Source organism: Mauremys mutica, chromosome 14 (genome assembly GCF_020497125.1).
Source record: "Mauremys mutica isolate MM-2020 ecotype Southern chromosome 14, ASM2049712v1, whole genome shotgun sequence".
Taxonomy (NCBI): domain Eukaryota; kingdom Metazoa; phylum Chordata; order Testudines; family Geoemydidae; genus Mauremys; species Mauremys mutica.
In genome coordinates, this window is record NC_059085.1 from 46,224,987 (window position 1) to 46,335,392 (window position 110,406).

Sequence of the window (110,406 nt, forward strand, 5' to 3'; positions counted from 1 at the left end):
GCTACCACACTGAACCCTGTGACAAGGAGACAGCACAGCTTCCCGCAGGGCGCCTGCAGCGGGTTAAATAGGGTTTGAGCCTGCGGGGAGGGGGCGGAACCCTCTTTCGCGGCGTTGGGCCGGCCGGCCTCATCTCGCGGTAACACTGGGAGCGGTGACTAGCCCGGCGTCTGACGTCATCACTGCCTGCCACGGCGCCTACGTATTTCTCCTCGAACATGGCCTTTTATCAATGCTTCCGCCTAGGAAAGTAGTTCCCAACTCCCGCTGCCACCGGCGCCAGCGAACGGCCCGTTGGCCGGGAGGCTGACCATCTGGGACTGCAGTGTCGGCGGAGGGCCGCCCCCGCGAGGTAGGGCCGAGAAGCGGAGAGGAGAGAGTCCCATCCTGCGAATCCTTCCGCCTGCGGTATCGGTGCTGAGGTCGCGAAGCCGCCATTTTGGATGCCTGGCTCCTGTTACCGCCGCTTCCTCCGCTGCAGGGACCCGGCCCGGTGAGTGGGGGCGGGGACCCCGGGGTCATTGTCCCCCTCCGCCATCTCTCCCCGCCGGCCTCTAGCCCCCGGCGCCGTGTGACCCCGACCCTCTCCCGCCGGCCCCGCCTGCCTGCCCCAGACCCCCCCCCGCCGGGCCAGCGCACCCCCCCTCCCCCCGCCTGCCTGCCCCAGACCCCCCCCCCGCCGGGCCAGCGCACCCCCCTCCCCCCCGCCTATCTGCCCCGTCCCCCCCCGCAGGGCCAGCGCCCCCCCCACCCCCCGCCTGCCTGCCCCCGACCCCCCCCCCCGCCGGGCCAGCGCACCCCCTCCCCCCGCCTGCCTGCCCCAGACCCCCTCCCCCGCCGGGCCAGCGCACCCCCTCCCCCCGCCTGCCTGCCCAAGACCCCCCCCGCCGGGCCAGCGCACCCCCTCCCCCCGCCTGCCTGCCCCGTCCCCCCCCGCCGGGCCAGCGCCCCCCCTCCCCCCGCCCCCCCCCCCCGCCGGGACTGCGCACCCCCCTCCCCCCATCCTGCCTGGCCCAGACCCCCCCGCCGGGCCATCGGACCCACTCCCCCCCGCCTGCCTGCCACAGACCCCCCCGCCGGGCCAGCGCACCCCCCTCCCCCTGCCTGCCTCCCCCCCCCCGCCGGGCCAGCGCACCCCCCTCCCCCCGCCTGCCTGCCCCGTCCCCCCCCCGCCGGGCCAGCGCACCCCCCGGCCCCCCGCCGGCCTGCCCCCCCGCCGGGCCTGCGCCCCCCGTTCGCCCCGCCTGCCTGCCCCCCCCCCCGCCGGGCCAGCGCCCCCCCTTCCCCCCGCCTGCCTCCCCCCCCCGCAGGGCCAGCGCCCCCCCTTCCCCCCGCCTGCCTGCCCCCCCCCGCAGGGCCAGCGCCCCCCCTTCCCCCCGCCTGCCTGCCCCCCCGCAGGGCCAGCGCATAACTCCCCCCTCCAACACCCAGTCCCCCAAATACCCTTGTCCCATATCCCCTTTTGCACTGGGCCAACATAAACCACCCCCCAACCCTCTTGTTCTCTCCCCCCCCCCCCCACTTAACCTCCACTCCTGCATGTGTCCCATGTTCCCTCCTCCATCTGGTTAGCGTAACTGCCCCCCCCCCATCTTCTTCCCACCCACAATCTTGTGCCCCCTCCTGTACTTTACTGGGCTAGCATAACCCCTTCCTGTCCCATAGAAGCTTCCATGCATCCTTCATGCCCCAGCCCCATAAACCCACTTGCCCCATATGTCCTGTGAGCCCCCTGCCCATGTTCATGTCCTCCACTCCTCACTTCAACTCAGCTGTCTTGTGTGACACCTTTTCCCTACCAGCCTAGTGGAAGAGCTTTCTGCAGAGACTTCCCCTAGCTCCAGTATAACCCACCTACCCGCAACTTTGCAGACCTTCTGGTCCCACTCTGTATGTCCCCCTCAGCTTCCCTGCTGGCCCATCATGAGCCCCTCCATCAACACCATCTCTGTCCCCTCAGTGCTGTCTCTCCCTCCGAGCTCCACACAGCCTCCCATAAACCATCCATCCTGACTGTCCCCTTTCCCTTGATTCCCCTACGGCTGGAGTGAGGACAGTGGGTACTGTTGCTCTGGTCCTGCCCTTTCTTTGAAAAGACAGCCCCTACCCCTGCTGTTCCAGTGGGGAGCAGAAAAGCTCTCACACAGACAACTTTTAAATGGGAGATTTTAAGGCTATTTACCAGAGGTTGCGCCAAACTTGAAAAAAATCATGAAATGTAATTTCCTTTGAAGTGAGGTGTCCTGTTCATGGATTTTTATTTAGTGTTTGTGGCTAGCCCCATAGTTATGTCTGTCTAGCTCTTCACAGAAAGAAAAGCCACAGTCCCTGCCTAGAGCCATTTACAGCACGATGCAGGTGCAGAGTCTTGCTGGCAATGGAGTGGTCTCCAGTGATGGATCCTGGGACTATTTCAGAGTCCCTTCTTCAAGGGTTTGTTGAGCTCTTTCTCAAACCGCATGGTGTGTTGTTACTCAGGTGCTGATTTTTGGGTGCAGATTAATTCTTGAAAGTCTTTCTCAAAATCAGACTTTGTCACCTTGTACATACTGATTTTAAATGCTGTGTTGTGATTTATTGTAGCACTTGGTGTGTGACATGCTTGATGAAGAGCTGTGGAAACACTAACAGTATCCTTAGGAGAGGTGGTGTGTTGAGAGCAGAGCTTGAAAAATGGGCTTGAAAAATATACTTGACACCTGTTTGCCTACTAGTCAGAGTGAAAAGTACCCCTGCCATCTCAGTTCCCTCTAGCCCAAGCAATTCTGTAGTGCATTTTCACTGTAATGAATTTTAACTGTCAGTCTTCTATTTAGCATACTTTTAAATAATAACTTGCTGTCTTTCTTGTGTTTTAACTTCTTGCCTTTTCTGGCTTCACTCCATTTTTTCCTCTCTCTTAATTACTATATTATGGTGTATATTTTCTGGTTTTCAGTGGCTGTTTGTTTCCTCTTTTCTTTCTCTTCTCCTCTCCCACTCCATCCCTTTCTTTCTCTTCACTTACACTGTATGCACTATTCTTTCCAATTTCGTTTGTCTGTCCCACTCAGCTGCCATATTTTCTCTCCTTTCCCTCACCCACACTCTCTGCTGATACACTCCCTCATCCATGAAAACTTTATCAGACACTGAAGAGCTCCGTTAGACAAGAGGGCGCAAATAAGATTAGAGACTACTCTTGTATGTTGCCCCACAACACAAATCCTCCTCCATCTCTCCTATATGCTGGGAAAGGAGAGAATATTTAAATTACTACAAGGATGTGATTCCTGAATGTTTAGGGACTCCCGCTTCCCACTAGTAGGCTTATGATAAATTTGAGACTTCACCCTAGGATAGTAGAAGGGAGAATGAGCATTTTCTTTCTCACATTCCTCTGCTCCCAACACAGAGTCTCCCTTCGGCTCTAAGGATAGGGTCTCTGCTAATCTACCCCTTTCCTAGCCGCCTCCGCGTTTTTGTTGTCATAACTTTCCCTTGCAGTTGCTCTTAGATTTGCGAAGCAGCAGAGATTATGATATGATTTTTGTCAGCTTCATTGTTGCTCACAGGATTCTGAATAGCAGCAATGGAAAATTGATGAGACTGGTCATCTGTCACATGACAGCTGGGCAAAGCTATGGGCAACAACAGAGGGATTGGAGTTGTCTGTCTGCAGACTTAGAAACGAGTACTTTATTGGTTTACATTTTGTGTAGATTTGAAAGTTATCTTTGAAACCATGAGTGCTAGAAACTTTTTAAAAAGAAATTTTTAAATCCTGTGAAAGTCAGCAGGATTTCTCATCCAGGAAATTTTACCACTCACTCTGAGTGGATTTTTCAGCCTTTATTGTGCTGGGAGAATTGAATAGTTCTTTATTGCTTTAGAAATTGGCCTTTGGTTTATAGTTGTCCCTATAATAATGCAAATCTTTCTGGTGAAGGGGATTAAAATTTACCAGTGTTGAATGGCTTGTTCTTGATCATATTCTGATGCTTTCTGGGACATGTGGGTCTTAAGGGCATACGTTTACTCTGGTGGCAAGTACTGTATTATTGGATTAGGGTTAACAGGTCTGGTAAGTAAATATCTCAGGCCAAAGTATCAAATCAAGGCCAGGTTACTGGTGTCCAAAAGGCATTACCCTCTGATATGACTGCATGGTGGTCTCCCTAAAATGAGTGGGATGTCTCAGTCCAGTTGCTGATTGGTCACTGTTCCAGTTATAAATGAGACTAACTGGCAGAGGCTAAGGATTGAATGGACTGCCGAAGCTGGATGATGGTGGTGCTTCCTAGCATATAGCTGAAATTACCCCATGTGGAAAAAGGTACATTAATGCTGCCTAAGATGTGACTACTCTATAGAGTGAGGAGTCTGAGCTTCCAGGCTTTCAGTCTGGCACTTTCCCCTGGTATTAACTCTTTAAAGAAAGGTGATTCTTCTCTGTCATGCTGTAGTACCACATAAAGGATTCCGGGGTCTGTTTTGAAACGAAAAGGGTTGATCTACATATAGCTGAGCAGGAAACAGGCCACTCGACTGTCTTATACATTAGCTGGTTGGGAGGTCAGAAATAGATGAGAATAGTAGAGGTGGCATGGTCTTTGGTGACTAGAGCATGCGACTGGGAGCCAGGAATTTTGGAGTTCTAATCCTGTCTTTTCCACTGATTTGTTGTGTGGCCTTGGATAAATTGCTTCCCCTCTCTGTTTCTACATTTCTCAACTTGTAAAATGCAGATAATACTTAGCTGCTTGCCTTATGGGGTGTTGTGAGGGTTAGCATTTGTAAAGGACTATGTATAATAGCAAAGTGTTACTATTATGGAAGAAAGACATGAGGAGGGTGACTTCAGAGTATGTCTACACTGCAGTTAAGTCTGTGCCAGCTGACTATGGCTCCTGGGGTTGTTTAATGGCAGTGTAGACTTCTAGGATTGAGTGGGAACTCTGAGATCCTCCCACCCTGCAGGGTCCTAGAGCCCAGGCTTCAGCTTGAACCCCAAAGTCTACACTGCAATGAAAAAACCTTGCGAGCCCAAGTCAACTGGCATGGGCCAGCCGCAGGTGTCTAATTGCAGTGTAGACATACCCTCAAAGTACAAATGCATCCTGCTCATCTTTGGAAATCCAAGTGAGAATTACAGTTTAATTTGACGTACAGTTGTGCACAAATGGGAAACATATCAAACTTCCCCATCCACTGCCTCTAATCAGATATCTTCCTGGGGCTGGCATATGGTAGGATTCAGCTGATGGCAGCAAGCAGAAATGAGAGGTAGGGCTGCATTCAGTTTAGCTAAAACTTAAGATTTATGCAAATTAGAAATCATAGAGAACTGGCTCTCTTTTCTCACCCCCAACTTCTAGACAATGGGATTTTTCCCTGCAGAAGACTTCTGTGCTTTGTTCAATTTACGTGTAAATATTACTGGGGATGAAATTTCCATTTCCTTTCAGAGATTATTGAAGATCTTGCTTGCAGGAATGTTTCCTGATAGTTAACCATCTTCTTGTCCCATGTTACTCCCATGTGTGCAACCCAAAGTAGCATTGTTCCTTTTTGTTGCCATATCACATTTTAAACTCAGTTTTCTTTCCTGCTGCTCTGGTCTTCTGGCACTGCTACTTTCCAAATTTCACCCTTCCATTAAATAATATTTGTTCTGATATTTCCCAAGAGAGATTAGCTGCTGTCTTTTCAGGCTGAATTCCATTTTTTATTTCCTGATCATTTTTCTTCTGGAAGACTTTTCATATTGCCTTTTTCTTCTGTGGTGTTAGCAACATTTCTCAGTTTAGTACCTTCTGTTAATCATAACATGCTGCTTACCTCTTTTCTGTATAAATATTGAAAAAACTGGACTGAATACAGATCCCTGCTGTATTCTGTTAGATCTCTTCTATAACTTGATATGTTCATGTTGACAAGTCTGCATTTACTGTCCTTGAGCCACTTTTCAAGCCATGTGGAAGTACAGATGTCCAAGGCAGTTGGAATTCAGTAGTATTTAGTCAGACACTGCTTACTGTAGTCTAGATATGTCTGCTTCATTCTCTTTGCCCATCAAGAGCTTGATCCTACACCACTGAGGTATGGCGGAGTTATGCCATTGACTTCAATGGGAACTAGGTCAGCCTCTGATTTTTTTTTTTTTTTTTACACAAAAAAACCCTGGTTGGCTTGAGTGGAGCAGTTTGTTCTGGGTAATCAGGGTGGGCCATTCAAATAATTGATTTTAAAAAGAAAAATTATTACTTTAAATCCAGGTGCGGTAACTTATTTGAATATTTGTGCTACTGGAATCTTCGATTATAAATTTGAATTAATTACTGTAAATTATAAATACTTTTTAAAAATGCCACTGCTGATAGGGTGCCTTATCTGAATTGTAGAAAACTATCTGCAAAAAACAAAATATTGACAATGAAGGCCCAGCCCCGCAAACACTTACACAGGTATATAATTAAACTCACACAAATAGTCCCATTGACTTCAATGTGACTGTCTACTCATTTGCTTTGTGTTTGCAACATTAAGGGCTAAAATTGTATTTTTATTAAAAAAAAAAAAAAGCTTATTGGCAAACCAACACAGCTGGAGGGGTTAAGAACTGCAGTGACCACAGTCAGCCCTGCCTGCTACACCTGTAGTGCCTGTCAGGCCTGTAAGATCAACTGCTCTCACCTGGAGAGAAAAAACATGCTGAGCCAGGCTACATCTATTTCTTTCTGAGTCCCTCCCAATATGCTATGAAAACCTCCATGGCCCACAACTGTGTTTCTGCATATCCAGTAGATTAAAAGCCATGGCTGGCATTAGGGGTAGAATGCAGGGCAATTGCCTTGGGGCTCCATGTCACAGGAAGCTACACAAAGCTAAGTTGCTTAGGCTTTGGCTTCAACACTGAACGGCTTGGGTTTTCTGCCCTGAGCCCCAGTGAGTCTAACGTCAGCCCTGCTCTCTGCCCTGAACCCTGCTGCGGGGCCACGGACCCCTGGTTGAGAAACGCTGGTCTACACTCTATATTGGTATAACTGTGTTGCTCTGAGATGTGGAAAATCCACACCCCGAGCAACAACTTACCTATGCTGGTGGGAGAAGCTCTCCCATCTGCATAGGTAGCATCTTCACTAAGTGCTAGGGGTGCTGTAAATGTAGACAAGCCCTGAGTAGGACTGTGAGTCAGAGCCTCCCTGGAGGGAAGGCAGAGAATCATAGAATTGGAAGAGACCTCAGGAAGTCATCTAGTCCAACCCCCTGCTCAAAGCAGGACCAACACCAACTAAATCATCCCAGTCAGGGCTTTGTCAAGCCGGGCCTTAAAAACCTCTAAGGATAGAGATTCCACCCCCTCCCTAGGTAACTCATTCCAGTGCTTCTCCACCCTCCTAGTGAAATCGTGTTTCCTAATATCCAATCTAGACCTCCCCCACTGCAACTTGAGACCATTGCTTCTTGTTCTGCCATCTGCCACCAGTGAGACTAGCCAAGCTCCATCCTCTTTGGAACTCCCCTTCAGGTAGTTGAAGGCTGCTATCAAATCCCCCCTCACTCTTATCTTCTGCAGACTAAATAAGCCCAGTTCCCTCAGCCTCTCCTCGTAACTCATGTGCCTCAGCCCCTAATCATTTTTGTTTCCCTCTGCTGGACTCTCTCCAATTTGTCCACATCCCTTCTGTAGTGGGGGGACCAAAACTGGACTCAATACTCCAGGTGTGGCCTCACCAGTGCAGAATAGAGGGGAATAATCACTTCCCTCGATCTGTTGGCAGTGCTCCTACTAGTACAGCCCAATATGCCATTGGCCTTCTTGGCAACAAGGGCACACTGCTGACTCATATCCAGCTTCTTGTCCACTGTAATCCCCAGGTCCTTTTCTGCAGAACTGCTGCTTAGCCATTCAGTCCCTAGTCTGTAACAGTGAATGGGATTCTTCCATCCTAAGTGCAGGACTCTACACTTGTCCTTGTTGAACCTCATCAGATTTCTTTTGGCCAAATCCTCCAATTTGTCTAGGTCACTCTGGACCCTATCCCTACCCTCCAGCATATCTACCTCTCCCTCCAGCTTAGTGTCACCTGCAAACTTGCTGAGAGTGCAGTCCACGCCATCCTCCAGATCATTAATGAAGATATTGAACAAAACCAGCCCCAGGACCAACCCTTGGGGCACTCCGCTTGATACTGACTGCCAACTAGACATCAAGCCGTTGATCACTACCCGTTGAGCTCGACAATCTAGCCAGCTTTCTGTCCACCTTATAGTCCATTCATCCAATCCATACTACTTTAACTTGCTGGCAAGAGACTGTGGGAGATGGTATCAAAAGCTTTGCTAAAGTCAAGATATATCACATCCACTGCTTTCCATATCCAGAGAGACAGTTATCGCATCATAGAAGGCAATCAGGTTGGTCAGGCATGACTTGCCCTTGGTGAATACATGTTGACTGTTCCTGATCACCTTCCTCTTCTCCAAGTGCTTCAAAATGGATTCCTTGAGGACCTGCTCCATGATTTTGCTGGGGACTGAAATGAGACTGACCTTTCTGTAGTTCCCCGGGTTCTCTTTCTTTCCTTTTTTAAATATGGGCACTATATTTGCCTTTTTCCAATTGTCCGGGACCTCCCTCGATCGCCACGAATTTTCAAAGATAATGGCCAGTGGCTCTGTAATCACGTCAGCCAACTCCCTCAGCACCCTCGGATGCATTAGATCTGCACCCATGGACTTGTGCATGTCCAGCTTTTCTAAACAGTCCTTAACCTGTTCTTTCACCACTGAGGGCTGCTCACTCCTCCCCATACTGTACTGCCCAGTACAGCAGTCTGGGAGCTGACCTTGTCTGTGAAGACTGAGGCAAAAAAAGCATTGAGTACTTCTGCTTTTTCCACATCATCTGTCACTAGGTTGCCTCCCCCACTCATTAAGGGTCCCACACTTTCCCTGACCACCACCTTGTTGCTAACATACCTGTAGAAACCCTTCTTGTTAGCCTTCTCATCCCTTGCTGGCTGCCACTCCAATTGTGCTTTGGCCTTCCTGACTATGCCCCTGCATGCTCTAGCAATATTTTTATACTCCTCTCTAGTCATCTGTCCAAATTTCCATTTCTTGTAAGCTTCCTTTTTGAGTTTAAGTTCACTGAAGATTTCACTGTTAAGCCAAGCTGGTCGCCTGCCATATTTGCTATTCATTCTGCACTTCTGGATGGTTTGTTCCTGCGTTCTCAGTAAGGCTTCTTTTAAAATACAGCCAACTCTCCTGGACTCCTTGCCCCCTCATATTAGCTTCTCAGGGAATCCTGTGCATCAGTTCCCTAAGGGCATCTAGTCTGCCTTTCTGAAGTCCAGAGTCCATATTTTGCTACTCTCCTTTCTTCCTTTTGTGAGGCTCCTGAACTCAACCATCTCATGGTCACTTCTGCCTAGGTTGCCACCCTCTTCTACTTCCCCTACCAATTCTTCCCTGTTTGTAAGCAGCTAGTCAAGAGGAGCACAGCCGCTAGTTTGTCTGTGCATTGGTGTATTGCTCTCCCAACAGATGTCAGGGTGATTGAAGTCTGACACCAGATTGCCTGGGTTTATCAGGGATAGGCTGCAGGAAGGGGTGTCCCATCAGGGAGAAAGAGTGAGGTCTGAGCTGGGCCCAAAGAGTGGGTGAACGAATAACTTCACAGGGGCTGAGAGCTGACTCCCTTTGTTTTTGGCCTGTGATTTTTTGGACCTGCTACCCCAGAAAGTGAGGTCTAAATCTGGCCAGTGGGCTGAGCCATAAGTAGGGCCCTACCAAATTAACGGCCATGAAAAATGCATTGTGGACTGTGAAATCTGGTCTCCGCCTGTGAAATCTGATCTTTTTTGTGCTTTTACCCTCTACTATACAGATTTTACGAGGGAGGCCAATGTTTCTCAAACTTGGGGTCCTGACCCAAAAGGGATTTGCAGGGGGGTTGCAAGGTTATTTTAGGGGGGTTATGGTATTGCCACCCTTACTTCTGTGCTGCCTTCATAGCTGGGCGAGCGGCAGCTGTTGGCCAGGCACCCAGCTCTGAAGGCAGCGCCCCACCAGCAGCAGCGCAGAAGTAAGGGTGGCAATACCATACTTCTGCGCTGCTGCCTTCAGAGCTGGGTGGCTGAAAAGTGGTGGCTGCTGACTGAGGGCCCAGCTCTGCAGGCAGCAGCGCAGAAGTAAGGGTGGCAATACTATATACCATGCCATCCTTACTTCTGCGCTGCTACTGACGGCGGCTCTGCCTTCAGAGCTGAGCTCCTGGCCTGCAGCCACCGCCACTCTCCAGCTGCCCAGCTCTGAAGATAGCGCTGCCTCCAGCAGCAGCACAGAAGTAAGGGAAGCTATACCGCAACCCCCCACAATAACCTTGTGAGCAACCCCCCCCCAACTCCTTTTTGGGTCAGGATACCTACAATTACAACACGGTGAAATTTCGGATTTAAATAGCTGAAATCATTAAATTTATGATTTTAAAAATCCTATGTCCATGACTTTGGTAAGGCCCTAGCCATAAGCTGTCAAAGCAGGCTGGATAGCATGTTGGGAAAGCTGAGGCAGAGTGACTGCAGCAATGTGCTACACACAGTTTCTTGTCACTTCAAGGAAGAATTGCTTCAGGTAACAGTGAAAAGTTGTTTAGACTTTCAATACATCAACAAAGTTATTGTGAACTTTTTTCTACACACAAACTTTCAAAAATAGGAGCCTAAACATAGGCTGATAAACTCACATTTAGGAGCTGAAGTGATTTTTCAAAACTACCTAAATGATTTAGGAACATAAATCCTATTGATATCTAACTGTAACCCGTAATGGAAGAATATACCTTTATTGAAGCATTTAGGCGTTCTTGATTTGTGGGAGTTGACTATATTGGAAGGTAGTATTGGTTGCAAATATAATTGGCTATTTGGTTATCAAAAGAATGTTTGAGTTCTTGTTGGTCTCATAAGAAGAATGTTAATGAGGCCCTGAACTTTGAAACTGATGAGATCATATGGACAAGCGATTGATATTGTGAGATGTAAGTGGGGTTGGGATGTATTTTTTTGTTACTCTAGATGGTACCAGGAAAGAGTATGACAATGGATATGATAGCAGAGTAGTCCCTACAGGTTTTAATTTCTAACCATGAGGACTGTTCTTGAAGGGAAGAAATTTGGGGTATGGTTGTATAATACAGGTGATCACTAGTATGGACTGAAACAGAGTTAAGTTAATAAGAGACAATTAAAATCCCCAAAGATGAAATTGGGTTAAACAGAGCAATCACAGAACATTTAGAAATGGGACTAATTATTTTGAAATAAATATAATGAAGACTATTAGAAAATAATTTTGTAGAGAAGTTTGTGAAAAATAATAAAAAATCAGCTGTGGGCAAAGGCTGCAAGCTAATCAATGGGCAAACAGCCATGAGCAGAAAAGTACCGAGGGCTTGTCTGTATTGGGAAAATGCTTTGTATAACCAAGAAGACTTAGTCATTAATGTGGCAAGGATGGTCACATTAAAATGGTGTTAGCTGGTTGTGGTTAACCCTAAGATCCCTGCTAGTGTTAACCACAGCCAGCTAAAGTGTTTTTAAACGCAAGTGTCCTCCACCCTAAGAGCTAAGTCAAGCTTACAAAGGTTATTTCATGTTTTCTAATCCGATGCATTCTCTGTGACTGTAGACATACATTTAATTAGCCTTTCTGTCTTAGAGTAAGTGGTCAGACATTGGCCAGACAATTTTTTAGGGAGCAATTACCCCCCACCCTGATCATTTTGCTCCTGCGGACAGAGGTTGCCTCATCCTTGTGCCGCCTCTGTTGCTACTTGTGATTGTATGTAGTGGGCCTGGTATCCCATCACAATCCACTTGAAAGCATGAGAGTGACATGATCAGGTTGGGCAAGGAAGATCTTAATGGCTACCTATGTTTCTTTGCGATCCAAGAGGGTGCTAGGGATGCCAGAAAAGTGCATAAACTGGAAATAGTCAAACTTTACTCCTCTTTTTCTGACTCAGGCATAATGGCAGGCATGGGGAAGGCTTGGGTATATTTCTTCCAAGAAGGAGCATCAAAAGAACAGCCAGTTCAGTTTTACCTTCTCTGGATACTTTTCCTCTTCGCCTTAGTATTTAATTGTACCTATAAACAAACTAATCTGCAGAAATATACCTAGTTGAATAAATAAAGTCCTATATAGATGACAGGTAACTGACTTGCAAGGTAGTATTTGCCACTTGAAATTGATGGGTCTGCTGCTCTCTAGGAATACACCTTAAAAAAAATTCCTGCTCTGCCTTTTCTTTGTCTTTACAGGTGCTCTCAAAATGCACATTCTTAGTCTGCAGATGTACTGCTTCATATTGTGAGCTAGTTAAGCTATGCATAGTCATAAGCTATGCATAGTCAGTCTTTGGCTGGAAGCCATCCAAGGAAACTTAGTGTACATCTACACAGCACAAAAAACCCCATGGCAGCGTGTTTCACAGCCCTAGTGAACTGAATTGGGTGTGCTGCTGCGATGCTAAAAATAGCAGTGTAAACATTTGGTCTAGCCTGGGCTCTGAGACCCTCCCCCTTCGCTAGGTTTCAAAGCCCAGGCTCCAGTCTGAGCCTGTACATCTACAGTGCTATTTTTAACCCCATAGCATGAGCCCTGCAAGTCCAAGTCTCGCTGCTGAGGGTCTTTTTTTGCTGCATAGCTATACATTTAGGGTTCTACTGAAAGTGGTGTTGGTAATTCATTGTCAGCTTTTTCTCGGTCAGTACTGAACTAGTGGGGACCCTATGGGGCTGAAGTACCAGTCTTTTAGATGAGATGTAAAATTGAGATTCTGAATGCACTGATTATTAAAGACACTTGTGGCACTTTTTGCAGGTGTCATGGTGTTAACACAGTTGATCTAGGCAAATTCCAGATTGCATCAATTCATTTTGTGTCTCAGTTTTCTTTGCGGTTTTAGGTGAAGTATTTTAAATAATATCTACATTACAATTTTAAGTCTACCTGTGTTAGGTTGACTTACATCCACTGCAGTAGTCACTCTAGCATAGCCATGAAATTGACAAAAATTACGGCCAACAGCGGATGTAAGTAACCTGCAGTGTCTGCACTGACACTGCATTGTCCTAACTACATCGACATAAGCCCTGTGCCAGCGGTTCTCAACCAGAGGCCCAGGGCCCCTTGGGGGGCTGCCAGCAGGCTTCATGGGGTCTGGCAAGCAGGGCTAGGGTTAGACTTTCTGGGGCCAGGGCAGAAAGCCAAAGCTGTGCCACGCAGTGCTGAAGCCTGGGGCCCTGAGCCCTGCCACCCGGCTGGGGCTGAAGCTGAAGCCTGAGCAACTTAGCTTTGCACGGACTGCTGTGGTGTGGGACCTCAGGTAATTACCCTGCTTGCTACCCCCTAACTCTGGCCCTGGCTTTTGTATGCAGAAAAACAGTTGTTGTGGCACAGGCCTCAGAAAGGAAAAGGTTGAGAACTCCCACCCTACGCCTCTCGTGGAGGTGGTGTTATGTTGGTGTAATAGAGCACTTATATTGGCAGGAGCAAGACTGTAATGTGGACACTGACATAGTTTCATAGATACTAGGACTGGAAGGGACCTCGAGAGGTCATCGAGTCCAGTCCCCTGCCCTCATGGCAGGACCAAATACTGTCTAGACCATCCCTGATAGACATTTATCTAATCTACTCTTAAATATCTCCAGAGATGGAGGTTCCACAACCTCCCTAGGCAATTTATTCCAGTGTTTAACCACCCTGACAGTTAGGAACTTTTTCCTAATGTCCAACCTAAACCTCCCTTGCTGCAGTTTAAGCCCCTTGCTTCTTGTTCTATCCTTAGAGGCTAAGGTGAACAAGCTTTCTCCCTCCTCCTTATGACACCCTTTTAGATACCTGAAAACTGCTATCATGTCCCCTCTCAGTCTTCTCTTTTCCAAACTAAATAAACCCAGTTCTTTCAGCCTTCCTTCATAGGTCATGTTCTCTAGACCTTTAATCATTCTTGTTGCTCTTCTCTGGACCCTCTCCAATTTCTCTACATCTTTCTTGAAATGCGGTGCCCAGAACTGGACACAATACTCCAGTTGAGGCCTAACCAGCGCAGAGTAGAGCAGAAGAATGACTTCTCGTGTCTTGCTAACAACACACCTGTTAATGCATCCCAGAATCAAGTTTGCTTTTTTTGCAACAGCATCACACTGTTGACTCATATTTAGTTTGTGGTCCACTATAGCCCCTAGATCCCTTTCTGCCATACTCCTTCCTAGACAGTCTCTTCCCATTCTGTATGTGTGAAACTGATTGTTCCTTCCGAAGTGGAGCACTTTGCATTTGTCTTTGTTAAACTTCATCCTGTTTACCTCAGACCATTTCTCCAATTTGTCCAGATCATTTTGAATTATGACGCTGTCCTCCAAAGCGGTTGCAATCCCTTCCAGTTTGGTATCATTTGCAAACTTAATAAGCGTATTTTCTATGCCAATATATAAGTCGTTGATGGAGATATTGAACAGAGCCGGTCCCAAAACAGACCCCTGCGGAACCCCACTTGTTATACCTTTCCAGCAGGATTGGGAACCATTAATTGCCAATTATGCACCCACCTTATAGTAGCCCTATCTAAATTGTATTTGCCTAGTTTATCAATAAGACTATCATGCGAGAGCATATCAAATGCCTTACTAAAGTCTAGGTATACCACATCCGCTACTTCTCCCTTGTCCACAAGACTCGTTAGCCTATCAAAGAAAGCTATCAGATTGGTTTGACACGATTTGTTCTTTACAAATCCATGCTGGCTATTCCCTATCACCTTACCACCTTCCAAGTGTTTGCAGATGATTTCCTTAATTACTTGCTCCATTATCTTCCCTGGCACAGAAGTTAAACTAACTGGTCTGTAATTTCCTGGGTTGTTTTTATTTCCCTTTTTATAGATGGGCACTATATTTGTCCTTTTCCAGTCTTCTGGAATCTCTCCCGTCTCCCATGATTTTCCAAAGATAATAGCTAGAGGCTCAGATACTTCCTGTATTAGCTCCTTGAGTTTTCTAGGATGCATTTCATCAGGCCCTGGTGACTTGCAGGCATCTAACTTTTCTAAGTGATTTTTAACTTGTTCTTTTTTTATTTTATCTTCTAAACCTACCCCCTTCCCATTAGCATTCACTATGTTAGGCATTCCTTCAGACTTCTCGGCGAAGACCGAAACAAAGAAGTCATTAAGCATCTCTGCCATTTCCAAGTTTCCTGTTACTGTTTCTCCCTCTCATCAGTGGGCCTACCCTGTCCTTGGTCTTCCTCTTGCTTCTAATGTATTGATAAAAAGTCTTCTTGTTTCCCTTTATTCCCGTAGCTAGTTTGAGCTCATTTTGTGCCTTTGCCTTTCTAATCTTGCCCCTGCATTCCTGTGTTGTTTGCCTATATTCATCCTTTGTAATCTGTCCTAGTTTCCATTTATGACAGGATTCAGAGGCTATGGCTACACTTGCACTTCAAAGCACTACCGCGGCAGCGCTTTGAAGCGCTAAGTGTAGTCAAAGCGCCAGCGCTGGGAGTACGCTGGGGCTTTGACCACACTGGCGCTTTGCAGCGCCGCAATTTCAGCCGCAATTTGCAGCGCTGGAGAGGGTGTGTTTTCACACCCTGCTGCAGCGCTGCAAATTTGCAAGTGTAGCCATGGCCAGAGTAGCAGCCGTGTTAGTCTGTATCCGCAAAATAAAAGTACTCCTGTACTTGCGGCACCTTAGAGACTAACAAATTTATTTCAACATAAGCTTTCGTGGGCTACAGCTCACTTCTTCGGATGCATAGAATGGAACACACAGACAGAAGATACTTATACATACAGAGAACATGAAAAGGTGGAAGTACCTATACCAACTCTAAGAGGCCAATCAATTGAGATCAGCTATCATCAGCAGGAGAAAAAAAACCTTTGAAGTGATAATCGAAATGACCCATAGAAGGTGTGAGGAGAACTTAACATGGGGAAATAGATTCAATTAGTGTAATTACCCAACCATTCCCAGTCTCTGTTTAAACCTAAGTTAATTGTATCTAATTTGCATATTAATTTGAGTTCAGCAGTCTGTTTTTGAAGTTTTTTTGTTGCAAAATTGCCACCTTCAAGTCTGTCACTGAGTGATTAGAGAGGGTGAAGTGTTCTCCCACTGGTTTTTGAATGTTATGATTCCTGATGTCAGATTTGAGTCCATTTATTCTTTTGCGTAGAGACTGTCCGGTTTGGCCAATGTACATGGCTTCTGTCTGTATGTTCCATTCTGTGCATCCAAAGAAGTGAGCTGTAGCCCACAAAAGCTTATGCTGAAATAAATTTGTTAGTCTCTAAGGTGCCACAAGTACTCCTGTTCATTTTTTTTATATGACTCCTTTTTATTTTTTACATCATGCAAGATCTCATGGTTAAGGCAGGGTGGTCTTTTGCCACATTTTCCATCTTTCATACCCAGTGGAATAGCTTGCTTTTGGACCCTTAATAGTGTCCCTTTGAAAATCTGCCAACTCTCCTCAGTTGTTTTTCCCCTCAGTCTTGATTCCCATGGGGCCTTACCTATCAGCTCTCTGAGCTTACCAAAATCCACCTTCCTGAAATCCATTCTCTATTTTGCTGTACTCCCTTCTACCCTGCCTTAGAATTGCAAACTCTATGATTTCATGATCACTTTCACCCAAGCTGCCTTCTATTTTCAAATTCTCAATGAGTTCCTCCCTGTTTGTTAAAATCAAGTCTAGAACAGCTTCCCCCCAGTAGCTTTTTCAACCTTCTGAAATAAAAAGTTGTCTGCAATGCAGTCCAAGAACTTATTGGATAGTCTGTGCCCCGCTGTGTTATTTTCGCAACATATATCTGGATAGTTGAAGTCCCCCATCACCACCAAATCTTGAACTTTGGATGATTTTGTTAGTTGTTTAAAAAAAGCCTCATCCACCTCTTCCACCTGGTTAGGTGGCCTGTAGTAGACTCCTAGCACAACATCACCCTTGTTTTTTACTCCTTTTAGCCTAACCCAGAGACTCTCAACACTTCCGTCTCCTATGTCCATCTCCACCTCAGTCCAAGTGTGTACATTTTTAATATATAAGGCAACACCTCCTCCCTTTTTCCCCTGTCTATCCTTAGGCCGACATAAGCTGCCTTATAGACCAAGTCTTACTTCCTGCCATAAGTTGTTGGGTAGCATTGCTTTGTGCTGTTAAACAGCAGCTGCCTTCTTTTATGACCAATTAATCTTGTTAAAGCATTGTGGGATCTCTGGGTTTGGAAGGCACTATATAAGTGTAAGATATTTAGTACAAGAAGCTTTCTGTTTAGGAGTCTACTGTTAAATTCTTGAGAATGTTAGCAGGACTTGTTCAGGTTGCATGAGCGTCATTATTAAGTGCAAATCCTTCCCTCTGAACATCCTGTGGAAGTATGGGCTCTAGTGACTCATGACTAAGTGCAGTAGGAGTGACTCATGACTAAGTGCAGTAGGAGTGAAGAGGACAAGGACTGGAGGAGTGGTGAACTATGGCAGAGTTAACATTGGGGAATCCACTTCCAGTGTTTGCAAAATCTACTTGCCAACAGGGCATAGGAAACGTCCTTTGGTGAATGGTGGTGGGGAGAGGAAGGAACTAAACTATCAACTTCTGCAGACTCTAAGCTTTCATTTAAAAAAAAAATGCTACCATTTATGGCTGTAAAGAGCCTCCCATATGCAAAATGAATATGAATCAATGCTGTTTTTGATTCTGAAGTCTGCAGACAACTCTAGTGCTTTGCGCAATTGTGAAACTGACAAGAATCATGTTAGAGAGGTGTGAGAGGTAATGTTTTAGTGCACCAACTTCTGTTAGTGAAAGACACTTTCAAGCTTATACAGAGTTCTTCAGGTCTGGGAAAGGTACTCAGCATGTCACAGCTATATAGAAGGTTGGTGTAGATCAGGGGTCGGCAACCTATGGCACGCGTGCCAAAGACGGCATGTGAGCCGATTTTTTTTTTTTTTTTTTTTAATGGCATGATGCTACCTGCCGGAGTCCTGGCCGGCAGCAGCGTGCCATTAAAAGTCCTGCCTGGCCCGGCCCACTCTTCTCCGCCCTCTGCTCCCCCACTCTCGCGGGGGCAGAAGCTTGGTCCTGCCGGCTCCCCTGCCTCTTCCCGCAGTGTGCTGGGTTCCTGTCCCTCCTCCGCCTCTCCGGCCGATCAGCTGATGGCCCTTGCGAGGGAGGGGGTCCGGAAGGAGCAGAGTCAGCGTGCTCGCTACTCCAGTTGGAGGCAGGGAAGAAGCGGGGGCAGGGCCTTGGAATAGGGGCATATCTCCTCAAGCCCTCTACCCTGACCCCCCTCACACACCTCCCAGCCCTCTGCCCTGAGCCCCACAGCCCCCCCAGGCCTGTCGCCTGTGCCCCTCACCCACCCCAGGCCCCTGCCCTGAGCCCTGTACCCCCCTCATACACACCCAGCCCTCTGCTTGACTCCTTCACACAAACCCCCACAACCCCAGCCCTGACTCTGGCACACCCCTACATCCCCAGCCCCCCCGACCCCATGCCCCCCCACATCCCCACCCTGAGAACCAAATGGGATCTCCTGCACAAACCCATTTCCCCCCCCACACACACATTCCCACCTGCACTCCTCGCACCAAATGGGAGCTGCCCAGGTAAGTGCCCCACACCCAAACCTCCTGCCCCAACCCTGAGCCCCCTCCCTCATTCTAGCTCCTGGCCAGACCCTTCACCCCCAGCCCTGCGCTCAGTTCACTCCCACCCTCAGCTCAGTGCAGAGAGAGGAAGAGAATGGGTCAGAACCAGGGAGAAGGTAGATACCCACTGTATGTGGGCAGGGCTGGGATCCCAGACCAGCAGTGGGGTGAGCAGGTCCGGCAGCTGGGATCCCGGCTGGCAGGAGCTGGTAGATGGAACCCCTGAGCGGCAATAGTTTAGTTATATAATATAATAGACTTAGAGAGAGAGACCTTCTAAAAAACATTAAAATATATTACCGGCACGTGAAACCTTAAATTAAAGTGAATAAATGAAGACTCGGCACAGCACTTCTGAAAGATTGCCGACCCCTGGTATAGATTAAGCATAAGAAGTTAACAGGTCGCAAGAGATGTTCAGGATGAAGTAGGCAGTTAACACCTCTGCAGTTATAGGATAAAGGAGGGTTAGTGGGAACCATAAATCCAGTGACCAAGTCCATGATTTTTAGTGTCTAGCAAAGTTATGAATTTAAGCTCCCAAGCTCATCTTTTGAAGGAGGTGTCCAGATTTCCTTTGAAGATGAGGACTAAGGTCAGATATGGAGTGATCATTTTGTGAAAAGTATTCACCCACAGGTGATGTAGTGTTTGTCTTTTATTATTTTTCTGTGTGAGTTCGTTTGAGTGCGTAGTGATTGGTTTCCACCACATAGTTGTTGGGGCATTTAGTGCACGGAGTGAGGTACCCCACATGATAGGCATGTGTAGGTCCCATGGATTTTGAAGGGTGTGCTGTGGGGAGTATGGATCATTGTAGCAGTAGAGATATATCTGTAGGTTTTAAGAATCATGTTAGTTTCACCTTGTTGCTGTATAGGAAAGCACTACAGCTAGAACAGAGATTCCAATATTCCCATATTTTCCATAATCCTAATTTTTACATGTAATTACAAAATTATTAATTCAGGCTTAAATCTACTAATTTTGCAAGAATGCACATTTTATATGAAAGTGTGTGTCACTCCCCATCACTCAGGTCTGATGAACACACAAATAGTGGTGCAGGAGGCTGAGCTACAATAAGTGGAAATGTCATTCCTGGCAGAAGTCATAAGAGAGAGGAGAGAGGAAAATTGCAGGGGTATGTCAGCACTGGGCTTTCACTTTGATGGGTAGCCTTAGTCCTCAGGCTAGTCAGGTACACTTCTTAATCACTAGGTATGATGCACCAGGTATGATACACTACAGGAGAAATGGGGGTTGGGGGGAATGTACACTTTTTAATCTTTCTCTGGTACTTACATGGCCCTGGCATAGGCTGGCTGGCCCTTTAAGGAAAGCTAGGCCCAGCTTGGCCTGTGGGCACTATAGGTGGTGAGTGTGGTATTTTACAGACCCCCATCACTGTAGGGCAGCCTTTAATGTATTTTTCCTCATGACACTCCTGTGACATAAGAAAGTGCTATTATCTCCATTCTATAGATTCCAAGGCCAGAAGGGATCATTGTGATCATCCAGTCTGACCTCCTGTGTAACACAGGCCAGAGAACTGCCCCACAATAATCCCTAGGGCAGATTTCTGAGAAAAACATCCAGAGAGAATCCACCACGACCCTCAGTAAATTGGTCCACTGGATAATTACTCTCACCATTATAGATTTATGCCTTATTTCCAGTCTGAGTTTGTCTAGCTTCAATTTCCATCCACTGGATTGTGTTAGACCTTCCTTTGCTAGACTGAAGGGCCCATTATTAAAGATTTTCTGATCATTTACTCATTCTTGTGGCTCTTCTTTGAGCCCTCTACAATTTATCAACATCCTTGAATTGCGGGCACCAGAACTGGACACAGGATTCCAGCAGCGTTGCACCAGTACTAGATACAGAGGGGAGCGGAGGGAAAGAGAGACCAAGTGATTTGCCTGAGGTCACACATGGGATCTGTGGCAGGGTAGGGAATTGAACCCAGAGTCTCCCAAGTCCTGGGCTAGTGCCCTAATCACTGGACTATCCTGACACACCAGCTAAGGCAGGTGATGTGGGAAATGGAGTGAAAGAAAACATAAGGACCATTTAACAGTGAGATAATTACTTGAAGCTTTTTAACCTCATCATAATGAGTAGACTTCTTTCTCCATTTTTTTTTGGTGTCCTGAGTCTCTCTTGCATGCTGTTTCTTGCTCATTTACACAGTATTGTTGTGCGGTATTGAATTTGAAATAATCTTATCTGGATTTATTTTGTATTTCGGAACTGGGCAGAATCACAGTGACTTGCTTTATGTTCAAGTAGCACCTGAAGGTCTCAGTCAGGATCAGGGCTCAGATTTGCTATGCATCACATCTGACACACTCCTTGCCCTGACAAGTTTACAATCTAGCTTGAGACAAGATACGGTAGCGGGTGATTGGAAAAGGGAGTGAGAACCAGGGTAACAATCACAAGATTATGCAATTGGTCTAACAAGTGTACAACAGAAAAGTTTGCACCATATTGTTTTAACTATTTTACCCCTCGTCTGCCTGTCATTGTTATACTTGAATGGCTTTGGAGAAAAGTGGATGAAAATCATCAGGAATTATTGAGAGCATGTCACAGGTAAAATTTCTGATGCTCTTGTGTGGGCACATGGTAGCCAGTCTGTCCTGTGATATCTCTTGTTGATTGTATTCTCATGTTCTAGTTCTGTGTTGTCTTATAAAATCCATCCCCTATTCCTGCTTGAGTAACATGAATCTTTAGAAATGAGTTAAGGTTTCCAATATATGGTTCCATTTGTACAAGGCTAGAAAGAGTACAACTGCCTCTGAAGAGAAAATGAACACTGGACAGAATGAGAGCTGAACGTAGAGTAGTTCTGTAGCAAGATAGCCCTCACTAAATTGTAATCCAAACTGTTACACCGGAGTTCCTAGTTGAGGAGTTCTAGAAAAATACAAAATCCACAGAAAAGTTTCAGAAGCCATAAGGAATAAATGTTTAAAGTGGCTTGTTTTTGGAGATCAGGAGGAAGGCAGTAGGAGAGAAGATGGGTGGAGAAGAGATGTGTACAGAACATTTGGCTTTTCTGTGGGCTTGTTTAATTTGTGAATTAAGCAAAAGATGTGTCTAAAAATGAATTTAATAAATTTACTATTAGTTAAAAGACATGGAGTTGCAGTGCAAAGACCAAGGCCTTGTCTACACTGACACTTACAGTGCTGAAACTTTTTTCGCTCAGAGGTGTGAAAAAACACCCCCCGAGCGATGCAAGTTTCAGCACTGTAAAGTGGTTGTGTAGATAGGGCTACAGCGCTAGGAGCCACGCTCCTAACGCTGGTAGCTATTCTCCTCATGGAGGTGGTTTTATTACAGCACTGGGAGAGCTCTCTCCCAGCGCTGGAGCTGCAACTACACAACCACGTTAAAGCGCGTTGGCTGTGTAGACATAGTCAAAGTCTCATGGATAAATAAATAGTAGCGTTGTTTATAACTAAAGTGCCCTTCAGAATGCCCTCCTTTGGCAATTCTGTGATTCTGCTTTTTTGGGGCAGGAAGTTTGGAGAGCGTGATACAATCGCAAATCCCACCCAGGAAATAGTAAATGTCAGATGACATCCATTTGAAGATTGTTGCTGTATTTCATAACTGAACAAAAACGAGAAGTATCTTCATAGCTTATCCAACATCTGTCTAAAGCCATCTATCTATCTAGCCATTCTTGGATTGCTAGCTTTTTTAACAGTAGTTTTCCTGCTCACATCATAACCACAACAAACCAGAAAGTAATCTTTAGATTTTGTCCATTTCCTCTTAGTGTGACTGTTATATTTATAACAGCATTAACAAACTATACTTAAAGTGTTAATGTTATGAAGGTTGCCTTTGAAACTTTAATTCAACCCCCTTGTATGTATGCATTTTAGGGCTGGTCGATACTGAAAATTTACATTGGCATAGCTATGTCTGTCAGGAGTGTGAAAAATCCACACCTCCGAGAGATGTAGTTATGCTGACCTAACCCCTGATGTAGACCATGGTAGGTCGACAGAAGAATTAGGCAGACAGTGGTAGATTGACGTAGCTACAGCCTCGTGGGAAGGTGGATTACCTATGCAGAGGGGCAAACCCCTCCTGTTGGCGTAGGTAGTGTCTACAGCAGTGGTCTCCAATCTTTTTATGCACAAGATAACTTTTTGAATTTAAGATCAACCCAGGATCTACCTCTCTCCTTCCCCGAGGCCCCTCCCCGCTCACTCGGTTCCCCCCTCCCTCTGCCGCTTGCTCCCCCCCATACTTTCACTGGGCTGGGGCAGAGGGTTGGGGTGTGGAAGGGGGTGCAGGCTCTGGGCTAGGGCTGAGGGGTTTGGAGTGTGTGTGGGTGGGTGCCATGCTGAGCCTGGTGCAGGAGGTTGGGGTGCAGTAGTGAGGGGTGCAAGCTGTGGGAGGGAGTTTGGATGCAGGGGTCATATGGTTACACTGCACCTAATCTCATAGAATCCACTGGACATTTCATGAGTTTTACTTTTTATTAGTGTAATTTGTGGTTTAAAGATCCAAAATCCTTCAGGGATTATCATATCAGTGTAACATTCTCAACTGTGGGGTGTGCATTGTCTGAGCCTGGGACGGGGCTGGGGTGCAGGAGTGAAGGGTGCAAGCTCTGGGAGGGAGGGGGTGAGGGGTGTGGGCGCTGGGAGGGAGTTTGTGTGCAGGATGGGGCTCCAGGCTGGGGTGAGGATTGGGATGAGGGATGTGGGCTCTGGGAGGGAGGCGCTTACCACAGGCGGCTCCCAGGCGGCGGCACAGCGGGGCTGAGGCAGGCTGCTTGCTTGCCATGGCCCCACGCCGCCCCCAGAAGTGGCTGGCTGCTGGCACGTCTCTGCGCCCCCTGGGGGGATGGGGGCAACGGGTTTCTGTGTGCTGCCTGCACCCGCAAGTGCCGCCCCTACAGCTCCAATTGGCTAGGGAGCTGTGGGGACAATGCTGGGGGCGGGGGCAGCACATGGAGCTGCCTCCCCCTGCCCCCAGGGGCCACAGACACGTGCCAGCAGCCAGCCGCTTCTGGGAGCGACGTGAGGCCAGGGCAGGTACGCTGCCTGTCTCAGCTCTGCTGCGCATTCATACTTTTAGTGGCCAGAGATTGCGATGGACTGGAAGATGCTCCAGGATCAACCAGTTGAAGCAAGGGACTGCAGGAAGAGAGGATGGTTTTACATATAAAGCAGTTGAAATACCACCCAGGAGAACTGGGTTCTATCCCTAGCTCTAGTATAGACATGCTATGTGATACTGGGCGTGTTGCTGAAAGCAGTGTTTTGACAGGTATCTGGGTGTTCCTCATCTTCTGGGTGCCCAGTTTGAGTCAACTGGGCTCTGATGTTCTGAGTACTCACAACTGCAACTGAATTAATTGGGAGCTTTGGATGCTCAGTGTGTGTGGTCCCTGGAGCAGTGATTTTCAAATTGTGGGTCTTGACTCAGAACTGGGTCGTGGAATGGAAGGGACTGGGTTGTGGCGGCTCTGGTCAGCACCACTGACCTGGCCGTTAAAAGTCCTGTCGGCGGTGCTGCCCTGCTAAGGCAGGCTAGTCCCTACCTGTTCCGACACCGTGCTGAGCCCCAGAAGCAGCCAGCAGCAGGTCCGGTTCGTAGGCAGGGGGGCCACGGGGTTCCGTGCACTGCACCCACGCTCCCTGTGCACTGACTCTGCTGGGGGGGATGGGGGGCGGCGTCTGCGGGCAAGAGCTTGTGCGCCTCCACCTAGGAGCCGGACCATCCGTAATCCATAGGGCAAGGAGGAAAACGCTCTTCCATACTGAAAGCTGAGAAGGCTGTGAAGTTTCCTTTTGTTGTGGAGGTTTTACACATGCATTTCTTTTTCTCCCCTCTCCCAGAGGATGCCAGCCCCCATCAGACTGCGGGAGCTGATCCGGACCATCCGGACAGCACGAACCCAAGCAGAAGAGCGTGAAATGATTCAGAAAGAATGTGCTGCCATCCGGTCATCCTTCAGAGAAGAGGATAATACATACCGCTGCCGGAATGTGGCAAAACTACTGTACATGCACATGTTGGGTTACCCTGCGCATTTTGGACAGGTAGGGTTAGCTGGAACTTAGCTCCAATTCCTGTTGTCTTCTGTTAAGGATGATTTAGTAGCTTTTGGAGTCTATCTTGGTTTGTTTTCTTCTGAATCTGGGCAAGTTTGTTCTGCCCATGTAACTGGTATACATTCTAATTGTAATCTGTCCATCCTTAATCAAGGCTTGTATAAAAATGTCCTGAATTTCATGACAATGTCCAGCCTGCGGTACGGTCTGGTAACTGGGTATAGTGATTGCGCTGTGTTCTGTGGAAAGGAAATGTGGGAATTTCCAGACTGGATCAGACCAGTAGTCCATCTAGCCCAATATTTTCTCTGATGGTGGCAAGTGCCAGTGGAAGGGATATGAAACCCCATAATCAACAAATAGGCACTCATCTGCTTATATAGGAAGTTTCATCATAACCCCAGGCGGGCAGTGGGTGGTTTGTGCTCTGAAACAGAAATACTGTTACGCTTTTATTCTAGCTAATGTGACTGAGAGAATATTTTATTAACCATATACATGTCTAATTCATTTTTTAATTATCCTAAAGTCTTGGCTTCTATCTTGTGGCAGAGAGTTCCACTGGTTAATCGTGGGCTGGATGGGGGTGTGGTGTGTGAGAGGGAGAACGGAAGGGGGAAGTTCTTGTTCTACAGAACACTTCTGGTTGGAGTTGTTGCTTAATCATTGTGACAAAATCATCTTCATGCCATAAAGCTTCCTATTGATTGTATCTCCGCCTAAGCCTCTAATGCTTGCAGAGGCTTTCCTGGCATAACTACATTTCAAAAACCCAGGCATATTGGTGGAACCCTTGAGGCTGCTTCGTGTCTCTGGTGTAAATTCATCCTTGATCAAATTTGCAAACACACCATGTGGCTGGTACAGTAAATGCGTTCAAGCAGAACCAAATTCCAAAATGCCCTGATGATGATAGACAAGTTGGAGGCTGCAGGAGTGAGGTCAGACTGTTCTAGTAAACATAAAATTATCCATCCTGTAGCTGGGTAGTTCATTTCCTCTCCCAGGATAGAGGGATGTATCAAGCAGTTGTAGCTATTGTATCAGAACAAGTTTATTTACATCTTGTCCCATTCATACCTTCCTAATATTGCTACTGCATGTAACCAAACACTTTGGTTAAACTGTGAAATTGATTGCCACGGGAATTCATTCAAGCTGAGAACGTAACAAGATTCAAAAAGGGGTTGGATATCTTTATAGGTATCAAGAATATCCAGAGTTATAATTAATGAGAAATTTTGAAAGGGATATTAAGCTTTATTGGGCTCAATGCAGCAGTAACTAGGTGAAATTCTCTGGCCTGTAATATGCTTGAAGTCAGACTAAATGATCTTATGGTCCATTCTGATGTTAAAAACTATTAACCTTGTAGTTCAGCGCTTAAGCCAATTTCTAACTATAAGAAACCAGGATAGGATCTATGTAGGAGGAAGCAAAGGAGACGACTCACTACTGTGCTGGGGTGTGTGTGTGTGCGCGCACGACCTCCTGCTTTGCCCCAGACCCCGCCCCCACTCCACCCCTTTCCCCAAGGCCCCACCTTGGGCCCACTTCTTCCTGCCCCATTCCACTCCCTTCCCCAAGCATGCCCCGCCCTCGCTCCCCCCCCCCCGTGCCTCCTGAATGCCACAGCTGAGGCACAGGTGGGGTGTGCTGGGAGGGAGGGGGAGATGCTAATCAGCAGGGCCATTGGTGGGTGGGAGGCGCTGATCGGGGGGGCTGCCAGTGGGTGCCTATGGGGGGAAGGTTACTGCCTATTGTGGAGTTCTTCCACCTTCCTCTGAAGCATGTGGTTCTGGTCACAATCTGACAGAGGGTAATGGACTAAATGAATCTTGGGTCTGAGCCAGTGTGGCAATTCTTATGTCCCTGTGGTTGCCACAGGAAAATGGTGGGGCCAGTAAGCTGGGAGGGGAGATTTCCACAGGAGGCTCTCAGGGTCAGTAATAGGCAAAGCTTTGACCGCTCTGCTCTTTAGAGAACTGGGAGTTACATTGCAAAATGCTGGCTCTATGAAGGACGTGTTCTCCACTCTTTGGCCTGCAGATGGCAAGTGAAGAGTGCTCCTGCTTTGTGTCAGGATCAGGGAACTGCTTAAGAAATGTACTGCCCAGCAGTGGAATCCTCTTTGATAGGGGTTCAAGACTTTAGCATCCCAGGATAGGAAGTTATTAGCGTGCAGAGAGAAAAGTCATACAAGGAGAAAATGAGTGGTCTTGTGAAGGCCTGGGTTTGACTTGGACTGCAGTTCCCCTCTTGCTCAGTCCCCAGATGTGATCACATTCCTGGCATCATCAGCTTGAGGTTTGGGGGACTTGGAGCTGGAGGGGGTAGCCAAAAAAAGAGACTAACATGGAAAAGGTGCCAGAGAAGGTGAAGGGCAGAACTGCTTCCTTCCAAGCCTACCTACATGTCTTGCTTTGCTGACATACCAATTAGAAAAGGAAAGCAGAATCTGTATTGTCTTTCCTCTAAATGAAATGGATATGCTGGTGTCAAGGTTTCTTCCATTCACTAGATCTGGTGAGAGCTTCAGCCTGGTTATGTTACCGAATAGAGCTTTGCATGAAGCCAGTTTGTGTTTACATGACACTGAAGCTCACCAGCTATTTCTCAGGATGAATTTTAGCAATCAGATATTTCACATACACATATGTCTGGAATTAAACCTCAGAGTGCTCTTTTATGATTACTTCATTGTGCCTTTATAGCTGGTTCCCAAAGAGGGAAGACTTGAGTTGTCTGTCCCCCCCCACCATCTCTCTACATAATATAATTAAATTTAATATCCCTGTGGCAGGAAAAAAACCACAGCGGCCAAACACTGTAGCATTTAATTTCAGAAAGGGGCACTACACAAAAACGAGGAGGTTAGTTCAACAGAAATTAAAGGGTACAGCGCCAAAAGTGAAATCTCTGCAAGCTGCATGGAAACTTTTTAAAGACACCATAATAGAGGCTCAACTTAAATCTATACCCCAAATTAAAAAACATAGTAAGAGAACCAAAAAAGAGCCATCGTGGCTAAACAACAAAGTAAAAGAAGCAGTGAGAGGCAAAAAGGCATCCTTTAAAAAGTGGAAGTTAAATCCTATTGAGGAAAATAGAAAGGAGCATAAACACTGGCAAATGAAGTGTAAAAATACAATTAGGAAAGCCAAAAAAGAATTTGAGGAACAGTTAGCCAAATACTCAAAGTAATAGCAAATTTTTTTAAGTACATCAGAAGCAGGAAGCCTGCTAAACAACCAGTGGGGCCACTGGACGATTGAGGTGCTAAAGGAGCACTCAAGGACGATAAAGCCATTGCAGAGAAACTAAATGAATTCTTTGCATTGGTCTTCACGGCTGAGGATGTGAGGGAGATTCCCAAACCTGAGCCATTCTTTTTAGGTGACAGAGCTGAGGAACTGTCCCAGATTGAGGTATCGTTAGAGGAGGTTTTGGAACAAATTGATAAATTAAACATCACCAGGACAAGGTGATATTCACCCAAGAGTTCTGAAAGAATTCAAATGTGAATTTGCAGAACTAACAACTGTAGTCTGTAACCTATCGTTTAAATCAGTTTCTGTACCAGATGACTGGAGGATAGTTAATGTGATGCCAGTTTTTAAAAAGGGCTACAGAGGTGATCCCTGCAATTACAGGCCTGTAAACCTGACTTCAGTACCAGGCAAATTGGTTGAAACTATAATAAAGAACAATATTGTCAGACATATTGATGAACATAATTTGTTGAAGAGCCAACATGGTTTTAGTAAAGGGAAATCATGCCTCACCAATCTACTAGAATTCTTTGAGGGGGTTAACAAGCATGTGGACCAAAGGGATCCAGTGGATATAGTGTACTTAGATTTTCAGAAAGTCTTTGACAAGGTCCCTCACCAAAGGCTCTTAAGCAAAGTAAACTGCCATGGGATAAGAGGGAAGGTCCTCTCATGGATTAGTAACTGGTTAAAAGACAGGAAACAAAGGGCAGGTATAACTGGTCAGTTTTCAGAATCGAGAGAGGTAAATAGTGGTGTCCCCTAGGGGTCTGTACTGGGACCAGTCCTATTCAACATATTCATAAATGATCTAGAAAAAGGGGTAAATAGTGAGGTGGCAAAATTTGAAGATGATACAAAATTACTAAAGATAGTTAAGACCCAGGCAGACTGCAAAGAGCTACAAAAGGATATCTCAAAACTGGTTGACTGGGCAACAAAATGTCAGATGAAATTTAATGTTGATAAATGCAAAGTAATGCACATTGGAAAGCATAATTCCAACTATACATATAAAATGATGGAGTCTAAATTGGCTGTTACCACTCAAGAAAAAGATCTTGGAATCATTGATAGTTCTCTGAAAACATCCACTCAATGTGCAGCGGCAGTCAAAAAAGCGAACAAAATGCTGGGAATAACTAAGAAAGGGATAGATAATAGGACAGAAAATATCATGTTGCCTCTATATAAATCCACAGTACGCCCGCATCTTGAACACTGTGTGCAGATGTGGTCGCCCCATCTCAAAAAAAGATATATTGGAATTGGAAAAGGTTCAGAAAAGGGCAACAAAAATGATTAGGAGTATAGAACAGCTTCCATATGAGGAGAGATTAATAAGACTGGGACTTTTCAGCTTGGAAAAGAGATGGCTAAGGGGAGATATGATTGAGGTATATAAAATCATGACTGGTGTAGAGAAAGTAGTTAAAGAAGTGTTGTTTACTACTTCTCATAACACAAGGACTGGAGGTCACCAAATTAAATTAATAGGTAGCAGGTTTAAAACAAATAAAAGGAAGTATTTCTTCACACAGTGCACAGTCAACCTGTGGAACTCCTTGCCAGAGGATGTTCTGAAGGCCAAGACCATAACAGGGTTCAAAAAAGAACTAGACAAATTCATGGAGGATAGGTCCACCAATGGCTGTTAGCCAGGTTCGGCAGGAATGGTGTCCCTAACCGGTTTGCCAGAAGCTGAGAATGAGTGACAGGGGATGGATCACTTGATGATTGCCTGTTCTGTTCATTCCCTCTGGGGCACCTGGCAATGGCCACTGACGGAGGACAGGATACTGTGCTGGATGGACCTTTGGTCTGACCCATTAGGGCCATTCTTATGTTCTTATTGTTGGTTCTCAAACTGTGATTCATGTATCTTGGAACGCTGCAGCGTTTTTCCTTGGGGGGGGGGGGGTTGCACAAGAAAGCATTTTGAGAACTTTGCAGGATTGGGAAGTTGTGAGAGAAGAGTCCATGGAGGGATCGTTCTCTTGTAAAGGATCAGCAGAATGAGAGAACTGGAGATCCAGTGCTCTGCATCTTATTTCTGGACAGCCTCGTCCAAACACATGTTCAGTTACTTTTTTTAATTTTTGCTAGTGGCTCCCAGTTGTCTCCTCTCTGTTCAGTCTTGCATCTCTCGACTGTTTTCTCGTCCTGGATTTTCCATCAGCTCCATCTCAGTGATGCAAATTGAGCTAATTTCTGCCCGCAGACTTTTACCTTCTCAATCATTGTAAATTCCACTGTCCCTCCTGTAACCCTTGTTCAAGAGCATGTTGTCATATTTGTCATCTTCCACACATCCAGGTTGCCATGGTCTGAAATTGTGGTGGGGATTGTTAGTCCTAGTGGTTGGAGCTGGAGCAGTCAGGCCTAGTGGTTGGAGCTGGAATTTGGAGTCCAGGGTGGAGTTGAAGCAAGGCTGGAGCAGGCCTGGAGCAAGGGCAAGGTTGGAGCAGGCTAAGGCTTGAGGAGCCTGATGCTATTCTTAGGCGGAGGCAAGTTCTAAGCCTTGACGTGATGCTCAGCAGACTGAACTGCTGTTCCTCCTGGGAGGTTTATGTACGTAGTCTGGAGTCACAAGACCAGTTCCTGGCTTGTGAATTGGCTGGAGCCTAGCACAGGAGTGACTCATCACCTTACATTAATCCCTCCTTGATGCACTTCCCCAATGTCTTTTGACCCGGCTTGCTGGGGTGCAATCGATGTAATTCATGAAGGAGGATGGGTGTGTGTATGTTACTGGCAGGTTCCCGAACAGTCAGCTGGTCCATGCACTTCCCAGTTCACGAGGTACATCAGTCGTCTTCTGAGGAGCCCAGAGTCCAAGATCTGTCTTACCACATATTCTTCCTGCCCCCGAACCAAGATGGGGCATGGACATGCTTTTGTACAACTAGGAAAATATTTCTTTAACAAAGAAACATGCAATACTGGATGTATCTTCATGTTACGGGGTAGCTGGAGCTTGAAGGCCTCTGGGTTAATCTGTTGAATGATCTGGAATGGGCCAAAGTAACGGTGGTCTAATTTCCTTGAGGGTTGGAAGATGTCCAACTGTTGAGTTGAGAGCCATATTCTGTCTCCGACTGCCATGGGAGTATGGTCCTGTCAATGGAAGTCAGCATATTTTTGTAGTTCTCCTTAGCCAAGTTTAAATGTGATTTTAATTCTTCTTGAATGCAGTGGAGGTGTTGAACCAAATTGGAGGCTGCAGGGACACAGAAGGCTGGTGGTACAGATGGATGAAATAGGGGGCGGAAGCCATAATTGGAATAGAAGGGGGTTTTGGCTGGTTGATTTGTGATCAGAATTATTATAAGTGAACTTGGCGAACATCAGGAAAGGGACCTGGCCATCTTGATGGTAGAAAGATATTGTTCTAGAATTTGGCTTACCTGTTCTGTTTGTCCATTTGTCTGGAGGTAGTAGGCAAAGCAAATGCATGGGGTAATTTTCAGGTGTTTGAACAATTCTCTCCAAAAGTGGGAGATAAACTGTGGCCAACAATTGTATGTAATGTCAGTTGGTAACTTGTGGAAACTTGAAGATGTGGTCAAAAAATAAGTGAGCATCGTTTTTGCAGTGTGGATCTTCTGACAGGACACACAGTGCGCCATTTTGGTGAGGAGGTCGATGACTCTCAGTATAGCTGTGCAGGCCTGAGAAGTGGGGAGGTCAGTGATAAAGTCCATCAAGATAGAGGCCCAGAGTTGGGATGGGGTTGGAAGCGGGATCAGGAGGTTTGGCATGGGGGATCTTCATCTGGCAACACACCTCCCAGGAAGCTGTGTAAGATTTGATGGAGGCGAATAGTTTTGGCCAAAAGTAGCAGATCATCAGCTTTGCTGTCTTCCAGTACCCAAAGTGACTTGGCAGAGGGGAATAGTGGCCTAGCTGGAGTAGTCTCTTGGTGACATAAAGGCAATCTTTCAAGCAGAGTTCCTTGTTTTTGACCAAAAAGTTTGGATCAGAATTGGCTGACATCCATGTCACTGCAAGCAGATCATTGGGCAATGTGGACTTCACAATAGCCAAAAGATTGGTATGTCCACGTCCAGCACATTTATAAAATGGCAGGGCTTCAATACAGTGGCAGGTTTGGGACGGTTATCTCCCTTATCAGGTTTGCCATTTTGGGTACTGGGTTGGTAGGGCAGGGTGAAGTTACATTGGTCCCTCCTCTTCTCTAGATTTATCTGACATTGGTTGAGGGTTGTGGGCTTTTGGAAATGTTCCAGGTTTTTATGGTCTGTGAACACCTGGACTGGAAAGCGTGCGCCTTCTAGGTAGTGACATGACTCCTGAAATGGAGCCTTGATGGCTAATAACACGTTATCATAGATTTCATAATTTTGTTCCTTGGGTGTCAGCTTCCTAGAATACAAGGAACAACAGAGGTCATTCAAGCATCCATTATGCTGAGATAATACAGCCCCAATCATGTAACTGGAGGCATCTGTTTCAACGACAAAGGGTTTAGATGGATCCAGATGTACTAGGATGGGGGCAGAAGTAAACGCTTTCTTCACCTGATCAAAACCCATTTGGGCTTTTGGAGTCCAGCTGAAAGCAGACTTCTTCCATAACAACTGAGTAAGTGGAAATACCAATTGTGAGATAACTTGGATGAATCATCTAGAGAAGCTGGCAAGCACTAAGAAGCACTGAACATCGCAGATGTTCTTGGGGATTGCCCAACTCAAAACTGCAGAGATCCTAGATATAATATATGTTTTAAAAAAGTTACATAGGGATAATTATTCCAGCCAGGAGAGGTTAGGCATTTTAAAACTCACTAGTCAAAGAATTTAAATTTTAGTGTAAGACAGAAGTAAAAATTATGAAATGCATTGACCAGTCAAAAACCTAAAATAACACACTTTGAAAGAATAAAATTACAGAGACTATATGTGCATTGCAGGAAGTACCAAGAAGTAATAACAATAACACAAGTATGTGTTGGGAAGTGAGTGTGAAAGAGTGTGCGTGTGTGTGCGCTGGCTGCTGGGGAAGTTTCTGAGCGATGCCCTGCACTGACTCTTTGAGACAGTCACTGAAAGTTCTCCTGCTCCTGAGCCCTGTCCCCCAGCCCCTTCTCTGGGGAGATGAGGGGAGTCTCTGAGACCATGCGCTGTTTCTTTAAGGCACTCACTCATCACCCGGAAGGCTCGTTCAGATCTCGGACCTCAGCGGCTCTCTCCTGCTCCCATTCCTGAGCCCTGTCCCCTCTCCCCTGCTCTGCGGATGTGGAGTTTCAGGGGCAGGGGAAAGGGGTGACATCAGCACCTCCCCTCTCCCCTCCTCTCTGCACAGCTAGCAGGAGGGTCTCGGGAGCAACTGCAGGAGCAATGTGGCTGCAAAGAGGGTGGCGAGGGGCACCTGAACATATGCTGCAGGATGTGCGTGGCTCTGCTAATTAATTAGCATAGACGAAACAGGAGAGATGGTATACCTAGGGTTGTCGATTAATCACAGTTAACTCATGTGATTAACTAACTAAAGAAAATTAATTGCGATTAATTGCAGTTTTAATTGCACTGTTAAACAATAGAATACCAATTGAAATTTATTAAATATTTTGTTTATTATTAAATGTTTTTCTACATTTTCATATATATTGTATTCTGTGTTGTAATTGAAACCAAAGTGTCATTTTTACAGTGCAAATATTTGTAATAAATAATATACAAACAAAAGAAATAGTATTTTTCAGTTCACCTCATACACGTATCAGAGGGGTAGCATTTTAGTCTGGATCTGTAAAAGCAGCAAAGAATCCTGTGGTACCTTATAGACTAACAGACGTTTTGGAGCATGAGCTTTCGTGGGTGAATACAAGTGCATCCGACAAAATGGGTATTCACCCACGAAAGCTCATGCTCCAAAACGTCTGTTAGACTATAAGGTGCCACAGGATTCTTTGCTGCTCATACAAGTACTATAGTGCAATCTTTGTCCTGAAAGTGCAACTTACAAATGTAGATTTTTTTTTTTGTTACATACCTGTGCTCAAAAACAAAACAAAGTCCACTCAGTGCTACTTCGTGTTCAGCCAATTGCTAAGACAAACAAGTTTGTTTACATTTATGGGCGCTAATACTGCCCTCTTCTTATTTACAAAGTCACCAGAAAGTGATAACAGGTATTTGCATGACACTTTTGTAACCAGCATTGCAAGGTATTTACATGCCAGATATGCTAAACATTCGTATGCTCCTTCATGCTTGGGCCACCATTCCAGAGGACATGCTTCCATGCTGATGACGCTTGTTAAAAAATAATGCGTTAATTAAATTTGTGACTGAACTCCTTCAGGAAGATTGTATATCCTCTGCTCTGTTTTACCAGCATTCTGCCATATACTTCATGTTATAGTCTTTGATGATGACCCAGCACATGTTGTTCGTTTTAAGAATGCTTTCACTTCAGATTTCACAAAATGCAAAGAAGGTACCAATGTGCGATTTCTAAAGATAGCTACAGCACTCGACCCAAGGTTTAAGAATCTGAAGTGCCTTCCAAAATCTGAGAGGGACGAGGTATGCAGCATGCTTCAGAAGTTGTAAAAGAGCAACACTCCAATGGAGAAACTACAGAACCCAAACCACCAAAAAAAAAAAAAATCAACCTTCTTCTGGTGACATCTGACTCAGATAATGAAAATGAACATGTGTCGGTCCGCACTGCTTTGGATTGTTATTGAGCAGAACCTGTCATCAGCATGGACACACATCCCCTGGAATGGTGGTTGAAGCATGAAAGGACATATGAATCTTTAGTGCATCTGTCACGTAAATATCTTGCGACATCGGCTACAGCAGTGCCATGAGAAAGCGGGTGACATTGCAGGAGATAATGCTGCCTGCTTCTTGTTTACAAACGTAAACTAACTTGATTGGCTGAACAAGAAGTAGGACTGAGTGGACTTGCAAGCTCTGAAATTTTATATTGTTTTATTTTTTAATGCAGTTTTTGTACATAATTCTACATTTGTAAGTTGAACTTTCATGATAAAGAGTGCACTACAGTACTTGTATTAGGTGAATTAAATACTATTTCTTTTTTTTAAAGTGCAAATATTTGTAATCAAACAAAGTGAGCACTGTACACTTTGTTGTAACTGAAATCAATATATTTTAAAATGTAGAAAACATCCAAAATATTTAAATAAATGGTATTCTGTTATTGTTTAACAGTGCGATTAATCGCGATTAGTTTTTTTTAATTGCTTGACAGCCCTAGGTATAACCCAAGAAGTCCATAGAGGTGCAATCAAATTCACATTTCTCACGTTTCCCATATAGTCCGTGTGCTTGGAGATGTTCACGTAGTAACTGTTCGGTTCTCTTAAAAAAGGATGTCTAGATAGATTATGATAAACTGGTTCAGAACATCTCTGAAGATATCATTGACCACGTGCTGGAATGTGGCAGGGGCATTAGAGAGACCAAAAGGCGTGACAAGGTATTCAAAATATCAATACCAGGTACGAAAAGCTGTTTTCCATTCATCGCCCTCTCGCATGTGGACTAGGTTATAGGTGCCACATAAGTCGAGTTTAATGAAAATTTTAGCTGGGCTGCCTATAGCGGTTCATTGATCAATGGGAAAGGATATTTATTTTTGATGGTGATACTGGTCATCACTTGATAGTCTATGCAGAGGCGCAGGGTGCCATATATATATATATTTTTTTAAACAAAAAGGATTGGTACTCTGGCAGGGGTGTATAATAATGGATAAAATTGTTTGCTAGATTTTCCTCAAGCTACTCCTATAGGGACCAGACTTCTCATGCTCTCTAGGAAATGCTTGGATTGTGGAGGGAGAGCCAGCGAATGCCAAGCACAGTTGGGAACTGGGGTGAGCCAATCAGATTAAATTGCAGGGCTTCCTGGTGGTCTTGAATTACAGTTCAGAGAGGTGCAGTCTCACGGACGACAGGGTCTGAGGACAGCAAGCTGCCATCAATTGTCATCTCCAAGTTGTGGGCAAACTTCCGTTGCAGTGGTAGGTGGTTAGTTTTAGCAAATCCAGTGTCCATGAAATTGCCAGAAGCTCCAGAGTCTATCGGAGCAAGCTGGGTGCAGCTCACCTCAGATGTAGAGAGGAACCAAAGTCAGAGCTGCACTTGAAGGTGGGATTGGCCATTGTCCTTGGCGGTTAGGATACACACAGGTAGCAGAGGAGTTCTGTTTGGGGCACCCAATCCTGTCATTCTGTCTGGTTGCATTCCCTCTAAGGAGGCTGAACCTGCCCATTTTCCCAGACCAGCCCTGAGACAGGACTTGAGGGGACACTTGGTGGCAAAGTGGCCTCGTTTCCCACAGAACAGGCAGAGGTCATTCAGATGACAATATTCCTTCTCTCGATCTGAGAGGCCCTGTCTTGTCAGGTCTACCTGCGTGGATTCGGGTCCAGCAATTGCCCGAGCGTGTGGCAGGAATGGGACAAGACTAGGCAGGGACCAAGCGTGTACCTTCCTTTTTTCCTAACATAACTCAAACGGTTGTCAATTTGGATACATAGCTTAATGTAGGGCAGCAGTGCTGTGGAGGGATCAACCCGGGCCAGTTTGTCTCTAATCTCATCGTTCAGGCCTAGATAGAAATGATAAATCTGTGCTACTTCATTCCAGGTCATGTCCGAGACCAGATGACGGAAGTGGGTGGCATAGGCTGCAACAGGACGGGGGCCTTGTTTGAGTGAATGCAGGGCAACTTTGGTGGAGCGGGCACAGTGTGGGTCATAAAACATGAGTGAAAGGACACAAATTAATTCATCAAAGTCATTGAGATTCGGGTCTCCTTGCCCAATCCAGTGCTTTGCCTGTCAGCAGGCTGGTGATGATTCCTACCTTGGTCTGGTTGTTTGGGTACACCAGTGGGCCCAACAGGAACAGCAGGTGACATTGACTGAGGAACCCCCAAAATGTCTGATGTTTCCCATCAAATTTCTCCAATAGTGGGATCTTTGGGCCTAGACTTTGGGCTGTTGTGCCTGATGGCATGAGGGGGCCTGGGACTGCTGGGACCTGCGAACATAAGAAAGCATTTTTGCGTTGTAGCTAGGCAACTTGATTCTGGAGACCTTGAACTAGTTCTGCCATATCAGTGGCAGGATTGCCTGGAGACTTCATTTTAATTGTAGGGGGTACCTGCTGGCATAGGAGATCCATCTTGGCCACTGAGCCCGACTGGGTCTGCTCAGATTATCAGAACTGGAATGGGGATGGTCAGGCCTAGTGGTTAGAGCTGGAATCAGGAGTCCAGGGCAGAGTTGGAGTGAAGCTGGAGCAGGAGCAGGGCTGGAGCATGACTAGGTACAGGGAGAGAATAAGAGCAAGGCTGGAGTAGAACTTGGAGCAGGCAAAGGCTTGAGGAGTCTGTTGGCACTGTCAGGCAGTTCCAAGCCCTGGAGTGACATTGAGCAAACTAAGGACATGTCTACACTACAAAATGAAGTCAAAGTACAGCCACCACAGTAATTAAAGTGGCATTTCACATCCGCACTGTGCTGCTTCTGTTGGCAGTGCATGTCCTCATCCGGAGTGCTTCCACTGATGTAACTGTGTGGGGCATTGCGGGACGCGGGCAGTGGAGCTCCAGCTATTAGCCCTGTGCAGGGATGACAAACAGGCGATGTAAGTAACGCGTCACCCTACTACGTCGACCAAAGTGCTACGCCTCTCGTGGAGGTGGCATTATTGTGTCGATGTAGTGGGTGACTTACATCAGTGGGAGCTACATTTTACAGAATTAGGTTGACATAAGCTGCCTTACACCAACCTAATTCAGTAGTGTAGACCAGACCTGAGTTGCTGTTCCTCCTATGAGGTTTATATATACCTGGTCTGGGAACCACAAACCAGTTCCTGCTTGTTGATTGGCTGGAACATAACTACAACTTTAAGCGAGGAGATACTGTATTTAAAAGCCATTTCAAAATCTGGCTCAGTTTCTTAGTGTAGACGGGGCCTGTGTGCAGTTGTGATGTAGAAACATGCCAACCATCAAACCTCCTTTTGCAAGCTTCGTATTCAGTGAATTACCCATCTCTCTTCTAAATTGTCAGACCAGCTACTCTCTAATTTAGCCTGTTTTAGGATATGGATTGGTATATGTTTAAATGTTCTCTAGGGCAGTGTTTCTCAATGACTGGTCCATGGACTGGCGCCAATCCCTGAGATCTCCCTGACACAGTTTAGCAAGGCAGAAAGCCGGTGCCTAGTATCAAAAAGGTTGAGAAACACTGCTCTAGGCAGGGTACCTCAAAGGTGCAGCACATCACCTGAATTGCCACAGTAAGGCTACACATCTTGATTGGGTTGTGATTTTAAATAGTGTACATGATTTTAATTACATTAGAACGTCCATTTTACAAACAGTGATCTTGTAAGCACCATATGGGCCATTTTTCTCGACTTGGGGTGGGAGAAAGTCACCTAAGGAGTGGTATTGATGAAGAGCAAGTCAACATCCCTTCACATTGCAATGGCTGTCACTTTGCAGTGGTTTTTGAAGAACAAGGAGAAAGCAGTGCAGTGCACTGTATCTGTTGTAACTTTGAGATGTTCCATTTTATGAACTTCTCAATTCCCAGTTAGTTTATATAATAGGGTTTCTACTGTGCAGATCTTTTCTGTTTGCCTTTAAAATCACTGTTATGATGGGGTTTTTTGGGAGGAATATTTTATTTTAATATTTAAGATTATTTACAGCAAGACATTAGTTGTATTGTCTTGTTTTGTATAGGTACATGTCTGTGGCAGGGCGCTGCTGGGGAAGCCTCCATCAGCTCCTGATACTCCAGCCCCAATCAGGGGGAATGGATTGGGCCTGGGTAAATAGCTTAGGTTTGCTTAATCATTGACTGCACCTGCCAGCCTCATTAGGTAGGAGCTATAAGGCTTGGAGGAAGTGAGTGAAAGGTGGGGCAGAGACCATGGGAGACAGGAGGCTCAGGGAGATGTAGGAGCCTGCTACTCTGTTGCTGACCAGGCCTGTGTTAGGCCAAGGCGCTGTAAATAGCCTGTATATAGTAGGACACTGGTGGTGGAAACTGACACAAATAAAGAGCACAGGTGTTGCACCAGCTTGGAGTGTCCCTAAGTTTGTGAGGAGCGGGGCCAAGGGGTTGGAGACGCAGGGGCACGCCATGCACCCCGTTACAATGTCTTATTACAGAATTAACAATATTCATCAACATGTTGTATATTGGCCAGACATCATTACCATTTCTCTCCCCCCCCAATTATTTAAACATAAACGTAATACGATAAATATATATTTAACCATTTATATTCATTTTCATTGTGGGAGGCTAAATGTTTCCCCAGTGGGGCAGGAGCACACAGTGTCAGGAGAAGGAAGAAAGGAGAGCTAGAGGAAGAGTGGTTATGTAATTCAGGTGTCCTCTGTGTATATCCTTCTTGACTATCCTATAACTGTAGGGTTACCAAATCTATATCAAAGCATCTCTGTGATTTCAGTATTTCTAGTATATTGTTTTTGTGTGCAACGTATACTTTTACTTCTATCTATTTTTTAAAAAATTCTCTTGCATGGTTTTCATAATGTTTGTCTTCCACTACAAGATATTGTATTAATAGTTTTTTCCAGTGAGCTATAATACTAATCGTCTGGGTCCACAAATTTAAGTTTGCCTTTTTTGGTATAAAGAGCAAGAGCAGAACTAGCTTCTTTATTCCCAGTTTGAGTCCTTTTAACATGCAGTTTCTCAATACAGTATGTGTCTTGAAGTCCTGTTTGAGTTCTATCTCTAATATTTTTTCTTTTTTCAGGATGGTTTTCAATTTTTTTAACCATCCAGAGTTCCCAACCTCACTATTTTGCATTTCATATAGATATCCGGGGTAATCTATATTTTGTGTTATAGAGATGGAGAAACATACTTTATAGTATATTATATAGTACTGAACTTGCACTAATTGATTAGTGTTAGCGCCAGTACTTATAATTTGCATTATCTGATTCCATTTGCAGTGGTGGTGTAGCAGTGTTGGTCCCAGGATATTAGAGAGACAAGGTGAGTGAGATGTGTCTTTTATTGGACCAGCTTCTGTTGGTGAAAGAGACAAGCTTCCAAGCTACATACAGCTCTTCAGTTCTGGACTTGTGTAGCTTGAAAGCTTCTCTCTTTCACCAACAGAAGTTAGTCCAATAAAAGATATTACCTCACCCACCTTTTCTATTCTTTTATTCCATTCTTTTGCTGCTGTTTCATATTTACAGTCTATATTCCATAATAGCTTTATGCAGTGTGTTTTTTAAAAACACAGTCATGAGGTTATACATTCCAGCAGTAATCTTGATTGCTGAAACTTCAAGCACGTGTATACAATTTTCCAACACTGATAGCTTTATAGTTCTTTGTTCCCTGGAAGTTGTTAATAAAGTTAAGCAATCTGTATCAACTCATATATTACCCTTTATTTTCTTTTTTTAATATATCACTTACATCTGTTTGTTTTAAGGGTTGTCCATCCTAATGAAATCCTTCCACTTATCAGAGTGACATTTGCCCCAACATTTAAAAACTTCCTTATTCAACCTCTGTTTGAAGGCACTGTTTTTTATTTTCAATATTACCAAGGTCTGCTCTTCTTGTTTGGTCAAGTGCCTTACATACACTCAATTAGTAAGTACATTTTTAATTAATAGGTGGTATTTCATGGGTGCTGGAATTTTGGGGTATGAATCCAACATAGAATTATATAATGAGATTGGGTTTGTCGGTTTCTTTTCTCTCTGTATCCATGATGGATTTTCTCTATTAGACTGGTATTGGAATGGATTTCTAATTTGTGCAGACCTATAGTATGCCTTGAATGATGATGGATGATGTCTTTCACTTACTGATACTTCTGTGTCACCCTGTTTTAGTTCGTGCCCATGGATCTCCAGTACACTTTAAGAGAGTTTCATAGCCATGAGAGGCAGCATGGTCTGGTAGCTCCATCAAGAGACTTGAGTTTTGTTCCTGGCTCCTCTTCTGACTTGCTGAGACTTTAGGCAGGTCACGGGTTGCTTTTCTCCCTCATCTTTAAAATGGAGATAATACTAACTTTGTGAAGCACTTGGATATACTTGGACGGAAAATACTATACAAGTGCAAACTATTATTGCTCCCAGCACAAGAGTATGATTTATACTGATTTATCTATGTTTTTTTTGCAGTTGGAGTGCCTCAAACTTATTGCCTCTCAGAAATTCACAGACAAGCGCATTGGGTACTTAGGTGCCATGCTGCTACTGGATGAGAGACAGGATGTCCACCTTCTCATGACCAACTGCATCAAGAAGTAAGACTACCCTCTCCTTCCCCATCAACAAATGTGTGTAGGGATTTCAGAACCACAGTTAGGCTCCTGACAATAACTTTTTGGATGCCTCAATTCTCCACAGAGATTTAGTTTGAAAAGGGGGAACTTTTCAGTCTACAAATCCCTAATGCTACTGGTAGTGCCCAGGCCATTTTTGAGTCACCTTGCATGTTTGGTTGCTGCTAAGCTCCAGACTGCTATGGCCCTAAAAAGTTTTTGAAACTTGGTGCGTATAGCAGAGAGCCATTTAATGCATGGAACTTCCATGTCTTGGGCATCCACTCAGTGATGGTGTGTAATTAGTGGCTGAGAGAATGGAACATCCTGTCATTAAAACTTTCCTTAAAAGAAAAGGACTCTAATATGGTTATAATGGGCTTCCTGTAGCTGGTGGAACAGCTTCTAGAGACGCTGAGGGGGCAGTTATCTTCTCACCTTGCAGCAGAACAAGCCCTGATTGAATAATTAAGGGTAGTACAAAGTCACTTAGGGCTCATCCAAACCATACATATGACTGAATTCAGAGGATCTGGTTATAACACAGCTGCAATATGTAGTGTAGACTGGACCTTAGGCTAAAGCCCTGAACAGTGCTGCAGCCATCTTGTACTGGTCCCCTGACTCAGTTGTATTTATAAATATAGGTCGGCTCTTATAAGTTGTATGACTCTAGGGTGTGAAGCTAGCTCTACTCTGTTCTGAGAGTTTGGCCTGGTTGGGTGTGGTGTTGTGATGGGGCACTGGTTGGCTGCAGGGGCAAGACAGCACCTTTCTGGGATGTGGTGTTCAGCTGGTTTGTAATCTCCTTGAGCTGTGAACAGTAACAGACAGGAAACTGTGAGGCTTCCATAAGGATGTTATTGAAGGCGAGTAGGTTTGAATGGAGAGCAAGGTGTAGAAAATCAGTGTTTTCTTTTTGATGAGGCCTCCTTTTGAGGGGTGGGGAAGAGGGAAGCCAATCAGGGGAGCTGGGAGATTAAGATTTATTTTTTTAATTTAGATTTCTCAGATACTCACCTGGTTCTGTACGTATTGATTATGCCTAGAGCATCTGAGAAATCTGAATAAAAAATTAAATCTCAGTTGCCCAGTTCCCATTGACTGACATCACTGATGCCACTGCCTGTCCCCCAAAAGGGGATCCCATCAACAGGAGAATATTGGTTTCCTATATCTTGTTCTGAATTCAGATGTGAATATCTCTGTTGGACCAAGTGGTGGGGAGAGCAAAGGAGTTTGAACTGAAGATCCTTCACTGAAAATGCCTTGCCTCCAGCTAGCTCCCTTCCACTTACTTTAGGGGGCTGATTGTTGTATCCCCAAAGAAGTCTAATTTTAGGGGAACAGGTACTGGGAGTTGAGTTGGGAATTGTACATATAGCTGGTTTACATAACCTGGCATTTTTCTGACTATTATCTTTGTCTCTTCACCTTCCTCTTTCTGCTACCCCACCGCTTTGTCTTGTTTTAATCTAGACTGTAAGTTACTCAATGTATCAACTGTCTTTCAGTGTTATGTAGGGTTTATAGTGAGACCGGATCTTGGCTGGAGACCCCAGGTGCTGCTGTGATACAAAAATTAAAAATAATTAATACACACATCTTTGTGAAGCAGTTGAGGAGTTGTTGCCCTTAGCACATACCTGACAAATTTGTAAAAACAAGGAAATGAGCAGTTAAGTCACGTAGCAGCACATACCCTATATCCCATCCTCAACCTTATCATTACCATAACTACTGGACACCACATGCCACAAACTTAACTCCGCCTTCCTTTTGGTTTTCTGCACATGTTCCTTTACTGGATTGTTTCCACCACTTTTTATGCGTGTTTGGTGTAGTAGTTCGTTGTTTTGGGAGTTTGGTGAAGATAGGTGTGCAGACAGGTGGTTAAGATAGTGATGGAAGCCTGGCATCCCTAAGGGAGCAGAGTTAAGGTTGCAGCAATATGGTCTGTGGTGTCCAGGAGTTGTGGTAATGTAGGTGAAGGAGAGCAGGGTATGTTGTGGTAAGTGGCTTAACTTTTCACTTCCTTGCTTTTGTGGGTGTGTCAGGCATGCTTTGTGTGCAGCAACCCTAATTGCTTCACTACAGTGTGTGTGTGTGTGTGTGTGTGTGTGTTGAGGTTTTTATACTTACCTGGGGGAATGGGTTGGATGAGTGTGGAGGGGGTGGTAGGGAGTAAACACAAAGGGAGCAGAAGTACAGTTGCTGATAGAGAATATTTTATGCAGAGTTTTGTGTGCTTCTGGCACCCCTCAGTCAGGTTTGTGTACCACCCCCACAGCTTCTCCAGTCAGGTGTGTGTGCACAATACACAAACTTTTCAGTGGTAGCATGAATAGCTGCTTAAAAATTCCTGTCAATCTAAATAGTTTAAAAGAGCTTTATCTGTTGTAAGAGATCAAGTCAGCAGACACGTCTCTCGATTTTTGAATGAATAAACAATATTTTTAAGATTGGTGATTGATCTATGAAAAGTACCTGCCAAGGGGGAGAAAATCAGACAGAGCCCAAATTCAGAGGCTTCCCATTATAAATGTGTTCAGAGAAATCAAACTACACAGAAAATCCAAAGGGCATGGAAACTGTGAAATGTTTTGCTGATAAACCAACTACTCTCAGAGAACAGGAATTTATGCCCTTTTTTAAGCCCATTTTGGAACACAACCTTAATTATAAAGTCACTACCAGACACCTCTGTAATGCAGAGACCTTCATCAAACTGCTTTTGTCATTATTCTTTCCCATAGCTGGATCCCTGCACTTAGTCTCTGAACATCAGTAGATCTGGCTTTCTTAATTTGTTTTCATGTTAGCATTTTTCCAGGGTGCAGCAAAATCTTTTTCTTGTCCTGGGCACTTGACTATCATTCACACTGCTTCCGCTAGCCAAGATAATGTCATCTAGTAGATTTTAGGGGGAATCTGGGGAGATGTAGTAACATCCCATGTTTCCACAATTACAGGGCCAGCTGAGAGGAAAACAGAGCAGGGAATTTTATTTCCTATGTGGTCTCTGCCATTTGAGTCCCAGACACCTCTGAGATCTGACTCGGTTTTCAAACTGTTGTCTGCCAGGCCTCCAAGAGGCATTGCTATTTTCAAAACATTGTAAAACAAAGTAATTTAAAAGTAAGCAATAACTAAACACTCCTCCCTATATGTGCATTATTAATCAATAGCAGGCAGACCTATGATTACAAGTGTTAACTTGTATTCCATATAGTTATCTAGGATTATCCAGTGACATAGGTGATCACATTGGTAATATCCAGGAATAATATCCAGTTTGCTAAGAGTTCCTGGGCAGCGAGGGGGGGGGGGAAACACGTGTTACGTTGTGTGGAAAAGTCCTTTTAGGTGACAGATGAGGAAGATTGTCTTAGCCTGCTGCACTGGGAAAGGCTTATTTATTGACTACTTCATGTTCCAGATTAAGAGATTTTAGTTCTTGAATCCCAAATAGTCTGTAAAACAAGTTCTCATAATTCCACTGTTCTCTCTTGCTATTCCATGTGCTACGTACATGTTTTCAGGGCATATCCAGTCCACCAGGGAGTCTGTAAACTGCAGAGGCTCACCTTTTTTTTTTTTTTTTTTTTTTAAACTTGGTCTTTAGGCAGGCCCAGCTGGGTGCATGACTCATCCTGCAATAAAACCAGGTACTTTTCTGGTGTTCAGGGCCTAGACTACCCTGTGCTGTTCTCTCCTTTCTCCAGGTAGTAGCTCTGCGTCCTGTTCAAGCAGTTTCCTAGGTGGGGTGAGGTGGGGAGAAGGGATGAGACAGTAGCAACTGAGGCTTCCTCTAGGCAAGAAGCTGCTGCAAATTCAAACATTAGTAGCCACTTAAGGTTCCTGTGGGCTGGAGTTTGGGAGACAGGAGCATCTTGCTCCCATCAAGAACCTGAGGCAGTTTTGGTTGTGGAGGAAGCTGTGGCAAAAACATTTATCTTGTTCTGTGGGAGACAGGTGGGGTGAAAGAGTTCCCATACTGTCACTTATCTCCCCATAGCTCCTCCAAGAATCTCTGCCAGGCTTGAGAGAAACTACAGTGAAGTTGTCCATCAGCACCATGGGTGGTGGGTGGACCCCCTCTTTGGGGAGGCTAGTCCCCCGGCCCCACCTCTTCTGCCTGATGCTCCAACCCCACCCCCCAGAGCTCCCAGTCCCTTCTCTTCCTCCCCCTCCCCCCCCGCAGCAGGAGCCCCAAACCCCACACCCTCCCATGGCTGGAGGAGTCCCGGGCCAGCCTGAGCTGCCGCTGGAGAATGGGAAACACGCTGCACCTCCCCTCCCGAGGCCCCGAGCCACCTGGCAGGAAAAGCAAAAGCTTTTCCTAAAGAATGTTCAGCTTTTACATGTGCCATGCAGGTTCCGGGGCAGCTGAGGAGACGGTATCTGCTACTCAGCTTCCTGGGTTCATCAGTAATCTCTCTGGAGTCCACTGTTGCTGCTTTTCCAGCTACATCCCTGAATGTACTCCATGAACCAGGCAAAGGTGGGGATGGTGATTAACCTGCTTGTGGGAGAAGTGCTAGATTGGGCCTCCCCTCTATTAGCCCAGTACTCTCCAACTGGGATGACTCCTGTGGGAATTCTCAGCCATTTTTGATGACCACCCATTCCACGTGCACTTGGCATAGGCCACCCTCTGGAAGCTTAGACAAGGCAAGGGCCTGCCTCTTCAAACTTTGCCCATTTCTGATGACTGGTAGCTAATGTCTAGTGGAATATGGCAGCACAACTGCACCAGTTCCATTCTCAGTGAAGAGATAGAAGACAAGCTAGTTCATATAGAGAACCCTATCTGACTCAACACCTTCGTTGATCTTCTCCTTTGTATTGACAACTGGGTGTGCAAGTGAGAGGAGGAGATAAAGGGAGCCCAATACAGCTATGCCCACCCACTGTGCACAGCCCAGGGAACCAGGTCTTGAACTGATGTAGGTGGATCTGGGTCACAAATGTTTGATCATGGAGGTAAAGGAAAGCCAGCAACTTAACCTTTGTTTCTACTGAACAATATTGGGACCCTCACTTGCACTCAATTCCCCTGCAGTTAGCCAGGATCAACTCAGGTGCCACAGATAATTTTATACATGCAACAGTAGTCCAGACCCTACAAATTCTCCTTCAGCCCAAACCTTCACAGGACCCGGTAGCCACAATTGATGGGTTACCCTGTCATCCAGTCCAGTAACCCAGAAAACTGTTCTTTTCGAGGTTGGAATGGGAGATTGCTGCAAGTTACAACATTTTGGGATTCGCTCGCTGCACTTCCCAATAATATTCGGTATACTGTGGTTGGAGGAGCATGACCTGCATATCTCCAAGAGGGAGAAGAGCATCAACATTTCTTCCTATTATTGCCAAAAAGTCTGCCTGCAACCCCACTGAGAGTCAATCTCTGAACCTCAGGGAGGGACGTTACCACTCTAGAGGTAACCTGGGCCAGCCAGAAAGAAATTGCCTTGAGCCCAAAACCCTGTCTCTCAAAGAAATAGCAGGAACACACCTGAGGGTTTTGAGGAAAAAAAAATTGGGGACATCCTGCCCCCACACCAAGACCATGGTTTGCACAGCCTTTCATAGACCATAGATTGAAGGCCCCATATGGATTGATACGTACCATGTCTGGACCAGAACTGGCAGCAGTGCACAACTATATCCAAGAAAATCTTGAGAAAGGTTTCATCTGTCAATCTACTTCCCCAGCAGGGGCCTTAGTACTTTTTATACAGAAGGAGGATGGATCATTGTATCTTTGCGTGGACTGTTGAGCCCTAAATCAGGTCACAGTCCACAACCAATATCCTCTGCCTCTTATTCTGGGATTGCTAAATCGTGTTTGAACAGCCAGGATCTTCACAAAGGTAGACCTTTTGGGAGCTTACCACTTGGAGCATAAAAGAGCCATCAGTGAGTGGAAAACCGCCTTTCATGCCCAGTGCAGACACTTCGCATATTCAGTAATGCTGTTTGGCCTGACCAATGCCCCTGCAATTTTCCAACACTTTGTGAACGACATGTTCAAGGACATATTTGATAAATGTAATTTATCTCATTGATATCCTCATGTTCTCAGAGAGCCAAGAACAACAGTGTCATTATGTTGGATCTGCTCTAGAAAGGCTGTAGAAGCATGGACTATATGCCAAACTGAAAAAATGCCTCTTTGACCAGCCTTCCCTTGAAGTTTTGGGCTATATCATCTGTTCAGGGGGCATTCAGATGGATTTCCAAAAGATAGCATCAATTCATGACTTAATAGCTCCCTGGAAGCCCTGTGAATTATAACACTTCATGTACTTTGCCAGTTTTTATTGGTTGGTTATCTCCGACTTCTGACACAAAGTGGTTCCCCTGACTTCACTCCTTTGTAAGACCATCTGGTTCACTTGATCACCCGAAGCCCAGAATGCCTTTGCCCAGCATGACTTCATCCAGCTCAAGTCGTCCTTCACCATAGCTTCCATCCTGGTGCACCACAATCCAACCTGCCTGTTCATTGTGGAGGCCACTGTGTCCAACGTGGTCCATGGGGAGGTACTCTCTCAGAATCTCCAAGCCCAGCAAGTCTTGCACCACTGCACATTTTTAGTCATCTCTTGCAAGCTCACCCCAGCGAAAATAAATTACAAAATACTAGATGAGCTGCTTGCAACTAAAACTGCATTCGCGGAGTAGTGCCACCACCTCGAGGGGGTTCGGTACCCTGTTTAGGTCTTCATAGACCATAAGAAGCTTGAATATCTCTGCAAGCCCCAAATTTTAAACTAAAGGCAGCTAAGGTGGGCCCCGTTTTCTCTGTTCAAATTCACCATCATCTACCAACCTGGGTCCCAAAATGGAAAGGCTGATGCCTTCTCACGAAAAGGACAGTTCTATCGTAAGGAGGGCAAGGAACCTACTGTTGTGCCACCATATCTCCTCAAACTCAGTAATTTCCTCAGTGCAGCTATTCACTAAGATCTGATCTCCCTTATTTGGTTCACCTCGAAGGAGGACCCCTCACCTGGGAGCCACTGTTGGCTGGAAAGTCTGTCTCACTTTGAAGTATCTTCTGAACAATATACCTTCTTGCGAGCTAGACTACCAGTTCCTGGGACCTTTTGGATCTGCCAGGAAGTCAGCTCCATCGCTTTCAAATTACAGCTGCCCTGATCCCTTAAGGTACATTCCACCTTGTAGACTGGGAAACATAGGGACTTGAAGAGCGCACTTGGCAACTTGCCTCCCATGTCCACGCCCCCAACCTGGTAAGAGAATTTCATGAGGTTCATCCAGAGAAGCCCGGTTCTTCCCCCTCCTGTCCCATGCTCTTCTCCCTCTTGGAGATATGCAGGTCATGCTCCTCCAACCACAGTATACCAAATATTATTAGGAAGTGCAGCGAATGGATCCCGAAATGTTGTAACTCGCAGCAATCTGAAAAGAAGGGCCCTGAAGAGGGGGGAGTGATGTAAGAAACCACAGGGCCCAGGCACAGTTGCCACGAAGAGGAACTGAGAGGCTAAATCCTGCAGGAAGTCCCACCCTATGGGGCAGGAGTGACAGCTCTCCATGATTCCCTGGTAGGCTGGCACTCCCCATCTAAATCAGGAAACCATTTCTGAGAGTTGTCTGGGCAATGTAGACCTCCAGCATACTTCTGCCTCCGACCTTGGTCGTTGCTCCTCGCTGCAACTGACATGATCACAGGCTCCTGGCTTTTGATCTAGGCTCGCATCCCAACCCTGATCCTGTTTTACTGTCTCTAGCCTCAGACCACTGCTAACCCCAGTGAAATATCCTGACCTGGCCTGACCCCGATTCTCACCTCACACTCTCAATTTGGTAATGGACTCTGACTTTAGTTTTGACCTAGTCCCGGATTGATCTCTGACCTTCAGCCCCAATACTGACCAACTCACTCCATACCCACAGGCTGTCCATGACCCAGTTCTGACAGTATGTCTTTCCCCTTCACCACCCACATCTCCTCTGAGCAGGAATTCCTCTCACTCACCTGGACAGGGGGAGAGGGGCCTGGGATGAGAGGCACATGCCCTGTTTCCTCTTGCTGGAGGAAGAGTCTGGGGGTCGGGGGATCACTTGGGAATTTCAGATGTGTAGAGCTTCCCTTTTTCCTTGTAATGCCCAGGATTGGCTAGCTGTTCACACTGTCCCCTGCTATGTGAAGTGAGTGTAATGGCCGTAGACAGTTCCCTGTTGTTTGTCAAGGGCTGGGATCCTTTGCTGCAAAGTTGTTTTGTTGTGGCTGGTTTGTGTGTTTCTGCTGAAGCAGGAATGGGGTCAGGGCCTGCCTCTCTGCCTGGGGCAGCACAGAGCGTGGTGTCTGCAACAGTGGCATTTCCCCCACTCTTCTGATGGCTTTTGAGCCCTGTGCTTTCACCTGCCAGTCTGGTCAACTGTTGCTTAGATACAGGTGTGACATAGGGTGGAGCTCTGCATGCCTCTTTTTCTTCTGGGCTGGGCTCCAGGCACTGGCGTTACTGTCATTCAGCCCATTTCACTTGTGACTGTAGCTATACCTGAAGTCTTCTGAGGTGAGTCTGTGGTGGTGGGCGACTATGCCATGTGTGTCTGAAGCGTCCCGTTCTTACTCAGCTGCCCAGCTGCCTTGGAACATACATAACTAACGTCTTTGCTTCACAGCTTACCTGCATTCTGATTCGCTTCTTGATGTGCAGAGTTCCCTGCACCTGTGTCCTGGACTGGAGAGTTCCCTGTGCATGTGTTGACAGGCTTGTTCTTGGTCTCTTTTGCAGTGACCTTAATCACAGCACACAGTATGTGCAGGGGCTGGCACTCTGCACCCTCGGCTGCATGGGCTCCTCTGAGATGTGCAGAGACCTGGCAGGAGAAGTGGAGAAACTCCTCAAAACATCCAACTCTTACCTAAGAAAAAAGGTACCTCAGGAAGTTTCCAAACTGCTTCTTTGCAATCTAAAGCCTGGGACAGAAGGAAGGGGGAGATGCTTTTAATATTTAGTGTGCCGGGTGGCATAGGGCACATCAGCAAGTTATTTCTCTGAGAGTACATGTACTAGTATGGTAACTAGTGACCAGAGACCTCCCTGTATCTGCAATGCAGGTAAAGCATGGGTGGTATCTGTGGTCTGGACAGAATAGAACTCTTGTCCCAGTGTGTTCAGAACTAACAAATCCATAAGGCATTGGCCAGGATTTTCTCAGTATAGAGATGTTCTTGCACATGTACTTGTTAACACGTTTCCAGGTGAGTTAAGTGTGCAAATTAGCTCTAATATAGAAGTGGATCCTCTTAAGAAGTTTCTGGGCCGCAGATGGCTAAGCTTGGAGTCTGCTGGCAGTCAGTGACATGGAGGGGTGTGCTAACTGTGCTTTTCTTCTCTTGCAGGCAGCACTGTGTGCTGTGCATGTCATTAGGAAGGTGCCTGAACTCATGGAGATGTTCCTGCCAGCCACCAAAAACCTACTGAATGAGAAGAACCATGGTAATGTCAGCAGGCATGGCCCAGGCCTTTGGAGGCAATGCTCCTCCATGCAGGGGTGCTGCACACCCACCATCTAACTCAGCCTTTCATTGGAAAAGGCCATTCTTGTCATACATTTTTCTGATCGGTGTCCTTCCAGTTCTGTAGAAAGAGAGCAAATGTCCCATGTGCTACAAGAGGCATAGAGCATATGTGATTCTTTGCTCCTGCAGGAAATTACACAGCACAGGCTACTGGGTAATCAAACGGTCTTTCTGTTCATTTATCAAAGTACCTGCTACTTTCATTTCATTTCAAGGCACGTGAAACACATACAGAGTAAATATGGTGAATCTGGGACTGTAGCAAACTGTATTATGTAATTCATAGTATGTTTCTCCTCTGTGAGGATGGCATTCTGAGGTTCCACATTAAATCTCTCTGACTCCAGGTCACTCTTGCTTTTTGTGCAAGGCAAAAGATTTTCCAGCTGGTAGGGTTGCAAACTCCACTTGGGATCTGAAAGGTCAGCTTCTGTCTGAGATGATTACTTTTTGTTTATTACTGTTAACTTGGAACTGATGGATGAAGCAGAATGGAGTTCAGCTTATATTCCCAAAGCTGTGAGATCTCTGCAGTGCTAACTGGAGCAGAGTAATCAGATGGTTCTTAAGTTGCACAGCAGATTGCTGGGTAAGAAAGGGCCACCTTTACGTAATTGTTTTTTTGGATCGTAACTGCATTTTAAAACAGATTCTTACTCTGTTTAGAGTAACTTTTTTGCAAGCTTGAAACAAGACTTCCTTTTGGAAATGTACTTATTTTATTTTTCACATCTGTTTTCCAAGCTGGAAGCGCTTGTATAAGTATTTAAAATAAGGAAAAATATCCAAACAATTGACTACTTGCCCATTCACATAACCCAGCACTCAAATGACAGAATCTTTGACTGAAACCATTTTTCTATATCTGGCCACGCAGTATCGTTGGGATATAGATGGGCATTAAAGCATGCCATAAAGGGGTCACAAATAGAGGCTGTGTTTCAGAGCTGAGGCTCTTTTGTGGAGAATGGCCCTAACAAGTAGTTCCTTCCCATTTAAACCGATGCATAGCTGCAGCAGTATCTCTGGTAGCCAAGTAAACATTTGTTTCCTTCTCTAGTGAACATGTTCGTCATTTTATTTCATTGGGGTGTTAGGCTGCAGCACACCTGGGGTATTGTGGGGGAAGGAAGTGGGGGTTGCTTGTGGACTGTGCTACATGTGGACATTGTGAACTTGTTTAGGTTTTAAAATGCGCTAATTGGAGTGCTTAGCGCAGGGACTAATTAAAATGGTAGCAGTATCAGCACCTCACAGTCTTTAATATATTTATCCTCACAGCACCCTTGTGAGGCAGGGAAGGATTAGTGTGCCTGTTTTTACAAGTAAAGAACTGAGACTTTGACTTTTCCAAGGTCACACGGGAAGTCTTTGGCAGAGCAAGACATTGGGCCCAGGGTCTCCTGAATCCCAGTAACCTGCTCTCCTTCCCTCTCTTATGTACCAAGGAAAATGAACTTCAGTCAGCTCCAGTATTCTGTCAGGAGGGCTTTGCATTGTACTGTGAAGCCACCTCATAATCTGTCAGACCAGAAGAAGAGTGCAGATCTTGATCGCCCCATCTCAAAAAAGATGTATTGGAATTGGAAAAGGGTAACAAAAATGATTAGGGGTATGGAACGGCAGCAGGTTGTCCCCTTCTCTCTTTCCTCCTTTTCTCTGCCCAGAGGAGGGTTTTTTAAAGGTCTCAGGCAGCCCTTAATTGGATTCAGGTGTCCCTGACTGACCTGAGGTAACCCCTTTTCAGCTTGTAGGAAAAAGGGCCTTTAACATTCTAGAGCTCACATATCGGCCTTCCAAGACCCTCTTGCAGCTGTCCGGCCTGTCTTAGTCACACTGGGAATGGGCGACGGGGTGGATCACTTGTGATTACCTCTTCTGTTCATTCCCTCAGGGGCACCTGGCACTGGCCACTGTCAGAAGACAGGATACTGGGCTAGATGAACCTTTGGTCTGACCCAGTCTGGCTGTTCTTATGAAGATCTGAGGCTCACTTTTTGAAAACGACCAGGCATCAACCTCCTAGAACATCTTGGTGTCAGGCAATCAGCAGGACTAAAGGCACTACTGCACCAACTGTAGAGCTCTTTGTAGGCCAAAAATGAGACTTTTAAGTGCACCTGGAAATAGTTTAATATAGACTCTGGGACATGGATGTTGCATGCTCCCTGTGACAAGCATTGCTGAGCAAGCAGGCTGGCGTTTTGTGTGAGCTGAAGTTTGAGTGTCTTTCAGGTGCAACTCCAGTGGTTACAAAAGAGAGAAGACTGTGTCCAAAATGGAAGGCTGCAGCATCCTACCCAAATGTAAAAACAGCAGGGAAGGGAAACCATTTTTGCCCATTGCTCAGGGTCCAGCAGAACAGCTAAAACATGGGCTTTACCAACAAATTTGGAATAACCCCTATATCCCAGGGGCAGATACCAAGTCTGCCATCTCCTCCAGATGTTTCTGCCTGCTCATCAGATCTCCTCCCTCTTCTCTGGAATTGTGGGGCTGCTTACGGGGTTGTAATTGTAGGCAGCTGGCAATTAAAAACAAAAAGCAACTTGTTTGAGCATTTCCCCACGGGGCTACTAAGAGTTACTTTGACTGCAAATTGACGGCTGGTGAAATGTTGATTTGGGTTGGGCCTGCAATCTAGGCCATGCCGTTTTTTAACTAAAAGGAAAAGGAATGAGTATAGGCTCTTGCAGTGAAGCATTGCAGTAGCCGGTCAGACTGGGTCGTGGATGAAAGAAAATATTTGTACAATTGTTGATTCAATGTAAATGATTGAAGGTCAGTCTAGATAAGTCAGATGTTGATGGTAGGTTGGAGGAAGCAACTGGAACTGATGGATGCATCTGGAGGATAGAGCAAAAATATCATCTACTTTTTTAGTATGTGCCCACAACTTGTCACTTTGAGGGTCTTGTTAGATGCTCAGCTTGCGTTTAGATGATCAAATAGCAAAAGTGACCAGGATGGTGCGTCTCATCTGTGCCTGATCAGGAGGTGCCCCTTAAATCCACTTAGAAGCTCATACTAGAACAAAATAATAAACAATGTAATTTATTAACATAAGAATTGCCATGCTGGATTACTCTAATGGTACATCTAACGAACTATCCTTTCCCAGCCAGTCGCCTACCAGATGCTAGGGGCAAGAAATCTAAGTGTGAATTAGGGAAAGCTTTTTTTTAACCTAAGTCATTAGTGCTTGCCTTATGTCATAGAGCCATTAAGGTTTATATCCTTAATGTAATCTCATTTTAACTGATGTAACTGAGAGTGATCTTAGCTGTATAAACATCTAACCCTTTTTTGAATCCTAGTAAGTTTTTGGCTTCAGTGATATCTGGGGGTAGTGAGTCCCTCAGGTTAATGGAGCATTATGGGAGGAAATCTCTTCTGTCCTCAGTTTTAAATTTCTGTTTCAGTTTTGTTGACTATTGCCTTGTTCCTGTATTAGAAAAGGGTGAGTAGGAGCACCCGAATGGGCTTCTGTACCCATTTGTTAATTTTGGGTCCCTCAATCCTGCCCCCCTTGTTAGTTTATGTAGGAGACAATCTGTCTTTTCAGTTTCTCCACACAACTAATGATTTTCTTAGCTCACTTAATAGAGAAGAGCAATCTACTGCAAGCACACAACGCCAGTTCTTTATCTGCACTGAGTGCTTGTTGGTTTTGACCTGTAAAGCCCTGAATGGCTTGGAACCTGCCTCCCTGTGTGATACTGACTCTATTCAGAGACATGTAAGTTGGAGCCTCTTTAGTGCATGAGACACAGAGCCGCTGGCAGCCATTCTCCATAAAGACCCATGAACCCCGCTTGCTGGGACCCAAAACAGCTATGCCTACCTTCTGGCCATCATCCAGCACCCCCAGTTCCCAAAGGCAGGGCCAGAACCACCTGTAGGTAGTGTCTACACTGAAGTGCTACAATGGCTGAGCTGCTGGCTGTGCCACTGTAGTGTTCAAAGTGTAGATAAGTCCTAAGCCTTTTTTTGGTAGGGTCTCTTTTTCTCATGGCCTGTATTGCTGCTACTCTAATACACACAGCACATAACAATCAAGTGCTCTTCAGGGCATGCTGCAAATGCAGTGCCTCTTTGTAATATATCATTTAAATCCACCTCTGTGTCAGATGACTGGCTGGTATCTAGTTAATGCCTATTTTAAAAAAAGGCTCCAGAGGCGATCCTGGCAATTACACGCCAGTAAGCCTGACTTCAATGCCAGGAAAATTGGTTGAAACTATAGTAAAGAGCAGAATTATCAGACACATAGATGAATGTGATATGTTGGGGAAGAGTCACCAAGGCTTTTGTAAAGAGAAATCATGCCTCACCAATCTATTAGAATTTAAAGGTATAAACAAATGTGTGGACAAGGATGATCCAGTGGATATAGTGTACTTGGACTTTCAGAAAGCCTTTGGTAAGGTCCATCAATAAAGGCTCTTAAGCAAACTAAGCAGTCATGGGATAAGAGGGAAGATCCTCTCATGGATCAGTAACTTACTAAAAGATAGGAACTAAATGGTTAGTCTTTACAATGGAGAGAGGAAAATAGCAGGGTCCCCTAAGGATCTGTACTGGGACCTGTGTTAGCATATTCAGAAATGATCTGGAAAAAGGGGTGAACAGTGAGGTGACAAAATTACTCAAGATAGCTAACTCCTTGCAGTCAGCTTTGGACTTACAAAGGGATCTCACTAAACTGGGTGACAGAATGGCAGATGTAATTCAGTGTTGATAAATGCAAAGTAATGCACATTGGAAAAAATAATCCCAACCACACATACAGTCTAAATTAGCTGTTACCATTCAAGAAAGAGATCTTGACGACATTGTGGATAGTTCTCTGAAAACATCTCCTCACTGTGCAGTGACAGTCAAAAAGGCTAACAAAATGTTATGAACCATTAGGAAAGGGATGAATAATAAAACAGGAAATACCATGATCCTGCTATATGAATTCATGGTACACCCACACCTTAAATTCTTTGTGCAGTTCTGGTAACCTCACCTCAAAAAAGATATATTAGTGTTGGAAAAGGTGCAGAGAAGGCAATGAAAATTAATTAGGAGTATTGAACAGCTTCCATATGAGAAAAGATTAGAAAGACTGGGATTTTTCAGCTTGAAAAAGGAGACAACTGAGGAGGGATGTGATAGAGGTCTGTAAAATCATGAATGGTACAGAGAAAGAAGAGGGAGGTGTTGTTTACCCCTTCCAGTGACACAGGAACCGGGGGGCGGGTTCACCCAATGAAATTAATAGGCAGTAGGTTTAAAACAGACGTAAGGAAACACTTCTTCACACAACACACTATCAACCTGTGGAACTTGTTGCCAGGGGATGTTGTGGAGGTTAGAAGTATAACTGAGTTTAAAAAAAACAATTAGGTAAGTTCCTGGTGGATAGTTCCATCGATGGCTATTAGCCAAGATGGTCAGGGGCATAAAGTGTGCCTAAACCTCCAACTTCCAGAAGCTGGGACTGGACGACAGGCAATGGGTCACTCAAAATGGCCTTGTTCTGTTCCCTTCCTCTCAAGTATCTGGCATTGGCTAGTTGGAAGACAGGATACTGGCTAGATGGACCATTGGTTTCACCCACTATAGCCATTTTTATGTTCTTATTGCAGGCATTTGTGTGTGTGTGTGTGTGTGTGTTTCAGGTGGGAGATGTTTTGTGGGATTGCTGCTGCTATTTTTCCTTTATGGGTTTCATTTTAATTTTTTTTTGTCAGGTGCCTAGAGCCTTTATAAATGAAAACTAAATAACTAGACTTGTTTCTGGCCTTGTAGGTGTTCTTCACACATCAGTTGTCCTCCTCACAGAGATGTGTGAGAGAAGCCCAGACATGTTATCACACTTCAGAAAGGTAAGTGCAAACTGTGCATTAGTATCGCCGATAGCTAATGTTTACATGCTTCTTCTGAGCTGACACTTCCATCCTTGGTCTTAGCCAACAGGATGTGTGCACAAGTTTGAGCGAAATCTGTGCAGCTAGTTTTAAATGAGGCACGTGATGATAATGCAGGCTTTCTGTTTCAAAAACTGTCACACAATATCATCAAATAATTAAATTAGAAGTTTTGCCGGGGGGGGGGGGGGTTCTTTGAGTCTCCTTGTGAGCGTGGGAGGGGGTAAATTATAAGATACTGACAAATCACTTATGTGCATGAAGACTTGTCCCAGAGTTAAAGTTGCAGTGACTCCTGAGATGAAAGTCCCGTAAATGCATTATTCCTCATGTAGCTGATTGCATCAGTGACATCTGAAGTGGGATTAAACTTTATCTCTTTTTTTTTTTCTTATCTAAGATGGGGAACTAAAATCACAAGCTTACACTGTTAACCTTACAGTTTTATACATTCCACTCAGGAAAAGGCAGAATTGAGGTTTTCATAGTATAGCTAGGTTTGGCAGAATTCAATTTTTATTTTTCATATTGATCAATAATATCAATGTTTATTTTAAGCATTTTATCTATTTTATCAAATTTTCATAGTTGTGCAAAATTGTGCGGAGGGTGTCAGTAGGGGGAATAAACAATTATTTAATGATAGTAGAAACTAAGATTCAAAAGGTTAAAGCTTTATACCCATTAAAACACAAATTGTCAACATCACATAGTTAAGTCCAAATCAGACTGCAAAGAGTTACAAAGGGATCTCACAAAACTGGGTGACTGGGCAACAAAATGGCAGATAAAATTCAATGTTGATACATACAAGGTAATGCACACTGGAAAACATAATCCCAACTATATATACAGGATGATGGGATCTAAATTAGCTGTTACCACTCAAGAAAGAGATCTTGGAGTCATTGTGGATAGTTCTTTGAAGACAGCTGGTGTATGTGCACCGGCAGTCAAAAACAGTAACAGTCTGTTAGGAACTACTAGGAAAGAGAGAAAAAATAAGACAGAAAATAATGTCACTATATAAATCCATGGTATGCCCACACATTGAATTCAGTTCTGTTTGTCCCATCTCAAAAAAGATATATGAGAATCAGAAAAGGTGCAGAGAAGGGCAACAAAAATGATTAGGGATATGGAACAGCTTCCATATGAGAGAAGATTAATAAAACTGGGAATTTTCAGCTTGGAAAAGAGATGACTAAGGGGGGATATGACAAAGGTCTATAAAATCATGACTGGTGTGGAGAAAGGGAATAAGGAAGTGTTATTTACTCCTTCACATAACACAAGAACCAATTAATTAGGCAGCAGGTTTAAAACTAACATAAGGAAGTACTTTTTCACCCAACGCACACTTACCCTGCCCACAAGTTCCACAGGTTATGTTGTGAAGGCCAAAATTGGGTTCAAAAAAGAATTGGACTTATTCTCCATGAACTTATCTATCAATGGATATTAGCCAAGATAGCCAGTGATGCAACCTCATGCTCTGGGTGTCCCTGGCCTCTCATTGCCAGAAGCTGGGAGCGGACATTAGGGGATAGATCACTCAGTAAACTGTCCTGTTCTGTTCATTCCCTCTGAAGCACCTGGCATTGGCCACTGTCGGAAGACAGGCTACTGGGCTAGCTGGACCATTAATCTGACCCAGTATGGCCATTCTTATGTGTCAAAATATACAAAGTAAATACTTTTAAATCAAACTCTCATTAGTTCTCAAGCAGCATTTTTCTTACTTTGCCTGTAAATTTCCATTATCATTGATGGAAATATTTTTTCATTGGTGTTTGTATGTATATGGTGAAATAGACGTTGACCAACATTTACTGGTTAAAAACCTAATGCTTCAGCCTAAGTATAGCTAACATGTCCACATTGCACACAGCATGTAATAAGGGGCATTTTTCCCAGGGCGGGTAGGAGTTTCAGAGCCAGCAGTGTTCTTGTCTTCTAGCACACTGTCTTAGCCCTGCCTCTTGTCACTGCCTGTTGTAATCGCTCTTGCTGTATCTGCTGCTTTCAGAACTTAACTGCCAAATTATAAAGATTTCCTTCCAGAATTATTTGGAAGGTGTTCTTGGTGTACAGTTCTGATTCCTTTGGGCAAAGGAGGAATTGGGAACTAAATGAGCCAGTAGAAAGCAACTGGCCAGTTGCTCCACTGAAAAATCCTGAGGAGTCTTCTGCCTGCGTGCACAGTTCTCAACATACTCTTCCTGCAAGTCCTAAGTTTGCTCGCAGGGACCTCAGACAGGCAACCCCTTTGCTGGTGCATTTTGTGTACGCTAGAGCTGGGGTTAATGTTATGGGGGCAGTGATGTTATCCTGAGCCATTGCCCATCACTGTCACTACTTAGGAGGTGGCTGAGTCCTGGGGGGAGCAATGAGGAGTTGAGTCCAACGACTTTGTGCACCGGGGCTTCTTTTTGGTGGTGCTTTCTTCTAGCCATCTTTCTTGTGGTGTTTTATGCTGTGAATAGTATGACACTATCTGTTCCTAATGCCTGCTTCGTCTGTTTTATCCCTTTTATCTGTTTGGACTCCTGCTGTATGTTAGAATGAAAAGGTAAGAGTTAACTCTTCTAGATGGTGCATGCTTTCATTGGATCTGTAGAGGCTTCTGTGTGTCCGGTCACCACATGGAGGCACTGTGCACTAACACTGCAGTTGTGATTAATGCCATGTGCTAGCTACGCTATACTTGTCTAACAAGCTCATTGTTGTCCAGTTTTTGGCTTGTCATTAAATCCTCATATCCATGGCAGTCCTGGATCTCAGTTGTGGCCTCTCCCAAACTGTGAACCTATCTTGATCCCTCCCTTCCTTGTTTGAGGAATTTAGGCAGTTTCCTGTGTTCTTCTTTTAAAAAGTCTGATTGCCCTGGAGCCTTGATGTATTCTCCTTACCACAAGGTGTGTTTTGCTTCCGACTGGCAAAGTGGGACAGCCCTGGGTAATTCAGATGCTCTCCTGTGTATAAGGGGGAGTTGGATAAGAACTCCATCACTGGAGTGGTTACACCAGCCTTGGGAAACGAGATACATGCAGTGGAGCATGGACCTCCACATACCACATGGGCTCAGTATGCAGCACTGGACTGTTCAGTACAGATCCATTGCACATCTTTTCTGAAAGTATCTGGCTGTCAAGGATCAGCAGAGTGGGGTAGGCATCAACTGATCTTTATGACTGTAGCCTTTGCCTTTGTTTGTCCTGTCATCAGTTTTGGTACCTTGCGTTGTATGTAAGAAAACAAAGAAAATGCAAAGCAGGGTTCCAAGAATGCTTATGCAGACCACCCCAGTCAGCTGCACTTTGTATTTTGGGGGTAGGAGCAGTGTCCTGCTCTCTTCTGAGATCTGGAGGGAAGCAACCTCCTCCAGTGATATGAGTCCGATTGCTGAAATGCTCCAGGGTGGAGGAAGGGAGAGTCAAGAAACTACAAGGAGAGAGATGTTTCCTTCTTGCAGAGCCATCTCAAATTTGCAGCAGAATGCTGCTGATTGAGCTTCTGTCAGGCACTCTAAACTCTGCCATGGCTAGCCTCTGGCAGATCTCCAAGGGGAATAATAGCTAGCTGAGTGGCTGCAGCACAATCCTGTGCGGAAGACAGAGGTAGCTTTCGGGAAAGATTCTGCTGGAGGACATGGGAGTGAAGTGTATTCATTCTGCATATACAGAGGTGTAGGTGAAAGGAAAAATGATACTGTTCTAATATGGTATGGAAATCTGCCCAGACAGGTCTAGTGCCATCCCACCTGCAAATCACTCATTGCTCTTTAATTGGCCTTCAGTCTGTCTCAGCAGGACAGCCAGCTCCAGCACATTTTTGGACTCCGTTTCACTGCCTATTTCTTAGGTTACTTTCTAAATAAATATATGGAGATATACCTATCTCATAGAACTGGAAGAGACCTAAAAAGGTCATAGAGTCCAGCCCCTGCCTTTAATAGCAGGAGCAAGTACTGATTTTGCCCAAGATCCCTAAGTGGCCCCCTCAAGGATTGAACTCACAACCCTGGGTTTAGCAGGCCAATGCTCAAACCACTGAGCAATATTCTCCCCCTTAACTTAATGTCAGCTCTGAGATGGAAAGATGAGTGGAATGAGAGAGAGATTACTTCACCACTTTTGTTAATTTACCTGGAGATCTACCAGCTTTAACAAGCATTATGTCATGTTCTGGCAAGTGGGTCAAGACTTTTCTTTAAATGAGAACATGTTTTCTAGAGAATGAAACTTGGAGACATGTGCAGTATCCAGCCCTCCAGAAATGTGATCCCACCCCGTGGCTAACCCAGCCTGTCTTTAGTGTGTGAGCAAGAGTATCTGCTGCTGGTAATCCCAATCTGAGTACACCCATGGAATGTGTGTGCTGCTACAGAACAGGATTAGAAAGGACCACAAGGGTCATCTAATCTAACCCCCTGCCAAGAGACAGGATTTGATGCATCTAAACCAGTGGTGCCAACCTTATTACACAGGAGGGCCTCAGACCTAAGCACAACCTTTTGTGGGCCGAACCGAGTCCCCATATTTTAATAAGATTTAGAGTCCCCTCTATTAATTTATATTTTAAGTTCAGCTTGTTTTGTATGTATTTAGATAGGTTGTTTTTATGTACAGTGTTGTCTGTTTACGCACTCGTGTAATATAAAATGATGTAAACATGACAACAAAACACTAATGAATCAGCTGTTACTATATTATGTTGAAGCAGGCTCTGGGCCTTATGAAATGCTCTGGTGGGCCGTAGTTTGGGCACCCCTAGTCTAAGCCATCCAAGACATGTGGCTATCCAGCTTCTTTTTGAAAGCCTCCAGTAAAGGAGCTTCCACAACCTCTCGGGGCACTCTGTTCCATTGTCCTACTGTTCTTACAGTTAAGAAGTTTTTCCTGAAATTGATGGATGGAGTAGTGAGACACCCAGGACTACCAGTCCAAGAGCTAGAGTAGACTGAGGCAAACTGTCTCATGCAGATGACTTGTCTCCTAAAAACAGTCACATGCAGTCCCTGAAAGAACCACTTTTCCTGAAGGGTGAGGAGATGACCCTGGGAATCAATGCCATCAACTTCTGCAGAAGTTGAAGCTCTCATTTTGAAAAGTTGCTGCTGGTGTGTGGGGAAGCTGTGAGCAGGAGAAGGTGGGTAGGCCCTGGGGAAGCTCTTCACTGTGGGTACTACCCAACTATTGGAGACTGGGTGGGAGGTAGAGCAGTGGAAATTCTCCACCTTTGACTACCCTGGAGGGTCTTCAGGGGGAGGGGAAGAGAAGAGACAGAGCGCCTTTCTGCAGCTAGCTGGGGGAGAGTGACAAACTTAAGACCTCCATAATGACATCTGTTTCTGTGGTGGGAACACCTAAAGACCCCCATCAGGGATCTCACTATGCCAGGCACTCCATACATGTAACAAAAAGATGGTCCTGGCCCTAAAGAACTTAGATTAAGTCAGCCAGAAGCTGGTGTGAAAGAGCCCCAATGCAAGGTCTAAGGACAGCACCCTGTGAGAGACCAGCACCCCTTCTTATTTTCAGCAGCTGATGGCCGGGGAACTCTCCGTGGCATTGTCTATGAACCTCGCTTGTGAAGCACCCCTGTTATATGCCTCTGGGCTTAGTGGGCTTAGCTCTCTGAGTAGCTCTGTATTATGGCGTTCGGGTCCTGGCCAGACGTCAGTGTCAGTATGTTCAGTTAACCCAGCCTGCGCAATCAGAGATGTTCTGTGTGGAAGGATGTGTACACTGATCTTTAGGACTCATTTTTGGATCCCTACATCAAAAGTGTGGAAGACAAGTGTTATGAGTATACTTTCTGATGGATCTTTCTTCTTCACAGCTTGTACCCCAGTTAGTTCGTATTCTAAAGAACCTTATCATGTCTGGATATTCACCAGAGCATGACGTGTCTGGGATCAGTGACCCCTTTCTGCAGGTAAGGATTGATAGTAAAACTCTCGGGTAGCGGTCTCCAGTGCGGTGTTTGGGACTTGGTTTCTGACTCCCTCACCTATTGTGCGAATTCATGGCAGGAGGAGTAAGCTTATAGCTATCCATATTCTATCCATATCAGTTGTTTGGTTGTAATAGGAGTGCTTCTGGCTAGAGGATGGAGACCTAAACATAGTATAAATCCTTTCCCCAGACCTCACTGAGGGAGAAGAGTTCAAATCCTCCATCCCTGCTCTAAACAGAGGGCCTTGTGATTTAATTGCCATATTTATCAGCATTTGATCTGTCTCTCCAGCACTCTTCTATGAGTTAACCGGAGGCTACTGCATAAAGTTGCTTTATGCCAGATGTGATTTAATTTGCTGTCTTTTGTTTTTTCAGGTGCGAATCCTGCGGTTACTAAGAATTCTGGGGCGAAATGATGATGACTCAAGTGAAGCAATGAATGACATACTTGCTCAGGTGAGGCCTGCCAGGTTAGGTTGATATTCAGCCTAAATTGCTCCTCTTAATTTCATCTTGTTACTTCTAGTTACATCCCTGTGTACCGCAGAGTGAGCATCAACTCATTGCGCCACAAGTCTGTGCTTCTGAGGGCAATGATTTACTCTGGCAGATGCTAACAATCTGGGCAAGTGGGAGGACACTGCCTTGTTCTGATACAGAAATGAGAGGTGGCCTGGGTAAGGGGCTGCAGATGCTGGCAAAGCACGGGCAGTTACTTTACTTTTTGTTTTTTTCCAGGTTGCCACTAATACAGAAACAAGTAAAAACGTGGGTAACGCCATCCTCTATGAAACTGTATTGACTATTATGGACATCAAGTCTGAGAGTGGACTGCGAGTATGTTGCCTTTACCATGATTCTTTTCACTAAACCCATAGGATCATAGAAGTTAGAGATGAAATGACTGATTAAATGGAGTCCACCTGTTGGGGCTAGGGCAGGTGCTAGTTTTCCTCGTGGACATACGAAGCTAAAACGTTTCCCTTGATTTTAGTCAAACAACGGGCCCCAGACTGAGTTAGTCAATTAGCGAGGTCTAGTACTTAAGGCTCTAAAGTGTCACTGGAATTGGTTAAATCATAGAAACGTAGGGCTGGCAGGGACTTGGGTGGATTGTCTAGTCCAGTCCCCTGCACTGAGGCAGGACTAAGTATCATCTAGACCAGTGGCTCTTAACCTGGGGTGCGAGATGCCCTTTCTGGGGATGCGAGACAGGCCAGATTTTTTTAGAAGGTAAATCATTGAAAACACAAATTAAGCACAGGCAGGTAAGTGCAACTACTTTGTTTTATCAAACCTATGTATTAGCATTATACATTTGTAACGATTACTGTGTTACATTGTAACTGCGAAATTAAAATAAATATATAATTCTTTCATTCTATAGTTATATCTACTTCAACGATTTTTGATAAGGGGTGCAAGAACATATTTTTGAGAACCAAAAGGGTGCAGGCTGCAGTAAAGGTTAAGAACCACTGATCTAGACCATTCCTGACAAATTTTTGTCTTAAAAAAAACCCAGTGGTGGATATTCCATAACCTCCGTATATAACTTGTTCCCATGCTTAACTACCCTGACGTCCAACCTAAATCTCTGAGAGTGACTATGGTGCTGGTGGTAGATGTGCTTCCATAGTCTGGGATTCCAAAGAATCTCAGAGCTTGGGCTCAGGACAATGTTTCATCAGTGAGATCCTGTGCCAGATGTGGTATCAATAGCAATGTCTGGAAGTTAACTGCATGTAGCATGATGAGGGAAGGGATGAGAGCTGTGCCAGGGACCATAATGTGTTGAGACACTGTGTGTCTCTTCCTGAGCTCCAGGAGGGTGATAATGGATTCCTCTTGTAATTTCTATCCAGTGGTCAAGGAGGTGGAAACATAACGTGGAATGTCTGAGGGAAGCTCTAGTGGTTAGCGAGTTTATTCCACAGTTGAAGCATGCACAGCTGTACCAAGACTTAGTGCCCTTGTACGACTTGCTGTACGTTGTGCAGTGAGATTCCTCTTTGGCCGGGTGTGTAGCCTTCTCCTAGAGCCACGCTGCATTTAAAGAAAGTGCAGTGGGGAGCTGGAACCATGTGCATGACTCCTGCCTCTTTGGTTAATTGGTGTCTGGCGTTCTTGCTGTTTCTGCCCATCATTAGCTATAGCAATTTGCAAGGTTGCTGAAGGACCATGTGGGCTCATGAAGCTGCGGTGAGGAGGAGCAGCAGCTTGTTGTGATCGCTAACCTTCCCAACTCTTCTTTCTGCAGGTGTTAGCCATTAACATCCTAGGCCGTTTCTTGTTAAATAACGACAAAAATATTAGGTAAGTTACCTGAAGTGTGTCAGACATGGGGCACTGCTGTGTTAAGAGTCTGCAGAAGCAGCTCCCAAGGCAAAGTGTTGGGAAAGGTTGTGGGTGGGTGGGTGTGGGGGGGGGGGGGGAGCGGGCATGGCTAAATTGCCTTGGTGACTAGTTTTCTTTCTCCTTGCCATACTTCTTTCCCTGAGTGTATCATGGCCTTTCCTCACTAGCCAGCAGGTCTACAGCAAGCTACTGCAGCCCAGTTATAGACCAGAGACAGGTTCCTGGAATAGCTCAGACTGTTTTTTTCCAGCAGCCAGTGAAGCTGTGCTTTCCCTTTGTCACAGCAGAAGTATCTCTTATAGTACATCTACATCCTCTGCTTGGAAACTCCCCTCTGGTTGGGTCAGAGAGCAGTTTGGCAGATTTTCCTTTGGTCCCGATAGCTCTGGGAAAATCCTGTCCCAGTGCAGAGGAAGACTAAACCCCTTTACTTTGCAATGAAACAGAATGTCTGGCACAAATGTGGTGTTCTTCCTTTGTCCTCTCTATCCCAGATATGTAGCTTTGACATCTTTGTTGAAGACTGTGCAGACAGACCACAATGCAGTACAGCGACACAGAAGCACCATTGTGGACTGCCTAAAAGATCTGGATGTCTCCATTAAACGGTAATTGAGCTACAGAGAGCTATCTGTCTGACTTATGATGTCAGGACTGTGAGCCTGTGGGGTGGGGAGAGAGACAGATGCACGTTAACTGCCCAGTGCAGCAGTCCCACAAGGGATACTCTTATCACTGTCCAGTCTGCTCCCTGCTTCAGAGAGAACAGGGATGGTGACAGGCAGCCAACGTATCAGGGAAGCTGATCTTACGTAGGATCTTAAGGGCCTGGGCCATGGAACTCCTTGCCAGAAGAGCTCAGAACAAGCCCAAGCCTGAATGAGTTCAGATCAAGTTGTAAAACTCACCTTTTTAGTAAACTCCCTCCCCCAAGTTTATGCTTGTAAAGCAATCAGTGAAAGTCCTACAGGCCCAGAGTGGTTCTTCACTGCCTGGAGGATCAGGCAGAGGTGTACACTGTTCTGGGCTTTTGTGCAGTACTCCGCTATCATGGTAATAGGAGTTGTATAGAAACCTAGGGGACATGGCTTTAGCTTTGGTAGATTTGACACAAATGCAGGATTGTTTCCTGTCGTACATTTTCTGGTGTTTGGTTTGAGTTTAAATGTTCAGAGCTTCTGCTCTGTCCCTTGGGAGATTGTTCCACAGTCTAGCGCATCTCACTCCCAGGGATTTTTCTCTTGACATTCACCCTCAGTTTCATCCTGTTACTGCATAGCTACCTCCTTTTTGCCACACTAAACACCTTGATTTTTCATCTTGCGCCTGTGCAATACTTGTGGGCTGCTGTTGTGATTCTGTCTGTCCTCCCACACCCTAGCCTCACTTTGCCAAGCGTTGCATATTTAGCTTTTTCAATCCTCCTAAGTTGGGCCTTCCAACTCTTTGATCACATATTACTCTTATCTAAACTTGCTCCTGTTTGTCAATATTGTTCCTGTAATGTGATGGTCAGAACTCAGTGTGATATTCCATGTGTCCTTGCACCAAAGCCAAAGAGAGAGGGGCCATTATACTCTTGCTCGGTGATATGACATCTCTGCATGTGCAGCCCAAAATTGTATTGCCCTCATTGCTATCATATCACATTGCAAACATACCTGTTTTGTTGTCCCTGCAATCCATGGGTCGTCTTCGACATCACGGCTTGTCAAGTTTCTCTCCCTATTGAAAATTTGTGTAATAGATTTAACTTTGACAAATAATCAGTTTTCATGTTTTTAATCTCTCTGGACCTTTTATTTCTGTCCTCACTCCTGTCATTAGCTCAATTGTTCTGAATGTTGCTATTCTGCAGATTGGATCTGCCCGTCTGTTAAAATTTAACTTAATCTGTCTTTGTAATGGGTATTGCACAAGCTAATCTTACAGTTGAACCCCATTCTGAGGTGTGACTGCACAAGAATTCAGCAGATCAACATCTTTCTATTGCTGAGAGCCAGGGCCTGCATGAGAGGCTATAGATGGATCTGGTGTGTGGGAGGTCACAATTTCATGCTCTGGAGCATGGTAGGAAATCAGTGGTATGCTAGAGCCCTGTAGAAGATTCTACTCTGGTCTGTGCCTTAGTGATCCATCGGCAGAGTGCCCTGCCACAATGCTGACACTCAAGCTGCTGACAACCACGTCTGTCATTCTGGCAATCAGCTGACTTGGTGACAGAATCCCTGGGAGCACTAAAAGCAGATCTGTGTGGAAGCCAAGGGGGATGATCGCTTTTTTGTGCATTTGGTATTGGCTCTCTATTGAGGCCCATCCTTGTCTCCTTTAGCTATATTGTCATGTATGTCAGTTTAGTGCAGTTAAAAGTGTGTTTGCCCTTTGCTTTCAGCTTGTCATCAGCCCACTAAATAGCTCAAGCGCTTGGGAGATCCATAAAGGAAATAACTCTCTGAATATGGTCAAAGAAACTGCAGCTGCCCTGTGCTCAGTGCTCTGATGTATGGGGTTGTGAAGCACCAAAGCACTTCCTGTCTTGCTGCTATATTGATCAGCTTCAACATGACACAAGATTAAAATGTAAACATGAAACACCCGATGGTCTAGTAGGGTTAAGGGCAATAAAAAAAGAAATTTTAAAATATATCAGGAAAAAAGCAATCTAGCAATTGTATAGGTCCATTATTAGACAGGGATGGTGAAATTGTTAATGATGTAGAAAAGGCAAAAGTGTTTATTTTTTTTTATGTAGGGAAGAAGCTAGATCACATAGTGTTTACAGTGTTAAATACTTGATATTTTGACAGTAACTAGGGAGATATTAAATGGTAGCTGCTAAAGCTAAACCGTTTCAAATCTTCAGGGCCAGATAACTTGCATTCAAGAGTATCAAGAGTTGGATGGGGAGCTCTCTGAGCCATTGATATTGATATTTAACAAATCTTGGACTTCTGGGGAAATCCCAAGTAACTGGAAAAAAGCTTATGTACCAATACTTAAAAAGGGCCAGCGGGTGATTTTGGTAACAACAGGCTGATTACCTGCGCGTTGGTCCCAGACGAAATCAAGAAAACGGTGATATTGAGCATAATCGGTGAAGAACTAAAGGATGGCAGCATAATTCAATATGATTTTACTGAAAAATAGGTCTCAGCAAACAAACTTAATATCTTTTGCGAATACAGATTTGATTGACAGAGAGGTGACTGTTGGCATCACACAGGTAGACCTCAGTACAACATTCTGATTTTAAAAAACGAGCATGAAACAACATGATTGTTGCACATATTAAATGGATTTTAAAACTGGCTCAGTGATCTCAGCGATAACTGTAAGTGATGCTGTTTCCTCTTAGAAGTCTGTCTATGGCCTCGTGATATTCAGTATCTCTATTAATGATCTGAAAGAGAAAATAAAATCATTGCTGATGGATTGCAGATGACAGACTAGTGGAATGGTAAATGATAGATAGCTCAGTATAATATGTATTGCTTGGAAAAAATGAGCTGGGCTCAAGTGAACAATGTGTGTTTTAATACAGCCAAATACAAGGTAATACATCTGGGAACGAATTTAGGTCACACTTACAGTATGGGGGACTGTATCCTGGAAAGCAGTGACTCTGAAAATTACTTAAGGGTCATGTGGAAACCAGCTGAATGTGAGCTCTCCAGGCAGTGCTGTGGCTGAGGGCTAATACAATCCTTGGGCCTGTAAACAGAGGAACACTGAATAGAAGGTGTTATAACCTCTGTGTAAAACATTAATGAAACCATAACTGGAAAATCATGTCCAGTTCTGGTGTCCACAGTTCAAAAAGGTTGTTGACTAACTGGAAGGTGTTCAGAGAAGAACTACACAAATGATTTGTGGTCTGGAAAATCTGTTTTATAGTGAGATTTAAAGGAGTTCCATCTCATGTATTCAAGAGAAGGGTGAGAGGTGACTTGATCACTGTGTACAAGTACCTGCACGGGGGAGAGATTTGTGATAGTAGAGGGCTCCCTAATCTAGCAGACAAAGACCGAATGAGACCCAGTGGTTGGAAACTGAAGCTAAACAAATTCAGACAAGAAATAAGGCACCCGTTTTTAACAGTGAGGGTCATTAACTAGTGAAACAATTTACTGCGGATGTGGTGGATTCTCCATCCCTTGAAGTCTTTCAGATTGGATTTCTAGCTCAGCCAGACCCTTTGGATTTGATGAAGTGAGGTTTTCTGTCCTGTGCTACGTGGGCAGTCAGACTAATGATCATCATATCCTTCTGGCCTTCATTTATACAATTGTAGCCTCTTGTAACCTGGTGTTGCTTTCACTATTATGTCAGACTAATTCTGCAAGGTAGCGACCAATAGCTGGAGGTTCAGAAATTCTCAGATGGACACTTGCTGCTTGAAAGGTGTTCTGTTCTTTAGGATAGTTAGAGGCCTCCATAAAAATGCTGGAGAACTTCCGTTTTCCCCTCTTTTCAGTTGGTTTTTGTTCTCAAGTGCTTAATATCTGCTGGTGAATGGGAAAGTAGCATTAATCAAGATTGCTGCTGCTTTCCTTACTGAAAGATGAGAATGCAGGAAATGAAGGGATTTGGGCAGGTAGGAAACCTGTGCCTGTATTTGTCATTTGATGGTGATAGCTTATTAGCGCGCACTCTCTCTCTCTCTCTCATTCCAGGCGTGCAATGGAGCTGAGCTTTGCATTAGTTAATGGCAACAACATCCGTGGAATGATGAAGGAACTGCTGTATTTCCTGGATTCCTGTGAGCCAGAGTTCAAGGCAGATTGTGCCTCTGGAATATTTCTTGCAGCAGAGAAGTAAGGGCTCAATTAAAGTTCACATTAATCCCCTGCTGGTCCTGGGAACTGTGTGGCTGGGCATTTGTGTATCTCCCCCCGCCACGCCAGAACCAACGAGGCTGGGGGACTGTTTTGGTCATTTCTTCCCCTCCCCTCTGCAAATTGGCCCTGGTGTGGTCTGTTAGACCTATCTTGAGAAGTGGCATGGTCCAATGCTTATAGCTTTATGGGAGGTACTGTTTGTAGGCACTTAATTACTGATTTACATTATTAAACAAATCCAGTGTGCTGACTCCTTCTGCTAAGTGGACTGGATGCCGTGTTCAGTCTCTCTTCCATTAAATTGTGAAACAAGATGATCTCATTACTACTGTGACTTTGTAATTGGAAGACCAGCTCTACTGTCCTGTACTGCAGAGTATCACTTTACTCCGCAGTAAAGTTAGTCATTTAATGCTCACGTATTGAAAAACTGAATCCATATACTATTTTCCAGCAAATGTGAGATGGCCTCCTGGTGAGTGCTGGATCAGGAGGTGAGGGGTGAGGAAGCTTTCATAATCCTGCCCAATTTTCTACTGGTGATAAATGCCAGAACTAATCACTCCTCTGACTTTTTCTTCATTATCTTCTTAGATATGCCCCTTCCAAACGCTGGCACATAGACACAATTATGCGAGTCCTAACAACGGTAAGTGGTGCATACCCTGAGAACCTATGAACAGCTCTCTGTAACTTCACACAGTGGCTAGTCCTGCATCAGTTTAGAACCATCAGCCACTCTGCACTGTAGTTGTGTTGACTGCAGGCCTTTGGATGCTAATACAGAGCACTGTGTGTGTGTAGGAGCTAGTAACAAGCAGCCTGGGACAATTAGTTAAGGTGTTCCCTGAAATGAGAATTGGAAAGGATTTTGATTTTTTTTTCAAGATTTCAGAAGAGAATGTGCAAGGAGCCACTATAAAAAGATGTCCTAATATTTAATTACTTCAGTGGCAGTAGCACCCAGGGGCTTCAGGAAGGGTTAGGGCTGCTTTGTACTGCATGCAGTACAAGTCAATATGGAAATACAAGCTCTTTAGGGGAGAGACCGTAACCCAAGAAGCCAAGTGACATAGGAAGGGTGAGAGGAGAGGGGTACAATCAAATACATACAGCTTTTCAAGATGGATACTCCTGCCATTCTTATGTAATTAATTATACATAAAGTCCCAGCTACCTTTGGACCTAATTATCATTTATTGACTGACCACTTGATAACAATCACTGCTGAGGTGGGACTAGAGGAAGGCCTTGCAGATGAGGTCAGTGAGGACATGCCATGTGTATGGGGAAGCATAGAAGAAAGCATGGAGGAGTTTGTGTCAGACGCTGACAAATGGGTGCTATAATTTAACATTTAAGACAACAGTCTTCTCACAGAGTGCCTGAGAAACCGGGGCTGTGGTCTCCAGTTTGATTCCTGTCCCGAGTGTCCTCGTGTGGAAAAGAGTAGCTTCCTTTGTTGAGACTGAGGCTCGGTTTCCATTCAAAGGCTGACTTTCATTGAGAACTGCCTCGGGGGATTGCCCTGACCTAGGCCTGCTGAGGTATGTCTGGACTGCAGCTGGGAGCATGCCTCCCAGCCCAGAAAGACAGGCACATGCTAGCTCTGCTCAAGCTAGCACGATACATTGTGGCACAGGCGGTGACCCAAGTCCAGGCTCTGGGTTGTACTTGGGTGGCTAGCCTAAGCTACCGCCCACATTGCAGAGTCCACACTGACAGTTTCTAGTGCGCAAACTAGCTAGAGCAGAGACGGTGAATCTGTCTACTCGCGCTGGGAAGCACCCCCTCAGCTGCCATCCAAATATACTCAACGGCCTCAGTCCCTTCTGGTCTCTCTGAGCTGTGCGTCTTAGGGCCCATCACTATGTGCCTGCAGCTCTTAGTTGTCTGTTTGGCCAATCTTTGATCTGCTCACTATTAATGCCAAGGGTTAGCTTAGTCGGTGTCACTAGGCTGCATGTAATTTTCTCTTTGTTTCTGTGCTCTTGCACAGTTGTCCTTGGTCAGCTTTCTGGCTTTGTTCTTGATGCCAAGGCCCACTGGAGAAGAGATGCAAGTCAAGCAGTATACCTCCTTCCTCCAAGATGCCAAAGTCCAATGACATGTTTGCTGCCTCATCTGCGTTGTGGGGAGAGGTTATTCCCTGGCTCTTTATTCCATGTTCCTGGCCCCTAGCCAAAGGGTCTGTAAAGATAAGCAAGCAAGTCCCCTGTCCTGTCCTTCATCAGACCAGAACTCCGGCTGTGAGCAAGAGAACAGATAGAGCCGCCTTCTGCATGTCTTTGTTGAAACCTTTCTTGGCACCAGAGAATGTGACACTGCTGCCTTCTCTGCTCTGTTCTTTGGAACCGAAATCCAAGGTACCTTGCATGTCTGCATCTTGAGTGTCGAGGTCCATGCAAGGAGGAGAAGCCAGTGGTGCCATCATCCTTTCAGACTGTCTGGGGGCTCAGAGAGATGCTTCTTTTGTGTAGGCATCTGTTTCTTTTTCTGCTGTCTTAATGCGGAAAAGGCAAAAGAGCCAGGGGCCTGGGATCTTAAGTAAAGGAACATCTGCGTAAGCTCTAAGAGAATCAAAGAAGGTGCTGAGTGATGCTGTGAAAGAATTTCTATCTCAGAGAGAACTTTTTGTATGGATTCAAAATAAACATTTGGCATTGGTGCTTGTGCAGCAGGGATAATAGGAGAAGTTGTCAGACCAACTTCTCTCCTCATTCCATCCTCTGCTTCTCCCTGGAGAAATGGAGTCCTAATCCATGCAAATGCATAACAGAAAATCAATCACTACCTCCAAAGAGCTTTCAGTCTGGATTTGCCAAGACACAATAGGTGGATGAAGTAGGCATAGGAGGATGTGGGCAGGACAATCCTGTGGTATATTTGGCACATTTTCGCTGGTAAGCAGCAGCCTTAGCTTGTGCCTGCCTAGCCACTCATCTGCTGAGTAATGCAGATGGCAATGACTTATTTTCTTCCTGGTTCCTGTGGGGAATCATGTAATTTGATTACTTTTTAGTTTGTGTTGTGATAGCCTTCATTTTGACAGAGAGATCAGAGGGCCTCTGCAGCTTAGATTTTTCTGGATCATCAGGATGTAGTTTGTTTAGGGGGATGAGGGGAGAAGCTAAATAATGGCTGTCTCCTACTATTACCTGACGGTGTGCGTTCACCATCAGCCATAGGGTGTGTCTGCCCTGAACACTCACTGAGGCCTGTGGGGTGTGCATAACTACGCCCTGCAGTGAAAAGCAGGCTGTGTCCACGCTGCGGAGTGTAGGTACATGCAGCAGTGAAATGCTGTGGCGTGGGGATGCAGTGGGGAAAGGCTCTGACGGGGGAGGCTGTGGGAAGGGCTGCTGTAGCTCCTCACACTGGGGAAGTGGTTAAGCAGCGAGGAGGCAGTGGGACACTACGTTGCTATTTTTAGCAATGTCGGCAGGAGAGGCACTGCCAGGGGGTGTAGTGAGACATGTAGGGTACGTACCCTAAGGTTCTGCTTTGTCTTTACTCTACTTGCCTAAGCAGTGCCTTGCCATGTACACTGCTATTTATACCCGTGCCAGTGGGTCGTGCAGTGTATGTACTCTACATGCTGCTGTAAGGAGTGTGCAGTGCAGACACACGCATAGAGCATCTCTTTGGGATGTTGCAAAGCAGTTTTTAACTCTTAGCAAATTCTTTAAAGTACCCTTTAAGTCTGCTCTGAGCTGGCTTGAGTTTCACTGGTGGATGGAGTATGCTGGAAGAGGGTGTGACAGTGAAACCAAAGAAGCCTCTTGTATGTTTCTTGGAAATATGACTTCTCTTTCAGGCAGGAAGTTATGTTCGAGATGATGCTGTCCCCAACCTGATCCAGCTGATAACAAATAGCATGGAGATGCATGCCTATACTGTACAGAAACTCTACAAAGCCATCCTTGGTGACTACTCCCAGGTAGATGTCCAGCCCAGGTTTCGCAGCGACCCCTAGCGTCCCAGTTAGTGAGCCAGCATGAGTGACTTCTTCCAAAGGAAGCTAAAAGCTCAGTAATGTCCACTGAAAATCCCCCATGGGCCAGTCCTCTGGCCAGTGAGGACAGGAGTGGTCCTAATTATACCTGTTGGTGATACGTACTGCCCTTTGGACCGTACCAAACGTCCCCCAGGAAGCCTCAAAAAGATCTCACAAAACTAAGTGATTGGGCAACAAAATGGCAAATGAAATTTAATGTGGATAAATGTAAAGTAATGCACATTGGAAAAAATAACCCCAACTATACATACAACATGATGGGGGCTAATTTAGCTACAACGAGTCAGGAAAAAGATCTTGGAGTCATCGTGGCTAGTTCTCTGAAGTTGTCCACGCAGTGTGCAGAGGCGGTCAAAAAAGCAAACAGGATGTTAGGAATCATTAAAAAGGGGATAGAGAATAAGACTGAGAATATAGTATTGCCCTTATATAAATCCATGGTACGCCCACATCTCGAATACTGTGTACAGATGTGGTCTCCTCACCTCAAAAAAGATATTCTAGCACTAGAAAAGGTTCAGAAAAGGGCAACTACAATGATTAGGGGTTTGGAGAGGGTCCCATACGAGGAAAGATTAAAGAGGCTAGAAAGTGGATAAGGAAAAGTTATTTACTTATTCCCATAATACAAGAACTAGGGGTCACCAAATGAAATTAATAGGCAGCAGGTTTAAAACAAATAAAAGGAAGTTCTTCTTCACGCAGCGCACAGTCAACTTGTGGAACTCCTTACCTGAGGAGGTTGTGAAGGCTAGGACTATAACAATGGGGGGAGGGATAGCTCAGTGGTTTGAGCATTGGCCTGCTAAACCCAGGGTTGTGAGTTCAATCCTTGAGGAGGCCACTTAGGGATCTGGGGCAAAAATTGGTCCTGCTAGCGAAGGCAGGGGGCTGGACTTGATGACCTTTCAAGGTCCCTTCCAGTTCTAGGAGATTGGTATATCTCCAATTATTACCTTTTATTACCTTTAATGTTTAAAAGGGGACTGGATAAATTCATGGTGGCTAAGTCCATAAATGGCTATTAGCCAGGATGGGTAAGAATGGTGTCCCTAGCCTCTGTTCGCCAGAGGATGGAGATGGATGGCAGGAGAGAGATCACTTGATCATTGCCTGTTAGGTTCACTCCCTCTGGGGCACCTGGCATTGGCCACTGTCGGTAGACAGATACTGGGCTAGATGGACCTTTGGTCTGACCCCGGTACGGCCGTTCTTATGTTCTTGGTGCACGGGCCAGGCTTGCTGTGCCTGCTCATAATGGGCAGGATTGGATGCTACTGAGCCTGGGCTTTGTCTGTCATGCAGAGAGCTGTTTGTCCCTGACATGTCTAACCTTCTCTTCTGACAGCAGCCCCTAGTGCAGGTGGCCTCTTGGTGTATGGGAGAATATGGAGACCTCTTGATATCTGGTCAGTGTGAAGAGGAGGAGCCAGTTCAGGTATAGCTCTGGAAAGGGGGAAAGTAGAGCAGTTGTGAGTGTCCTGGGGGGGTCGGAGTAGTGTGGTGCTGGGCATGTGGGAGTTGGGGGATGCTCTTGCTTCGGTTAGCACTGGTGGACATGATGCTGCTGGGCCGGAGAGTAATCGCCCTGCTGTAGGATGGAGCTGGGTTGGGGGCATGTGTATTGTCAACACTGGGAAGCTCCTGACATTGGTGTTGAGTTGGACGGGCTTGGGGGTTAATTCTGGCCATGCAGGGGCTGCACATTGCACTGCTAATGCTACTTCTCCTTGGTGTATGGGGAAAATGCAGTTTATAAATATATCAAATTTATGGATTCTATGCCTGTCCCAGAAATGGAAAATCCCACTATGAACATAAACAAAGGGTTGGACCACCCATAAATATACTTTCCAGCCCATATCCTCCTCCGTGATGAAGGAGCAGAGAGAAACAATGGCTTGGGAGTGTGCCCAGGAGGTTGTGCAGCAGAGCCCATCTCTTTTCTCGAACACTAACGCTGCTGCACTTGCTTTGCTCAGGTAACGGAAGAGGAAGTACTCGATATTTTAGAAAGTGTCCTGATATCAAACATGTCTGCATCCGTTACACGAGGTTATGCTCTCACCGCCATCATGAAGCTTTCCACAAGGTTCACCTGCACTGTCAAGTGAGTCTTCTTGGGTGCTCACACTGCATAGGGAGGGCGTGCTGGTGAAGGCCAACAGGACAGGAATGTGGCAGACAGGAGTGTACAAGCAGCAGTGGGGCTGGAGGGAGGGTTTCTGTGATGTAGCTTCTACTTCCTTGTACCATAAGGGGTTTTCCTGTTGCTTAAACTTTCTGATCCTGCCTTGCATACATGTATGAAGAGTGTTGTGTGGGTTTGTATGTGTCATGCTCTCCCTGTTCGTTATCGTCTGTGCTCTGTGCGGAGACCATGCGAGTTCACTTGAAAATATTCTGTTGCGGAAGTGAATCCTCATTTATGTAGATAGTTTCCCTTTTGAATTCCCTCTGTCCATAATTCAAAGGGAATGAGCAGCCATGTTGTTTGCAGGTGGCTTTTCTAGCACTGTTGGGCACACTGCTGGTACTGGGGATCTCATACGCCCTGTAGTATTCCAGCAAAGTGTCAGACAGCATAGCATTATGGAGAGGGCCCTACCAAATTCTCATCCATTTTGGTCAGTTTCACAGCCATAGGATTTTAAAAATCATAAATTTCATTATTTCAGCTATTTAAATCTGAAATGTCACAGTGTTGTAATTGTAGGGGTCCTGACCCATAAAGGAGGTGTGAAGGGGTCACAAGGTTATTGTAGCGGGGTGACGGTACTGCTACCCTTACTTCTGTGCTGCTGCTGGCAGCGGTGCTGCTTTCAGAGCTGGGCAGCTGGAGAGCAGCGGCTGCTGGCCGGCCAGCACCAGCGCAGAAGTAAGGATGGCATGGGATGGTATTGCCACCCTTACTTCTGCGCTGCTGCCTGCAGAGCTGGGCCCTCAGTCAGCAGCCGTCACTCTCCAGCCACCCAGCTCTGAAGGGAGCAGCACAGAAGTAAAGGGTGGCATGGTATGGTATTGCTACCTTTACTTCTGCACTGCTGCTGGCGGGGCGCTGCCTTCAGAGCTGGGCGCCTGGCCAACAGCCGCCGCTCTCCAGCCACCCAGCTCTTGAGGCAGCACAGAAGTAAGGGTTGCAATACCGCAACCCCCCTAAAATAACCTTGTGACCCTTTTGGATCAGGCCCTCCAGTGTGAGAAACACTGGTCTCCCCCATGAAATCTGTATAGTAGAAGGTAAATGCATGAGCAATGGGTGGAATCCCCCCTTGGGGAGGCTAGCCGCAGCTCTGCCCCTTTTCGCCCACGGCGCACGTTTCCCCCCTCCTTGCCGTCTGAAGCCCCAAGACCCCATGCCCCCGTCCCCTGGCTGGAGGATCCCCGGGCTGGCCCTAACCCCCCCCACCCTCTCTCTCTCTCTCTCTCTCTCTCTCATACTCACCCCCCCCCCCCCCGCCCAGAGGAGTCCCATGCGTCCACTCCCCAAACCACCTGGGGAAAAGCAGCTCTGGTTTGGAAGAAGCTTTTAATATGCCCCATGCAGGTTCCAGGGCAGCTGAGGAGGTGGTATTTGCTACTCAGCTTCCTGGGTTCATCAGTAGTCCAGGAAGATTACTGATGAGCCCAGGAAGCTGAATAGCACATACCATCTCGTTAGCTGCCCCGGAACCTGCATGGGACAATACATCGAAAACTTCCTCCCAAAAGCCTGTACCCAGGCGTTCGACAGCTGCGGCAGTGCCAGGGGAACCAGAGCCTCCCCTGGCCTATTATACCCACCACCCATGTGTAAAAGCACACAAGACCAAATTTCACAGGGGGAGACCAGATTTCATGGTCTGTGATGTGTTTTTCATGGCTGTGAATTTGGTAGGACCTTAATCATGGGCTGCATAGTTACCAAGGTAGTAAATTAGAAACAACCCTAATAAGGTAATAATTGGAGATATACCAATCTCCTAGAACTGGAAGGGACCTCGAAAGGTCATCGAGTCCAGCCCCCTGCCTTCACTAGCAGGACCAATTTTTGCCCTAGATCCCTAAGTGGCCTCCTCAAGGATTGAACTCACAACCCTGGGTTTAGCAGGCCAATGCTCAAACCACTGAGCTATCCCTCCCTGTCCCTATTGGGTTACAGGCAGTTACATGGACACCTGCTGGAGAGTTCTGAGCTCATGTCTGGGGAACAGTCTGCCCTTGGTCAGTGCTTATTGGGTTCATTATTGGTTTCTTGCCCCTCAGCCGCATTAAGAAGGTTGTGTCCATCTATGGCAGCAGCATTGATGTGGAGCTCCAGCAGAGGGCAGTGGAGTACAATGCACTTTTCAAGAAGTATGATCACATGAGGTGAGTACAAGAAATATTAAAGGTGAGAAGGGACCATTTTGATCTAGTCTGACCACCTGAATAACATGGGCTAGAGAACGTCACCCAGTGATTCTGCATCAAGACCACAGCCTGTCCTTGAGCTAGAAGCATGTCTTCTAGAAAGACGCCAGTCTTGGTGTAAGGACATCAAGTGCTGGAGAACCCACTATGATCTTGGGAAGCTTTCAGTGGTTAATGACCCTCACTGTTAAAAATGTGCATCTTATTTCCAGTTTGAACTTCGCTGACTTCAGCTTCCAGCTGTCTGCTTGTTATGCCTTTGTCTGCTAGATTTGAGCCCCTGTAGTCTTCCTGTGTGAGTCTCTTTAGACCGTAATCAGGCAGTCCCCATCCCACAAGAAATACCCAGACAAGGTCTGTCCTCATCCTCCTCCCCAGACTTGGGTACAAGGGAAAGATAATGGGAGTCCAGTGACAGCACTAGGAGACAGCCAGTTCCATATGCTGGCCAGTGCCTCCAAAACCAGTTCCTCAGCATCCTAGAGCTGGGCTTCTGTGGGCTACATTTTAATAGCTTGTCTTGTCTGTGCCTCCTCCATTCATAATTTCAAGGACCCCAGCTCCCTTCCCACTGGTGATGCCATAACATCTCTGTGGCAATTACAGGAACAGCTCTCATAATAAGGTCACAGGAGGAAAGATTCTTCTAATGGAATTTAGCTGCTGGAAACATGATGGAGCCAGCATCAGATGATCACCCAGCTCCTTGAAAATGGACACAGGGGCACTGCAGAAGACAGTTTAGGAAGCTTTGCCTTAGAGCAAAAAGGACCATGAACATTGATTGTGTAGCCTTGTAAGAAAGGGTTTGAAAAGCTGGGGTGGTGAGTGTATTGGCCTTTGTTACACGGGAGTGTTCCGGGGTTGACGGTTTTCACTCCTGAATAGTTTAGTTATGGCTGAGAATGCACAGTCTTGGGGCTCAGGTTCCTTGATAATGTGACACTTTTCATTTTCTAGTCCTCAGAGGCACATAGGCAATGTAATAGTCTGTTCAGCGTCATGCGCAGTGTCTGTGGGGCGTTCCCCAACTAGGTAGGCTCATATCAAGGGGTGGCTCTCATCTTCCAGCTCTTTGACTTTGGTAGCATGTCCTGCATCCCATCACCTCCCATCCACCCCTTCTACACACACAATCTGTCTGTGCTCAGACTGTTACCTAGTAGCTCTCCTGAAAGTCTGGAACCTGGGTAAGTTGGCTGCGTGGGTGCTTGTCTTCCCCATTCCGTCACCATGCCTTGTGCTGGATAAACATTCCTGCCAGGAAAACGCAGTCAGTTGCTCTAACTCAGCTGCATCTTCAGTTGAGCAGGGATGTCTTCTGTGAGCACCCCCTCCATGCCCCAGTGTGCTTAGGTCTTCCCCCCCCGGAATCTTGGGCTTCCCTAGCCTAGCTCTGCAATGGGACCTGTCCCTTGTAGGTGCAGGGCAGGGCTCTGCATTGCTTATAAAGAAAATACCTGTCAATGACCAGGTTTATGCTGGTGATGGAGTGGCCCCAGTCTTTAATCAGCTCAAGCTCAGTTATGTGATCCCAGAGTTCTACTCTTCTCGTAGAGCTAAAGGAAAAGGCTGGGCACCCTCTTCACATCACCCTTGCCATCTCAAGTACTTTGGGTTGGGATCAGGGTAGGTGGCCCAGAGTGTAACCATGTCAGCTTCTTTCAGGTCAGCCCTACTTGAGCGAATGCCAGTTATGGAAAAGGTGACCACAAATGGCCCCACTGAGATTGTACAGACCAATGGAGAGACAGAGCCAGCAGTGCTGGAAACCAAACCTCCCCCCTCTGGGCTGCAGCCCACCAGCCAGGTAATGGAAGGTGCTCTCTTCAGCTGGTGTAACCCTCCCACTGTCCTGTCAGACCCAGGTGCTGGAAGACTATTCCCCTTTCCCTAATAAGCCAAGGGCATCTCTGCTTCTCTGACCTGTGTCTGACTGCCTGATGCAATCTGTCTTCCCCTTGCTGATTCCCAGGCAAAAGAAGGGAGTCAAGGACTGGCATCAGGGGAAGGTGCTACAGCAGGAGTGCGGGCTGGAGCAGGTGAGGTGGATGGAGTAAAATCCCACCTACGAGTTGTGACCTGCCTCTCAGCATTCAGAAACTCCTCCCCTCCTTGGCACAGCACCTCCCACTGTCTTCCTGAGACCCCTGGAAACTAAATAGCTTAAGGTGCTGAGTGCAAATTGCCAGCATTAGTCCAAGACTAGTGTAAGAGCTTCACAGGCAGATCACTGAGAGGGGGACCTTTTCATCTGAGAGCAGGTGGCGTTTGTCACAGATAAAAGCAAAGGTAGCAGGGAGATGAGTAGGTAACTGGGGTTTTATTGCTTTCTTACTAGGCAAATGACTTGTTGGACTTATTGGGAGGAAATGATATAACCCCAGTCATTCCAACTGCCCCTACAAGCAAGCCAGCCTCTGCCGGTGGGGAGCTCCTTGACCTCCTGGGAGATCTCAGCCTAACAGGTGAGACCAGGCTGCAGCTATTGAGAGGTATTCCAGGTCCCTCAGCCTGATGGGAGGAGCTAGGCCAGGATAAGGAGGGCATTCTTCCATGTCCTTTTTCCAGGGATAGGGTCTTCTGCACGGGAGGCAGGGAAATTTCCCATTCCTCTGGCAGGGGATGAGGTTCATTGGCATTGCTTGCCCTCTCACAGGGGGCTTGGTCCAAGGCTAATATGGAGAGGGTGGGAAATGTGTTGGAGTGAGATGAGTGTTCCTCTGTCCTGGGACAGGTTCTCAGCCTGGCAGGAGAGGATCAAGAGCGGGGAGAGGTGGTTCTCTCTGCCTGGAGACCTGCTGGCTTGAAAGGAGAGACCCTTTGCTGGTGATGGCTGAGATTGAGGTCATTCTTGGAGAGAGGAGAGGGCCCTGTTGGGTTTCTTGTTTGTAAAAATAGCATGCTCCTTCTAGCTAATCCTTGAGCTGGGAAAAGCCACTCTACACTTCCGACTAGTTAAACTCTATCTTCTTCTAACCTGCTTTCTCTAGCTTCTCCAGCCTCGGTCCCTGCCCCACAGATATCGCAGCCTTCGTTCCTGTTGGATGGGCTCTCATCACAGCCTCTCTTCAATGATATTGCTGCTGGTAGGAGCATAGGAACCCTGAGCACATAGAGCTATTGTAACCATTGGGGGTCTGGTAACAAAGAGGAGGATTTGGGAGCGCTCGGGAGCAATGTGTGAAGGGGTGAAGGAGGAGATGGAATAAGGGGGAGAAGGAGAGCAGTTCTCTATGTTCTGGATGTAGGGTTTAGGGGTGGCAGGTGGGCCTGCTGACATTGAGAACGCTCTCCAGGTCCTTACCGGGCTGCTGCTCTTGTCCCTCTTCTGCAGGCATCCCCTCCATCACAGCATACAGCAAGAATGGGCTGAAGATAGAGTTCACCTTTGAGAGATCGAACACCAACCCCAGCATCACCGTGATCACGATACAAGCCTCCAACAGCACAGAGCTGGACATGACAGACTTTGTTTTCCAGGCTGCGGTACCAAAGGTAGAGCTGCCATGACCAGCTGGGTGGCTAGCCCCCTGTCTCTTTCCAAATCCTTGCTATTGTTTTGCCCCTTCCGCACAGAGGAAGCGAAGCTCCAAGAAGCATAAGGAGGAGTTAAAGCTGTTAGATCTCAAACTGCCCAAATAGTCCTGTTCTAAGATGGTATTTAGAGTTGAGCATAACTTTTCTGAGCAGGTACCTTTAGGGCTGAGCTTTCCCAGGGCTGGCTGTGCCTGGGGCTGGGGGAATCCTTCTGGGAAGTCTGACTGAACACAGAGCGAGACACTCTCCTCGTTATCAGCAGCCAGAGGAGCACTTTGAACAGCTCTCACTCTGAAGCAGGTGGGAGTAAGAAGATGAAACTTGGTAGGAGAAAAGGTGCCTTCCTGTGTCCCAGAGACAATCCAGTTTGGTTTGGCTGAGTTGGGAAGACTTGTGCATGCATGTCTACTTAGCGGCTCTCCAAGTGAGAGCAGGCTGCCTGGTTGTGTGTGCAGAGCTGGTCTTGGATTGTGGTAGAATGGAGACAGTGCCTTTCTCTGGAAACCAGTGCGACTCAGCCTTGTGGCAGAATCATTCCTGTGGTTATCAGGCTGTTTGCTGTTTTGCTCATGAGCACAGCAGAAGCAGTTCTGCCATCAGAGCAGTGAGGCTCTGCCTCCACCCCAGCTGCCAGCAGTTATGTCAATCTGATTTCAACCTGTGAGAAAGCAGGAGAGATGAAAACCCTCTGGCCTCTTGAGTGCTGCAGGCATGCGTGCTCTTGACCTCTCTAAAAGGAGGAAGGACCAAGGAACTCCCTTAAAGCAGTCTCTCAGTAGTGCTTTCACTGTTGCTGTAAACAGCAGGAGATGGTATTTCCTCCCCCACTTGGTGTGGCAGTGTAGCTGTATCTGCTAAATGCTTAGTGAAATCATCTTTCTGAAAGTCTTTTCCCTTTTCTTCAGACATTCCAGCTGCAGCTTCTGTCTCCCAGCAGCAGCATCATCCCAGCATTTAACACGGGGACCATCACACAGGTCATCAAAGTTCTGAACCCACAGAAGGTGAGCAGTCCACTGGTAGAAGGAATTCCTGAACCTGGTTCTCATGGCTGTTTGGGAGACTAGGGGGTTAGTGCTGCTTGTTCTCGAGCAGAGTTTTTGGGCTTGTTCCTGGGGAATGATTGCTGGTGGTGTGACAGTGTAGTTATGGTTGCAGTATTGATGTAGCCATGTTTTCAGGATATTAGTTTCAGGAACTGTTCTAATTAGTTTTTGAACCCAGTTATACTTTTGGCATTCACAACATAGCCGGCAACAAGTTCCATAAGTTGACTGTGCCTTGTGTGAAGAAGTACCTCCTTATGTTTGTTTGAAACCTACTGCCTATTACTTTAATGGGATGACCCCCCCGATTGTTGTGTTATGAGAAGGCGTAAGTAACACTTCCTTATTCACTTTCTCCACACCAGTCATGATTTTAGTGATCTCTGTCATATCCCCCTTCAGTCATTATATTTATTTATTTATTTTAAGATGAACAGTCCAGTCTTTTATTCTCTCCTCATATGGAAGCTGTTCCGTACCCCTAATAATTTTTGTTGCCCTTCTCTGCACCTTTTCCAATTCTAATATATCTTTTTTGAGATGGGATGGCCAAAACTGCACTCAGTATTCAAGGTGTGAGCACACCATGGATTTATATAGTGGCATTATGAGATTTTCTGTCTTATCAGTCCCTTTCCTAATGGTTCCTAACATTCTGTTAGCTTCTTTGATTGCCGCTGCACATTGACCGAATGTTTTCAGAGTCATCCACGATGACTCCAAGATCTTTCTTGAGTGGTAACAGCTAATTTAGATCCCATCATTTTGATGTATAGTTGGGATTAGTTTTTTCCAATGTGCATTACTTTGCATTTATCAACATTGAATTTCATCTGCCATTTTGCCGCCCAGTCACTCAGTTTAGTGAGATCCCTTGTAATTCCTCACAGTCAGCTTTTGACCTTACTGCAGTGCACTCCTGTTGGCCCCCTGGAGCCAGTTCTGCATCACCTGCAGAATGTTAAACAAGTTCTGAGTGCAGAATCTTTATTGAGGTGGCTTACAAAGGAAATGGATATTGGGTTTGTACGCTGGCTCTCTGTGATGCATAAAGGCAACCTGAAAGGATGTGCCTTTTTAACCTTAGGAATGCCAAGCCTGGTCTTTCCTGCTGGAGCATTTCCTAGCGTCTCAGATGTATATTGAGAACTTACTCGATCCTTAATCTTGAGCAAAGGCAGGCTTTCACTGGAGTGTTCGTAGTGCTTGGAGTTTAATGTGTGTTATAAATAATGAAATTAAGCAGTTTTAAACATTTTTGACTAAAAATCCCTTCCTCTCAACTGCTGTGATCTTGTCTCCTGGGATGTCATAATTCCCTCAGTTTTACAATCGTCACAGAGGCTTCCAGGGTTGAAAAGACCTGAATTTCTAATGTGGAAAACAAAAGATACTTTCTTTAAAAAGTTGAGGCCAACTATGTTCATCATAAAGCAACAGAAACAGGGTCAAGACCAATATTTTCCATTTGCAGGATACCTTTAATGCTTGCCTTTCTCCCAGGATGGCAAGGGTTAATTAACGCTTGTCCTGCAATCAGAGTATGTCAAGTGTTTGTATTATAGAGTTAAAACAACAAGCTTATGCCCAAATAAATTTGTTAGTCTCTAAGGTGCCACAAGGATTCCTTGTTGTTTTTACTGATACAGTCTAACACAGTTACCCCTCTGAAACCTATTATGGAGTTGATGAACAAGGTGGAAAGATTTTCAGATCCCAGGTGCCATTTACAAAGCTGTCAGTTAAACGTAGTATCTTTTTACTTGTAAATGATGCCGATCTGATTATTCCCAATAGTAACTAGGTTCTAAGTTAATTCTGCGGCACAGAAGGGAGCCCATCTGACATGGAATCGGAGTATGTGACTCCATGGTGCTAGCTTTAGAGTCCCTTTTTTGAAAGAGCCTATAATCATTTGATATGCACTTGGGCTGAGGTTGAGATGGAAATAGGAGCCAGGTTTGTTGAAAGTCTCTGGGTAAAGATAAAAGGGTAAAAACCAAGGGTGATGTCATTGTATTACAGACCACCTAACCAGGAAGAAGAGGTGGACGAGGCTTTTTTTAAACAACTAACAAAATCGTCCGAAGCACAGCACTTGGTGCTAATGGAAGGCATCATAGAACTGTAAGGGACCTTGAGAGGTCATCTAGTCCAGTCCCCTGCATTCAAGGCAGGACCATATAGACCATCCCTGACAGGTGTTTGTCCAACCTGCTCTTAAAAATCCCCAATGACAGAGATTCTACAACCTCCCTAGGCAATTTATTCTGAGAGGCAACAGAATTTTTCTGTTGTTCTAGTGCTGTCTACACCATGGTTAAGTCAGCATAGCTACATATTACAGGGGTGTGGATTTTTCACACCCCTGAGACATAGTTATGCTGATGTAACTGTTGAATGTAGACCAACCCTGTGTGACAAAATAGTGTTCCATGCTTTTGACCAAAAAAATCTCTCTGAAACTGACCCTGCATCATTTCCATCACTGGCACTAGCCTTCATGTCTGGTGCATCTGCCACCTCATGCTCAGTTCTCCTCTGTAAATACAGCTTTGCAGGGAGTTGGTCCAGGACAGAGACTAATTGTTTTGGGTGTGTTGAGGAAAGGGCATCAGCATTGACGGTGAAAATGGCACATTGTCCATAAGCCATTTCCAGTGGTTTGTTTCCTTATAAGCACTCAAAGCCTGGTAACTACTCTGTAGCCTGGCACGGGCCAACTTTGCTGCTGGTTAAAGCTGACCATTGGGGGCCTGTGGAATGGACTTTCTGAGAGGGTGGAAGGCTTGGATGAAATTGCCCGTTCTTCTTTGAGTGATGGTTCACGTCCATTACACATTAGGCGCGTGCGCACTGTGTGCACAGACGTCAAACTTTTTCCCTTAGCGGCTCCCGTCGGGCTGACAGGGGAGCCCTGCCAGAGTGGCGCCTCATGCTGGTGCAGATATACCCCTGCCGACCTGACCCCCCTTCAGTTCCTTCCTTGTGGCCACGTCTCCGTTATCAACAGTTATCAGTAGTTAGCACTTCTTAATAATAGATAGTTAAGCTTTCTTTGTTTAGGTGTCAGAAGTTGTCTCCAGCACCAGCCCTGGGGTGCGGGGCGTGCCGCAGGCCCAAGGCTTTAAGGCTTGCGCCATGTGCCACAAGCCTATGCTGATTAGCGACCCCCACGACTGGTGTCTCTGTTGCCTGGGGGAATCACATCAGACAGAATGCTGCAAGATTTGTAAGGCTTTTAAGCCAAGGACTAAGAGACTTTCGCCTCAAGCAGCTACTCACGGAGGCCGCGCTGCAACCTTTGGCCTCGGCGCCAGTGTCCTCAGCGCGGAGTGCCTTGGCGTCAGTTCGTGGTCCGGCACTGGTGGGGCACCACAAGCATGCCGCACTGAGGCAACAAGAAAAACCCCGGCACCGTTCAACCTCACCGGCACGGTTGAAGGGCCAGCCTACAAGCCGAGGGCGCTCCCAGCATAAGAAGCCGGCAGCGCGCAAGCAAACGAGTGCTCAAAAGGGAAGCGCTGCCCCAGGACATGCTCTGGCTCTGGTGGCTCTGGTGCTGAAGAGCCCGTTGAGCCCTGGGCTAAGCACCTTGAGCGTGGAGGAATGGCTGGAGGAGCTCCTAGAACAGCCCTCCACACCAGATACCTTTGAGGTGGCAAAGGACCTCATCTAGTTGTCAGCGGCAAGCCCCCTCCCTGCCAAAGAGAAGCCTCCGGCACCATCTCCTAGAGTGCCGTCAAGAGGCAAGCCGGCAATGGTGTGCCAATTGAGGTCACAATCCTGGCATTGCTCCCGGCGTCGGTCCTGGTTGAGCTCGGCCTCTGGGGATTCCCAGTTGTCTCTGACCCAGCAGGACTTGAGGGCACTGGATCCCAGCCAGCATATGGCACCAGCCCTGCCAGTGCACTGCTCCCCAGCGCCATCGCCGGGATGGCTCCGAGGCGACACAAGATCGAAGTCCCCGGGCCCGAGTAGAAGCCAACAATCCTGGTCCTGGGAGTATCAGTACCGCTCCCGGTCCCAGTCAGCAAGGAGCCGTTCTCCAGCCCCCCGGTGGCACCGTTCTACGGCACCGCCTTGGCCTTCCAGGTCGGTGTCCTTAGAATCTGAGGTGGACTCAGGCTGCTCCAACTATGCCTGCAGGGTACCGGCGAGCAGGGAGCCCCAAGCCCCATGGCATCCCCAATGGGGCCTGCCAGGGCAGTGGCCCTTTTGGACACTATGGGCCTATCACCAACAGCAGGGGCCCTCCTCCCGAGCCTCGAGATCTGGCTATTCAGTGCATCGGTCCCGGTCCCCGCACAAGCACCCCTCTCCGCCCAAGGAGACCACAGTATCCAAGCCACCAAACGCTTCTCTGGAACACAGGAGAGCGGAAGCGGCACCGAGCCCGGCGCCGTCCCGGAGGGAGGCAGTCAGTCAGGCAGAACCCGGATGAGCCCCCAGCATGCGAGCAAGGACAAGAAGGGCTAGAAGACGAGATGCAGAAGGCCCTCACCTCTTCGTCATCCCCAGATGAAGCCGTGGCGGGCATCGCGGTGTCAGGCCTCCTCCGATTGACCACAGCACGCACCAGGAGCTGCTCCGTAGGGTTGCCCAGTACTTGGGCCTACAGGCGGAGGAAGCAGTAGAGCAGGAGGATCCTATGGTGGATATCTTAAGCCCCGAGGGCCCCTCCAGAATTGCGCTCCTGCTCATAAAGACAATCCAGTCCAACTATAAGACGGTCTGGCAAACCCCGGCCTCTAGCGCACCAACAGCAAAAGGCGTAGAGCGGAAGTACTTTGCCCCTTCCAGCGGATACAACTTCCTCTTTTGTCACCCGGCCCCGTTCGCTGGTCGTTTCAGCAGTTAATGAACGGGAACGACATGGTCAGCAAGCCCTGGCTCCTAAAGCCAAGGAGGCTAAATGTCTAGACCAGGGGTCTCAAACTCAAATGACCACAAGAGCCACATGAGGACTAGTGCATAGGCCCGAGGGCTGCATTACTGACACCTCCCCCCCGCCGCCCTCGGCCCCGCCCCCACTCCACCCCTTCCCTGCCCCCATTCCAATCCCTTCCCTGAAATCCCCACCCCAACTCTGCCCCCTCCCTAGGGGTGGGGTGTGCGGCAGGGGAGCAGAGTGCAGGAGGGGTGCGGAAGGCAGCTCAGGGAAGGGGGTTTGGGTGCAGGAGTGGTGCAGCAGGAGGCTCAGGGCAGGGGATCAGGGTGCAGGGTACGGCAGGGGGTAGGGATGCGGCGGGGGCTCAGGGCAGTGGTTTGGGGTGCAAGAGGGGTGTGGCAGGGGGTCAGAGTGCAGCAAGGGGCTCAGGGCAGGGGGTTTGACTGCAGGAGGGGCCCGGCGCGCACCGGGGGCAAGGCAGGCTGCCTGCCCTGCCCCCCGCACCCCTCCAGGAAGCGACTGGAACGTGGGGGAGCAAGGGCACGGGGGGGGTGTTGCTGTTGCTTCAGGCACCGCCCCCAGCAGCTCTCATTGGCCGGGAATGGAACCACGGCCAATGGGAGCTGCTGGGGGCGGTGCCTGAAGCAACAGCAACATACACCCCTGCGCGCCTCTCTTCCCCCATGTTCTTTCTGCTGCGCGCCAGGCCAGAGCCGCTCTAGGTAAACGCTGGGGGAGGGTGGGGGAGGCTGTGAAGAGCTCGCGGGCTGTAGAAAATCTGCGGCCCGCGGACCGTGTGTTTGAGACCCCTGGTCTAGACCCATTCGGCAGGAAGGTCTGTTCCTTTGGGGGCCTCCAGTTGATGATCGCGAACCAGCAGGCAATCCTGAACAGACACAATTTTAATTCCTGGATGGCAGTTTCCAAATTTAAAGAGTCCTTGCCCCAGGGCTCTCAGCCTGAGTTTGAGGCCCTCGTGGATGAAGGAAAGGCGGTGGCCAAGACTTCTCTGCAGGCCTCTCTCGATTCGGCAGATGCAGCAGCCAGAACAATTGCCTCAGGAGTGGTGATGAGGTGCTCAGCGTGGCTGTGGGCTTCAGGCCTTCCGCCAGAGGTCCAGAATACCCTTCAGGACCTCCCCTTCGAAGGGTCTGATCTCTTTTCGGACCAAACGGATGCCAGGCTGCATAGCCTCAAAGACTCCCGGGCAACCCTCAAGTCATTGGGAATGCACACCCCGGGGACGCAGAGGAAACCTTTCAAGCCCCAGCCGCCTCAGCAAAGACAATACCAGCCCCGCCCTGGGTAGGAGAGGCAGAGACAACAGGCGGAGGCAGAACAACATGCCTATCCAGGGCCAGGGCAAGCCGCAACCCAGCAACAAGCAAGGGTTTTGAAGGTGCGCTCGAGGACAGCGTACCAAGCCAGTTACCGGATCTTTCCCTGTTTCCTGAACCGCTTGTCCCGCTTCTACCGTGCGTGGTCCCGTATAACATCGGACTGTTGGGTCTTAGGCATGGTACAAGTGGGATACATGCTTCAATTCTCCTCCTTCCCATCCCCCTTCCCCATCCCTCTTCAGGGACCCCTCTCACGAGCAACTCCTTATGCAGGAGGTACTGATGCTTCTCCAGGTGGGGGCAGTGGAAGAGGTCCCTCGGGATCTAAGGGGGAAAGGATTTTACTCCCGGTATTTTCTTATTCCCAAAGCAAAGGCGGGTCTTCGACCCATTTTAGACCTGCGCGGACTCAACAAATTCTTAGTCAAGGTCGGTTTCTGCATGGTCTCCCTAGGCACTATTATTCCGTCCCTGGATCCGGGGGATTGGTATGGTGCCCTGGACATGAAAGATGCGTACTTTCACGTCAATATTCATCCTGCTCACTGGCGGTTCCTGCGGTTCACCATAAACCAGCACCATTACCAGTTTACGGTCCTACCCTTTGGCCTGGCAGCAGCCCCCCACATGTTCACAAAATGCATGTCGGTAGCGGCAGCCTTTCTACGAAAAAGGAGAATTCGAGTATACCCGTACCTAGACGACTGGCTTCTCACGAGTCGGTCCGAGGAGGAAGTCCGTTACCATGTGGTGGTAGCACTGGGCATATTCCTCAGGCTAGGCCTTCTAGTCAACGTGCCCAAGTCCTCCTTGATACCTACGCAAAGGCTGGAGTTCATTGGGGCAGTCTTGGATTCAGTACAGGCACGAGCAAGCCTCCCAGAATCCAGATTTCTGGCCATCCAGCGTGCCATAGACTCAGTGCTGAGGTTCCCCACAACAATGGCCAGATGCTGCCTGCAGCTCCTAGGACACATGGCGGCGTGCACCCACATAGTGAAACATGCTCGACTACGGCTCAGGACTTTGCAATTGTGGCTAGTCCAGGCGTATCGCCCAGGCAGAGACCCCTTAGACCTTGTAGTGACAATCCCCCCAGGTGTTGGACTCCCTGCACTGGTGGCTCAACCAGCATGTAGTCTGCGAAGGGATCCCCTTTGCCACACCGCAACCCACGCTGACGCTGGTAACAGACGTACCAGACCTTGGCTGGGGAGTGCACTTGGGGGACCTACGGACACAAGGCCAAATCTTTCACGCTGCTTTAGAAGGTCACAGCATGACAGTTCTGACAGACAACACTACCGCCACATTCTACATAAACAAGCAGGGCAGATCCCAATCCTCTCCCCTCTGCAGAAAGGCCCTTCTCCTATGGGACTTTTGTATAGCCCGCTCAGTACACCTCGTAGCGTCGTACCTCCCGGGGGAGCAGAACGAGCTGGCGGACCACCTCAGCAGGTCGTACCACATGCATAAATGGTCGATGAGACCGGATGTCTTGCAGTCGATCTTCCAGAAGTGGGGATTTCCCCAAATGAACCTCTTCGCCACCAGGGACAACAGTCAATGCCCGCAGTTCTGCTCTTTCTAGACCCACAGTCCGGGCTCGGTCGCAGATGCTTTTGCGATCCCTTGGAGCGGGAGCCTGAAGTATGCCTTCCCGTCGCTCCTGCTCATCCACAGAGTTCTCCTCAAAGTTCGCAGAGACAAGGCGGTGATGATCCTCATCGCCCCAGCTTGGCCCCACAAACATTGGTTTATGACTTTGCTGGAGCTGTCAGTAACCGACCCTATTGCCCTGCCCTTGCACCAAGATCTCATCACGCAGGACCGCAGGCGCCTACTCCACCCGAACCTGCAGTCTCTGCATCTCATGGCGTGGAAACTCTGTGGTTGAACATGATAGAGAGCCAGTGCTCTCTTCAGGTGCGACAAATTCTCCTCAGCAGTAAACCTTCCACTAGGGCGACATACCTCGCTAAGTGGAAGAGGTTCTCCTGCTGGTGTGAACCAAAGCATACACAGCTGCTTCAGGCCTCTGTTCCAGTTATCCTGGAATACCTGCTGCACCTTAAACACCAAGGTCTCACCCCCTCCTCAATGAGAGTGCATCTGGCTGCCGTTTCAGCGTTCCACCTGGGGGAATCAGGGCATTCTGTGTTTTCCAGCCCCATGGTAGCCCGGTTTCTCAAGGGGCTGGAGAGGGTATTTCCCTACTCGCGCCCTCCGGTCCCTCCATGGAACCGTAACCTGGTCCTGACCAAGCTCATGGGATCCCCTTTCGAGCCCTTAGCCTCTTGCTCTTTCACTCACCTCTCTTGAAAGGTGGCGTTTTTGGTGGCCATTACGTCTGCAGGGAGAGTAGTCACCTCGGAGTCCCCTTATACCGTTTTTTATAAGGACAAAGTGCAACTTGGGGAGGAATTTAGGGTGTGGCCTAAAGTAGTCTCGCAATTTCATATGGGACAGGACGTTTGTTTGCCAGTGTTCTTTCCCAAACCACACATGGACCCGAGTCACCGTAGCCCGTATACTCTGGATGTCCGTAGGGCCCTGGCGTTCTATCTGGGGCGAACTAGACCTTTCCGCAAGTCGACACAGTTGTTCGTTGCCATTGTGGAGAGAATGAAAGGACTCCGTCTCGGCGCAGTGGATATCATCATGGATTATGGATTGCATCCGCATGTGCTATGAGCTCGCCAAAGTGCCAGCCCCGGCGATCACGGCTCACTCGACTAGGGCTCAAGCGTCCTCAGCCGCTTTCCTGGCGCAGGTTCCACACCAGGAGATCTGTAAAGCAGCCACCTGGTTGTCGGTCCACACATTCACAGCCCACTACGCAGTCCATCAACAGGCCAGAGAGGACGCGGCGGTCGGCAGGGCTGTGCTTCAATCAATTGTTCCATGACTCCTATGGTAAGCTTGTGAGTCACCTAATATGTAATGGATATGAACAATCACTCGAAGAAGAAAAAAGGTTACCTACCTTTTCATAACTGTTGTTCTTCAAGATGTGTTGTTCACATCCATTACACTTCCCACCCTCCTTCCCCTCTGTCGGAGTCTCCAGCAAGAAGGAACCAAAGGGGGATGGGTCGGCAGGGGTATATCTGTACCAGCATGAGGCGCCACTCTGGCGAGGCTCCCCTGCCAGCCCAATGGGAGCCGCTAAGGGAAAAAATTTTCCAACGTCCGTGCACGCGGCACGCGCACACCTAATGTGTAATGGACGTGAACAACACATCTCGAAGAACAACAGTTACGAAAAGGTAGGTAACCATTTTTTTTCTTCTTTGGTTTCTTTGGTGCATAGTTAATGAGTAAGGCCATTCGCTTCCCATAGAGTCCCACTTTTCTTTTAGCAAAATGGTAGGCTTGTCAGAGCGACATTAAATGTCAGGAACATGTCGTTTACTGGCCAGTATCAGCCAAACAGTACCCTGTACTGGTGATGCCCAACCTCTTTGGGCTAAGGCTGGATATATTATTTCAAAGAGGTTAAAAGCCACACTCAGTACGTTAGGCCGGATTCTTTGTCCTGTTGTGCTCCCTTGCACGGCTCAGCTCTCACAAGGCAATGGAGGCCACACATGTTCCTTGCCGCGGACTCCTGAGGGTGGAGAACCAGAGCATCAGCTCCTTGTGTGTCTGCCTTGCAGCCCTGGCCCAGGAGGTGCTTTGGGGACAGGAATTGATTGGAGCATGCTGGGCTCTGACTGTTAATTAGATGGCATATGGTGCCTTGGGCCATAGCCAGCTGGTGCAACTTAAAACAGCTTCTGCTCTGCTTTAATGTATCCCAGGGCTGGGACACAGAATTAGGGAGTGGTAACTGGTTCTTGGCTATGCTGGGGGTGGGAAGAGGTGTCCTATCTTGGGGCTCACCCCAAAGCTCAGGGACAGCCAGTTGAGCTCCTGTTCTATTCTCCCTGGGGCTCCCACAGCCTAGCAGGGAAGCGTCTCTTCCCTCCAATACAGTGGGCAGCCTGCAAGGGAGCTGCTGAGCATCTTCAGCAGGAAAGGGCCAGCTCTCAGCTGCTCCAAGGGCTGCAGGGTAGGTGGTGGGTCTGACTCAGACACTTCACAGGATGTGCTCACAGGCACATTCAGTTCATGATCAAATATAAACCTTCTTCTTAACAGAGTTGCCCTTTGGAGCCACAGTTCAGAGTGTGGAGAGAGACAAATTGGGAACCACTTTTCTGCAGTGCTTGCCGAGGTTCAGTACAGGCCTGGAGAAAGAAACACAATTCCCCTTTCCCATGTACCGGTAGCTGCCAAGAGCTGGGCTTTAGTAGCACTGTATTCTCTATGGCCTAGGGGGACGGGGATGTCCCCTTTCTCATGGTTCTTGAGGCTGTTTCCTCTTCAGCCCTGTCAAGTGATGTCATGCATTTGAATAAGGCTGGGGTCCTGTGGAATAATAGTATGTGCTCATGTAATTAAAGACGGTATCGTAACACATAAGGACAAGGGAGTAAGTAGAATTACAGTTGCCAAGGCAGCCTTAATTCTGGCACTTCCTGACTTTTGAGTGCTTGGATGTGCAACCTGAATGTCCTTTTAATATCACTCATTGGCAATAGTCTATTATAGATCTATACAGCATGTCCTCTTGGACAAGGTACCTCAGGGCATTGCTGGTGGGCTCCAAACCTTTCACCTGTGGGTCACCAAACTGAACCCTGTCCAGCTTGGTAGGGATAAGGAATTATTTCCATCTCTCAGAGGTCTGGCCCCATAGAAGATGAGTTTGGTTTCAGTTCCAGCCCCCACCTCACAAATCACTAGGCTTTGCATTAGTTGGTGACAAGCTAGGAACTGCCTGGGCAATGGAGATGGAACTGCTGCCCTTCACCCGCAGTGGGTTGGCAGGCTGGCAGGACAGTGTCTTTTTACCTATAGGGCAGCAGCGGGGCCAGGCTCCCAAACAGCTTCATTCCTCAGGGCGGTCCAGCTGATGCCTTTTTCCAGTTTATGGTTGTATGGAAGTTGAACATTTAAATTTACAGAGTGTCACGTGGTGCACCGTCAGGCATCTGAGACAGAGTCTGCCCTGCAGACTGTGCAATAAGCAGTGGAGGAAATGCAAGGACTTAGTGAGGGGACCTGTCCCGCAGAGCCTGTGAGCCCAAGAGCTGGCCAGCAGCCGCTAGACCTGCCTTCTGCTCTTCCATTACCTGGGGTGGGCTGGCTGCCTTGAAGTGCACAGTGTGTGGAGGAGAAGGATGGGAGGCAGGGCAGACTGAGCCCTATGAGGGTGCACAGGATGGAAAACGGAGCTATGTTCTAAGGCTTCTACAGGGTTCCAGGAGAGGGACTTGAGGATTAGAAAGCTCTTGCCTGTTTTCAATCAGCATTGGCATAAGTGAGTATCATCCTACCAGATTAACTGCCCGTTGAGACGCATCCTAGCAGCTGGTGTGACACAACTGTGCCCACAGGATGGTATAATGCTAGTGATGTATCCCTACCTCCTCCAGAGGTGACCGATCAGGATCCATGGGGTGAGAGAGGTGGTGGGAGGGTTTGTGAGTTTGGGGTTTACTGAAGACACTGATCTTGTTTTTTCCTCTCCTCTTATAGCAACAGCTACGTATGCGGATCAAGTTGACCTATAATCACAAGGGCTCAGCAATGCAGGATCTAGCAGAAGTTAACAACTTCCCCCCTCAGTCCTGGCAGTGAGGCTCTGGCACCATTCTTACTCACCCCACCCAATCAAAGGAACTCTGGGAAGAAGGTGGATCCCTGGCAATCCCCCAAACTGCACCATGGACCTGGGGAACGATGAGACCTGCTGATGAGGAGGAATCTTCCTGAAGTGATTGCTGATTTTGAAGCATATCTGTTAAGACTAACTTCCTCCCCTCCACTGATGAGGCTTGCTGCTTGTGGAGGCTGCTCTGCACTCCCCCATGCATTCAGAGTCGGAAGCAACATTCTCCTTCCCCCCAAGAAACATGCAGTTCGTTTGGAAGAGAGGACTGGAATTGCTTGCAAGGAAACACATTTTTCTCTCCTCCCCGCTCCTGCCTCCGTGCAGCAAGTGAGCAGCTGTCCCTTCTTTCTGCTGCCTTCTTTCCGTGGGGTGGGTGTAAGGTGGGTTTTGAGTCATTACTAGCAGGCACTTTCATCTGGGGTTTGGGGGAGAAGCTTATCCAGAGACCATTAGGGAGCCCTGCCTTTTTCTTTCGGTTTCCTCAATGTGTGAAGAGGCTGTGAGCTCCTAGTGGCCTGTTCTGTGCATTGCTGTATGCACACAGACACCTTAGCTATACGACACCAACAGCAGGTCAGGGACAGCGCGCGGGAAAAGTGATGCTGATGAGATCTGATCCAGTTGATTTGGTGCTATATTTGAATGTGAAGCCCTGACACTTCCATTTCCTTCACTTTCCATCATTGGTTGCAGCTGTGCAGACTCACAGTGGCTCTTCTGTAGCTATCTCGAAAGCATCACAATGGATCAGAGACTCCAACCCACCCCATTCCCAAAATTTCAAAACTCTTATTACCCAGTCCCTTGACTGTTGGCTGTGGTAGGTGGGTAGAAAGGCAACAGTCCAATCTATAGATCACTTTTTGATAAGAGGCCCCATTGCCTGCTGGGAGGCTTGGCATAGACTACACTGCAAAGTCACTTTTCCCTGTTACTCCAGACTCTTCCCCCCTTTCATTTCCTAAGCCTGTCATAGACCCCTGGATTCCATCCAAGTTCATTCTTCTGACTGGGATGTTTATATTGTATCTGTAATGCTGGCACTGAAATAAAGACCATGCAGTTTAAAGAGACCTTTCCCACTTGGTACTTAATGGTGGTGTAACGAAACCCTGTTGCTCCTTGCTCCCCGTTCAGTGAAGTCCATGTCAATCCGATGTGGCACCCACATTTATCTCAAATTGAAAGTAACTAAGCAAGCTGCTGTTTGCATGGAGGCCAGTTTCTTAAGCATATGGGTCCAAAGACCTGAGGTCTAGTGCTCTTCAGAGCTATGTCAGTGATTTCCAGAGAAGAACTATGTAGTACTGCACTGTGCGTTTTTTAGTATGCAGTGTCAGCCAGGTAGTGGCTTCATGAACCTCTGTGGAGAGGTGAAGAATGGGAGCCAAGGTCCATAGCGAGAGAGAGGGCAGCTATGTATGGTGTTGAGCACCCTCCAGGACTGGGGAAGGGGAGGGGGCACACCTTGGATTTTCATCCCTTGAGCATATTGGCATGTTGAGTAGAGTCTTTTCTCCAACCCTGATGCTTTCTCAAAGGAAACTGGTAGCAAATCTGCTTTACTTCTCCCATAGAGCCTTCTAGATGATGACCCGTCAGTGGTCCTGAGACCTGTACCCTTCAGGTGGTCACAAAGGACTGACACCAGGTGCTGGTCTTCACTGGAAATGTTTCCATCTGTCAGTGTAACTGATTTGGATGCAGGACCTGATGTTTGCCAACTGTTGATGGGTGGTCAGAGCAGGTTATAGCCTTGGGTTCTGTGAGACTGCATGCAAGTGTGGGACGCTGGTCATTTAGAAAAAGTAGGGAGAGCTGCTCTGCCTTTGCCTTTGAAAAGTGGTCATTAAAGATTTATGTTCAGACTGCTTTTTTAAATGGTGTTAAATAATACTGTCAAATTGGCACAAGGCTTAGCAGTGTGATTGATGGGTAGGTCCCTGCAGCAGCACTAGTTTATCTCTTACTCATGGAGGCCATCTCTTTGCCTTCCAACATTTGGAAGGGATCAGCTAAGGCCTTTTTGACTAGAATAGAAGCTCTCTAGCATTCTGCTGGCATTGGCATCTGCTTGAGACTATAGGAAGAATAAGCTATACCACACAGTGTCTCCCTTGAGAACAGAACTGATCCTGGGTTGTAGCATTTACAAGAGCAATGTCTTGGCCTAATCATCAAGGATGTCTGCTTCAGACAGAAGCACGAGGATTCAGGCAGCCCAGTACTATTTAACACCTATATAAGGGTCCATTCTTGGAACTGCTGAGTTTTACTTCCCATTCACTTCAGCCACAAGTGAGGGTGGTGATGAGCATCTCTCTGGTTCAGAAACGCATTCAGATATCAGGCTAAGTCTGTGCCTTAGTTCTCATGAACTCTCCCATTCTCCTCTGAAGGCTGCACCTGCCACAAAGTCGCTCATTACTGTGAAGACTGCTGCACTTCAATAGTTCCTTTTTCATAGGAAGAGCAGTGATGCTGGAGCATTAGTGAGGACAGAGCTAATGCTGCAGAAGCAATGGTCACTCTGGCCTGTTGACTGCTGTACAGCTGAAAGCTGAATACCTCATTGCTTCAGCTGCCGTTACTTCCTCTCTTCTGGAGCAGCATGTGTTTTGCCAGTAGCTTTCCAAATGGAAAGCTTGTAGGGATAAATTCCTCCTGTGTGCTTGGCTCCTCTTCAGCCTCATTCCATGGAAGAGATGTTTGTATATGTATGGAGCTCTCTGCACTTGACACAAAGTGTTGGTGCAGTTGTCCTGAGTCTCCTGACTGAGTTCAGGAGAATGCATGTGGCAGGGTGAGTGGTGTGGATTGTACACCTGTAGGACGTTCAGTTTGAGGCCATCCCTTGGCTGAGAGATAATCCTTATGAAGAGGCTAAGCATTTCTGTTGTCCTTGGAGGTCTCCGCCTTCCTCTTGCTAGGGATAATGGTCCTAACACCATACCAGAGTGAGAGAAAGTTTCATACCCCCCGTGCACACCTAGTGATCAATCCCTTTGTTTGCTACTTGACCCTGGGCAGGTCTCTTAAACCCATCCTGTTTCCTTGTTTGTAACTTGGGTGTAATAATACTTGTCCACCTCTGTAAAGTGCTTTGAGCACTGTTTACGTTGACACCAATGGAATGGGACAGTTGTACACGTCTGATGACATCCTTCCCATTTTAATGCACGGGGACAGTGCTGAGAGCTGGATACAGACTTAGAGTTAACCTTTCTGACACTCTGCATAGAGAGTTTGGGGCTGGGAGAAGGGGGTGAATGTCTCTTTATTCCCCCCCCCCCCCCCGCCAGTGAATGTATTAAAATCTTTGAGCCATGAGACAGCAGAAGGAATAGGAGCTGTATCAGGCTGAAGGCAAAGGAGATGGGGAGGAGGCAAGTAAAAGTCCTGAGATTTGATTTTGTGCAGCTTCTTGGGGGAACGGCACATGGAATTGATATGAACAACTCTTTCAAGCAATAGGAGTGAGTAGCTGCTGCCTACACAGATCCTTGGATATTTAACCCAGAAGATGCTGATGCATCTGGGACAGGCATTTCATTCCTTTCCCTAGGACTGGTTCTGGAGCAGCAAGGATGCCTTTTTTTAGACTTCCTGGTATGCTTTCCATGTGTTCATTTTCTGCTTGGGGGCTGTGAGGGAAGGAGCCATTGGACGCTTCCCTCTGTGAACTCACTTTATTCCTGTAGTCTTTTTCTTTCCTGAAGTTGTAAGTTACATTTTACATGGAATCCCATCCCATCTCCTTGACTGTATTTAAAAAAAAAAAAAAAAAAAGCCCTTTCTGAGAGGGGAGCCTGATGACGTTCTAACTATTGCAGATTTTTGAGATGTGAAAAAAATTTAATTAAATGCTAAGTCTTACAGGTGAGTGAGGAGCATAACAGATGTAAACATTTACATGGGATGCATTAGAATTCTGCTGTGTGTATTGTCTTTCAGTTGAAACAAATTATGAAGTGACTAATAATAAAGTCAATACTCAGTGATTTAAAACTGTGCCTTGTTACTTTTTTCAAGTGTAGTGGGAAAGGACTGGATATTTAATCACATGACTATCTGGCTAATCACTAGTGGGCATGAGAAGGCCAGGCACCTGGAATGGCTCACTGGAAATGCCAGACCTTGCAGATTCTGCCAATGTGCTTGCCTAACAGAATGAGGACAGGTGTGTATTAAACCTATAAATGTTATATAAATTTCTCACTAAGAGAAGGCTGCCCAACCACAAATTCATAAACAAGCTTAGGAACTGTATCCCTTCAGTGCTATAGAAATGCTGCTGCTGCTACTGAATGCTGCAGAGGTGAAATAGGAATCTTGGCCATATGGTATGGCTTGTCTTAGTCTCTCCATACTAGCAATATGTAAGGAATTACTCCAGCAATCCATTCTTGGAGTCTGTTATAGTTCAGTCTGGGCTTTGTGATATTTGGTCCTCATTTTTTATTATTGATATCTCTAGGCGTGAAGAAGTCTCCAGTCCAATTATCATTGGAGGGAAGCAATGCGAATGCCAGCTGTGCACTCTCTGCTGACTTTATCCCTGTGATGTATGAGATTAGGCTTGTTTTCATCTATGAAGTAACCCAGTGATTATGTTTTGCTCTGCAGAGGTCCAGACTCAATATGCCACAACTGTGTCCCTACAATTATCTGATTATAGAAATCCCCTCCAATACAACAACAATGTTGAACTATGATCCAATAGCTTTCCTTCACATTGCCCCATTTTGGGTGGAAATTTGTTTCTGGAACTTGATGATGCTGGTTGTCCTAACTTCCCCATAGGAGAACCCAGTGGAGAAACAGCTTATGGTGGGGAAAAAAAGTTTTCAGCCCCTGTATTTAGATTGCATGTGTCAATGAGGGAATGGGGCAAACAGTCTTATTCACACATTGGTCTGTAGGTGTCCTCCTTTTTGTGACCTACTTGGCACTCGCAGGAAAATTCAGGCTAATAGCTCAACATTGTGCTTCCTGTTGGCAGTGGGACAGCACCTTGCAATTTGTTTCCAAACCAAAGTAGCACAGTCAGGAGAGCTGCCCAGATTAAAGCTTTGCTTAGATCCTCTACTGGGGGGACAGATCACAGTAAAACCACCCATTAGTGATGGTTCTAGAAAGGGACAAAGATGTGTTTGGAGAGCCAATTCCTTTTTGCCCGCCCCTTTGAATCAAGGCAATAGTAACTTCATTGTCCTGCTCTGATGGAGTCTGGCCCTGGCAACTCCACACTGTTCATCAGCATGCATAATGTATAACCCGAAAATGGAGTGTGCAGTGAAAGCCTGGCCTGTAGAGCAGGACAAGAAGGGAACCGCATCTCAGTAATGGCAGCACATAGGAGAGGGATGAAACGTTTGGCACTGTAAGAGTTCTTGAAGTGATGAATAATTGCAAAAAGCACAACTGAAAGCTAACTCTGGGACAAGCCTATTTGGGAGCAGTGATGTAGCAAGAGAGAACTAGGGACAAGAATCTCCTGGCATGTGCCTGAAGTTGTCCGAGTAGGCTACAGATATATTGCTATTTCAGTTGGGGGTTGCCAGGCGGGGTTCTTCGCGCAAATATTACCAATTGGTTTTCCTATTTTAAGTTTAGATAAGCTTCTCCCCTGCCCCAAATAATGACTAAAAAGTTGTTATCCCAACTGGTCGGCCTGTTTGTGAAATAACTGTACAAGGAAGCTGCGCTTATCTGCACAAGCATCCACATCAACCCTGGTTTGACAGTAGTGGTAAAAACTGCTAGATGTGGACTGAACCTTCCACCATTGTTACTGTAACTCTCACTAACACAACTGAGCTGTAGTCAATGGCGGGAGAACATGTGAAAATCCTCCATGTAGATTCAGCCTCAGATAGGAGCAGAGGCAATAGAATTCCTATCAGAGTAATCTGCCAGTGGCCAGTACCAGATGCTTGAGGTAAGTACAAGAAACCCTGTGGTGGAAAGCTACTAGCCTGTGTGGAGGGGATATTTCGTCCTAATTATGTCAAATTAATGGGTGTCTCAAGCCCTTTAGATGTTTAAAATCAGCAAGTTTGGATAATTTGCATTCAGGCGTTTTAAAAGAGCTAGCAGAGGACATCTCTGGACCCCTCCTTGGGCACCTCCTCCCAAGCAGCCTGGCCCTAGAGCTCTACAGCACAAACGTGAGTAAACTGTGTTGTGACATGGCACACAGGGTTGCTGTGCCATTCAGGTTTGGCCTGGCCAAAAAGTGGTGAGGCCAAGGTCTGGGTGGAAACGCCCCCTTCCCTCTTGCCAGCTCCAAAGCCTGTGATGAGTCTTTGAACACGGGGGAAGCTCCAGAGGACTGGAGGAAAGCTGAAGTTGTGCCAACATTTAAAAAAGGTAAATTGGGAGACCCAGGGTACTATAGCCCTGTCAGCCTGACGTTGACCAGAAAATAATGGAATGGCTGATATGGGACTTGATTAATAAAGAATTAAAGGAAGGTGACATAAGTAATGCCAACCAGCATGGGTTCATGGAAAATAACGTTTTTTCATCTGATTATTCATAGATTCTAAGGCCAGAGGGGGGCCATTATGAGAATCTAATCTGACCTCCTATATAGAACAGGCCATAGAATTTCCCCAAAATAATTAATACAGCAGATCTTCTAGAAAAAGATCCAATCTTAATTTAAAAATTGCCAGTGATGAGACTCCACCATAACCCTTGATAAATTGTTCCCATGGTTAATTACCCTCACTGTTAAAAATGTCTGCCTGATTTGTCTAGCTTCAACTCCAGGCATTATACCTATATCTGCTAGACTAAAGAGCCCATCATTAAATATTTGTTCTCCAGGTAGATACGTGTAGTCAGTAATCAAGTCACACCTTAACCTTCTCTTGGTTAAGCTTCTTGAGTCTATACTATAAAGCAGGTTTTCTAATCCTTTAATCTCATGGCTCTACTCTGAACCTCTCCAACTGATCCAAATCCTTTTTGAATTTGGGGACATCGGAACTAGACACAGCATTCCAGCAGTAGTTGCACTAGTGCCAAATGTAGAGGTAATATAATATCTCTCTACTACTACTTGAGATTGCCTTGTTTATGTATTCCAGGCCACAGCATCATGCCTCCCCAGCCCCAGAGCACCGGGTGGCGCATGGCCCCCCCAGAGCACTGGGCAGGCAGGTGGCACACGGACCCCACCAAGCCCCCCAGAGCACCGGGCAGTGTGTGGCCCCGCTGGAGGACTGGGTGAATGGCAGGCGTGTGCCCCCCACGCCCCAGAGCACCGGGTGACATGCAGCCCACCAGCCCCGGAGTGGTGGGCGGTGTGTGGACCCCCCCAGCTGGGTGGCGTGGCCCCAGTGTCGGGGACACCCCCAGCACTGGGCAACCCCAGCTACCCCAAATCCCAGCAGCCTGCCTGGGCTGGGGCCAACTAGCAGTGCGGGGGGCCCTCTGGACGGAGTGTGGGCAGGGCCATGTGAGGCTGTTTGGCTAGGCACAGCCTTCCCTTGCCTATGAGATACACCACCCAGGCCCCCAAATTGTTTTCAGTCACTACTTCCCCCCTCCTGTAAGTATGGCCTGCATTCCTTGTTCCAAGGCACACATTTATATGTAACCATATCAAAATGCATATTGGTTACTTGCACCCAGCTTACAAAGTATTGCAAATCACTCTCTTCTTCATTATTTACCACTCCTCTAATTTTTGTGTCATCTGAAAACTTTATTGGTGATTATTTTACTTTCTTCCAGGTCATGTATAGAAATGTTAAATAGCATAGGGCCAAGAACCAATCTCTGGGGGGCCCCACTAGAGACACACCTGCTCAGCGATGTTTACAATTACATTCTGAGGCCCCTCATTTAGCCAGTGTTTAAGCAATTTAATGTGTGCCATGTTCACTTGATAGCATTCGAATGTTTTAATCAAAATGTTGTGTGTTAGCAAGTCAAATGCCTTGCAGAAGTCTCTGTATATTTATCAACCAAACTGTTTTTTATTTAAAAAAATAATCAAGTTAATTTGACAAGATCTGTTTTCCATAAGCCCATGGTGATTGACATGAATTATATTAACCCCCTTAATTTATTTCTTAATTGAATCCTGTATCTTGCCTGGACTGATGTAAGACTGACAGGCCTCTAATTATCCTGGTCATCCTGTTCACCCTTTTTAAATATTGGTACAGCATTCGCTTGCTCCCAGTCCTCTGGAATTTCCTGGTGTTCTGAGACTTACTGACGAACCAACATCTATGTTTGAGTAATCTATCCAATTAGCTCTTTTAAAACTCTTAGATGCAAATTATCTGGACTTGCAAATTTTAAAATGTTTAACTTTAGTAGCTGTTGTTTAGCATCTTCCTGAGATGCTAGTGGAATGGGAAGAGTGTTATCACATATAACATCATCTGCTTTTTCCCAAATACAAAATGGAAATATTTATTGACAACTTTTGCCTTGTCTGCACTATTATTGATAATTTACCATTTTTTCTCAAGGTCCTGTCTTAGGTCTTATTTTTAATATATTTATTACTACTTCCTTATAGGGTGACCAGATGTCCTGATTTTATAGGGACAGTTTCAATTTTTGGGTCTTTTTCTTATATAGGCTCCTATTACCTCCCCACCCCCATCCTGATTTTTCACATTTGCTGTCTGGTCACCCTACTTCCCTATATCCCATCATCACGGGTCAGGTTTTCATGCAAGCATCTGCTATCTTTGTCTGTCCAGGGTGGCATTAAGGTCCATCTTCTTTGTTGCAATCCACCAATTGCTTCCTGGGCTTTCACTGGGGTTGCTTTCTTATCACCCTCTCCTGCCATGCTGTCTTCACCGGGTTCTCTTAATTCATCCTCTGTATGTCTCCAAACCAGTGAAGTTGTACTTCTTGGATTTTGTCAGCCACATCATGGACTTTGACTTCCATCCCAAGGCTTTTATTTTGAAATCTGTATCTTCATGTTACTCCTTTTAGTGCATGAAGATGTCTCATCTTGAACACTTTGGGGGGCACCCCAGTTCTGTACAGTTGGGTTTTCAGCCTCAGTACCCTATTTTCTGTCAGAAACAACACTTGAGATGTTATTCCACACTTGTCCAGCACTCCCCAGGCTGGACTGAATCTAACATTCAAGCATGCCTACTTCCATAACCCATTTACCAAGGTACTTGAACTGATCCATCTGGTTTAGTCGTACTCCATTAATCTCTATATCCAGTTTCCTTGTGGTACCTCTAATGATCCACATGACCTGGTCTTAGTCATGTTCACTTTTGTCCCATGCCTGCATAGCTGGTCATACTACTGGTTTACTATTTCCTCTAGGTCGTCTTTTGAGGGTGCCCTTATTGCTATCTGATGAAGTGGGTATTCACCCACAAAAGTTCATGCTCCAATACGTCTGTTAGTCTATAAGGTGCCACAGGACTCTTTGCTGCTTTTACAGATCCAGACTAACATGGCTCCCCCTCTGATACTTATTGCTAAGTTATCTGCCTATAGCAGCTTCTCACCGTTTCTCTTTGGGATCTTCCTGCTGACATAGTCCATCAATACGATAAACAGAAGCTGACTGAGGGCCAACTTCTGATATAGTCCGACTTCCATTTCAAAGGGGCTTGTTATTCCAAAGTATCTTTGGATCACTGTTATGCATTCACCATAGTTATTAAATCATTGGTACTGGTGTGAGTATCCTTCTGTCTGCTTGATCATATGCCTTTTCTAGGTCTTATAAAAGCCCAGAAGCTATCCTGCTAGTGCTCTACGCCAGGGGAGGGAAAACTTTTTGGCCCGAGGGTCACATCTTGGAATAGAAATTGTATGGTGGGCCATGAATGCTCACAAAATTGGGGTTGGGGTGCGGGCTCCAGGGTGGGGCCAGAAATGAGTTCAGGGTGCGGGATGGGGCTCTGGGCTGGTGCAGGGGTGCAGGCTCTGGGGTGGAGCTGTGGGGGTGATGTGGGCTGGGACCAAGGGGTTTGGAGGGTGGGAGGGGGATCAGGGCTGAGGCAGGGGGTTGGGGTGCAGGAAGGGATGCAGGCTCTGTCTGGGGGTGTGAAGGGGCTTGGGGTGAAGAGGGTGCTCCAGGCTGGGATTGAGGGGTTGGGAGTGGGGTCAGAGCTGGGGCAGGAGGTTGGGATGTGGGGAGAGACTCAGGGATGCAGGCTCTGGGCGGCACTTACCTCAAGCAGCTCCCGGAAGCAGCGGCAGGTTCCTTCTCTGGCTCCTACGTGGGGACGTGGCCAGGTGGCTCTGCACGCTGCCCTGCCCACAGGCACTGCCCCTGCAGCTCCCATTGGAGTGCCAGAGGGGGCCATTGGAGTATGTAGGTGCCGCAGAGGGGCCATGCCGCTGCTTCTGGGAGCTGCGTGGAGCAGCCCCCGACCCTGCTCCCCGGCTGGAGCGCCAGAGTGGTGTAAGCACCAGACCCCACTTCCCAGCAGCAGCGCAAGGGCTGGCTTAAATCAGCTGGCGGGCCAGATCCGGCCCGTGGGCCGTAGTTTGCTCACCCGTTTGAGGTACTTCTCTATCCCTTGATGAATTGCAAACATGGCATCTATGGTCCCTCATCCTTTCCTAAAGCTGAACTGTTCTTGTTCAGGGACAGGTTCCACAACTCTCCTAATTCTAGTATTCAGGGTGCATTCCAGTATCTTCATCTGGTGCAAGAATAACTTATCCCTTGATAGTTTCCACATTAATGGATGCTATCCTTCTTATGTATAGGGACAAAGATAGACTTGCACCAATCTTTTGGAATTCGCTTGTTTCGCCATATGCCTTAACCATTCTGCTCATCCCGCTGCCTTACTGTTCTTCATTATTGTACCGCATTTCTCACCTCTTCCTCCATTGTCATCTCAGGCACCACATTAGGATCACATGTTGACAACTCCACCAAAACGGGATTTGCCTCATTTAAGAGAGACTCAAAGTATTGTTTGCATCTCTCCTTCACTTGTTTAGGTATTACTAGCAGTCTCACTTGCTCATTATTCACAAATGTTGTTGCAATATTACCCTCCTTCCCTTTGCGACTAATTTTTGCAATGCTATAGACCAGGGGTCGGCAACCTCTGGCACACGGCTTGCCAGGGTAAGCACCCTGGCGAGCCGGGCCAGTTTGTTTACTTGCTGCATCCACAGGTTCAGCCGATCGCGGCTCTCACTGGCCGCGCTTCGCCGCTCCAGGCCATTGGAGGTGGCGGAAAGCTGCAGCCAGCACATCCCTCAGCCTGCACCGCTTCCCGCAGCCCCCATTGGCCTGGAGCAGCGAACCGCGGCCAGTGGGAGCCACAATCGGCCGAACCTGCAGATGCGGCAGGTAAACAAACCATCCCGCCCGAGCTGCCAGGGTGCGTACCCTGGCGAGCTGTGTGCCAGAGGCTGCCGACCCCTGATATAGATCTTTCTGACAGCCAGCTGTGGGTAGCTTACCAGTGCAGTGCACAGGTTATCTAGGGCACTTGTTTTGGCCTCAGCTCGCTTTTGCTTCTTTGTATTCACTGTCATTTGCACTTGATGGGTTAACGACTTTTTTCTGTATATGTCATTTCCTTGTTTTGGATTGCTGTCTGCACTTCTCTTGGTTCACCAGCTGCCTCGTCCACAAATCTCTTATGCCACCGCTATTCACATTCTTTTGAGGTGGTTCCACTTCTCTTCAGCCAATGCCAAATCTGTTTCTAGGTATATACCCTGTGCTGCTTGCACAAACTTTTCTCCCCTTAATTTCCTGTATTTTAATCTTTTCTTTTGAGCTTATTTCTCTCCTTGTCCAACACTCTGGCCTGGTCTACACTACGCGTTTATACCGAATTTAGTAGCGTTAAACCGATTTAACCTTGCACCCGTCCACACAACAAAGCCCTTTATATCGATATAAAGGGCTCTTAAAACCGATTTCTGTACTCCTCCCCGACGAGGGGAGTAGCGCTGAAATCGGTATTGCCATGTCGGATTAGGGTTAGTGTGGCCGCAATTTGACGGGATTGGCCTCTGGGCGGTATCCCACAGTGCACCATTGTGACCGCTCTGGAAAGCAATCTGAACTTGGATGCACTGGCCAGGTAGACAGGAAAAGCCCCGCAAACTTTTGAATTTCATTTCCTGTTTGCCTAGCGTGGAGCTCTGATCAGCACGGGTGGCAATGCAGTCCCAAATCCAAAAAGAGCTCCCAGTATCCGTACGGTCCATGCTTATCTGATCGCTGTATGGGGAGACTAATCTGTTCTATCAGAGCTCCATTACAGAAGACGAAATACCAAAGCATTTGAAAAAATCTCCAGGCTATGATAGACAGAGGCCACAGCAGGGACTCAGCATGGTGCTGCGTGACAAGCGTAACGGAAAGCCAAAGAATCAAATGGACGCTCATGGAGGGAGGGAGGGGGGACTGAGGACTCCAGCTATCCCCACAGTCCCCGCAGTTTCCAAAAAGTATTTGCATTCTTGGCTGAGCTCCCAGTGCCTGAAGGGTCAACAACATTTTTCCGGGTGGTTCAGGGTATATGTCGTCAATTTACCCCTTTCTCCCCCCCCCCCCCCCGGAAATAAAAGGGAAAAAAATCATTTCTCGCCTTTTTTTAATGTCACCCTATGTCTACTGCATGCTGCTGGCAGATGGTGCAAAATGACTGATATCTGTTGTCATCATCATCCTGTGAGTGCTCCTGGCTGGCCTTGGTGAGGTCGGCCAGGGGCGCCTGGCAAAAATGGGAATGACTCCTGGTCATTCCCGGCAGACAGTACAAAAGGCTTGGTAACAGTCTTCATCATAGCAGCTGGAGGCTGAGCTCCATCAGCCCCCCCGCTTCATGTCTAATGAAGATTCTGTACTGCCTGGACTATCATAGCAGCGAGAGGCTGCCTCCCCCTCATTTTATCTCACTAAAAAGTCAGTGTTTCTTATTCCTGCATTCTTTATTATTTCATCACACAAATGGGGGGACACTGCCATGGTAGCCCAGGAGGGTTGGGGGAGGAGGGAAGCAACGGGTGGGATTGTTGCAGGGGCACCCCCTAGAATGGCATCATCATTTCTGTGGGATCTCTGGGGCTCTGACTCGGAGCGGCTGTGCTCTCTGGTTCTCTAGTACACTTGCCCCATATTCTAGGCAGGACTGACTCTATTTTTAGACAAAACATAAAGAAGGGAATGACCTGGGGAGTCATTCCCATTTTTGTCCATGCGCCCCCGGCCGACCTCAGCGAGGCCAGCCAGGAGCACCCATGACAGCAGCAGACGGTACAAAGGACTGATAACCGTCATCGCCAATTTCCAATTGCAGACGGTGCTATTAGCTGGTAACCGTCTCTTTAACCTTGCAAAGGCAAATGAATGCTGCTGTGCAGCACTGCAGTACCGCGTCTGTCAGCAGCATCCAGTACACATACGGTGACAGTGACAAAAGGCTAAATGGGCTGCATGGTTGCCATGCTATGGCGTCTGCCAGGGCAATCCAGGGAAAAAGGGCGCAAAATGATTGTCTGCCATTGCTTTCACGGAGGAAGGATTGAGTGACGACATTTACCCAGAATCACCCGCGACACTGTTTTTGCATTGGGATCTCAACCCAGAATTCTCAATGGGCGGGGGAGACTGCGGGAACTATGGGATAGCTACGGGATAGCTACCCACAATGCAACGCTCCGGAAATTGACGCTAGCCTTGGTACATGGATGCACAGCGCCGAAATAATGTGCTTAGTGTGGCCGCGTGCACTCAACTTTATACAATGTTTTAAAAAAACAGTTTATGTAAAATCGGAATAATGCCGTAGTGTAGACATACCCTCTATCTCAATCTTTGCCACAAGAGGCAATATATTTACTGATGATCTGAAAAGGTGGTAGTGAGCAGTGAAATTTGAAGGTGACAGTGTTGAGGTTATTCAGGAGCAACAAGGACTACGGGGAACATTAGAGAGACTTAAACAGGCTAGGGGAATGAGCAACATGATGGCAAATGAAGTTAAGTGCCAACGTAATGCACATTGGAGGGAAAAATTTAAACTAGTCATGCAATTTATAGGGTTCTCACCTGAGCCTGCCATGCCCTCGCTCCTCCCCCTCCCCTCCAGAGCCTCCTGCATGCCACAAAACAGGTGATCTGGAGGTGCGGGGAAGGCACTGATTGGCGGGGGGGCTGCCAGTGGGTGGGGAGCTGCTGGGGGGCTGCTGACACGTTACTGTGGCTCTTTGGCAATGTACATCGGTAAATTCTGGCTCCTTCTCAGGCTCAGGTTGGCCACCCCTGGGATAAGGATTCAGGTGGCATTTTCTTACCAACAGATCAAAGTCCACAAGTGAGAAACCAGAACAGCTTCTTCAGTTTTATGGGAAGAAAAAGCTGAGAACAATTGCAAATCTACCAGAAAGAGTAGGGTTGTGCTCATGACTGTCATTCTGTAAAATGCAGTGTTGGTGTAGCCGTGTCAGTCCTAGGATATTAGAGAGACAAGGTGGGAGAGGTAATATCTTTTATTGGACTAACTTCTCGTGTCTCCCACGTTGGTCCAGTAAAAGATATTACCTCATTCACCTTGTCACGCTGTAAAATGTCAGTTCAAACAGCAACTAGCGCTAGGCTTGGAGCTCCTGAGGCAGGAAGGTGGGTTTGAATTGTACCACTCACTTGGGTAGGTGCTTGTCTGCAGTAACTGGAAATGACTGACAGCACTTTTCACATGATCATTAATTGCAGCAGATTGTTACTGTTGGTGCTGTCCAACACCATACAAAGAGTTGAAAGGCTCATTTGCACCTGCTGAGGCAGATATTCAGGCTTTGAGGGCAGCACCCCACCAATTTGCCTGCCAGGCCTGAAATATCATCTTGAAAGAAAACTGTCCTTCATAAGGGGGGTGAGGGTGAGAATGGGAGAGCTCCTAGATTTACAGAGGCTTTAAGCATTGCTTTTTAAGGGTAAGTTTCTAGGTCTTGTGGTTGTAATGGTAAAAATGTGAAACAATTCTGGGTTGTCTGTCATGCTGACTGCATACAAACAGTTCTAGTGCACCTGCTGCTGTTCAGAGTTTCCCAAAGTAGAGTAAGTTGAAAGTAATGCTGCTCTGATCTGACCCTTTGCTGTCAGTCATCCGGTGCTGTCTGCTGGGAAGACCTAACATTGGGCCCCCATGTCTGCTGCAATTAAGAACATCGTAACAAAACAGCTCAAAGCCAGAGTCTCCCAACCTGCTTTTCCAGGCTCACCAGTTCCTTCAACCTCTCTAACCACTCAGTGACAGACTTGAAGGTGGCAATTTTGCAACAAAAAAACTTCAAAACCAGACTCCAAAGAGAGACTGCTGAACTTGAATTAATATGCAAATTAGATACAATTAACTTAGGCTTAAACAGAGA

At 46.6% G+C, this 110,406-nt stretch overlaps 1 protein-coding gene and 1 non-coding gene across 4 annotated transcripts; both read left to right on the plus strand.

The window, feature by feature from the left end:
• Positions 1-225: 225 nt before the first annotated feature.
• AP1G1 (adaptor related protein complex 1 subunit gamma 1) lies at positions 226-99,045 on the plus strand. 3 transcript variants are annotated; one of them, XM_044986877.1, is made up of 24 exons: positions 226-493; positions 24,599-24,802; positions 41,298-41,422; positions 50,218-50,359; positions 50,829-50,925; positions 56,808-56,884; positions 59,490-59,498; positions 62,771-62,866; positions 63,265-63,345; positions 63,628-63,726; positions 65,150-65,205; positions 65,742-65,855; positions 69,921-70,061; positions 70,680-70,734; positions 73,903-74,025; positions 75,452-75,541; positions 76,086-76,213; positions 78,349-78,453; positions 80,164-80,305; positions 80,837-80,963; positions 81,489-81,584; positions 81,833-81,993; positions 82,941-83,039; positions 94,902-99,045. In XM_044986877.1, exons 2-24 carry the CDS (start codon positions 24,602-24,604, stop codon positions 95,001-95,003), a joined length of 2,466 nt encoding a protein of 821 aa, XP_044842812.1. In that variant the 5' UTR covers positions 226-493; positions 24,599-24,601; the 3' UTR covers positions 95,004-99,045. The 3 variants fall into 3 exon arrangements, with proteins under 3 accessions (XP_044842812.1, XP_044842810.1, XP_044842811.1); XM_044986875.1 differs by lacking the exon at positions 226-493 and having other exon boundaries at positions 75,455-75,541; XM_044986876.1 differs by lacking the exons at positions 226-493; positions 59,490-59,498.
• LOC123349677 lies at positions 67,368-67,435 on the plus strand. Its single transcript, XR_006573620.1, has one exon. It is a non-coding gene; the product is annotated as a small nucleolar RNA SNORD71 (small nucleolar RNA).
• Positions 99,046-110,406: the final 11,361 nt, after the last annotated feature.

What these genes read in the sequence shown, in the direction of transcription:
- AP1G1 (XM_044986877.1), top strand. Translation starts at nt 24,602, where the DNA reads ATGCCAGCCCCCATCAGACTGCGGGAGCTGATCCGGACCATCCGGACA. An exon ending in TTATGCGAGTCCTAACAACG is followed by an intron (nt 70,735 to 73,902) that starts GTAAGTGGTGCA and finishes CTTCTCTTTCAG; the next exon opens with GCAGGAAGTTATGTTCGAGA. An exon ending in AAGTTCTGAACCCACAGAAG is followed by an intron (nt 83,040 to 94,901) that starts GTGAGCAGTCCA and finishes CTCCTCTTATAG; the next exon opens with CAACAGCTACGTATGCGGAT.